Below are 117,696 nucleotides of genomic sequence, written 5' to 3' on the forward strand. Positions count from 1 at the left end.
GTCGAGCATCTCAAAAGTGACTTTAATTATTATCCTGTTGATTGACACAAAAACTCAACTTGTCCCGGGTTTGTAGTTCTATGCGCGCAAGAGGACACGTGTCACTCGCGCTGCGCTCTCAAGTTGCGCCACGTGACCGCGGAACACGTGGGTCCAATTTTGCATAATTAGTCTGGTTGCATGGACGATGGCCTGATGTTTGCCAACTTTTACCGCACATTTCCGTGGGTTAAATCGCAGCGTGAGCTCCGTCGTGCCCACAGAAGTCCTGCTGGGGAAATTAGGCTGAACGGTAACCAGTCGGTGTGAAATGCGTTCTGGAGGATGTGAGTATTTTATTTTTTTAGGTGAAGAAAATAAAAAAAGCATTGGAAAAATCACGGGCTTCAGCTGAAGTGAGTGTCAAGTTTCAGTTAAGAAGTGGCACGCGCCCGGAGAAAATGAGTTTCGAAGCGGATGCTGTTGTGATTTAGGACCAAAAAACGGAAGCAATTATGGGAGCTATATTGAGTTACAGAGATGAGGTTTTTTTTTTCTCAGAGTGCAAAACAATGTAGCAAATTTGTGGTGTAATTAAAGCTAAAAACAACAAGGCTATATATGAAATATTGAGAAAATGCATTTGGTTTTTTTAAGACAATCAACCATTCAACTTTCGCTGAAATGAAAGTTCTATTAATCAAATGTTTATAAGGGCCTTCAAATAAAGGAAGGATGAACCAAATTTTAAGTACATCAAATTCTAAATCTGAATCAAACTCCGAATAATCGAAACATCGGATAATCGTGTCTGGATTGTAGCGCTTTAAATAAAAGTTTCGTTGAAAATTTGTATTTTAAAAACATAGGGTGATTTGCTAGTCATTGCGTTTCTTACACATTTCAACCTTAAAGTGTGTGAATTTTTGATTACGTCAAAATGACCATAAGTACAGTTACTTTTAATGTATAATTTGAAAAACTTACGATCAAATGTCTGTTTAACTAAGTAATTCCAAAAAAAATCAATTCTGTATCATGAATCACAAATTATCCACTTATGAAACTTGTTCTATTAAATTCAATTTCAATAACACTTACAAATTTGACTCAGAAAATCACTTCAGCTATTTTTAGTGTAAAATTGACTAAATAATTTAAAAATGCTGTTTCTCGATATGAACACATTTTTATTGAGAGAACATGACACTGTTTTCAAAATTAAAGTTAACTAACCTTAAAAACTTTTCAAAAAAGATGAAAAGTTTAACTACAAGCATCATGCTAATATTTCAATGATAAAACTATTATAAAATGCACAGTTATTTTTTTTAATCATTAGTTTTAAAAACAATCCTTGTCAAAAAAAATATTAAGATAAAAAAATAACGGTACTGTATTTTGAATTTTCTTTTTTATGTTTATTAAAACAAAAATAAGCGTTTCGAAGCTGATATTTTTTTCCTATTTTCATTCAAAATTTGAATAATTTTAATTCTTTTTTATTTTTGATATATATTGTTTTCAAAAAATCAAAAAAATTGGGTCAGGGTTTATTTTTTTTTTTTTTGAAGCAATGTTTGTTTTTTTTTGCTGAACACTTTAAGAGCGAGTCCACGAGTAAAGCATACCCATCTCGCATCGACCTCATCAATTCATCATATAAAACTAGCATCTGGCAAAAATATGAGCACTCTAGGTGGGGCAAATCAGGACACAAAGTTTGGTGGTTCAAAAACGTCAAAAATCATAACCCTTACAGTCCGAACGTCCGATGCGAGATACCGAAAAAACTTTAAAAATGCTATATTGTGTAGTGGATGAGATTGGTAGGCGAAGAATAAATAAGATACTCATACAAGCTAGTAATTGGAAATGCCACACCTTGCTTCGAATATACATTGATGTTGAGTGTGTGCGTGTGCTTGGCTGACGCGAGAGAGAGAAAAGAATAAACAGTCTTGTGTTATGTTTTGGGCCTGAACAACGCGTGTTTCTGTGTCTCCGAAAATAATCCCAAATATTCGGAAAATCTGAGAAAAATCCCGCTCCAGCCACGACAATGGCGCAAACAGCGCTCCCGCGATTGTTTAATAGTGAAGAAACTTGTTTTACAGAGAAAATGTGAAAAGTTTAGTGCATTTTTCCGCCTGGTTCGGGTGCTGTTCTGTGACGCTTGGGAAGCCATGATGGAGCTGCCCGGTAAAAACATACAAGGTTGGATATTAGGCCAAGCGACTGACATGGCTCGACAAACGTCGGGCGTTTAACGACTGCATGATTGAGCTGAAATGTTTTGTTCCGAACGACGGAACAATTGTTTATCACTAATAAAAACGTGAGTAACAGTGTTGTTATATTCAAATAGTGGTTTTAGTGAACTGCAATTGCAACATAAACAAAATTCGGTGAATGTCCGAAATATATTACGGGTTTTACTTTCTTAATTATTTTGTGAACTGCGCCGTTAATTTTGCCAAGTAAATCGTGACCAAGTTATTGCAGGAGGAGGTCCAAGCGATGGAAACGAAATTACATGAAGATTGCGATTAAAAAAACCAGGTTCGGTAAGTTTTTGCGGCAAAAAAATGCATGAACAGAGACGAAATACCTGACAAGTGTTTACCCTGTAAGAGAAAGCGTCTAAACATTACCACGATTTAGGACCGAATCTTTAAAAATTAGCATATGGTGGATGATCTATTGTCGGTCCGATAAATTTTTGATGTTTGATCAAAATTCTAGTTTTTGTGGGACAACGTTGAAAAACTGTGTTAAACCATTGGTTGTCTAAACGAGTTAATTGAATATTTCACTAATATAGAAGAAATACTGCATATTGATACAACGATACAGTGAACAGTTAAAAAATATGATTTTCTTGGCGCTGAACACTAAATTACCATGGAACGAAAATAAATGCAGATGTTTTATAATTTAGAAATTATAATGAATTCTTGATGGTATTGAAGAACGTTTGGTATCGAGAAATTTAAAAGAGAGATGTGAGCCGGTAACATGGAGTGAAACTTTCGCAGCTCTCATAGAAAACCTCACAGCAGCTTGACAGAAAGTTTAACTCCATGTTGCACTTCTAATTTCTCGATTGAAGAACGTTTGTGAAATGTATGCTTATGTCCCCTGAGAGGGTAGAACGTGATTGCTAAAAATTGAGCTTGAGTCCCCTGGGAGAGTAGAGCATGGTAGCATTGCTTGAGTCCCCTGAGAGGGTAGAGCGGAAGTAGAGCGTGATTGTTGAAAATTTGAGCTTGAGTCCCCTGGGAGGGTAGAGCATGAACGTGAATGAATTAGAGTTTGAGTCCCCCGTGAGGGTAGAACGCAAATGTTGGAGTTTTGAGCTTAAGTCCCCTGAGAGGGTAGAGCGTGATTGTTGGAAATTTGAGCTTGAGTCCCCTGGGAGGGTAGAGCATGGACATGGATAAATTGGAGTTTGAGTCCCCGTGAGGGTAGAACGCAAATGTTGGATTTTTGAGCTTGAGTCCCCTGAGAGGGTAGAGCGGAAGTAGAGCGTGATTGTTGAAAATTTGAGCTTGAGTCCCTGGGAGGGTAGAGCATGAACGTGAATGAATTAGAGTTTGAGTCCCCGTGAGGGTAGAACCCAAATGTTGGAGTTTTGAGCTTGAGTCCCTGAGAGGGTAGAGCGTGATTGTTGAAAATTTGAGCTTGAATCCCTGGGAGGGTAGAGCATGGACATGGATAAATTGGAGTTTGAGTCCCCGTGAGGGTAGAACGCAAATGTTGGAGTTTTGAGCTTGAGTTTTGAGCTTGAGTCCCCTGAGAGGGTAGAGCGTGATTGTTGAAAATTTGAGCTTGAGTCCCCTGGGAGGGTAGAGCATGAACGTGAATGAATTAGAGTTTGAGTCCCCCGTGAGGGTAGAACGCAAATGTTGGAATTTTTGAGCTTGAGTTTTGAGCTTGAGTCCCCTGAGAGGGTAGAGCGTGATTGTTGAAAATTTGAGCTTGAGTCCCCTGGGAGGGTAGAGCATGAACGTGAATGAATTAGAGTTTGAGTCCCCCGTGAGGGTAGAACGCAAATGTTGGAGTTTTTGAGCTTAAGTCCCCTGAGAGGGTAGAGCGTGATTGTTGGAAATTTGAGCTTGAGTCCCCTGGGAGGGTAGAGCATGGACATGGATAAATTGGAGTTTGAGTCCGTCGTGAGGGTAGAACGCAAATGTTGGATTTTTTGAGCTTGAGTCCCCTGAGAGGGTAGAGCGGAAGTAGAGCGTGATTGTTGAAAATTTGAGCTTGAGTCCCCTGGGAGGGTAGAGCATGAACGTGAATGAATTAGAGTTTGAGTTCCCCGTGAGGGTAGAACTCAAATGTTGGAGTTTTGAGCTTGAGTCCCCTGAGAGGGTAGAGCGTGATTGTTGAAAATTTGAGCTTGAGTCCCCTGGGAGGGTAGAGCATGGACACGGATAAATTGAAGTTTGAGTCCCCCGTGACTGTAGAACGCAAATGTTGGAGTTTTTGAGCTTGAGTCCCCTGAGAGGGTAGAGCGTGATTGTTGAAAATTTGAGCTTGAGTCCCCTGGGAGGGTAGAGCATGGACATGGATAAATTGAAGTTTGAGTCCCCCGTGAGGGTAGAACGCAAATGTTGGAGTTTTTGAGCTTGAGTCCCCTGGGAGGGTAGAGCGTGATTGTTGAAAATTTGAGCTTGAGTCCCCTGGGAGGGTAGAGCATGAACGTGAATGAATTAGAGTTTGAGTCCCCGTTTTTTGAGCTTGAGTCCCCTGAGAGGGTAGAGCGTGATTGTTGAAAATTTGAGCTTGAGTCCCCTGGGAGGGTAGAGCATGGACACGGATAAATTGAAGTTTGAGTCCCCCGTGAGGGTAGAACGCAAATGTTGGAGTTTTTGAGCTTGAGTCCCCTGAGAGGGTAGAGCGTGATTGTTGAAAATTTGAGCTTGAGTCCCCTGGGAGGGTAGAGCATGGACATGGATAAATTGGAGTTTGAGTCCCCCGTGAGGGTAGAACGCAAATGTTGGAGTTTTTGAGCTTGAGTCCCCTGGGAGGGTAGAGCGTGATTGTTGAAAATTTGAGCTTGAGTCCCCTGGGAGGGTAGAGCATGAACGTGAATGAATTAGAGTTTGAGTCCCCGTTTTTGAGCTTGAGTCCCTGAGAGGGTAGAGCGTGATTGTTGAAAATTTGAGCTTGAGTCCCCTGGGAGGGTAGAGCATGAACGGGAATGAATTGGAGTTTGAGTCCCCGTGAGGGTAGAACGCAAATGTATGAGAAAATGCTCTAGACTTACACTCAAAGAATCTTCAATACTTTTGTACTAGTCGAGAAGAAGAGAAGACTGTAATAACTATAGGCTTGAAACCATCTTTAAATAAAGCGAACTTATAATTAATTTTATATGAACTTAAAAATCTTATTGATTATTGAGCAACTACAAGACTTGATTAAAGATCATTAGGCTCACAACCTTGACGATATTAATTTACACTAATGATTGAAATTCTAGAAAGATTGATATTAAAAACAAAGAATTTCAGTCCTTTCGATGTTATGTTTAAAGTATCAAAAACTGATAACCTTGACGACTTAAATATGAGCTCCGATTGAGCTTCTGAAAATGGGTAAAATGTAATAATTTAAAAGTGATTGGTAAAACAAAAAGATATTTTTGAAAGAATTTCAGTCTTTTTGAAGTGATGTAAGAAGATTAAAAGTGATTGGTAAAATAAAATAGATATTTTTAAAGAATTTCAGTCTTTCTGAAGTGATGGTTTAAGAATCGAAAGGCTTGTAACCTTGACGACTTAAATTTGAGCTCCTGATTGAACTTCTGAAAATGAATAAAATGTAAGAATGTTAAAGAGATTGGTAAAATAAAATAGATAATTTTTAAAAGAATTTCAATCTTTTTGAAGTGATGGTTTAAGGATCGAAAGGCTTGTAACCTTGACGACTTAAATTTGAGCTCCTGATTGAACTTCTGAAAATGGATAAAGTGTAAGAAGTTAAAAGTGATTGGTAAAATAAAATAGATAATTTTTAAAAGAATTTCAGTCTTTTTGAAGTGATGGTTTGAGGATCGATGGCTTGTAACCTTGGCGACTTAAATTTGAGCTCTTGATCGAACTTCTGAAAATGGATAAAATGTTAAAAATTGAAAGAGATAAGTAAAATAAAGTAGATATTTTTTAAAGAATTTCAGTCTTTCTGAAGTGATGGTTTAAGAATCGAAAGGCTTGTAACCTTGACGACTTAAATTTGAGCTCCTGATTGAACTTCTGAAAATGGATAAAGTGTAAGAAATTTAAAGTGATTGGTAAAATAAAATAGATACTTTTAAAAGAATTTCAGTCTTTCTGAAGTGATGGTTTAAGAATCGAAAGGCTTGTAACCTTGACGACTTAAATTTGAGCTCCTGATTGAACTTCTGAAAATGGATAAATGTAAGAATGTTAAAGAGATTGGTAAAATAAAATAGATAATTTTTAAAAGAATTTCAGTCTTTTTGAAGTGATGGTTTAAGGATCGAAAGGCTTGTAACCTTGAAGACTTAAATTTGAGCTCCTGATTGAACTTCTGAAAATGAATAAAATGTAAGAATGTTAAAGAGATTGGTAAAATAAAATAGATATTTTTTAAAGAATTTCAGTCTTTTTGAAGTGATGGTTTAAGAATCGAAAGGCTTGTAACCTTGACGACTTAAATTTGAGCTCCTGATTGAACTTCTGGAAATGGATAAAATGTAAGAAAGTTAAAGAGATTGGTAAAATACAATAAATAATTTTTAAAAGAATTTCAGTCTTTTTGAAGTGATGGTTTAAAAATCGAAAGGCTCATAACCTTGACGACTTAAATTTAAGCTTCTGATTGATCGTCTGAAAATGGGTGAAATGCAAGAAATTAAAAGTGATGGGTTTAAGGATCGATAAGCTTATTACTTCGATGACTTAAAATTGAGGTAATGATTGAACTTCTGAAACTGGATATGATTAATGAAATTGTAAGAGATAAGTAAATTGTTGATTTAAAATAACGGGACGGGATTTATGTTTATGTTTAGACTTTTGATCAACACGAATTAGGCTAAGATCATGATTTTGGAAGATTGGCTGAAATACGCAATATCATGCTTATTTAATCATTGCATCTAGCCTCTTTCGGTTAGATTTTGTTTTTTTGTTTTCTTTTTTAGGTTTATTTACAGGATAAATTTGTGGACCACATTGGGCCTTAGAGACGGAACAACCGGTAGCAGCAAACTGCCAAGAACGTTGAAGGGTTTCGAATAGAGGACATCATTCACTGTTATCTAGCTCGGGCATCGATTAGACGACATCGTTCGCTGTTATCTATCTTCAAAGAAACTATTGTATACGAGAATAGATATATATTGTAAAAAGTTTTGAAAAGATTCAGGTTTTTACGCCGGATGTTATAAGGCTTTTCCTGGCAAAAAAAAAAAAGAAAAAAAATAAAGGCCATTGAACGAAATTTAAATATTGTATAGATTAGGTTATCATTGATGTATTTGTTGTAATTTCATTAATCAAAGAGTAGAAGAGGAGGAGGATGTAGTGGATGAGATTGGTAGGCGAAGAATAAATAAGATACTCATACAAGCTAGTAATTGGAAATGCCACACCTTGCTTCGAATATACATTGATGTTGAGTGTGTGCGTGTGCTTGGCTGACGCGAGAGAGAGAAAAGAATAAACAGTCTTGTGTTATGTTTTGGGCCTGAACAACGCGTGTTTCTGTGTCTCCGAAAATAATCCCAAATATTCGGAAAATCTGAGAAAAATCCCGCTCCAGCCACGACATATTGTTGGCCTCTTTTGACCAAATAAGTTCGTTCACCCCTCAAAAGAACCGGACAAATGTATTTTTTCAGAATCTACAAAGAAATCCGGAATCGGACACTTGGCCACGAAGATATTCCGGAACTTAGTGGGGTAGGTTTTTGTCCGGGTATGCAACCCGATCTACAAATCATGATTATTATCATAAATTCTTCAGAAAAACCATCCCAATTTGTTCCAAGACCTGTTCTGGACATATTAGGCATATTCCTTTGATCCCGGACCTACGGATATGAATTGGTCACCCTTCCGGAACCGACTACACAGGAACGGATGTCGAATTCTTCATCAATTCTAATATGGCTTCCGACATGTCAAACGACACTAATTTTGGCTTAGGAAATCAAATTTGACATTCTCAGTACGTTTTGGTGCCATTTGGCCACCGTGCCACCAACCCAGAATATCCGTAACATGGTTCCGGTGGACCAATTACGGTAATTTCACAAGTACACTTTCTGACATGTCAAACAACACTGATTTTTGCTCAGAAACTCAAATTTAACATCTTCATTACGATCTGGTGCCATTTGGCTATAACTTTGGCAAAACTCAATTAATTTCAAAACTCAAATGCATCTGAAAGGGCTTAAAAATGCATCAAAATGCAGGAAGAAGCATCCCAATTGGTTGAATCTGAAGGGAGTTATTGGCATTTTAGTGGAAAAATAGCATAATTTTCAAACTCCAATAAAAAAAATGTTCTATCCAGATATCAACTCGCTTCGACCTGCAACTTGTAGGGGACATCTGCGACTACCATCTGAGACTGAGAACGCTTTGGGTAAGGCAGTTTAACATATTAAATAAACACTTTTACTTTGAGTGAATTTTTGGGTTGTAAATTTTTACTCGAAGGACCCCTTAGATCCCATTTTTCTGGTAACTATTTTATCATATTCGTATTCCTGAGACAATTTCACATAAGAAACATGTATAAAAATGGTTATTTTCATCCATTTTAACCATTTAAAAAATGAAAGTAAAAAAAATCTTCGATTCACTTTTATCGAAAATCAAGTTCGTTTCCAGGGATACTAGATGACACCAGAAAAAAGGCAGATTCTTTATTTTTTTAACTTTTATTTTTTAAAGGGTTAAAATGGATGAAAATAAACTTTTTTGTGCATGTTTCTATCGTGAAATTGTCTCAGGAACACGAATATCATGAAATTATCACCGGAAAATTTGATCTAAGGGGTCCCCCGATCAAAAATTTATAACCAAACAAATCACTTAAAGAAAAAGTGTTTATTTAATACGTTAAACTGCCTTACCCAAAGCGTTCTTAGTCTCAGATGGTAGTCTCAGATGTCCCCTACAAGCTGCAGGTCGAAGCGAGTTGATATCTGGTCGGAACATTTTTTTATTTGAGTTTGAAAATTATGCTATTTTTTCACAAAAATGCCAATAACTCCCTTTTGATTTAACCAATTGGGATGCATTTTGTTGCATTTTTATGCCCTTTCAGATGCATTTTGAACTTTGAAAATAAATCGAATTTTGCCTAAGTTATAGCTTTTTAAAGATTTTTGACGGGTTCAAACCTTCAAAATTTGTGTCCCGATTTGCCCCACTTGCCGTTGACCTAGAGTGCTCATATTTTGGACAGATGCTAGTTTTATATGTACAAACAACCCCTGCAAATTTCAGGCAGATTGGTGAGGTCGATGCGAGATGGGTATGCTTTGCTCGTGGACTCGCTCTTAAGCAACTCGTTGCAATGCTTGATTTTTTCAGCACTCATCGTATTTATCCAACTCCGTAATCCTCGTTGGATAAATGTACAACTCGTGCTGAAAAAATCTTCAAATTCAAATTTGACTAAATTGGGTCGTAGAACTCGAATTTGATGTTTAAGGTAATAAATAAAAGCATATGAAAAAAATCGTAAATTAAAAAAAAATAAGAGAGAATTATTGAACATTAAAGAACGTAACCCCTTCAGAATGATGAGTAGGATATTAAAATCCATCTATTAATTATTATTGTTTCCATGAATCATGAAACGAAATCGATTATAAAATAGTTTTGGATGATTCCTTAACTTGTATATCCAAAATTTACAATTTTATTTATTGGCAGGGAATTCACTTAAATTTATGACTTGCAAAAGTGTTACATCATTTATGTAACATTCGGAATTATTTTTTAAGTGTGTACATCCCACTTTGAACGTTTTTCATAAAACTCATCGTGCAAACTCACTTATCTCCAATCTTCACCCTTTCATCCCCAGCGCAAATTAACCTTAAAGTTCTTTCCCCCAACCCATTTCCCATTCATATTCCGGTTCCTGCTCCGGTTTCATAAATGAATCAATTCCAACCCCGTCGGCGGGACGACAACAGCTATAATCACGCCTTTATTGATCGTATCTAAATTTAATAATAATATTTATACGTGCCTTTTTTTCTAGGACTCTCTCTCTCTCTTTCTTCCCCTCTCTTTCTTTCCACCGCATGGTGCGCTCTAATAAATCAAATCAATTTCACAATTCAACGGCATTTGATGTCTCTAACTGAACTGTGAATGAGGTACCAGGGACCAGGGACATTCTTCTGTGCGATGGCCCATAGAGAGCCAATATGCGCTTTATCATCGGACCAAATCTGCCCCTGATGTTCCGCGGTACAATGCGCTAGGGTGGTTGTCTCTATTTTAGGATTGTTAGTAATTTTTGTTAAGTTTTTCAAAAATTCAAACGAAATTAAATCCTTTTTAAAATGTGCATGTTTCTTAAATAAATTTATATTATCAATAAACTTTTCTCTTTAATGTGGAATCAGATCACCCGGCACGTACCTAATTTGGTTACGAGTTCTACACGAATGTCAACTCGCACCCCAGGTTCTAGCACCAAATTAAGGTATAAACCTTCACCAAACCCGGACTCCGGTTCAAATTCATCGGATGTTCCCACACCGCGGTGCGCATTCCACTCACGATGTGATCTGAGGACATCACAACACAACACTTGCGTAAATCACAATATAATAGCGCGATAATCAAAGCAGTCCTTGTGTTCGGCCCCCTTTTTCAGGACGAAGCAGGCGATGACGGTGCTGGTTGCCATGAGAAAGTTGAGCTAGTGAGTGAGGAATTTCGCTATTGATTGTAATTATTCTTTGATAATAAAGTTCACCCCTTTTTCAGAATATACTTGCTGGTGCTTGATGAAGAGCAGGACAAATATGACAATGGGGAAGAGCTTCCTTCAGGAAATAATTGTTGAATTTAAACAAATACTCGGTTTTGAATTAGTAAAAAATATAATTTCATCTTTCAATCAAGGTTAAACAGGATTTATTATCTAAATTAAAATAAGTTGAACTTAGTTAAGCTTATTTAAAAAATCAGCTACCTTAAAATATTAATCCTTAGTACAAAAATGTTTTTGGCGATTCAAAAAAAAAACAAACAAAAACAATCTTTTGTTAAATTGCGCCAAATTAAAAAAAGGTAAAAGAACGTTATTCATAATCAAAACAGTTTGAGGTATTTATTTTTAAATGCATAAAAAATTAAAAATTGAACAAAAACATATTTAGGTTATGAGTTATTTTGTTTATTCAATTAAGGCCATTGCAAATATTTTTCAAAGTTTATGTCGCTTTCCCTTTAAAATTTGTCTAAAAATCAGGGAATAACAAATAAAAAAATCGAACAACTTCAATATTTCAATGGAAATAGGCGTTTAATCAAATAAAAATACTTTGAAATGCATTTTCCTGCCTTGAAAATCAGCCTAAATACGATTTTTGCAATTCCGTCGTGAAACTACTTACTTTTCCTGTCATTCTTGAACGACGAAATAGCCTACTTTTCTGTACCAAAAATAACAGAGTCGAATAGCAACACTTTTCTAAATAAATGCTGAAAAGTTCTACTTTTCAGCACTCAAATGGGTGCTGAAAAGTTGAACTTTTCAGCACTTGTTTCGAAAAGTAACACTTTTCAAATTTTTTTTTATTTAAACGATTTATTGACAAAATACATGAAAATTTGACATAAAATTTCACTCAGTGTGTGTTTTTTGGAATTGCAAAAAATGTTGTATGGAACTCGTTGCAAAACTTGATTTTTTCAGCACTCTTCGTATTTATCCAACTCGGTGAACCTCGTTGGATAAATGTACGACTCGTGCTGAAAAAATCCTCTTTTTGCAACTTGTTGCATAAACTACTATTTCAAGCCAGGAAAATACATTTCAAAGTAATTTTAATTGATTAAATGTCTATTTACATTGAAATTTTTCGGTCGTTTAGAAGTAACTGAACTTTTGAGTAATTCTACAAGCAGTGTTTTTTCGCGGAAAAATCTTCATTATTTAGATATTTGAAGACTAGTGATTGCAAAAGAACTGGACTGAAGTAAAATGCAATTTTCAAAGCTTTTTTCATTCAAATATGGTCTGAATATGGTCTACCCGGAACCACTAAAAATATCAAAATATTAGGCCGATGAATTACTAAAACAACTGTCCCAATTCGTACCATGTGTCCTGATTCGCCCCACGACGGGTCATTAGAGCACCTTAATCGCCAAACAAAAAAAAAATACGGGTCATATTATTTTGGCCAAAGAATTTCCATGCCAAATTTAACCCAAATCGGTGCACTTTTGATTTCGATACTTCCTGTTTGACGGAATCGCTGTATAGAAAAATCTGGATCTTTTGCAACCGGAAGCATTTAATTTGATCAATTCTACCAAAAGTTAAAAGAATTTTAAGAAAAACTAACTTAATCCACCTATGTGGTTGGTGCCTTCCTCACTCTTTACAAACAGTGGGTGACATGATGAGACACACACATTTGAACACAAATTTCATCTATTTTTTTAGATCCGGAATAAAAAAGTACACAAATATCACTAAAGTGGTCATAACTCGAGACAGGGTTGCCAGATCATCAATGTTTTGGATTCTTTGGAAAGGCCTTTTAATTACCTAACCAACGATGGGTCGGATGATTGATTCGGACATAGTTTACATACATTGAAGTGAGATTCTAATATTTGTTAAAACATGTTTTTATACATTACATTTGAACTACTTATCGAAACTTCAAACAATTCAATAGCGACGCGTTTGACTTAAATCGGTTCAGTCAGTGCTGAGGAAACTGAGTAAGAATTTTTGTTACACACATACACACAAACATTTGTTCAGTTTTCGATTCTGAGTCGATAGGTATACATAAGGCTACCAACTGTACGGATTTTTTCCTTACCGTACGGATTTTCGACCTTCTCCGCGGATTTTTAACAGACCGGAATTTTTGTACGGAATTTTTCGCATAAAACGGATTTGTACGGAATTTTAACAACTTTTTAAAAATTTCATTGCTTTTTTGATTGGGCCAAAGCTTTCTCTAATTAGATATTTTTATTTAACTGTCAGTTTGATTTTAAAGGTATACCTTGCATAATTTTCCGGGTTTTCCTCAGTTCAAACTTGATTGTCAATGATTGTTCTTTTCAAAATCCTTACAAAACATATTTATTAAATTAAAGATCAAATTTTGGCTTGTGAAAACCTTGTGTTGTGCTTGTATTTATAGGATCTCTAGAAATGTTTTCGTGAAAACACTAACAGCGATATTATTCGTAAAAGCAAATTTGACATTTCGTAAACTTTTAAACGTTTAACAAAAATATTTTTTCCGTTCTATAATTTGATAACTCCCTCTCTCGACGGTCTCTTCAATATCGACAACTGTAATTCCTTAACAGTTTTTGTTATACAATGGTGTCATATCGGTAAAGTACACTGGTTGGTCACTTTTTCGTTTGACACTTTTTTAGTTTGACACTTTTTTAGTTTGTACCCCGTTGGTTGGTCAAAGTCAAACTAAAAAGTGACGAACTGTCACTTTTTACACGGCGCTCACGCACACTATCAAAACAAACGTTTGGTAGTGTGTGTGAACTCCGTCTAAAAGGGGTGTCAAGCTAAAAAGTGACCCCGTTCGTTTGACAACAGTTGGTGTCAAACCATCGGGGTTTGAGTACGGATTTTGGCTCAGCAAAAGTTGGTAGCCTTAGGTATACATGAAGGTGGGTCTACGACGTTTCTGAAAGAAGTTCATTTTCCGAGCAGGATTATAGCCTTACCTCAGGTGAGGAAGGCAAAAAGGGTCAAATGACTCGATCGTTTGAGTGTTAATATTACTTGCAATTTCTTAGGTTACATGCAACAGCAATTAACCGCCCTTATTCTACATACAGGCTTTGGAGAAAAAAAAACAGTCTGGCTTATCTTTTTTAAATTTAAAGTTTGCGTATTGCTGGGGACACCAAAGTTACCTTAATTTTTCATATTATGTTAATTTTTGGGTAGTAAAAAATATATATAAAACGTAATAATATTATTCGTAATATTGTTTATTCGATATTTTCTTATGAGAACCCTTCGAACACTCCAATTTTGATAGTCGCAACTTCATAAAATCGAGTCTGGACTATGTTCAGATAGAGTTCATTTCAATTTCAATTTCATATCGAATCCTTAGAGTAAATACTTGCTAAAGCGAAACCAAGCTTTATGCCACCATTATTTAAAGCGTGTGAAAATGTTACAATTATGATTTGTTTCCCAACATTGTATTTATCAAGATCATTGACCGAGATAACCCACGAACACCTCTCAGAACAAATCATTAAGCAACCCCACGGTAACCTGTGTCAAGTGTCCACCGGATCCCATTAACCCTTATCTTCCGGCTCTAATGAGGCAGTTCCCACATGTCACACCGTGTGACCCCTTGAAAACATCACACACACACACGTGACATTCTTATGCTGTTTCACATTTTCACATTGCCTTTCGAGGCCGTGATATGTTTCTAGTGGTGCTGTGCGCTTCACGTTCTGCTCGTGACAACATGACAGAAAAAGGTCGACAGCTTTTCACACACAAAGCACGAGAAGAACAAAGGCGTTACGTCGGAGGAACAATGGGTGGAAGAACAACACACTTCCGGGACGACTTCCGTTGGTAATCGCATCCTGGAGTCAGTTTCTACTCGTGTACAGTCGAGCTCCGTTTTAGTAGGTATCTTCGAGATTTTGAGTCACGTTTCATTTTATTCTCCAGAGAATCACTGTAGATTTATGACAATGATGAAGAGTGTGTGTGTATCATGTTTAGCATTATAAAGACGTATAATAAAATATGATGGTGCCCTTAACCTGCCTTTTGTGACTGTAAAGGATCAGTTTATTGTGCGCTAGGGAAAGAAAAAAAGGAAAATCAAAACTGGTCGACTGACAGACAAGTCACATGACGGTGGAAATATAACAGAAAGAAAAGAAAACCCAGCTGATATCAAACAAAACGGAAGGACAATCTTCACAGTGATTGTTTCCTGGATGTTTCATGAAAAGACAGTTTTTCATGGGCAATTAGGTAGGTACCTACATCAGATGGAAAAATCTCGATCGTACACCAAAAATCAACGTTTTCTGATCGAGATCAAATGTGGTGTATAAATACCATCGAAATAAGCAAGAATTCACATGTTCATCCTAATTGGACCACCTCGTCCTTTTTGGCACCACCCTGAGGCATAAACTATTTAGTGAAAATTGTGGAAGCTTTCTTTTTTTAACTCTCATTTCAGAAGTTCCTTATGAAGTTAAACAGAATAAAATGCTCCGATTTTGCTAAACACTGGACTGGGGATTCTTTGCCCCAAATATTTTTGCCATTAGGGTGACCTACGCCGTGTTAGGGTGTTCCGAAAAATTGCGATTTTTTGTAGAATTTCCCAAAAACCGCATTTTTTTGAAAAAAAAAATTAAATCCACGCCATTTCAACCGACTCTTAAGCGCAAATGAAGTGATTATTGAGGCTTTCAAGAAAAAAAAAAATAGTTTGGTGTTTCTATTTTAAGCCTAACTTTTCAAAAGTCGTATGAAACTGTAAAATGCCGTGTTGAAAAGTCACGACCATGAACCTATTTCTGAAAATATTTGTATCTGATTCTTTAGGAAATTTTACGAAACATGCCAAAAAATTCAAGACATTTTTTTTCGTAAATGAAAAAACGGGAAAAATTTACATTCGTTATTTTCCCTTTTTGCGCGTGGAGCGTCGAAAAATACATAATTTATTTTTTTAAATTATATCTCAAAATCATGTTAATGAATTCCCAAGGGAATGGTGGCAAGAGAGGTATCACAAATCCGTATAAATAATTTCAAGATTTTTCAGGTGTAAATCGAAAATGTGATCAAAAATTAAAGTGGAAGAAAAAGGCTTTTAACTGCTTATTTAATTGTCGGTGTACAGGACGCCGCACAATCATTTTCTGACGTCCATTCAATTTTGCAGTCAAAACCCAGTCATTGAATTGGAAAAATAAAATTCTTTTTCAAATTTTCTTTTCTTGATTTGGGTGCACCTACGTCGAAGACCAAGATTGGTTACTTTTTGCTCATTGGTCTGACAGTCTTGGTCTGACAGATTTGGTCTGTCAGCTTTATCATGGATTTTGGTCTGGTCTAGGCGAGGGATAGGACACAGCACCTTCCTGTGAATTCCCCGTATTTTTGAGTATGTTACGTGAAATTTCCAGAGAAATTCGATAAAAATATTTTCAGACATAGGCTCTTTGGTACAAACACCGTCAAGTGGCTTTTGAGCAATTTTCTGAGATTTCGGTCATTCGATTTTTTTTTGTATTTTTTAAATCGGGCTGAAATTTTTTTGGTGCCGTCGGTATGCCCAAAGAATCCATTTTGCATCAACAAACTGTCCATATTATTTTCCTTACAAATTTGGCAGCTGTGTCCACACAAAAATGATATGTGATAATTCAAAAATCTGTATCTTTTGAAGGAATTTTCTGATCGATTTGGTGTCGGCAACATTGTAGGTATGGATATGGACTACACTGAAAAAAATGATACACGGTAAAAAAATTGGTGATTTTTAATTTCACTTTTTGTCATCAAAACTGGATTTGCAAAAAAACACTTTTTTTATTTTTTTTTATATTTTTTGACATGTTTTAAAGAACATCAAATGCCAACTTTTCAAAAATTTCCAGAATGGGCAAAAAATATTTGACCGAGTTATAATTTTTTGAATCAATACAGATTTAAAAAAAATCGAAATATTGGTCGCAAAAATTTTTCAACTTCAGTTTCCGATGTGAAATCGAATTTGCAATCAAAAAGTACTTTAGTAAATTTTTGATAAAGTGCACCGTTTTCATGTTATAGCCATTTTTAGGTAACTTTTTTGAAAACAGGTGAAGTTTTTCATTTTTTTTTAATTAGTGCCCATGTTTGCCCACTTTTGAAAAAAATAATTTTGAAAAGATGAGAAAATTATTTACTTTGTTGATACGACCCTTAGTTGCTGAGATATTGCCATGCAAAGCTTAAAAAACAGAAAAATTGATGTTTTCTAAGTTTCACCCAAACAACCCACCATTTTCTAATGTCGATATCTCAGCAACTTATGGTCCGATTTTCAATGTTAAAATATGAAACATTCGTGAAATTTTGCGATTTTTTCGAAAAAAAATATGTTCAAAAATTTAAAATCAAGACATTTCAAAAGGGAGTAATATTGAAGGTTTGGCCAGTTTGAAATGTTAGTCTTGATTTTAAATCGATCAAAAAATTCCTTCAAAAGATACAGAGTTTTGAATTTTCACATATCATTTTTGTATGGACAGCTGCCAAATTTGTATGGAAATTTATATGGACAAACTAATAATGCAAAATGGCTTCTTTGGGCATACCGAAGGCACCAACAAAGTTTCAGCCTGATTAAAAAATACAAAAATTAAAATTAAAAAAAATGATCGATTTCGTAGAGAACTGCTCTTTTCAAGTTTTGATATGACTTTCTCAAATGTTAGTCTAGATTTTAATTTGCGCTCAAGTAAGCTAAAATCGGTAGAAATGGAACAAACTTATGATTTTTGAAAAAAATATGATTTTTTTTGGCAAATTTTTCGGGTCTTTTAATTTTGAGCCAAATTGAAGCATCTTTATTTTTTACCTTCGTATGGAACAGCTGATTTGGAAAAAGGAACAATTTTTTTCCACGAATTAAAAAAAATACGATGGATTTCTTATTTTGGTGCTTTTTTCCTTTGAGTTAACGAGATTTTTGAATATCTTAAAATATTGAAAACAATTTGAAATTTGAAAATAGACTATTAAACGACCAATTTCTTCAAAATATTTTAAATGTTTCGTGAGATATCGCAGTTTGATAATTGAAGTTTTTCACAATTTACGTGAAAAAGGCGAAACTTTGGGATGGTGCTAAAAAGCATGAGTTGGTCCGATACGGATGAAAACGGGATTCTTGTTTATTGATATCAACAGCTTCACCAAATTTGAGCCTGTGCCGAGTGCTAATAAAAATATATAAAAATACTTGGTCAAGTATTCTGTTTAAAATTAAAAATAAAATTCAAAACTTAAAAGAGTCATTTTTATCAAGTTTCTACATTTAAGTACGTGTAAACAGCATTTTTGTTTTTAAAAAGCTCACAACTTTTAAATTTTATTAGGTTTGTTTTATGTTTCGCGCAATACAAAATACCTTATCCCAATATTATTCTTCTAACATCACATTTTAATTCCACAAATTGCTCCAATCCACTAAAATTTAATTTCCCCCGTCTTGATTCATTCAGCAAAAATAAATCCGTAAAACTGCCATATCTTCATCAAACATAATTGGACCTAATGAGCAGCATGGTGCCGTGCTATGTATATTCTGCAGGGAATATAAGAAAAAAAAACATGACTCGACGACACTGATTGCCGGGTAAACGACAATTTTTCGAGGCAAAAATTCGTGCTAATCTTCAGTCTGTGGAAAACCGAAATCTTGTTTTTTTTTTCTCTCTTCCTTGTGTGAGTGCGAGAGTTCTTCCCTTTAGTGTGGGGTGGAAAATTCGTCGAGCACATAGGACCCGTTATGTGCACACATATACAGAGCATTTTCGGAGGGCAAGACTCCGCCTCGTTTCGTTCGCTTGAGAGGGGGTGAAATTTTCCCGGAAGTGGGTGGACGCTTTTCGTCATGGCGACGTGTCATCATATTCGCTGTATGTGATGGGGCTTGATGAACCCGAAAGTGGAGCTAGTTAGAGTTAATAAATTGACCAATTTATCCGCTTTTGTGGTTGGTAATTACGCGGCTCTATCGGTGCAATTAGTATCATACTGGTGGGGTTTCTTGCTCGCGCACGATACACACAGTAATTTGATTGATTTTGGTTTATTTTAGAATGCTACAATGCTTTGATTTATTTACACAGGGGATTGCTATACATTAATGCAGATTTCTTATCTACAGCTGAATCACACTCACGGAAACGACTAATTCTGTACAAATTTGATTACACTTGCTTCCCACAAGAAACATGACTAGAATTGAACACGCGCTCTAATTAACGTCCTAACCCTTTTCCCTTCGAATCCACCCTTGCTCTCTACGACATATAACCCTTCTCATCCCCAATAATGTCCACATCGCTGCAATCCTCGTCCGAGTCGTTTCCATAGTCATCGTCGTCGTCATCACTGAGCAAATCCCCATTCCGGTCGGCAATTGCCCTCCTAACCAGACTGAACGGAGAATTCGCCGAACTGTGCAGCCCCTTGAGCAGACCTCCCACCATTGGACCCGGCCCGATGACGCCAAGCTTTCCGTTGGGATGTGGTTTTCCAGGGTAACCAGGCTGGTAGGAGCCTTTGTCCGGATTCAACCGGCCGCTGGTGGTGGACGAAGAGGTGCCGCCGGAACTGCCGCTGCTGCCACCGGATGTGCCGCCGGATTCGTTACGCGAAAAGTCCACGGGTTCAGCTGGGGAGAATAAAAATAGCATTTGTTAAATGTCTTCTGTCCAGAAAGACCTAAGCTATTTTTGAACTTTTTGAAGAAACTATTGAAACAATCAGATCAGTTTAGGTCTTGTTAACTTTGCAAAACATTTCTTCAGGACTTAAAAAGTGGAACTCTAACTGTTTTTTCCGTAAAAAAGTCGAAGTAAAAAATGCTCGCCTGTAGTGGATCAGGTGTTTTTTTCTAAATGAAATTTTATGCAATTTACAACAATTGTCTCAACAAATTAAAAAAAAGTGTCTATTTCCAGCAAAATTGTCAATTTTCCTTTTATAAACAATTCTTGTTGCAAAACTTTTTGTAAAAATATGATTAAAATATGATTGTCCAATACCATCCCCTACCGGTCAGTGTACCAAGTTAGTGAATTTACTCTTTGAAGGGATCTGACTTTGCCGAGCCAGACAGGAATCGAACCCATCACCTTCCGCTTACATAGCGAAACCCGTAACCTCACGGCCACGGTAGCTCGGCATTACATATATATTATTATATACTAATATTAAACGGGGCAAACATTGAACGAAAAGCTCCACGAGGATAAGGCGGGAATCGCAACTTAGGGATCGGCAGCCGAAGCCGCTAACCATCGCGCCACGAGGCCCTTTTTACATTTAATTGTGCACTTAATTTAAACTTTATCCTTTGAAAAATCTTCACATTGACTTGAAAATAAATTTGTATTGGCCTTACCATGTTTTAAACAATATTTTTTGACAATATTAAAATATTAAATTGCCATCAACTCTTTGATTTCTAGATTACTTTTTCATAACAACCAATGCACCATGATTTTCTTTTTGAAATAGTAAGTGAAGTTTGAGATATACATTTGTTGACATTATTTTTCCAATATCTTGAAATCGTCATTATTGCCATTTTTTATATTAAGGAGGTATTAGACTATGTCACACAAACAAACAAACTCGCACGTTTTTGTATTTGACAGTTTGCTCGCAACCAAATGTATGCAGGCTCACGTTTCAGCAAACAAAGTAGGAAAACTGTCAAAAAGTTTGTTTGTTCGTTTGTCCTTTAGCTGTTGTAAATATTATTCCAAGTTTTTGTCAAATCGTTTCGAAAAATAAAGGAGCAAACCATCCCAGTCAACTCAATCGGAATTCTGGAACGGAATTCAATTCTAATCGTTTACGTATTCTGTTTCAAACGCAACAACCGGTACGTACACGGAATCGGTTGTTGCGTTTGAAACGGAATACGTAAACGATTCGAATTGAATGCGGTTCCAGAATTCCGATTTAGTTGGCTAGGATGTTTTTTTTTTTCAAGAAACTATACAATTTCAATTGAAATTTAAGTGCTATCAGTTGAAATTCTCTGAGTTTAGACTCTTTTCTAGCATGTTTTGGTTTAATCACAAATAATTTAAATTTCAGTAAATTTTCGATATAAAGTACAACAAAAAGTTTGTTTTTTTTGTTAAATCTTACATTTTTTAAATCTAATGACTGCAAATCAACCGCATTTTCAAAAAAAAAAGTTATAATGTTGCAATTCTGTTTTATGTTTTATAATATTTTAGTTTTATTCTTCACAGTAAAACAAATCATCGTGAAATAACATCTGGCAATGAGTGCCTCTTTTGTGCCAGAAAAATGTAAAATTTCTTCTCTCAAAATGTAATTTCAAGGAGCTATTACACTTTCGCAAACATACAAACAAACAAACATATTCGCACTTTTTCGTGTTTGACAGTTTGCCAAACTCGCAAACTTGTTTGCGGCAAATTCGCTGGCACGCTGACGTTTGTACACACAAATTCAGGCAAACAAACAAAGCAGGCAAACTGGCAAACTTTCAAAAAGAGCGAGTTTTTTTGTTCGTTTGCCGTATTGTAATAGCTCCTTCAGTGTGATCACGAATCCGAGCTCCATTCTTCGGTATCTCGTGACGGAGGAGAGGTACGACCTCTTCCATTTTTGAACATAAAAAAGAGTTTTTCAATGATTTGCAGCCTAGTGATGGTTTGGAAAGTTGGTGTCAAAGGAACATTCATTTTAAATTTAACGCCTGATTTGATGGCGTACTCAGCAGAATCCCGAAAAAAAAACGTATTCATCTAGAAAAATACAAAAATTGTTCCAAAAATTCTGCCATTTAATATTTTTTGGCACAAGTAATTTTGTGGGAGTTTTTATGTACACAGAAAAAAATAAGGTAATATTCATCAAGAAATGGTGACAGATTTTGTGGCAAAAAATATGTGTAATATTACATCAGGAATTGATAAATTTTCATCAGTTTCTGATGAATATTCATCAGGTTCACATTTTTACACATTTTTTAGGTAATATTACTCAAAAAATTATTAATATTCAACCAACCAAATTTTCAACATTCCAAAATTCAACTTTTTTTTGCTGTGTACCTTCAGAATACTTGAACTGGGGCTTGAAAATTTCGAATTTGAAGGCCACGTGGTTTATGCACGAGATAATAGCTAACATCAAAGAGAAATTCTGCAAAAGAGAATGGGAACGACTTTATAATTGAATCAATTCTAAAGATTCCTTTCTTAATAATTTCTTTGAAAGTGCATCCCTTCCCGTCCAAATTGATGACCATAAAATTATTCCTTGCATAGTACCAAACTTCACTTTCTTCGTTAAAAGCCTCTCTCCCGTAGATGGTACAACGACAATGACCCTCATCGTCGTCTAAATTTCGTCTTCCAGACCAGACGACAATTTTCCAAGATGTCCCGGGCGACTAATTAAATTTCAGCGTCACCATTCTTCAAGAAAACTTTAAACTTACCAGCCGAATTGCTGACCTCCCGTCTTCGCAACTGCTTCTTGTGCTTCATCCTACGGTTCTGGAACCACGTTTTCACCTGCGTCTCGCTGAGCCCCAACGCCGATGCCAGCTCAACCCGTTCCGGTGTCGAAAGGTACCTGTTACGGGGACACATGTGAAGTTATAACAGTTAATTAGTATTATAAAAAATGCCAAACAATCTAATGAGGCCAATTACAAACACCTCGCTCTCTCGCTCTTACCGTTGAGCTTCGAACCGTTTCTCCAGCCCGGTCAGCTGGGGATCGCTGAACACGGTCCGGGCCTTCCGGCGTCGGCAGTGCCTCAGCGCGCTCATGCCCATGCCCAGCCCGAGCGCTATGTCCGGGCAGCCTCCACCCGGGAACAGCGGAGAACCGGCAAAGAGACCCGCTGGAAGACCAAAAATCAATTTCATCACTAATTAAATCAACACAAAACGTTCACAACGTTGGCCAGCAGCAGCTCCGGCTCCAGCTGGGACAAGTAGATTCCAGAAGGAAAATGAGGAAAACTTTTTCCCAATTTAATTAATATTGGGAAAATTACACTCACACTCCAATTTCCAAAAAAAAAAAAAAAAACATGCGGACGAAACTCACCCTGGGAAAGAAAGTACGGATCGACGGTCTTGTAGCCGCTGGCCGACGGGGCAAGATAGGCACCGAGAGCCATCTGAAGATAGCCCGGATCGCCGTACGGACTGCCCGGGTAGATGACCGGCCCGGGGTTTGGACTGCTGAACTGTGCCTGTGGCTGCTGGGGTGGTTGCTGGTGAGGAGGAGGGCAACCTCCGCCGGATGGGTGCGGCGGTGGACCGTTGACGCTGGCAGGACCATGCTGATTGTTGTTTAGCTTGCTGTACCTGGGGTTTTCAATATTGAATAAGTTGGCATGGAGTATTTTTTTTTTAATTAAATTAGTGAATTGCTCAAATATTGCACTTGTCACCCATTTTCCCTAATTGTACACTTTCTTTTTAAAATTTACTTATCGGTTCTCAATGTTAGCGAAAAATCTTTTTTTGTTGTGTATGGATCACCTGAAGTTTAATAGAAAGATGTTTTGCTTACGAAAATTTTGGTACACAAACATGTATAGGTCAACCTAGGTCAACGCTGAAATTTTGAAGTTATCGCAGTTTTAGTGATAAAAGTTGATATTTTGCCGATTTCGTCATTTTCCCGTTTTTGCGCGAGACGTGTCGAAAACCCCGGATTTTATTTTTAAAAAATCATATCTCGGAATCTTGTTGATGAACTCCTTACATTTTTTAGTATGTTACGTAAAATTGTCCGTGGAATCCGATAAAAATATTTCCAGACTTTGGTCCAGACACCGTCAAAACGTCATTTCAAAGTTTCATACGACCTTTTCTTATGTAAGGCTAGATTTTTGAAACTTCTTACTATTTTTTTTGAAATGCCAACTTATCACCTTTCATTTGCGTTTAAGACAGCTAAGATCGGTTGAAATGGCGGGAGTTATGATTTTTGTCGAAAAAGAGGTTTTTACGAAAATGGCCATTTTTCGAACCACCCTAACATAGCGTAGGTCACCCTAATGGCCAAATAAAAAAATACGGGTCTAATTACTCTTATTAACCCACAGAAAAATGTTAAGCCCGATCCAAGCTCTTTTGTTTTTTTCCATGCTGTTTTCGTAGGGAATTGCTGTATAAACACCTACACTTCCAAGCTCGAGAAAAGGGGAAATTTCCGTACAAAATCCGTAGGTGTGAGACTACCAACCAGTTACTGTACGGATTTTCGACCCTCTTCGATAATTTTTGAAATTTTTGTACAGAGTTTTTTTGTATAATACGGATTTGTATGTAATTTAAATATTTTCCTTAAATGGAATTGCTTTTTTTTATTTGGCCAAATCTTTTGCTAATCAGACATTTTTTTTTATTTAAGGCCGTTGCAAATATTTTCCAAAGTTTATATCCCCCGATCCGAAAAATCAGGGGCAAACAATTTTTTTGTATTTTTTAATCCGGCTGAAACTTTTTTGGTGCCTTCAGTATGCCCAAAGAAGCTATTTTGCATCAATAGTTTGTCCATATAATTTCCCATACAAATTTGGCAGCTGTCCATACAAAAATGATGTATGAAAATTCAAAAATCTGTATCTTTTGAAGGAATTTCTGATCGATTTGGTGTCTTCGGGAAAGTTGTAGGTATGGATATGGACTACACTGGAAAAAAAATGTTACGCGGTTAAAAAATGGTCATTTTTTATTTAACTTTTTGTCACTAAAACTTGATTCGCAAAAAAACACTATTTTTATTTTTTTTCATTTTTTGATATGTTTTAGAGGACAAATGCCAATTTTGACCGAGTAATGAATTTTTTAATCAATACTAATTTAAAAAAAAAAAATCGAAGTTTTGGTCGCAAAAATTTTTCAACTTCAATTTTCGATGTAGAACAAATTTGCAATCAAAAAGTACTTCAGTGAAATTTTGATAAAGTGCACCGTTTCCAAGTTAAATCCATTTTTAGGTGACTTTTTTGAAAATAGTCGCAGTTTTTCATTTTTTTTAAATTAGTGCACATGTTTGCCCACCTTTGAAAAAATATTTTTGATAAGCTGATAAAATTCTCTATATTTTGCATTTTTGAACTTTGTTGATACGACCTTTAGTTGCTGAGATATTGCCATGCAAAGGTTTAAAAACAGGAAAATTGATGTTGATCTAAGTTTCACCCAAACAACCCACCATTTTCTAATGTCGATATCTCAGCAACTTATGGTCCGATTTTCAATGTTAAAATATGAAAAATTCGTGAAATTTTCCGATTTTTTCGAAAAAAATATATTCAAAAATTTAAAATCAAGACTAACATATCCAAAGGGCGTAATATTGAATGTTTGGTCTTTTTGAAATGTTAGTCTTGATTTAAAATTTATGAAAATGTTTTTTTTAAGATCGGAAAATTTCACGAATGTTTCATATTTTAGCATTGTAAATCAGACCATTAGTTGCTGAGATATCGACATTAGAAAATGGTGGGTTGTTTGGGTGAGACTTAGAAAACATCAATTTTCTTGTTTTTAACCCTTTGCATGGCAATATCTCAGCAACTAAGGGTCGTATCAACAAAGTCCGAATAAGCAAATTATAGAGAATTTTCTCAGCTTTTCAAAAATATTTGTTTCAAAAGTAGGCAAACATGGGCACTATTTAAAAAAATTAATAACTGTGACTATTTTGAAAAAAGTTACATAAAAATGGCTATAACATGAAAACGTTGCACTTTATCAAAATTTCACTAAAGTAGTTCTTGATTGCAAATTCAATTTTAAATCGAAAAATGAAATTGAAAAAAAAAATGCGACCAATATTGCGATTTTTTGGAAAAATTGTATTGATTCAAAAAATTATAACTCGGTCAAATATGTTTTGCCCATTCTGGAAATTTCTGAAAAGTTGGCATTTGATGTCTTCTAAAACATATCAAAAAATAAAAAATAGTGTTTTTTTGCAAATCAAGTTTTAGTGACAAAAAGTGAAATTAAAAATCACCAAATTTACTTTTACCGTGTATCTTTTTTTTCAGTGTAGTCCATATCCAAACCTAAAACTTTGCCGAAGACACCAAATCGATCAAAAAGTTTCTTCAAAAGATATTTTTTTTGAATTTTCACGTATCATTTTTGTTTGGACAGCTGCCAAATTTGTATTGAAAATTATATGGACAAACTAATGATGCAAAATTGTTTTTTGGGTATACCGAAGGCACCAAAAAAGTTTCAGCCAGATTAAAAAATACAGAAAAAATCGAAATCGAAAATCTCAGAGAATTGCTTTTTTCAAAAATCTTCAAAATTTTTATGGCATAGAAGTCTAACCAACTGAAAACAATTAGGAATGAAAAATTTCCTGTGTTTAAAATCATTTTTAGCATGTCTGGGTTCGATCAAAAATAATATCAATTCATTTTTTTTTCAAATTTACAGCAACGCAAACAGTCTTTTTTCGGCGAAAAAAAATTCTTCGGTGCTTGGATATTTTGAATACTAATGATTGCAAAACAACAAGGCAGGTGTAAAATGCATTTTAAAACACTTTTTTATTCAAATGTTAAAACAATGGCTTGAAATTGAATTTTTAATATTTTTTATTTAAAAATTAAAATTGAAAATTAAAATTGATTACTAAATATCTAAATTTTATATAACATCTTTTAACAAAATTTAGGGACCAAATGCAATACTCATTTTAATTTACAATTTATACTTTTTGGAGGATATAAAAAACTGCCCCTCTCCCTTCCTTCAAAGCATGAAAAATCAGGCGACAAAAAAATAAAATCAAAAACGTTCAAATTTGCAATGGAAATTAAAGTGCAATCAACTGAAACCAATTTAAAGCGCATTCCCCTGCGTTTCGAACCATTTGTAGTATATTTGGGCTAATTCAAAAATCGATGTATAACCGCACTTCTTTGTCAAATCTTACATTTTTGAGAACTAATGATTGCATAACAACTGTTACAAGTGTTTTTTTTCAATAGACTGTTCATTGAAATGTTGAAATTCGGGCTTGTAATTCAATTTACTGAACTGAATACTGGAATTTTCACTATTGTTATTCAATTAAGCTTAAGTCAAGATTATAGTATTTATTGAATATTTTAATGCAACAAAAAATCTCTCACATTGTTCCAAATGTTGGAGTACTATAACTAAACATAAACGTGTTTTAATAGCACATTTTTGAGTTCAGTAAACCGGAGTGACATTGATAACCGGGATGACATTTTGCGGTATTTTTTTGTGCAAAATTAAAAATACGAATTAAATTGTATGAATTCAGACTCACCATACCCACGGGTATGGGTAAATAACAAGGGAAATGCGTAATAATACCTCTCTCTGGTATCAATACCAAATTTTGGTATTCCAGGACCCTTTAAAATTTGTCTTAAGCATTATGCAAGAGCAAAATTTGGTATCATACCAATTTAAGGTATTGTTTTGATATTGCAAAATTGCAGAATTTGTCAATGGTCGGACACCACATTTTGGTATTCTTTTGGTATTACAGTATTTTATCAAATTCCTCTGAAACTATGGGAAAATTTTGACCAATTTTGACAAAATAATTAATTTTGCGCTAAAATGATGTCTCAAAGCGAATGCTTTCATTGAAAACCGGAAATTTCAAACTTGATTTTAAATATTTTTGATATACCCCCTTAAGAAATGACTTGAAATAGTGAAAAATTTCCTAAGTCAGGATGCCACATTTTGGTAATATTTTGGTATTGAAGTGTTTCATCAAATTCCTCTGAAACTATGGGAAATTTTTTAAAAATTTTGACGAGATAATTAATTTTGCGATAGCATAGCATAGCATAAGCATAGCATAGCATAGCATAGCATAACGGGTCTGCACCACGCTGTAGGGGGTGCCACAATGGTCAATTCAATATTCTTAGACAATTTGATTGCTGCCCGGTACAACCAAGAATATCTAAGAACGTAAATTTCCACACTGTGCTCCAAGGCTACGCCCATACAGTCCCGTGGGGATTTGGGAGGATGTTTTTGTTGTTCACTAGTGGCAAAAGTGCAGGGAACCCATGCGACTTTTAAAAGTGAACGGAATATTTTTGGGAGGTTTGGAATGGGGGTTAGGGGAATTTCATCGGGCCGATGAAAATGGTTGAGTGCGTAATGTATTTAATGAATTGAATGTTTGTAAGTGTAAAAGTGAGTCTGTAGTGTATTATCTAATAAGCATATAGTTTTGTAATAATGATAAATAATAAATATAATAAATATAGTAAATAAAATAAATATAATAAATACAATCAAGATGATTCCAGGAAGCTGTAAAAAAAACAGTTATTTAAAACATAAATGCTCCAGATGGTTCCCATGTTGTTTTAGAAAGTTTCGTTAATTTAAGCAATTTGATCATATATGGTATGAGGAGGTGGTATATTACAGGAAAGGAATAGGATAAGGAATAATATGAACATTTAAATAAATCATATAGTGAGTAGACAAATTTACATGTAAACATTTGATTTAAAAAAATTCCAGGAAGCTGTAAAAAATGAAAATAATTTTAAAACTAATACTCCAGATGAAAACACAAATAAAACAACAAAGACACAAGAATCCTAAAACGCGGCTTCGCACCTTCCACATAATTCGACATGAACACGATCACGTACACAGCACAAAAAGAACGCCACAAAAATCCATCTTCCCGGCGCTGCTGCTCACACGACACTGACGCGCAATAATATTCATTAGCACAATGACCCCCCTCACCGTATGCATGATATGAACACGATCACGAATACAGCACAAAAAGAACGCCACAATAATCCATCTTTCCGGCGCTGCTGCTCACACGACACTGACGCGCAATAATATTCATTAGCACAATGACCCCCCTCACCGTATGCATGATATGAACACGATCACGAATACAGCACAAAAAGAACGCCACAATAATCCATCTTCCCGGCGCTGCTGCTCACACGATAATCTTGACGAGATAATTAATTTTGCGATTTTCATTTATTTTATATACCCACTAAGATTTTTTTTTGAAATCGTTGAAATTTCTCTAAGTGTATGTATTTTTGTTACTTTTTGTTACTTTGCATGGTTACTTTTTAGAATATAATCATGTTCTACAAAGTTATCAGACAAAAACAAAAATTGATAAACATAAGGGGTTTGCATGTATTCTTCACGGATTATTAAAATTTTACAAATTTTTTTTTTTGAGAAACCGATGCTTTTGGCTATTTTGATCGGTTTTTCGAACTTTTAACCCAAAAACTCAATCGTGTGCTTTTGAAATATTTTTTTTCGAAACCTCTTAACAAGTGTTTAGTTTAGCTAATTACCTTGCTAATCAATAAGGATTTTTTGATATTCTTCTTATTTCTCAACATCTTTTTTCCCGAAAACAAAGGAGGGACAAAGGAGCGCTCTAAAATTTCCATACATTTTTGTATCATGAAAATTCAAACACATTAGGCAATGTTTGCTTGTGGTAAAACTGATTCAAAACCATTGAGAAATAATACATATTTCTGTCAAAATCGGACCAACAAATATAATTTATTTAGACAAATATTTTATATAAAAAAAGTAAACTTTAGTTTAATAAGTACTCAAAAAAATCAAACCATCCACATTAACGACCCCCGGGTCTTTTGTGGTCCCTATTGCAAGTTTCTGCTTGAACCTAGGAGTCCGAAGGCTTGAATGGGGAGAGCACCCAAACCTCTTTTTACTCCAAGGAACCTTCCACCCCGGTGTTTGAACTGACGACCTTTGGATTGCGAGTCCAACCGCCGCCAGCGATTCCACCGGAGTAGGCTTGGTCTGGTGTGTTGTTTGTATTTATGGCGACACCTGGAATGACTTAACGGCCGAACAACCAAGGCCGGGACCGACATTTTACTTCCTCATCCGATGGAAGGTTAATAAGGAAGGAATAAGTACTACTGAGTTTAAATAAATGAATTTAGCATAAATTTGTCTTGATTTGATTTTAAAAACTGCTACAGGAAAACACAACTTTAAAACATAAAATAACAAAAAAATCACTATGCCCCGTATGTGTGCAGCATACTTTTATATAACGACTTGCTCTAATTCATATATTTTCCAAAAGATTCTTTTTTCAAAAAAATCCGTATGTTACCACTTAATAAGTAGGAGATTTGTTATACAGTCAGTTGAATGCAGTTTTTCACCAACCTTTCCGCCTGCAACGCCTTCCGGTAATCCTCTTCACTGCTACTAATTCCATTGTGACCGTTGTTATGCACACTATTGCTACCACTATTTATCACGCTAGTATCACTCAATTTTCTACCATTATCACTACTATTACTATGGCTGTTATTTGTGTTGTTGCTGTTGTTTCCACTATTTTGCACAAACTGTGGCACCTTCCGAACACTTCCTGATTCGGACGAAGCACTACTGCTATTGCTTCCACCCCCGCTATCGATCACGTGCTGCGACCCTTGAATCCTTCGTTCCGATCCCGTCGACACTGATTTCACGTTAAAATTCGCGTTACTATTGTTGTTGTTATTGTTGTTCTGGAACAGAATATCCTCAATCGAGAAGGGCACCTTGGACGAAATCATCGTTCCGGCGGAGGTCGTTCCGACCGTCGGCGATTTGCTCGTCGGTTCCTTATTGCTGTAGGTGAGCATCCTTCTTGCAGGGAGGGTCACTGCACTACCACTGACTTGACTGGCTGCAGGAAGCGAAGGACCCCGGATGGTGAGGTGCTTCCTGGGCAAAGTACGTTAACGAACTGAGCGACGTTTCAAAACCGATAACCGTTCTAATCGATGCTTTCCGAAGGACGTTTAAAAGATTTGTGTTGGCCGGAGATTTTAACGTGGGCTGCCTGCACTGCATCCCCCTCACACACGTACAGAGCGACGCAGCCGGATGTATTTATGCTTACGGTTATGTACAGCGTGTTCACCCCCTCGTCACCACGTGGTTCCTGCATGCACCCTCCTCCACTGCACAACGACCAACACGTGCTCGCACACCAACACCACCAGAAAGACTACCCCGCCGATAAAAGAGCCAAGTTGGGCGCCTGTTATCACATTGCATACTTCCAGGAGCACCTAACGATCGGACGACGCGCCTGAATGTATGTACCGAGGAGGTGGAGTGAGGTTATGTTTTTTCCCGGGACATTTTGGAAGGCGATTCCGGATCGGGAAGGAGGACTCTTGGGGAGTTGGCAGCAGAGGGTCGCTAAATTGCTCCATGGTGATGGAGGAGTTCAGTATGAGCAGAAGACGGGAAGAATGGCGATTGATTACATGATGCTTCCCTAATGAATCGTGCGCCCGCATAAGCGCATAAATTGTCTGGCAAATTGTGGCAAAATTATGACTCTCGCGTTTCTCGTGTCGCGAAACGTTGCATTTACATTGAAGAACAGAGTAGAGAATGGTGAGTTGATTGCAAGTTAATGAATTAATACTACAATTATCATTTATTTTTTAACTTCATTTATAATTTTTGGTTATTACAAGTATTTTAAAAGTTGTTTTCGCCTTATTACCTTATTAGTACCTTCAACATCAAGAATGGCTGTTAAATGCATCTTTTATAAGTTTTCCTTATTTCAAAGGTATCCCATTATGTTACATAACAAGTATACTTAAAAAACAGCATACTTATTTTTACTTAAAATATAAGAATTGTAGGTACCCCTGAAATAAAAATATTTTTCAGAATACAGTCCAGACTCGATTATCCGAAGCCGTGATTATCCGAAGTTTCGATTATCCGAAGTTAGATTATCAGAAGGGTTGTACCTATTGGACTTCGGATAATCGAATCATGACAAAAATATTTTTTTATTATTTTATTTTCTTACTTTTAACTAGAGAGCCTGGAGCTTAAGTTCCAGGCTCTCTACTTTTCACATCAAATTCGAATTCTGTGACCTCATTTTAGTCAGATTTGAATAGTTGATTGCCTATTAAATTACAAAATGCATTTTTCATCATCACAAAATGCATCATTTTCATTTGATCACAGCCATTTTGGCCGCCATGTTGGATTAAAAAAATCAAAATTACTTTAGCGTAGTATAGGGGTCATACCTAAGCTCGACAAGTCAAAATCAAAGATATTTTTTTCCGTGATCCGATTATCCGAAGTGAAATTTTTCCGAGGACTTTGGATAATCGTGTCTGGACTGTATTGTCAAATTTTCAAAAAAGGGAGAAACTAAAATTATAAAAGTTTTTTTCTAATACTTTTTAAAGATCTATTGCAAGCTTGATGCTCGGCTAGAAAACGGTCAACGCTTTATCTTTTGACAAGAGCAAAAAAAAGAAGAAAAAAATAGTCAAGACAACATTTTTTCGATGGATCAATTATGGTCCCTTTGGAACGAGCTCAAGTAGGACTTTTTCTGTCAAGAAGGAAGTTTTTTTTTTAATTGATTTAACCCTCTACAACCCAACCTGTGTTTTTTTTTACTAACATTTCCTATATTTTAAGTAAAAAGAAGTATGCAGTAATTTTTTAGTGCCCCAGTCTCTACGCATTTTTTACAACTTAAATGATAATGGTGCCATTTTACAGCAGAAAATGTGAAAAACAGGCAGAAAATTTAAAAAGTGACTGTAAAAACATGAAAAAATTAGATAGGCAAAATGTAATGATAGGAGGTGAATAGGTCAAATACTACCAAAACAAACATAAACTAAACAAGATAAATGGTAGGATAAATGCAAATCAAATTACTAAAAATGAAACAAGAAAAACATAAAACAAGAGAAGTAAAGTTTTTCGTAGAACCAAAGTTGCTCAAAATGACCTCTTAAACACGGGAAAAATAAAAAATTTCGAAAAAAATTGGGCACTAGAGGGTTAAAAACCTTTGCGGTTGAGTCATTGTACAAAGAAAAAAAAAAGCTTTATCGTTGTGAACAATAATATCACAATCCAAAGCGTAATTTTAGGAACGGACTACGTGGGTACCCAAACACGGCGTAGGTCATCCTATGGACAAACAAAAAAAAAATACGGGTCTTATTTTTTCGGCCAACTCATATATGAGTTATAATATTTTCTATTTTTCCCGATCTGACATTTTTTTCGAATCTTGCTGTTTTTTGTTGGGAATTGCTGTGTGTATTAAAAATACAATACAAATAGACACAATCAGAATCATATTCAATCAAATTTACCTTGCAAATTGTCGTGGTTTTCCGCTATAGTGATTTAATATGAATAAAAGTTTTATTTAAATAAATTTGTACAGGCCCGGTCAATTCAATCCGAACTTTGAATGGTTGTTGTGTTTGAAACGGAAAATGGGCCACAGCCAGGGTTACCAAATCTGAACAGAAAAAATCTGGCAAAAAATCTGGAAAAAAAACTGGCAAGCCACATTGTGACCAACATTGTGTACAGAATGATGTATTTTCACTATTTAAGCATTCTAGGGTCACAAAATAAACATCATACAGTCATCCCTCATATTCGGAACAGTTTACAGATCGGCCAACGTTCAAAAAATCATAGGAAATCGATAATTGAGTATAATAATTTGCTTTTATCTTCATGAGAAAGCTTTTCTTGAGATCTTTCGATTGATGTATTTTTTTACGTGTTATATCTAATTTTGAAAGAAAAACATTGACCCACGAAATCCACAAATTCGGAACACTTTTTTCTTACAGATGTAAACAAACTTTGGTTCTCTCCAGGAGTACATATTTTTTTACAAAATAATGACTTCACACACTGAAACCAACGAAACTCAAGCTTAGTTATGTTCTATGAATGGTCTGATAATATTTTTTGTGAAATACTAGGTGAAATATCAGTTAAATTCAGGTGTTCCACAATTGTGGGAAGTGCAATAGCATCCCACAATCATGGAACAGGCTATTTGGAGGCGGTGTTTTGCTGCTCCTAATAAATTAGTCCTGAAATGCAGTTTTTTGTTTTAAAAGTACTACTGTTATTAGTGAAATAGCAAGAGAATGTAAAAATAAAGGTCCTAACAAGTAGTAGGGTTACCAGAAAAGATGCATTTTGTTTGCTATCGACAAATTATTAGATAAGTGTTCCGAATTCGTGGGTGTTCCGAATATGTGGGATGACCGTACATCAATGTAAAATATAAATAGTCTGATATAAACAGAAAATTAAAATTTTCAAATTGACGTCCAAAAAATCTGGCAACCTTGCATCCCTGGCCACAGTACCACAAACACCACACCAACACAAACACTTGCTGTGGTTACCTTGTTTGGACAATCACGTTGACTTTCGCTCAAAAAGAAAATTCGCGCGCGCAGGTTCTGCTCGGACGGTTTGTGTTTTCGTGAAGCAAAATCAAGAAAAAAAACTTTGAAAAACCATTTTTCTTGTGATTTACGCGTGATTAGTTGCTTTTCGGTGCGTGCTTTAGTGACGGTTTAAGCGAAAGTGAAAGCTTCTTGATGAATGATGAACTTAGCAGTGAAAATCGTGAAATTCCAAGAACAACTATTTTGGACCTGGGCGAAGAAAAGTCCGGAAGGGAAGGTCTATAAACGACGAATTAGTAAAATGACGCAGAATTAAGTAGAGGGAGGGTCCAAGGGGACGGGGAAGATTAATCGGTGCGTTCATTGATTTTGTTGATCTTCATCAAATTTGAGGTAAGTCCAAAACATCGTTTTCTGAAATGTGTGTAAGTATCCAGTCAAAAGTTGTAAAGTTAAAACAACAAATCTCGATTACTTTTTCAAAAGGTCCTATCTGCATAGTAAACCCATAGCGCATTGGTTGTTTTGAAAATAATTAATATGCTCAGTATAAAATTCCACGAAATCGTTATCATTTTCAAAATCATTGCCGATCATTTCAAGCTAGTGAGCTTCCCATTAACTGCGGGACAAAATGGCAACTTTTATGTAATTTCCCCCCTTCCACCCCCACAACACAGCATAACATTTGGGGGGGAATCGCGTGGCGCGCAAAAATGGCGTCCTGCCGTGCCTGTTCTGTTCGCGTCACTTATCGGGCAATTTTGACGGCAGATTATTGCCATGATTATGGTTGCCGAAATTGAAACAGCGTCTCGTCGGCATCGTTCGAGCGACGGCCAATTCAATTAATTATGGCTCATTATAAAATTTTAATGAGCCGCTCCCGTGGAGTGGGTGGTGTGGGGTTGTGTAATTTTTCCAATCCGGGTTTGGCATTCGAGACGTGACGTGTGGACAGGAAATTTAAAATATTTTAATGGAATGTTCTTTTCTGTGTATGCTAATCGAGCAATATGCGTTTATCGCAGCAGGAATACATAATTTTCCAATTTAACCATTCTATCATTACAATGGATATCGTTTGAATTTGTATTTAATCTCCGCCATTTTGGTGGCCATCTTGAATTTTAACATTTATTTACGAAACGGCTCAAAATAAGACAACGAGATTCTTTGGATAATCGAGTCTGGATTGTATACACAGGTAATTTAACATCTATTCTTACAAATATATTAGCAAAATCCAACTTCAGTATAGCTTTCTGTAACCATAACCAGAAACAATCTATCTTACCTCGTTCATTAGCTTGCCATCATGCTCCTTCGTTTCCTGCAATATCAGCTGCTAATTGCTTTTGCCTCAATTGATCCAATTAAAAATTAATGAACGTGTAAACTATATCGTGCTACTTCGCCTCTCTTGCAACATGTATCTACTACATAGCCCGAGTGCCTTTAGTTGGAAAGGTGCTACAGGCCCAGAACCGGGAGATGGGAACAAGGCAACGGTCGAACCATTGATGCCATAAGCGAAACCAAAATGTCGTCCCATTATCGAAGTGAATAGCTACTTTAATCATGTAATTCATGGCAACGTTTCTCGGAAGGCCCCCTCCTCTTCCAAAACCTCGGTTTGCCCCATTGAACCCACCTGAGTGTGTATTTTTGCCACTGAGAAGATTGTCGCTGGTTTGTACACCTGAAACAAAAAGCTCTGACATTATTTACCATGCTTGATTTCTATGTACAATTTGCACGATTTATGTCCTTTTATTCATAAACCACGCCTACATTTTAGCACTGAATGCGCATGATAGCTAGTGCCCACTAACACATGGATGTTTTCTAAAGATTTGTTTCCCTGTATTGGTGTGGCCCAATCCAATTTGAAAGTGGGGGGCGAAGTCTTACACAACGATGAGACCTGAACCTAAAATTTCCTCTTCACTGACACAAGTGGGGGTATAGCTCAGTGGTAGAGCATTCGACTGCAGATCGAGAGGTCCCCGGTTCAAACCCGGGTGCCCCCTCACGATCTTTTTTGACGAGCTGACTTCTGATGGACGTCACAGAAGAGACGAGATGTGTCATTCTTTTGTTCCAAAATTTGTAATAATCAATCGCCATGCAAAAAATGAGGTTCCACCGAGATTTGAACTCGGATCGCAGGATTCAAAGTCCTGAGTGCTAACCGTTACACCATGGAACCTTGGATGCACGCCGCAAATTGTGGGTGGCACAAAAATTGCAACAGGTGTTCGGGGGCGTCCATAGATTCTGCTTGGTAAAGTCAAAATTTAAGTTAAAAATTAAAACAAGCCAAATCATATTCTGATAGTTTATAGATATTTTAAATGTATATTATTCTGTATTTTTTTCAATTAACTTCCTAAATGCAAATCTGAGGGCACATTTTAACCCATTCAAATAACTCTTATTATTTAAAGTACGTTTCGATAAATTGTTGAATAAGTTACGGAATACTTAGACAACGCCTTGCTATAAAAAGTAAACCAGGTAGAATTTCCCAACCACAGAACCGGTACCACTGCTGGCTCCCACTAGCTTGACGGTTCCATGGTGTAACGGTTAGCACTCAGGACTTTGAATCCTGCGATCCGAGTTCAAATCTCGGTGGAACCTCGTTTTTTGCTCTTAAGAAGAGGAATAATTGAATTGCTGGAACCCTTTCGTTTAAAATTAATTTATTTCAAATACTTTTGTGTTGTTTTATTGGCTTGAATAATCTCGAGTAATAATTGCATTTGTTTTTAGTTATATTAACTTTAAGGAAAAGGGAACAGCTGAAAGTTAAAAAAATGCTTTCAAAAAAATTGTAATCAAACTTTTTTAAACGATTATACAACCTAAAATAACTTTTCAGAACACTCTTAATTCAAAACGAATGAATTATCGAAAGATATCTGCTCATAATATTATAGATTTAAAAAAATTGTTGACTAGGTACAAAGTAAAAAGTAATTCACAAACTTTTCATAAAATTGAATACTGAGACCTGGAAAAAAAGATATACGAGGGGGCACCCGGGTTTGAACCGGGGACCTCTCGATCTGCAGTCGAATGCTCTACCACTGAGCTATACCCCCGTGATGATATGTGGTCCCAAGGGCAATTCTTGAGATTTTGAGGTCTTAGGTAGTTACATAGTTGACTATTAACACATAATATGTATGCCATAAAATAATATGTTCAAGCAATATTATTCAAAAGGATAAAAAATTTAAGAAACGACCTTCTAAAAAAAAATTCAAAACATTTGAATCACGTCTTCCATAGGAAAAGATCAAGTCATTTTCGAATGATTCCAATTTTTTCAAGTTTTTTTTTATAATTTATTTAACGCTCAAAATACTGTTAGCTTTAAAACACTGATACGTTTTTCAAGTTTGTAATTAAAATCACGATCCTAGAGATAATTTGCATTTTCTTTAAAACAATACTAAATTTTAATTGCTTTTGAGCTGTGAGATATTTTTTGAAATTTCTTTTCGCAAATTGTTAGTTAAAGACACTGGTATAATAATATTATTTTTTGCTTTATCCACTGTTATGGTCCGTTATAGTTAGCAAGATTTGATGGAACTTTTGACAACCCTGAAAGCAGAGAAAAATCAGAATAAACCGATTCTTTGAAAATGTAATTTAAGGGATTTTTGCAATAATAACATGAAAAATCTTTTAACAACGTTTCACCACCCATTTGCAAAAAATGAGGTTCCACCGAGATTTGAACTCGGATCGCAGGATTCAAAGTCCTGAGTGCTAACCGTTACACCATGGAACCTATACATGCATATTGGCTGCTCAAACGCGTTCATAACAAAACTGTACTAAAATGCTTGCAAGGAAACAGACTTTGCTTGTGTGCGTAACTTGCATGCAACAAAGCCTATAGAGATCTCCACGGTTTCTCTCACGCACACCATGATTGTGTGTTGGTATTTGTATTTGAAGTATTGTTTTGGTTTTGAACGATTGTGATTGGCTGAATTCCAAGCAGCTGATTTTGTTTACACTTTTTTACGCAGACATAGGCAAATCGAGTAGATCAATCGTCTGTAAAAACCAGCTGTTTACCACGTGCTCGTGGTATAACAAAGAACACAGCAGATTTTGACAGATGAATCATTCTACTCGATTTGCCTAAGTCTGCGTGTAAATTTTGTACAAACTTGCACACTCTCGCGCGTGGATACCTCTATGCACCACCCCAAAACAAGCAGCATAAGTTCGCCTCCCAGCCACCCTTGTCAACGATCATACCATGTTGAAAACACCGGTTCTTGTCCGATACGATTGCAAAGTTAAGCAACATCGGGCGCGATTAGTACTTAGATGGGTGACCGCTTGGTAAAGTCGCGTGTCGTTGGCATCATTTTTTTGATTTCACCTGAAATGAAAGAATCTTCTGTTATTTTCTTCTCAGCATGCCATGCGTTCTAAATCAAAATGTCACAACCACCACCTTTATGCTTCATTCATGTTTATGCTACTACCCCTTCCCAAACCTCACCAACACTAAAACATCACTCTATCAATCTTCCTTCACTTCGTTCGTAAACAAACCCACAAACACTGCGTGCGCAGGTATTTTCGTGTCTAATTAACATCTGTGACCCCCCGCCGCAATCCACCTTCCCATCCGTCACTTGCCAAAGAAAGAAAGAAAAAAATCCCAATTGTTTTGGCCTCCTCCGTTCATTGAGGGGCGGATTCGGCTGCTGCTGTCATTCAGAAAAGTAGTGAAAAAACTCAACGAAATGTGATTCGCTGGGCGTTTTTCGAGTGAAGAGAAAAAGCCTTTCGACATGGATCTGGCCGCGGTGATTGGGAACGTTTTCGGCGGCGGATGTCCCGTGTCGCTGGCGGCGGATGACGGAACTCAGGACGACGGTCCCTCGCCACTTTCGGGGTAGGTTACGAAACGCGATGTCATTCTCTAGTTGGGGTCAGTGACCTTCAGGACACTTTTTTTGGTCTTTTTTAGATGTCTGGTTGAGATTGGCCAGTGGTTGGATGGGAAGCTGCAGGAGCACCAGTTTGGGGAGGACACTAGTTCGGACGAGGGACGGCTTGGGCCGCGGCGGACCATATTCGATGTTGTGGAGGATGGGTCGATTCTCGTGTCCAAGGACAAGCTGACGCTGCAGTCGCAGAATGCTTTTCTACGGTCAAGGCCAATTGCTGCGTTTTTGCAGGGCGTTGGATGTACGAGGTGCAGTTGCGTTCCAAGGGGGTGATGCAGATTGGGTGGTGTTCGGCGCACTGCAAGTTCACTCAGGACACCGGGGTTGGGGACACTCGGTACAGTTACGGGTTGGACGGGAGCAAGCAGCGCATTTGGCACGTTTATACGCAGAAATATGGTCCGTTTTGGAGGTCTGGGGATATCTTTGGCGTTTGCGTCGACATGGATGTCGGGAAGATCGAATACTACCGAAATGGAGCTCCGTTGGGTGACGCCTTCAAGGATATTGAGCGAGGACCTGGGCTGGCACTGTATCCGGCAGTTTCACTGGCGTTCAACGACAGCTTAACAGCCAATTTCGGAGGTTCTCCGTTGAAACACCCAATCGAGGGATATCGATGCCTGCAGGATGCGCCCAACGTTCTGCTCTACCAGGCGGACTTGTTGCTCAAATATCTGGTAAATCTGTCCGGTGCCATTTCCCGTCACACTCAGTCTGATCTGGACTCTCCTTCGTTAACCGTTCCAACCTCTGAAGCCGTTTACATGCTGATTGTGGCCATGCTGATCGAACGAATCGCTCCTCTACTGGCCAACGCTTACGCTGTTGAGGACAAAGCCTTCAAATACATGAAAGGAATGTGTGTCCTGAGGAGCAACACCAAGAACGAATCTCCCATCCAACCAGGCTCTCCCGAAAGCACCCTCGGAACATTCCTAACCCTGCTCTGGACGTACCTCGAGCCGGAAGAGATGAAACTCTTCCTGAAAAAGCTCCTCAACTTCCTGGCCAACACGTACAAAGAAACCCCCGTCGATCTCGAGTACGAAAAACAGCGCAAAATCATCGTCATTCTCACCTGCATCTGCAACCATCCCCAAACCCGGAAATACCTCCTAGAATTCAAGTTCTTCAAGAAAAACTGCCTACCTCTCTTCCTGTACACCAAACCTCCGGACGAATCAACCCTCGAAAACCTCCTCCCCGACGATGCCATCTGGACGGAGGGACTCGGCGGATCGCGCGCCCAATATCTAGCCGCCTGCGACAAGCTAAAATCCCACACCTCCGTACTCTACACCCTACAGAAGAACCTCATCCAAATTCTGCTAAACAACACCGACGGCGATCCGTACTCGCCCTCCAGCCGCAGCATTTTCCTCTCCAAACTGCGCAAATTCGTCATGGACAACAACGCCGAAATGCGCGGCCTGTACTCGTCCTCAACGCAACCCGCCATCGGACTGTCCTTCCTTTGCACCCTTCTGGATCTAGCCCGAACCCTGCGCGACGAAGAACTCCAGGACGAACCGGACACCAAACCGTACATCGACTACCGGTTCTACTACGACGGCACCTTCAAGTACACCAACATTGACCGCATCGGGGGCGTCCTCTCGTACCTTCGGAAGCACTTCCGGACGCAGCTGGTGGAGAAGCTGGGCTCGGACCACCCCAGCTTGAGCGCCGTCGACCAGCAGTCCGATCTGAGGAACGAAATTGCCGCGTTCAACGCGTTTCTAGACTCGGCGATCTTTCTCGTGTCCGGTGGGCCGAATTCGGCGCTCTCGCTGGCCACCAGGGCGGCCTCCAAGTAAGAATCCATGTTGTTTTGTAGAGCAATTCAATGACTTTTCTAACTTCCAGCATCACCTCCGAGCTTCACCGGCAGGGCGAGACATCCCTAACCTCCGCCGGGCGCACCGGAAGCTCCGGTGGAGGCAGCGGCGGTCCCATCTGCTACGGCAACGTGGACCCCCGTATGTCGATCTGCGAGCTGCTCGATTGCTGCGTCATTTTCTACTATTCCGTTGCGCACAAGTACGTGGTGATGATCGCCGATCTGCGGGACAACATAAGCCACCTGTCGGACATCCTGCTGGAGACGAAGACCAACTGCGACGACGTGGTGCACAACCTGGAGGAGCTGAAGCGAGCGGGCGCGGCGGGATACAGCAAGGCTCACGAGGAGTTGATACAGGAGCTGGACACGAGGTTTGGCCAGCGGAAGAGTATCTTTGCGGTAAGGAGATCTTAATCCTGAGTTGATTTTAACTTAAAAGATTCTCATTTTTAGAAACGCTCGATGGAGTTGGCCCGCAAGCAGGCCTGGTACCGTTCAGTGGCCCTCGGAACGCATCGTCGTGGACTTCTCTGCTGGTTGATGGGTATCATCTTTGAAACGCTTCGGCGTTTCAGCTCCGAAGATGTCCTGTTCTCGTTTCTCCCGGAAACTTACGTCAACGTGATTCCGGTTCTGCTCGATACCATCATGGACTTTAGCTTTCACGACACTGCCGTTCAGCACGACCTGTCCGAGGACGATCCGTTGATCGAGTCGGCCGCCGAGTTCTTGGCGCACCATCTGGCGGACTCCCGGGTGATCCTGGCTTCTTGCAAAGACGCTCTGATACAAGCTCTGGGATCGCTGACCTGTCACGAGGCTGGAATTCGAGCGCTGGAGCATGCCTCCCAGGCTAGTCAGCAATCGTTGGTACGAGCTCTCCTTAGACCGTACGAGAATCGCGCCTGGGGACAGAGTAACTGGCTGTTGCTTCGCTTCTGGCTTGGTGACGGCTTTGGCTACCGAGAATCACGAGCACCGTGCGTTTGGCAAGCCGGAAGGCAACCCGGTCGCTCGCTGGGACTGTTCCGAAGCCGGGCCAAGAACGGTTCCCACACTGGGTTGCTCCATCTAATCGCTCCAGCGTGTCCGTCACGACACTTTCAACGTCTGATCAGCGAGATGCTCAGCAAAGACGAAACGTTCTGCACTTCGTTCTTGAACTCGGTGCTCTCACAGCTAAACTGGGCATTTTCGGAGTTTATCCACATTCTTCAGGACGTAAGTAGCTTGTCAACACCTCAAACCTTCCACTGACAACTTGACCTTTTCAGATCCAGAACGTCTCCCAGCGGGACGAGCAGCAGGTCATCGAAACGAAGCAACTCAAGATCTGCTCGATGTGCTTCGAACTCACCGTATCGCTCATGCGAGCCCTGGAAATGATCGTAACCATCACGCCGGGCCTGTGGCTGGACACCTCCCGTGCCAACAGCGAAATCATCCTGGGACGAATCTGCCAACTCGCAATCCAAGTGCTATCCCGCGTCACAATCCCCCCAGGTTGCTTCCAGCACGTGATGGACCTGTGCCTGCCGGACCTGAGTAACGTGACCCACTTTGCGATCATTAGCGCAGCGATCGGCATTCTCCTCGCACTAATGAAGAACGAACTCGGTGGTGGCGCTGATGGCGCTGCCCTAGTCGCCGGCACGTCCGACATCAGTGTGCACAAGGTGCCGCGCGTATCCAAGTATCTCCTCACGGACACCAGCTTTCACATCACCAGCTTGGAGTTTGCGCTCGGGGAAATCAAGACGCCGATTGCCAACACGAGCCAGGAAGCGCCGCGCGGGAACTTTGACCCGAAGATGCGAGCGCACATCGATCCGCTGACGAACGAGGTGCGTGTTCCGTCGCCGTTCCGGGCGATCATCGGCGTGAAGGAGATCGTACCGGATCCGCCGATCATCAAGTTCAATATGGCCGACTGTGAGTATTGGTTTTGTTGGTTGAGGTTTGCGTTTCGATTACGGACTTCACGGTAAAGCAGGCAGAACAGATCGATGACTTGATGGTTCTGCGCCATCCAAGATGCTTTGGTCGCTTTTCAGAAACTTACGACGTATACGTGTATTAATTTTCAAACCACTTGCGGAACATAGCCTTTGTCATCCAGGCCTTTTTATTTGCTCGCCATCGTTTTCCACTCGTTATTGCTGTTTGACACATTATATCTGTTCACATACCGATGAATTTCCGCGAAATTGTTCGAGAAATCATTTAAATCATTCAAGATGCTTTGGTCATTTTACAGTATCTTACGACGCATACGTGCATTATTTTCAAACCAGTTGCGAAACAAAGCCTTTGTCATCCAGGCTTTTTGGTTAGCTCGCCATCGTTTGCCACTCTATTGCTTTTGAAACGCTAAAACTGTTTTTTCACGTATTGAAGAATTTCCGTTGTTCGCGAAATTTATGTGTTGAGGAAATCTTGATTTGAAATGGTGGTGTGAAATTCACAACGCCTACTTTGCCATCCCTTGATAGTACCGTTATCCACTCGTTTTCGTTAGTTTTCCAAGTTTTCCTATCAAAGGAATTTTTGGGTTGCTTCGATTGTTATTGCACTGCTCGGGTTTATTATGATGTGTGTTGATCATCGGATGTTGGTCAACAGCTTGTCGCATGAGCTTCTTTGCCTCTGTTATTTACATATCGATGGATTTCTGTTATTCAAGAAGTTTTTGTTGAGATAAGATGATAATGATTTTGCCAGAGTTTAGGTTAAGAATCTCAACGGTTTCCTTTGATTTGAATTTTCAATGAATTCTAGTTTGCTTTGCGATTTCATGGATGTTGGGGTTGAGTGGAGTTTTACGTCCTTTGTCAAATCTTGAAAACACTGCCTTTTCCTTGAACACTAATTTTACAATTCGTACAGCTACAGCTGGATTACGCTGTTACACACCTGAAATAAAACTTGGTTTTAGTATTTTCGAATCAAACTATTGTTTGTTATAAATTTAACATGTTTTTTTAATTACCATTCAAGACCCCAGCCACGTGACCCAGGAGGAGCTGGACCAGGTGCGTCGCCTGATCGAAATCCTCCAGCTGCGCCAGACGTTGCTCTCGGAGATTACCGTACTCTCGGAGGAATCGCTCTGCCCAATTTGCTACGCCAAGCAAAACTCGGCCATGTTCGATCCCTGCCAGCATCAATCGTGCGAGTAAGTTTTGCAAGTTGTCAGCGATTTTGTATGGTTTCAACTCTCTTGCTTAATTCCAGGAGTTGCATCATTCAACACCTCATGAACAGCAAACTGTGCTTTTACTGCAAGTTGTTCATCTCAAAAGTAACCAGAACCCCAGACGGAGCCGTAATCTACGAGAGTAGCGTTCCGCTCAACATGCCAGCACTGCCCCAGACAACGAACGGCTCGTCGCAAACGGACGACTCCGTGGACGAGGGTGATGGTCCTTCATCGACGACGACGACGACCTAGCGTAAGTCCCAGCAACAAATTCCATAACCGATTTGCTCCAATTTGTGTTTTCATCGTTTTAAATTAATGTGTCGTGAGCTTTACGCAAAAGTATTCGCTTCGAAGCATCGAATGATTCTAGTCAAAATCACACAAATAACGCGCCTAGCATTAGATATCGAATGAATTATCTGGACAGTGATAGCAGATTTAAACCATTATCGAACAAAGACATTTTTACACGTTATATTTGCTTGCCGCTTTTCATAATCAGAAAATTTCTCTTACGTAAATTAGTTGGATGTTGTGCATTTGTCCGAACCATCCCTGAACCTGCTTCTACAGAAGTTCCATTCGTTCGAACTTCTCCTGGCTGTAGAAACCGGCCCGCACCTGACGTCCACCGAAGAATCGTCCGTTCAAATCTACCACCGCCTTGATGGCACTCTCCATCCGTTTGAACTCGACAAAGATCCGAACCGTTTCCTCCGGCACGACGTTCGGGATCTCGTTAATGACCACCGTAATGACGTCGCCATACTTTGTGTGACACTCGTCCTTAACTTCCGGTTCCAGGTCGTCGTCGACATCGCCTGGACCGACCATGTTCTAAAACAAAATTGAAATTCTTAAGTGTTGTGAAGTTCGTGTAATTGTTTAGTAACTCACCCTGAGTAGTACGATTTTGCTCGGCGATTTCATTATCTCCGTTATCGATGGTTCCTCCTGGAAGGGAATCGCCGTCTGTCCACCAGCACCAGCACCACCACTCGGAACGTCCGGCGCGGGCATGTCCTTCTCGTGAACGATTCGACCACCCCTCTTCGAAGTCTTTTCCACCTGCAGCGCCATCGACATTCCCTGCTCCTGTTTGCCCAGCCCCTGACCATCCTTAAACCCATACTTGGCCATAATCTTGGCCGCCACGGAACTCCCACCATACGCCGTAAGCGGAGCAATCTTCGAGCCCTCCGGAATCTGCGCAATCGATTCCTGCAGCGACGCCGGCGGAGCAATCGCAGCACCTCCCACCGCCCTCTGTTGTCCAGGCTGGAACTCGTCCTCGTCGTCGCTAGTCGGCCGCCCAGCGAATCCACTCTTCTTCCCGCCCGGACCGTCATCCCCCATGTTCTTGTTCAAGTGAACGCCCCGTTTGTACTCCCGCCTGTTCCGTCCATAATTATTCTGCGGCGCCTTCTGCACCGGGACATCCTTCGCCTTCCGGTCCTTGACCAGCTTGTCGTACTCGTTTGGCCACAACGGATCGTACTCGTCCGTCACTTCCCAGCTGTAAGAATCGCCCGCGTTGGAACCGCTCGCCGACGGAATACTTGCCACCGTCACCGTCGTTGTCGTCGAGACCGACTTCGGCCCACCACCAGAACTCCCCCCGCCAAGCCCAAACAGGTCCACATTTTCCTTCTTCGCCTTCAGGTTGACCATGGGCGTCATTTTCCTCAGCAGTTGCTGCTTCGGCTGAATGATTGGCTGGGTTGCCTTCTTGGCCTGCAGCTGCGACTGGAGCAGCTTGATGCCGGAGGACCAGCCGGCCACCTTGTCCGGGCCCTGCTTGCTGTCCAGGTCGTCGTACAGGGCCATTTTGGAAGTGCGTTACACCACGGATCGGGAAACACGGGAAAATCGATTTTCGGCAATCTGAATGCCAAACTGAAGTAAATTTGTTGTTTTGTTTATGCACGGTTTGACAGTTGTCACGAGGGGTGCGTCGATGGATTGTTCAGCCGAGGTTACACCTTGAAACACTCTGCCACCCAGTCGAGACGTTCAGAAAGTATGGTGGCAGAATTGGGTACTAAAACCCTAATGTAAATTTTTTTTACGTTAAAATGGAAAAAAGTGATCAAAAATGGCTTTTTATCGTGTTTTTACCGTTGTACATAAAAAATATTGACAAGATAATTTTTTTTCGATTGATCATCCTTGGAACGAACTTTCAAGTAGGACCTTTTCTGTCAAGAAGGGTCGTGAAGTAAATTTTTCAAAATTGAACTAAAAATCCATTTTAAATCCTTTGCGGTTGCTTAAATCGTCATTGTATACTCAGAAAAATAAGCTCTATCGCTGTATTCAATAATATCAGCAATCTAAGCTTTATTTTAGGACCCAATTCTACTTCACATGCTATAACCGTTTCCAGTCAAATTATGTGAAATTAGCCGGATCTTCGGATCTATATGTTGGCAAAAATCAAAATGTGAGAGCAACATGTCAAAGCCTGCGTTTCGTACCGGTTGTTGTATGTTGTTGTATGTATCAAATATATTTGATTAAATAAAATTGAAAATCCAGAATTGGGTACTAAAGCCCTATGTCAATTTTTATGTACAACGGTAAAAAACACGATTAAAAACCATTTCTGATCACTTTTTTTCATTTTAGTGCAATTTTTTTTTTGGCAAGACAACATTTTTTCGATGGATCAACTATGGTCTCCTTGGAACGAACTGTCAAGTAGGAGCTTTTCTGTCAAGAAGGACCGCGAGGCTATTTTTTTTAAATTGATTTGAAAATCCATTTTAAACTCTTTGTGGTCGTACAAAGGGTCATTGTATTCAGAATAATAAGCTTTATCGCTGTAAACTATAATATCAGCAATCTAAGCTTCATTTTAGGACCCAATTGCCTCATAAGGAATCTCAAAACGCAGAACCTTAAAATGACGAAAATACAAATTACGGAATTTTTTATTTCTTAGAATGAAGTAAAACAGAGAAAAAACCTTCGGGCGCAGTTCCGGACGGAGAATCAAAGGATCGCCCTCGACCCACAGGAAGCAGCAATGAAGGCAGTGGCTCCTTACACTGAAAATACGCCACCCTTTTTTTCCAAGTGCCCAAACACTTGAATGATTCGGTTAAGCCGCATCTTAGATCTAATTTGTTTGTGTTTCAATTTCAATCCAATCCATTATTAAATTCAAGTGTTTTGGCGATTGACTTTTTGGTATTTTTTGACACCTTATTTTCATTCGGGTGGCACAAAAATTACAAGTGTTTTGCTCATGAATTTGCCCCACTGTGTTGAACTATTCAAAGTGGTGAGGAAAACACTTGAAATTGATCTTGTTTTGATTTGAAATGCAGGTACGCGACAGCTTCATGAGACTTTGCTTTGTTTCCTCATTTGAAAGTTTTGGCCGTCCGGTGTGTTCGTTTTTCGCAGACCGCGTGAGTTCGCTGCCGCCATGTTCCAGTCCAGTAAATTGCCTGCCCGGTTTGTGACCGTGAAGATGAGCATCGCCATACAAGACTACGTCCTCGGGCTCGGGCTCCGTATAGCCAGCGGTAGGGCTTGGTCTCCTGGATTCCCGTATAGAAGCCAACTTTTGTGATGAAGTTCCTTTCCAGACTAATTGGTGAGTTGGGAGAGAATTTTGGTTGTGGGGTTTTGTTTTGATTTTTGGATTTATTTTGTATGATTCACAGGAAGGATGCGAAAGAGCTGCAGATGCCGTACCAGGAAGTGGTGCCAGTGAGAAGCAAGATTCGGATGCAGGGGCCAAGCTATGTCATTCGGATGGTCAAGGTACAGTTCGAGTCGATCGAATCACCGCGGTTCCACCAAAGAGAATTCCGCATCAACAAGAAGATTCTCCAGTGGCCTCCATCTCCGCCGGCACCGGTGCTTCACTCGCCGACGCTGAGGAACCTCCCAGGAAGCAGTGTTGGTGGCGGGACACCCGGATGAAAAAAATTACAAAATTTTTACACACCAAGTTGTTCTTGAAGTTAGAAAATAAAAGCAGCCAAAAAAAAATAATTGCGCAACATCTTCTTTATTTGCATTTGCATTGATTATAGAAAGAAAAGCTATTTAAAACCAATAAATATAATATAGTATTTCATGTGACGCAACACGTCAAATTTAAGTGTTTTGCTATTGAATTGACAGTATATTTTGGTGCCCAAAATTCAAGTGTTTTGCGATTGATATTTGAGTGCTCTGTACAGCAGGGTCAGATCATGTGTAGAACACTTCGATAAGCCGTGGGATTTTTGCTCAGTGATAGATGGTGGAGCCACGAAGGAGGAATTTGGAAATAGATAATTATATCAATAAATTTATTGATTTGAAAATTTAATTTGACAAATTGATTTAATCCTATGATTACTGTAGCTGGAAGGATTCAAAACTCTACACTAGTCTATAAAAAAAATCCATGGATTTTTAAAACTAAAATACATTTCTCAGTCAATTATCCGAAGATCTTGATTTCATTTTGGTTAATCGATATTTTTTATATTTCGCAAATGTGGGTGTCTGACTAAAATATGATTCCAAAAATGATTCAAAGTTGTCTCATTTTCTGTTATTTAAAAAGGCGGTATTTATTCAAGAATTCATAAATTAAACATATGTTTAAATATGAGAATTCTTTTAATATTTATTTTTGAATTATGGGCAACATTTTGTGAATTTTAGCTCATAGATAAACCAATATTTGAAGTATTGTGTGTGTTTTAAAATGCATTTTACACTAGTTCTGTTTTCAAAAAAATGTAAGATTTGACGAAAACAAAAAACATTGCGATTAAAACTTTTTGCGGTACTGTACAACGAAAATCTTTAAAAATTCAATAGATTTTTTTTTTAAATAAACACATACCTACATGCTAAAATGATTCTAAACAAAGGGGAATGCATTTTAGATTGTTTAAGCTGATTGCTTTTAAATTTCCATTGCAATTTTGAAGTTTTGTTGTTTTTTTTTTAATATTTGTACCAGCCTTAACAGATTAAAACAAATTTCAGTCTGGATCAAAATTTAAAATGCAGTTTTTTTTTTGTTTTATATACTATAAGATTCTTTTTTAAAATTTTGGATTACTTTCTTTTTATTTTAAAGAATTTATAAAAAATTTGAATAATCTGGGAACAATTGTTTTTTTTTTCAAAAAACTTCAAAATTTTAATGAAAATTAAAGTTTAATCAACCGAAAACCAGTTAAAATGCATTTTCCTGCCTTTATAATCTTATTTAGCATGTTTAAACTCCTAAAACATTTTAAAATTTTCTTGAAAATACCAATGTACAGTCGGGGCAGCGAATGACCGAAAGGTTAAAGCTGCCGGAAATAAAGTAATTAACAACAACAACAACAATGTACAGTCCCACGAAAAGTTTTTTTTCGGGAAAAAAAATCCGTCAATGCATCGATATTTTGAAAGCTAATTATTGGAAAGCAACTGGACGCGTGTGAAATGCATTTTAAAACACTTTTTTTTATCCAAATGTTGAAACCTAGGCTTGAAATTTCAATTTTTATTTCACAGAATCAATAAGGGAGGAAGGATGCATTGACATGCCGCACTGTAAAAAAAACAGCTTTAAAAGTTTCAACAGAACTTTGATGTACAGTCATCCCTCTTATTCGGAACAGTTCACAGATCGGCCAATGTTCAAAAAATTATAGCGAATCGGTAATTGAACTTAATGATTCGCTTTTACCTTCATTTGAAAGCTTTTCATGCGATCTTTCAAATGCTGTATCGAACAACTGCAAATTTTAACTTTTATATCAAGTTTTTGAAGAAAAGCTTTGACCCTTGAAATCCACAAATTCGGAACACTTTTTTCTTACGGATGTAAACTATCTTTGTAGTACATATTTGTAACAAAATAATGACTTCACACACTGCTACCAGTTAAACTCTAGCTTAGTGATGTTTTATCCATGGTCTGATAACGTTTTTTTGTGAAAATATCAGTTAAATTGAGGTGTTCCACAATTGTGGGGGCACAATAACATCCCACAATCATGAAACAGGCAATTTGGAGGCAGTGTTTTGCTGCTCTCGAAAAAATAGTTTTGAAATGAAGTTTTTTGTTCATAAAGTACATACTACTTTTATTAGCGAAATAGAAAGAAAATGTCCAAATAAAGGTCCTAAAAATAGTAGGGTTGAGAGAAAAGCTGCATTTGGCATGCTATTGACAAATTAACACAAAAGTGTTCCGAATTTGTGGGTGTTCCGAATATGTGGTATGACTGTAGAACATCCCTAGTAACATTTTAGGTTTTAAGTAGGCCATAAAAGCCTATTTAGGCCGTATGCGGGTTTTCAGAACCATGATAAAACCTGTAAGTTTAAAAATGTTACTAGGGATAGCTGAAAATTGTAACCTGTTGTTCCGAAACTCGCAAAATAATCCTAGCTGCCTTTGTCAAATTTTGCTCCAAATTTATTGTTAATTCAAATGATTTACTCACCTGTCCTGGATTCAGTTCAAAAGGGCGAACACGCGTTTGTAAACAAGCAGTCTATCCCCTTCTTACTTGACGTGAACTGCACTTGAGCAAAAGGGATAGGCTACTTGTTTACAAACGCAGATTCGTCCTATTGAACTGTTACTACGGAATTTATTGTATACTTGATTGCAAAAAAACAGACATTATAAGTTTTAAACATGCTTTATTTCCTATTTATATCGTTTTTACAATCTACAATTTTGATTGATGATAGCTTCTCCAGAATCTAGTAAAACGGGCCTATCTTCCACCACCCTCCTGTCTACCTCTCTACATGTAGTACGTAATTAATTATTGTATATTTATTTGTTTCATTATTTTCATTATCTGCTTTTTTACCGAATCTCTCGACACGAGTTCATGTGTGGGTTCCGCAATTTTTACGCCGCTTGATACCGACTTCGACGCGCGCGCGGGAAGTGTAATTAAAATTAATTCGCAAATGAAATAAACCTGGGCGAACAATAGACAAACATAAATCACATCCCCACACACACCCAGAGACAGCGGCGTCCTGCTGGTAGGGGTAGGGGGAGGGGCTCCATCACCGCCCCACCTTACGAGGACACGTTATTTACAATCTTCTTCTGGTTTTCCTTGTGCTTCTCCGCCTTCAGCCGAAGGTCGACGATGCTAGAGTTTTTGTCGTGCGCCATACCGGCGGTGAATCCGGGCGGGCCGGAAACGGAGGCCGCGGCAGCTTGGGCAGCAGCAGCCGCTGCCGCCGCCGCCAGTCCGCTCGTCGGTCGATACTGGGACAGCGAGAAGAGCCCCGGTGGAACCGTCCCCGAGGAGAGCGCAGCCGCGTACTGTTTTTTTGGAAAAGGGGGGAAGAGGACAAAAATATGGTCGAGTGAGTACAAATAGCCACGGTTTGGGGGGAAAAATGGGTTTGACAAACATGAGCAAGTCATGTGTTTACGTTTAACGTGCAGCTTGACAGTTAGCCATAATGGCGATTGCTATAAAATGAGGTAGGCGCCGTTATGGAGAAACGACAAAATGTGATTAATATTTACCTGATGTGCGGCCGCGGAGATGAACGCCGTGTCGAAGGCCGTAAAAGCAGCGGCAGCTGCCGACGGAAATCCGGGATGAACCGTGCTGCCTGCGTTGTTCGGTGTCGATAGCCCGGAGTTGGCACTGCGAAGCGAGGGCACGTTCACGTACGGTGCGACGCGGCACGGTTCCAGGGGGGTCGTGACCGGTGGACTGTGGCTCGACATGATGATCCCTGCACAGGGAAAGGAGACGGGAAAAGATTTATGTTAGCGACACTCTGAATGATGGGCAGATAAATTTAAACTCCCGAATCTCCCCCCAGTCGGAACTTGGCAGTTCCGGAGGGGTCACAAAGTGCACTGGATTATGGAACATTTGGGTTAAATTCAGACGCCCTTGCAAAAATAAACGAAAATTTCACCACCAGAATCTCATCCCATTTAACAACCGGAAAAGAAAATTTTGATAGAGTCGTCCCCGTTTCGGAGTTGTGTTTTTCTTTCCCGGAGTGGCAGTGTTGCCAGCATTCATATAGGGTGAGTGTCTGAGGAGCACAGCAAAAAACACCTAATTCAATTATGTGATTACATTTGACGTAATCCCATAAATCCGAGTCGAGCCCGGGAGTTGACTGGCTGGCTGGACCTTGGTCGTCGTCCCCTTGCAGGTTTTCAGTTCTAGATGTGAATTCCAGGCGGAAGCAGCGAGGAACTTTATTAAATTATCATTTCGGGTTTATTTATTGCCGCCTTGCGAGTTTGCTCGGCTACAGGTTTTTTTTCTTATTTTTTTATGGCACGTTGACTTAATTTGGAAATCAAACATGGTTTTTTATGTCAGGCAAAAAACATTTTATTTATACGAAAGAGTTTTAGCAACATTTATTTTTTGTACAACTTTGTATCAAGCTGACTTCTTATATCCACAAATTATAGTTATAAGTTTTATTGACCTACAAAACCATATGTTTTCATGAATTTCGTGATGTAGTTCGTGATGTGTTTACTATAATGCTAATTCTGATTCTGATTCAAAATTGCCTTACGACTTTTTTTTATCTCACAGTTGATTTATTTTTCATAGTGCTTTTCAAAAATTAATTTTGTTTCAAATTATTTTTTCCTCGACAAAAAAAAAACATAAATCTGTATCTTGAGAAGGAATTTTCTGATCGACTTGGTTTCTTCGGCAAAGTTGTAGGTGTTTAGGACTATTCAGAAAAATAGCTGCACTCTACAAAATGTACCTTTGTTCTAAATTATCTTTAAATCGCGAAAAGTTGTATTCCCAAAATCCGTACTTTTTAATTTTCGTTTCTGTAATATGTTTAAGGGAATAAAAAAATGCATCTTTTAACCCTCTACAACCTAACCCCGCCTTTAGACGGGCTTCGATCTAAAAAATCGCCAAAAAACAATTTTCCAACCAATTTTTGATCTTTAAAAAAAAAGCATTGGAAAGAAGAACTCTTAAAATTTTAGAAAATCTCAGGGTTGGAAGTTTAACTTGTTTTATTTGACTTTGCCAATGGTTTTTAAAATGTCATTTTTTTATGGGTCAACTTTGGCTGTGTTTTTAACTAACATTTCCTATATTTTCAGTAAAAAAAAGTATGCAGTAATTTTTGTAGTGTCCCAGACTATGCCTCTATCAATTTTTTTGCAATTTAAATGATGATGGTGAAAATGTGAAAAACAAGCAAAAACTTGAAAAAGTGATTGTAAAAACATGAAAAAATTAGATAGGCGAAATGTAATTATATTAGGTGGTAGAGTAGGCCAAATAGGTACTACCAAAAACAAACATAAACTAAACAAGATAAATGCAAATAAAAATACTAAAAATGAAACAAGAAAAAACATAAAACAAGAGAAGTAAAGTTTTTCGTAGAACAAAAGTTGCTCAAAATGACTTCCTAAACACGGGAAAAATAAATATTTTCGAAAAAAAATTGGGCAGTAGAGGGTTAAGTCAAAGAAAAGTATGCGCAAACTTCACTCGGCCAAGTATTTTTTTTTTGAATGAAATTTTGAAAATATCGTTTTTTTGCTAAAAGAATAGCTCAAAATATTTGAGGAACACGTCCCGAGATGAGAAAGAGTGTTTCATCTTTAGGCGTTTGATTGCGCTTCTCGCTAAAAATAAAAAATAAATGTCCAAAAAATTAATTTACAAGCCTTCGTAAAATTTGAATAAAATAAAGATAGAAGAAATTTTTTTTCACTGAACAAAATTTTTTTTTTGCATTTCTGCAGACCAGAATTTCACAAAAACTCAAAAGAGTTCATCGACCCCAAAAATGCTTAATATGTTATGAACGCAGGAAAAATGCATTTTAAATTGTTTTCAGTTGATTAGACTATTTCCAATAAAATGTTGAAATCTTGAAAGAAAATATTGCTCTCTGACTTTTCCGATTTTAAAGGGGATGAGGGGGTTTTCCGTTATAAACTTCAATTATGAGAAAATAAAACATTGTTTATTTGAATGCGTGTCCAATTGTGAAAAAAAATCAAAGGGCTTAAAAAACTGTAAATTGAAGTTTTCTAGGTAAATGACGATATCTCTGAGACTAATGGCTCGATTTTCAATGTCAAAACTGAATCATACGTGAAATGTTGTGATTTCCTCGGAAAAGTTATTTTGAAAATTTTATGATCTAACATTTCAAATAACCGAAAATCAAATTTACAATATTAGCATTTAAGATATATTTGAGAAAATGTTATAAAATTTACAGTTAAAAGTATAATCTATTTTATTATAATTTTGACCCACAGTCAACCATGTACCATTTTGCACCCAACACCCCAACATTGTCGCACAGATTGTTGTACTCGTCAACCCATCTTTATGTACAGCATTAATTTGCATACATTATGTTGGCTGCTTGCATTTCCATTGTCCTCGTCAATGTGGCTTATTCTGCTTTTGCTGCTGCACAGCACAGGATGTTTACATTCTATTTGTCTGCCAATTTGGTTCGACAAACATTCAAACGACCGTCGTCGGTTGTTTTCCTGTCCTGGCCGAAGCACCCAGCACCAGATTTTCCAAACTCCAGAGCTGGGTGACATTAATGAACCTCGCTTCCTCTGTCTGTTTGGTTTGCTGGTTTGATGCGGTTTTTCGCCCAACTTGGGAAAATGCTCTTTTTGCGTATTGATTTTCCAACAAACCGTGCGTCTCCACCTCGGCCCAGGACTTGTTGTTTATCAATTCATTAGGTTGTCCGAGCTCAGCTCAGCTCAATCCCTGGTGGGTTCAAAGTTGCAAAGGTAAACTTTAATCTGACCTTGTTGTGGTGGCAATCGATCCGACTTCCACAGCCAGCATGACGTCAGATAAATCACTCCTGCTGCCCGGGACGGAACTGCACGCACAAAAAAGTATCCCTTCGCTGCCCAAGCGTTCTAATAGCTCTCCAGGGGAATCAATTTGATTAGATTAAGTGATTTTTTTTGCGCCTGGCAGCAAAAAAAAACTTCTTGAATCAGGTAACGCTCAACGTTTCCACCGACACCCTCATCGATCTTCTCGAGGGTTTCTTATTGAACAAATTTGCAAGTTTATCTTTTTCAGCTTACACAATACAGCATCCAAAGCTAATCTCCAGCTCACCCTTTTTAATCGAACATGTAACCACACTGACTATACTGACTCCTTTTTCGCACTTGCTTCAACAAAAACACATCAAGAGGAGGGTGCACCGCTCGGTTTATTTGTACAAACAATTAAATCAATGAGGAAGCGTTTTTCCCCTTCGACCTAAACGTTGTTTTTCGGTCGCAGCATCCGACAATCGGCAGGGGGTTGTTTTTCTTGTTGTTGCTGGTGTCTATTATGACGCAGTTCACGTGGATTTCTGGTACAGTACTTGTTCGGTAACTGGGCTGAGAGCGTAGCCCAGTTACCAATTGCTGGTCGCTAACTGGGCTGAGTGAAAAATGCCGAGGGGACCACCAATGTCGTTAATTTTCGTAACAAAATATAAAAATTAAAATTTATTCAAATTCAATTTATGTACACGGAGAAAAAAGAGTTCCCAAAATCGTGAACAAGCGTTCATGAAAATGAGAACCACGAACAAAGTGTTCAAATTTCATGGTACGTTTTTCAAAATCGTACCATGGAATTTGAACACTTTGTTCGAGGTTCCCATTTTCATGAACGCTTGTGCACGATTTTAAGAACTCTTTTTTCTCCGTGTACTACGTTTGATTTTTGCATCCATTGACCCCTTGGTCATTTTGGTTTGTTTTTGTTTTTTAACGTTTGTCTGCTTTTTATGTGGACTACAGTCCAGTTATCAAGCGTCCGGTTAAAAAGCAGCCCAGTTAAACTTGTCCCAGTTACCGAGCAAGTACTGTATACGCACTCAAAATTCCCCTAAAACTGTACCCTGTATAGTGGGAGGGAGAGTTGCATGTTTACGCGTGCTAATTGAGTGTTTATGCACTGATTGACGGAGTTTTGATGGAATCATGTAATGAAATAGATTTTGAATTCATAACAAACGCATATAATTTTTTTATAAGTGTTTATCTGCCATAAACTCCTTTTGTTTAAAAAAATTCCATGGTCTTATTTTAAACTGTGAAACATTTAAGTAATCTTTCATCATTTAATACCTAATTATAGTTATTCCAAACCAAGAAATGTATGGGTCATTCCACTTCAATCACACACAGAAAAGTTCAAATTGAAATAAACTTTACCCGATCAAGTTCAAATATGGTGAGACTGATAGAAAATATTCAACATTTATATTAGGTCGTCGCTGTCGTGCTAACTTGTCGCACGTGCATTTTGTGACAAATTGAGTTAACCCTCTACAATCTAACCCCGCCTTTAGACGGGCTTCGATCTAAAAAATCGCCAAAAGTCAATTTTCCAACCGATTTTCGATCTTTAAAAAGCATTGGAAAGAAAACCTCTTAAAATTTCAGAAAATTCCAGGGTTGGAAGTTTTACTTGTTTTATGTGACTTTGCCGATGTTTTTAAAAGTGTATTTTTTTAGGGGTCAACTTTGGCTGTGTTCTTTACTAACATTTCCTATATTTTAAATAAAAAGAAGTATGCAGTATTTTTTCTAGTGTCCCAGACTATACCTCTACGAATTTTTAAACAATTTAAATGATAATGGTGAGCAATTCCATGTCAAATAGGGAATCGGTTGTACCCGACCCTCCCCGATTTCAATGAAACTTTGTAGACATGTTATCCTAGGCATATATAAGCCATTTTTGTGTATATGGAGCCAGTAACACTCGATAATGACATTTGAGAAGGGCGTACGTGTTTTCAATATTTTTGTATTTCGTAATTTAAATATTGCTGTATCTCGAAGCCGTTGCATCGTATCAAAAAGTGGTCAAAGACAAACTTGTAGGAAATTTGATGGGCTTTCCGAAAAAAAATACACTGAAAGAAAAAAACTTTCCACTTTTATGAGATTTTTTGATTTTAAAATTTAAAAGTTAAATTTGAAGGTGAGCCCACGATTTTTTTTTCGCTCAAATTTTTTGTGAAAATAGCCTAAGATGTTACAAAAAGACTCACGAAAAATGCAGGATGGAGCAACTCACCTAAAAAAATACAAAAATCATTTACTGAAACTGATTTTTTGAAAAGTGCTCTAAACGTCAAAATTTTCAAAAGCCGTATGCGGGAATCGATTCTCCAGACAATTTTACATAAAAGTCTCCATATTTACCATTGTTCTAAGTCCAATCCTTGTGAAGTTACAGCGGTTTTAAAAATAAAAATGTTGAAAAAATTGGTTTTTTGATGGTTTTTGGCAATTTCTATATGACGGACTTGATTTTTCAGTTTCGAAAATATTTTTACCGAAAAGCTCGTCCAATTTCCCATAAGTTTGTCCTTGACCACATTTCAATTGAATGTATGGGCTTACAGATATAAGCTAATTGCTCATAATTCAAACATAACATTTTTTCAGTGTAGTAAAGTAACCTGGATAATAAATTAGCTTATATCTGTAATCCCATACATCCAATTGAAATGTGGTCAACGACAAACTTATGGGAAATTGGACGAGCTTTTCGGTAAAAATATTTTCGAAACTGAAAAATCAAGTCCGTCATATAGAAATTGCCAAAAACCATCAAAAAACCAATTTTTTCAACATTTTTATTTTTAAAACCGCTGTAACTTCACAAGGATTGGACTTAGGACAATGGTCAATATTGAGACTTTTATGTAAAATTGTCTGGAAAATCGATTCCCGTATTCGGCTTTTGAAAATTTCGACGTTTAGAGCACTTTTCAAAAAAAACAGTTTCAGTAAATGATTTTTGTATTTTTTTAGGTGAGTTGCTCCATCCTGCATTTTTCGTGAGTCTTTTTGTAACATCTTAGGCTATTTTCACAAAAAATTTGAGCGAAAAAAAAATCGTGGGCTCACCTTCAAATTTAACTTTTAAATTTTAAAATCAAAAAATCTCATAAAAGTGGAATGTTTTTTCTTTCAGTGTATTTTTTTCGGAAAGCCCATCAAATTTCCTACAAGTTTGTCTTTGACCACTTTTTGATACGATGCAACGGCTTCGAGATACAGCAATATTTAAATTACGAAATACAAAAATATTGAAAACACGTACGCCCTTCTCAAATGTCATTATCGAGTGTTACTGGCTCCATACACACAAAAATGGCTTATATATGCCTAGGATAACATGTCTACAAAGTTTCATTGAAATCGGAGAGGGTCGAGAAAAAAGTACCTAAAAAATTCCTGTTTTGGGCTGGAATTGCTCTGGTGCAATTTTATAGTAGAAAATGTGAATAACAAGCAAAAAATTGAAAAAGTGACTGTAAAAATATGGAAAAATTAGATAGGCAAAATGTAATGATAGGAGATGGTAGAATTGGCCAAATACTACCTAAAACAAACATAAACTAAACAAGATAAATGCTAATTAAAATACTAAAAATGAAACAAAAACATAAAACAAAAGAAGTAAAGTTTTTCGTAGAACAAAAGTTGCTCAAATGACCTCCTGACCACGGAAAAAACCGAAAAAAATTGGCAGTAGAGTTTTGTGCAGCTCACAATGCCTTGCCTTTTAAACTTCACAGATCCCCGAAGTTCGATCTCAATCCTGAGATATTCAATAAAAATCGGAAAAAATGCATTTTGTCACTTTCCATATGAAAGAAGTTTCAATCTTGTCGTGCTATCTTGACATTGCCTGAAAATTGATGTAAGTGCGTCAATTGGTCAAAGGGATTTTAGGTCAGAACGCGTTTGACACAAGTACGAGCTCGACTACCGTAAACATTTTCAGTTATAACTCGGGACTCCAGCAACCAAATTCAACCAATCTTGAGGACAATGCACAGAATGGTCAACCAAACAAAACGTGTTTGTTATTGTTTACATTGCGTGCTCTCGTTTTTGATTATTCAAGGTCAAACATCAAAACGCGTTTTTCTCGGAACGTCAAAAAGCGACGTACGACAAGTTAGCACGGAATCATGCGAATAATGGAATGTAACAAAATTGACTTTTTGGCGGGCATGTGGTAAATTGCTTGCTTTTGTAAAAATAATTATCAGCATGAAAAATTTACTTTTTGACTAACCTCCGAAAAATTGCATCCCAATGAAAATCATGACCTTTTTCCTCATCAAAATTTTCACCCCGACCCCGATTGCGTGCAGCATATTAAACCACTAAATCATCGGCGCTGAAAAATGGGGGTCAAAATTCAATAAAATGGTCCTTCCCCAGCATCGAAATTAGATTATGCCCTAAATTGATGACAACCGAATCCGAATAAATATGTTGCGAATATTTTCGGGGCTAAAAAACAACATATGACCCCGGTTATTCCTTGGAAAAGTATGTATATAGTTTGGATTCGTTAGACGAAAAGGGTTACGACTATAGGCAAAGTGGATGGTGTTGGAAATTTTATTTATTCAATCTGCCTGCGGTTGCCGACGCACGGCCCTTTTTCCTTCAGGAAAATGGCAATGGGCAATAATTTCCATTCCCGCTCCAAGCGTTCCGAGCTAGCAGCCTGAATTGGCGTAAAAATTCGAGTGGTATTTAGATAAATAAACATAAATCCTTGCGCCTAATAAATTTATTGAACGTTGTTTGCGGGCGGTGGTGGTGGAAAGTGGGAGGAAAATTGGAAAAAGAGGGCACACGATCGGAAAATAGCAGCGTGCGTGTGTGCGAAACATTTTCCGGTTGTTTAACTTAAAAGTGGAGGGAAAATAGGAAAGGGACGAGAACGGAAGGTGTGTGTGTGTGCTTTGAATTTGCGATTAACAAATTACGCAAATCGCAAATTGAATTAGGTTGATTATTTAAATACATGATGAACTGATTTGAAATATTGGATTTTAGAATTTACGCTTCGCGAAGGGGGAAGAGGGGACAAACGGGAGTGAATGAATTGAATTGATTTTCAGTTTTTGATGAAGAGAAAAAACATAGGATGGACTCACCTTTGTGTAGTTGATTCTCGTGCTTTCGACACTTGGCTCGGCGATTTTGGAACCACACCTAGAATAAATTAGAAATTTAAGAAGAATTCTTGTTTTTGAGACACAAAATTGCATTGTTCGTTGTTCCACCTCTTCAGCATAAATTATAAAAAAACGAAACTATTGGCACTACGCCCCCCGGGGCATGGCCTTCCTCTAACGTGGGATTTCTGCTCCAGAGCCTCTGACGAGACAGGAGAAACCGGGACCGACGTTTTACTTCACCATCCGATAGAAGCTCAGTGGATAAGGCGGGAATCGAACCCGCGTCTCATAGCATCATCGGGATCGGCAGCCGAAGCCGCTACCCCTGCGCCACGAGACCCACAATTATATCTCTCTCAAATTTATACTTTTTTGTCTTTTTGTAAACATTCAAACACGTCTGATTTTTCGTTTGCCAAAATGTTTAAATTTGTTTAAAAATTTAGAAATGTTCATATTCAATAAAATTAAATCAATTATTAATCCCTGGGCTTTGTCATAATGAGTGTCATAGGTTTGATGCTTGTTTGGCAAAGAGTATGATTTTATTCGATGTGGAATTGAAATCGAAGTGTTCAGTATATTGCTGAAGCTTCCATTTTTACACATGGACACCACTTCATGCTACGAGAACCCACATTGGCGCAGTCTCAGGGCTTAATCGATGGCCGGTAAGCTGTCATCGAGACAAGGAGGTTCTCCGGTAGTGGAAATATCACATTTGTACAATGAATCGCTACATATGTGATTTTTCCCTATCTTAATGTGGGTGTCAGGTTAGGATGAGGGTTTTTAAAAATTTAGTTTTTGTAGAATTTAGGATTTTAACTATAAATATCAACTTTTAGTACTTTGCCTTTAGTTATTAAGGGACAAAATTAGTAACAGGGAATTTAGTAATTCTATCAGAATCGGTGATTTTCATTCAAGTAGCATAAAAACCATTATGATTTGTCAAAATTTCCGTAGAGTCTCGATCAATCAATAGTGAAATGATATCGGACTTACTTCGTTGATCTGTTGAACTAACGGTTGTCGGATTATGATTGTATCGACCATTGTTGCGAATCGAGGATCTACTGGAATTCTGACGATCAAATGGTCGTCTCTATTTCAATTCACGACTTGTAAAATATGAACTGTTATTCATTCTTTTTTTTTTTTTTTTTAAAGAAGCCAGACAGGTTTTACAAGAAACGTTTTTTTGGCTATTAATTAAATGTCGGGGATTTGGGATAAGAGTAGCTTTCGGATAGGTTGCTTTAAATCTTGTATTCAATTCAAGTTAGGTAGTTATCCGCAAATGAATATTTGGACTTATATGAATAATTGAACATTTTGGACTTATGAATAACACACAACTGTGCATTTATTCTAGAGTCAGATCCATACAGCGTCAGTGTTTATTTGGTCGAAGTGTACTAATTCATTGGCAGATCTGATTCTAGTTGTAATGTACGACAAGACTACTGACGGACGTGACAGGACGAGGGCCCAGTTTAGAGATTTCGACATCAACGATGTGCGGCTGGATCACCCTCCCAAAAAAAAAAATAAATAAATCAATTATTAATATTTTTTATCTTTTCAACACAATACAAGTACGAAAACAGAGTTTTTACAAGGTTAACATTTTTGTTTGATTTATGTGTTCTAATAAGACTTAATTTTCAACTAACGATAGTTCGTCAACTTTGTGGAACATTCGAAAAAATATTATCAAAATTTCAAATCAAGCTTAACTTTGAAAAAGTTCCAAAATGTAACATACATTCGATTTATTCAAATAAAAATGGTTTAAAAATGTATTGTAAACCAGAACAAAAGTCAATATTCAATAAGTAATTATTTAATTCTTCAAACATTTGATGTTATTTTTGTGGTACTGTACATCAAAATTCAACAAATGATAAAACATTACTAAAAGTGATTTTCAACGTCAGAAAATGACCTGGCGCGGATTTGCTGGCTAATTTTGCTCAGGCGCGGATTTTGCGCGGATGGCAATTTTGAAAATGTTTGTTTGTATTTTCATAGTACGAAACGTCGAAAAATGAAGATAAAGATTATGTAGAAATTATTTTTTATATGTTTCTTGTCATTTCTTAACATCTCCGGCACTGAATATTTAATTTCTTTTGAGTTTTGAGTAATGATTTTTAACCTTATTTATTTTTAATTTTATACTGGATTTATTCAATTTTTAATTTTGTAAATCAAATATTACAAACTTTTCCCTAAGATATAGACATTAGAATGTGTAACAAAAACTATTATTGGGGCTTGTTCTGGTGGGCGCCAAATATGAGCTTGATTGGACGTAACAGAAGCTGGCCTCCACTTTCGAATTTTGGAATGGAATTTAATCGGCAGAAATATTTTTTTTTCTAAATTTAAACATTTTTGGTGAAAATAAAAAGATCAGAACATTCCAAATTCAAAGCTTCAAAAATTCAAAAATTCGACGAAAATTGTTTAGATAGTTTTTATAAAAACAAAAAAAAATCTACATACATATTTTTTTTCGAAATTTATAAAATCGTAATTTAATAAATCTTAAATTTTGAAAATCAAAATTTTAGCGATCTGAAATTCAAAATACAATAAATTTGGGTAATCAAACATTTGAAGATTTAAAAAAAATCAAAATTAAAAGTCCACATTTAAAAACTAAAAAATATCAAATTCAAAACAATATAGAAAAACATTCTCAAATCTAAAATGATTTTAGTATCCTTAAGCTTATAAATTCTAAAATTCTTAAATTCTAAAATCCTAAATTCTTTAATTCTTAAATTGTAAAATTCTTAAATTCTAAAATTCGTAAATTATTAAATGTTTTCATTTTTAAATTCTTAGTTCTTAAATTCTTGAATTCCACAATTTTTGAAGTCCTATTTTATGTAAGAGATTTTGAAATTATGAGAAGACATTATTTTAAAAATTAGAAATTAAATTTCCTTCGGAGTGACATTTTAGCGAGGATTTTGTATTACAAACTGTATAAAAAATCTTAGATTTTGAATATTTAGACTTTCGAAATTTAATATTTTATCATATTATAATTTTAGATTTTGATTTAATTTTGAGGTTATATTTTTGAAGTTAAATTTGTAGGTTTTTAAATATTGTATTTTCTTTTTTGAAGATTTTTTTTTCATTACCCTTGCCTTGACCGTCTCTTGAGGATTTTTTTTAATGGATTTATTGTTTTCATTCTTTTGGAGCCTTTAACCATAAAACGAGTTTTTTTATCAAACACTTTCTGAATTAGTTTTCTTCATTAAAAAATAAAATTTCTTAAATGTTGGTCGCATTATTTTTTATATGGCGTGGATTTTGCGCGGTTTCGGATCTTAGGTCGGCGCGGATTTGGCGAGGATTTTTTTTCGACTCTCCCGTAACAACCCTGTACAAAAACGGCCTGATTTTGTCAAAAATTTGACTACCTATTTTAAATTGACAATTAAATTGGAATTTTGACATATTTATTAAGGTAGTGTTTGTTTAATATTTACAAAAGGAAAACTATGAGTAAAACACGTTGTGGCACTCGTAAATTTATTCAAATTAAATAAATCAAGTGGTAATAAATACTTAACCGCTAAAAATCTGTTGCTTAAAGTTACACAAATAATGTGTGATTCTTGAGCAACATTGAAGCTTCAAACGATAGTCGAATGCAACTCAAGGAGGCGATAAATCCTTTAATTCGACACAGAATTAACTCAATTTGCTTGACCACTTAGCAGCCCAAAATTGCACATAAATCAGTGATACTTGGACACGCTGTTTCTATTCTACCTCCTGGCTCTCCTAGTATCCACTGTTGCAGGTCATGTGACTCCTCTAAAGCTAACCTTTTGCCCGGCGGCGGCGCATCAAGTCAAAAATTATGTTCCTCGCTGACCCATAACTCACAGTTAATTTAACAGCTCCGGCGAAAATTGATATAAATTGCTTCAAACTAGCTTTCTTTGTTCATCACCGAGCACCGACTGGGATTTTTCCGAGCTGGAAAAGGCAGCGTTTTCTCTAGTTCCGAGGAAAAGGACGACCCCTTTGGAATCATACAAAAAGTGGTCATCTAATTGTCGAGCTGTGCGAGTATCGCGAACAAACGCTTAACTTTCGTTTATTAGAAAGTGCCTCTCGAAAAAAAAGAAGAGGAAAGAAGTGGCATTTTCATCACGGAGCAATAAATAATGCCATACAAAATCTGTGATACGAACTGTTCCCATGGGGGATGTGCCCGGTTGACGCGACGGGTTCTCCCCCCCCCCCCCCCCCGCAAAAGTTCATCATCTAGAGGAGAGGGAAAATCCCCCGGACGGAGGCGACAAATCGAGATATAAAAGTGTTTTCCCGGAAGATAAATATCAAAGTTGTGGAGCAGCAGGAGGAGGAAAACCAGTCCGGGTTTTTTTCCTTGGCTTGGAATGGCAAAGTTAAAGCAAAGCATAGAAGCAATCCAATCAATTAGTGGAAAATTAATGTCCGATTTACGTAACGCGCCAAATTCACTACATAATGTTGAGCAAATTAATTTAATTGAATGGCTCTTTTTACACGGAGCTAATGGACGAGATTTTCGGATAGCGGTGGAGCTTGAGTGAGTGGTTAAGATTCGTATTACTTTGGTGTGAGAAATGAACGAGAAAGAAGTTAAGAATTTAGGTGGATTAATGTTAGTGAAATCGAAGAATGTTGATCTCCAAAAAATAGTGAATCGATTGAAATCAACTGTAAATCATATCTTTGGAATATTACTCTAATATTTCAATAATTATTCTTGAAATAAAAAAAATCATATTTATGAGCAATTCTCTACGAAATCAGTCTTTTTTGAGAATTTAATTTTTTGTATTTCTTAATCCGACTGAAACTTTTTTGGTGCAAATGTTTTAGGGGACATAAAATGCCAACAATTTCCAGGTTGTGCAAAAAATCTTTGACCGAGTAATCAAAACTGATTTTTTTTAAATCGAAATATTGGTCGCAAAAATTTTTCAACTTCATTTTTCGATGTAAAATCCAATTTGCAATCAAAAAGTACTTACGTGAAATTTTGATTAAGTGCATCGTTTTTAAGTTAAAGCCATTTGAAATTTTTCGATCTTTTCGAAAAAAATATTTAAAATTTTTTTGAATCAAGACTAACATTTCAAAAGGGTCAAATATTCAATATTACGCCCTTTTAAAATGTTAGTCTTGGTTTAAATTTCTTTTAAATATTTTTTTCGATAAGATCGAAAAATTTCACGACTGTTTCATATTTTAACATTGTAATTAGTTGCTGAGATATCGACGTTAGAAAATGGTGGGTTGTTTGGATGAGGTTTGGAAACATCAATTTTACTGTTTTTTTAACCTTTGCATGGCAATATCTCAGCAACTAAAGGTCGTATCAACAAAGTTCAAAAAAGCAAAATATAGAGAGTTTTCTCAGCTTTCCAAAAATATTTTTTTCAAAAGTGGGTAGACATGTGCATTAATTAAAAAAAATTAAAAACTGTGACTATTTCCAAAAAAGTTATCTGAAAATGGTCTTAACTTGAATACGGTGCACTTTATCAAAATTTCACTAAAGTTCTTTTTGATTGCAAATTGGATTTTAACATCGAAAATTTTTTTGACCAGTATTCCGATTTTTTGAAAAAAATCAGTATTGATCAAAAATTCATAACTCAGTCAAAAAAATTTTGCATAACCTGGAATTTTCTGAAAAATTGGCATTTTATATCCCCTATAACATATCAAAAAATAAAAAAATAAAAATAGTGTTTTTTTGCTAATCAAGTTTTAGTGACAAAAAGTTAAATAAAAAATCACCAAAATTTTTTTTCGGTTTTCATGCATCATTTTTGTATGGACAGCTGCCAAATTTGTATGTAAAATTATATAGACAAACTAATGATGCAAAATGGCTTTTTTGGGCATGCCGAAGGCACCAAAAAAGTTTCAGTCGGATTAAAAAATACAAAAAAAAAATCGAATGACCGAAATCTGAGAGAATTCAACATATGATTTTTGAAGCTTATGGAGGTATAACTAAAGGAGTTACCAGATCGTCAAATTTATTTGAGGAATTATTCCGGTAGAAAATACGAACGATATTAAAAGATTATGTTTTCTCTAGACTTACTTAACAACAAATACCTAACTCCATATTCCATTAAAAATTAGACAAGTTTGACAAAGTGCGCCGTTTTCAAACATGCAATTTTTCAATCTTGAAAAAACTTGTGCCTGAGATAATTCCCTATTTTTCTTTTTTGAACATTCTTGATACGACCTATGTTTTGGTTGCTGGGATATGGCAATATTCCCAGTGTTGCACACTTAGCCCTCTTTTTATCAACAATCACGGTGTGTTCCTAGAGCAAACTTAAGATAAAAAAAATCGATGAGTATGGTATTTTTTACCATAAAAGTAGGGCTCTTTCCCGACATATTGCGGAGTCCGTCGACAAAGTTGATTATTGTTTCGATTTTGTAGGATTTTTCTAAAAGTCGCTAAAAATTACATTTATGACTAATATGTGACCCCAAATAAAATGTTTCAGAACTAAATTTGCCAGATTTCTAGCAAAAACCGAATAAAATTCTTTATTTGTACAAGTTGTCATGAAAATACAGAAACAAATTGCCCGGATACAAATTTGAGCATAAAACACTGCCAAACTTAGAGTATTTCATTAAAAGGCTATTTATTGCCCAAAAAAATTCGAAAAGTTATTTTTTAAGTTATCTACCTCATAAAACCTTGACATTTTAAAACATTCTCGATCAATCACATTGTAGAGAACAGTTTCCAGAACATTTTTACTAATATATTTTGGTTCAATGCAAGCAAAGATATGGCCATTTTAGAAAAATAAATAGAGACTTTCTCCAAAAATTCTGGATTAAATTCCCATTCAAACGATTTTCTGAAGAGAAAGCCTATAAATTCGAAAAAAAAACTTTATAAAAGTTGCTCTAGATCTCCTTCAAAATATTTCAACGCAAAATGTCGGGAAAGAGTTCTTGTTTCATGGTGCCATATATCTGACTTGCCGAATTTTGTTCTCGAATCTCGAATTGATTGTTTCGAAAAAATACACCGTGACGATGTATCTCGGGAGCAAATGGTTCATTTTTCAAATTTTAAACGCATTTGTGCAATTTTCTGATCTTCAAAAACTTCATCAAAGTAAATTTTGATTGCAAATTTTATTTAAAATTAAAAAAAGTAATAAAAAGTGTTTGACCTTTTCTCGATTTTTTTTAATCGCTGTTTTTAACAAAATCAGCTACGCGGAGAAAAAAAAGTTCCCAAAATCGTGAACAAGCGTTCATGAAAATGAGAACCTCGAACAAAGTGTTCAAATCCCATGGTACGATTTTGAAAAACGTACCATGAAATTTAAACACTTTGTTCGTGGTTCTCATTTTCATGAACGTTTGTTCACGATTTTGGGAACTCTTTTTTCTCCGTGTAATATTGAATTTTGTGAGTTTTTCTTAGTGTACCTTGGTTAGATTCTCAAAGACTCTTGGACTCTCGTTAACTATTCGTTCTTTTTTCAATGTTTGAACATTTATTCAATGTGAAATTTACTGCTCTTTCTTTTGCTTCCTGAAATAAAATTTAAGAAAAATAACGTATTTTGATTTTTTAACTTCAAATTCCATTAGCCGCTTGTTTTATAAGGTTTTGTCAAATAAACTTAAAAGCATTTTCGATTGCAAATTAGATGTTGTATTTACAAGAAGTTCTAAAATGAACAAAACAAAAAAACGAGTCTCACATTTATTTAACAAGTTTGCCGAGTTACGCAGTTGAATTACTTTTTTTTGCTTTGTAAAGTCACTGTATTATTTTTTAATATTTTTTTTTTGAGTTTTTGAGAGAAATGCATTTTTTTAAATGGTCAAAATAATTGTGTTCTAAATTTTAGAAAACTTCAGGTGAGACATTCAATACAACAGACAACCTTGGAAGCTGTTCAGGAAAACCTGCCGCTTAATTTGTTAAAGTGGTCCATAAAAGAACACATTTTCCGCACCCTTTTAAAGGGTGGCATGATTCGGTGTTATTGCCACTCAATAAAAACCAATTGCCACCTTCTCTTTTTTGTAATAGAGTGGCTTTTCCCCTCTTTGAAGTTTTAAATCTACCCTTTCGTGGGATTTCCACTTAATTGTACAAATGTTTAGAACCACCCCATAAAATCTCCCCCTCAAGGTACTCACTTGCACCCTCGCCTCGCTCAACCCCAGCCGCTGGCTCAGTTCTTCCCGCATGAAGGCGTCCGGGTAGTGCGTCTCCTCGAACAGTCGCTCCAGCTCGTTGAGCTGCTCCAGGGTAAAGTTGGTCCGCGAACGGCGCTGCTTGTTGTTGGCCAAGCTGGACGCGAGTCCGTTGTGTCCGCCGCCGAGGATTCCGTCCGGTGGAACCGGGGAAGATTTGAGCTTGCCGTCCTCGCTGCCACAGTGCGTTCCCGCTCCGGGCTCGCTCAGGTCGTCCTGGTGCTGGTGGTGATGGTGGTCATCCGGTGAAATCGATTCCCGTTTGTCTGCAAGGGAAGGGGAGAGGTTGTTTGGAGAGGTTGTGATTAATGGTTCGTCACGAGACGTCGAGCAGTAATTTGATAGCATCATAATCGGATATTTTGCCAGTTTGGCTGTTTCTTGACCGCAAAATTCAGGTTACTTCAGGAAGATCATTTGTCATCTTCTTGATAAAAATTTAACGTTATGTAACAACTTCATTTAGAATCAAGTTGAAAAATATTATTATTTTTTTTGCGGATTTTTTTTAAACTGAATTAAATGTGTAATAAATTTTCACTTCAAATTATTTTGACTAAAAGTCACAAAAAGACCAACGCTTTTTTTTAAAGTCCTAATTTTCAAAATTTTCACAGAAAAATCATTTTGATTGGAAAAACATGTGCTGACGACTGAACTATTTTTTGGATTTATTAATGACCTTTTAACAAGTAAACTATTTGAAATACATGTAGGACGATCGAGGCACCCCTCGGTTCCGAACCCGAGGTCTAGAGAGAAAATTTTGTGCTGCTCTCGGCAGTTAGCACTCGACCGCGTACCGACGTAGACGTGGAATAAACCGCAATTAAATCGGACAAATAAAGCTACGTTTTTGTATTTTCCATTAATTCTAAACTCTTCCCTTTTCTACATGGGGGCTCGTCCGGGAAGCGAGTTAATGTGAAAATTACGCGAAGTGCGCGAAATCGTTACAAAATTCGCGAAAAAAGACTCTGAAAGTGACGCCAGCCGAACGACAAGATGGCGACCGTCGAAGAGTTGTGTGAAAATTTCACCAAGATTGGCCTTGTGCGCGAGTGCGAAAGACTAGGCTTGCCGACGAACGGCGGCAAGAACGAGATGGCGCTACGAATCATCGATCATCAAGCGGCTGCAAACGGAAAGGACAACGATGACGACGGCAGCCAACACGACGACGATGATGGTTCGGTCCACGACGAGCAGAACGACGAAAACGAGAGCGACGCTGATGAGAACGACGACTCACACGCCGACAGTGACGACGCTACCGTGAGAGGAAACGACGCGAACGATGAAAGAGAGGCACGACGAAACACACACCAACGACCGCAGGTGTATTCGTTTCGCGACATGGAAGAGAGCATCGAAAGTTTCGGTGCCGAAGACGGCGAAGATGTGAAAGTGTGGTTGCAGCAGCTCGAAACAGTTGCGGAGTCGGCTCGTTGGACTGGCGAGCATAAGATGATTATGCTTCGCAAGAAATTAACCGGCACGGCGCGTCGGTTTGTGTTCTCTCTTCGGGACGTCAGCAGCTACGCCAAGTTGAAAAAGGCGCTCATCGATGAGTTTGCTCCGTTCGTGCGGGCGAGCGACGTCCACCGCACACTGGGAAATCGGAAGAAGAAGCCGACGGAGACGACACGAGACTACATCTACGAGATGCAGAGAATCGCGCTGGTCATTGACCTCGATGAGCCAAGCCTGTGCGAGTACATCGTGGATGGAATCACCGACGACGAGTTTCACCGCTCTCTGCTGTACGAGGCACAAACCATTCGCCACCTGAAGGAGAAGCTGCTGAACTACGAGAAGGTGACGAAGAACTCCCGCAAGAAGACGAAGCCGGACGAAGAGAGAAGCCGCGCACGGAGAACAAAGCAAGCGTCAAAAGTGACCCGAAGAAGCACTGCTTCAACTGCGGCGACGCCTCGCACGTCGCTTCAGAGTGCCCACAGAAGAGCGACGGACCGAAATGCTTCAACTGCAACGCTTTTGGTCATCTGTCGAAGGATTGCCCGAAGAATAAGACGAAGCAGAAGGAGAAAAAAGTGAACGTGGTGGAGAAAGTGAACGGCGACAAACCGGGCGTTTTGCTGAACCTGTTCGGGCGCGAGTTTTCGGCAATCGTCGACACGGGAGCAGAAATTTCGTTGATTCGGAAAGATCTGTGGACGGATCTCGCGGAGAACGGCGTCCAGATGAGAAAGTCGACGATGAAAGTGCGCGGATTCGGCGGTGACGTTCGTGTTGTGTGTGGTGAGGTTGCTCTCACAGCAACAATCGGTGAAGAAGAGTTCCCGATTCGCTTTTACGTCGTGCCAAACGAAGCGATCGATATGCAGGTGTTGATCGGCATGGACTTTCTCAGCGGCGTTGATTATTCGATCAGCCCGGGAGAAGTGCGTGTGAAGAAGTATCGGCCCAGCGACGCTGAACCGGCCGACGTCGACGCGAAGTGGATTCGTCGCGTTGCGGAGTACGTCGCGGAAGACGAGGTGACGGTACCGTACCAATACCGCGACGAAGTGCTAGAACTCATTGAGAACTACACGCCGGAGAAGCCAGTGGTTGCCGCGAATCAGCTGACGATAACGTTGTTGGACAACGACGTTGTTTGTGAAAACCCGCGACGTCTGGCCCAGCTGGAGAAGGAAGTTGTGAAGAAGCAGATCAGTGAGTGGCTCGATGGGGATCATCCAGCAGTCGGAAAGTGAATACGCGAGTCCAGTCGTAGTGGTTCCGAAGAAGGACGGATCGTACCGTGTGTGTGTTGATTACCGGGAGATCAACAAGAAAGTAGTGCGCGATAAGTTCCCGATGCCGAACGTGGAAGAGCAGATCGACCAGCTGTCCGAAGCCCGCGTGTACACAACGCTGGACCTGAAGAACTCGTACTTTCACGTGCCTGTCGAAGAGAAAAGCCGGAAGTACACAGCGTTTGTGACAAGTTGCGGGCAGTACGAGTTTTTGCGTGCGCCGTTCGGGTTGTGCACCAGTGGAAGTGGATTTGGACGATTCATAAGTGCAGTGTTGAAAGAGTTCATCCACGACGGAAGTGTGATGGCGTTTGTGGACGACATCATAATTCCAACGGGATCCGAGGAAGATGGACTAAAAGTGCTAAAACGAGTGCTCGAAGTGGCTGCGAAGGCAGGGCTGCTGTTCAACTGGAAGAAGTGTGTGTTCCTGCAACGTCGTGTGGAGTACCTCGGCTACACGATCTACGACGGCCGAGTGGAACCAGCACCAGCGAAGATCGAGAAGCTAAAGCAGTTCCCGCAGCCGACGACGGCGAAGCAGTTGCAGCGATTCTACGGGCTGGCCAGCTACTTCCGAAAGTTCGTTCCGTCGTTCGCTGGCATTGCCCGCCCCCTGTCTGATCTCCTGAAGAAGGATAAGTTTGCCCAGTTCGACGACGCCGCGGTTTACTCGTTCAACCGCATCAAAGAAATCCTGGCAAGCTACCCAGTGTTGAGGATCTTCCGACAAGACGGTGACGTGGAGGTGCACACAGACGCCAGCAAGACGGCCCTCGCTGGAATCCTGATGCAACGCGCAGAAGACGATGGCAAGTTCCATCCGTGCTATTACTTCAGCCGACTGACGAGTGGTGCGGAGAAGAATTACCATTCGTTCGAGTTGGAGGCGTTGGCTGTTGTCGAGTCGGTTAAGAAGTTCCGTTGTTACTTGCTCGGCCGGCCATTCAAGATCATCACCGACTGTATGGCGTTCAAGGATGCGGTGAAAAGAAGAAGCTCAACACACGGATCGCCAAGTACGTCGTTGCCCTGTCTGAGTTCCGCTACGAGATCGATCACCGCCCTGGGAAAAGCTGCCACACGTTGACGCGTTGTCGAGAGCGGATGTTTTGGTTGTGTCTGCACCCATCGTCGCCAAAATCCGTGCAGCACAACAAGAGGATGACCGAGGCAAAGCTCTCCTGACAGCGCTGCAGCAGAACGATTCCGTCGACGGGTTCACTACGAGCAACGGTATTCTCTACGAAGGCGAAGCTGAATCGCGACGACTGTACGTGCCCGAATCGATGGAAACGGAGATCATCCGGTCTGCTCACGAGCAAGGCCATTTCGGAGTCCGGAAGACGAAGGAGCGGATCAAGGCGGACTACTACATCTCTGGCTTGGAGGACAAGATTAAACGCTGCATCGCCACGTGTGTTCCCTGCATTGTCGGCGAGAAGAAACGAGGAAAGCCGGAAGGTGAATTGTGTCCGATCCCGAAAGGAGACGTTCCGCTGGATACGCTGCACGTGGACCATCTAGGACCGATGCCCTCAACGAGGAAGTCGTACGGGCACATTCTAACAGTCATTGACGCTTTCACAAAGTTTGTCTGGCTGTTCGCGACGAAGTCAACGACCGCAGAGGAGGCCGTGAAGAAGTTACGGGTGATCACAGACACGTTCGGAAACCCACGCCGGATCATCTGTGATCGGGGAGCAGCTTTCACGTCGGGATTCTTCACCAAGTTCTGCGACGAAGAAGGCATCGAGCTACACACGATAGTCACGGGGGTTCCTCGTGGCAACGGGCAAGTCGAACGAGTGCATCGCGTCATTATCCCGATGATCACCAAGTTGTCCGTGGACAACCCGGAGGAATGGTTCAAGCACGTCACCGTGGTCCAAAGTGTTTGAACAACAGCTGGCAGCGAGCGATCAACATGACCCCGTTCGAACTGTTGACTGGTGTTAAGATGCGAACCAAAGAAGACGCCGTGCTCCACGAGTTGCTGCTGAAGGAGGTCCAAGACAGTTTCACCGACGACCGGAACGAACTGCGAATGGCGGCGCAGCAGAGCATCCAGAAGATGCAGGAGGAGAACCGGAAGTACTACAACCTACGCCGGAAGCCGTACGTGGAGTACAAGATCGGCGATATGGTGGCTATCCCCAAGACACAGTTTGGAGTTGGCCAGAAGGTCAAGCCGCGATTCTTCGGACCGTACGAGATCACCGGTGTTCTGCCGAACAACCGGTACGAGGTCAGGAAGCTGGACGACGAAACTGAAGGGCCGAAGAAGACGTCGACTGCAGGAGACCAGATCAAACCGTGGACACTTCCGGGCCGGAAGTGATGTCAGGAAAGGCCGTGTAGGACGATCGAGGCACCCCTCGGTTCCGAACCCGAGGTCTAGAGAGAAAATTTTGTGCTGCTCTCGGCAGTTAGCACTCGACCGCGTACCGACGTAGACGTGGAATAAACCGCAATTAAATCGGACAAATAAAGCTACGTTTTTGTATTTTCCATTAATTCTAAACTCTTCCCTTTTCTACATACATTGTAAAGCGTTTATTTTTTATTAATCAAATGAGACACTTAAAAAAATTAGGAAACATTTTTTTATGAATTCTGACAGCTTTATTATTGCTGAGCAGTATAACCCGAAGCAAAAAAATTACTGTAATTTCCATATATACCTAGATCTACAGAGACTTATATGGTTCAAAGAAATTAGTTAATCAAGTCCATTTTATTTAATTTAACTAGATTATTTTTTTAATTGTGCCAGAAATCTTCAATTTAAAATGTTATGTTGTAAATTTTATTATTTAGCAAATCAGAACGTTAGTTGTAATTAGTCCAATCAAAAATAATTGGAATAATTTATTAGTTTTATTTCATTGTTTTAATACGACATTAAAAAATCCTGAAGTAAGTCAACATCACTACACTAACAACGGTAACAAGATAATCGGAAAAGTTATCAAAATTATGAGCAATCTTTCCCCTAACCCACTCCACTCATCTGCTCATCGGTTGATTCGTAGCCCTAGTCGGTATCAACTCTAATCAGACCTTTCAACTTGGACTTACTCGGAATGCCGAAGAATCGAGGCAGAGGCAGAAGGGCGAAAATTAAATCCCGAACCAAAAACAACCAGCAAAACAGGTTCGCCACCACCCTCGCAGCAAATCTTTTATTCATGATTATTTGTAATGCAATTTATATCAATTTAACACAATAATAGTCTAAACTTTTGCTGTTACTGCGCTGGATTAGAAGAGCGGGGGTGCATTTTAGATGTGATTTCTTCGTTCGTTTTGTGAATCTTCTCCTTCAAGAATAGGAATTTCCAAGTGAGGTTATCCCGCTGGTTTTCGCAAGTTTTGCACTTTATAAAACGGTGGCGCTGAAAACAATATGCTCGGTTTTGGCGGTGAATCAATTACATGGAGTCAACGGTTTTTAATCTTATGTGGGATGAATGTTTTATGTTCTTCTTGTGTGCTCGCCAGTCATTTGCACAGTTGGATTTATTTTTTTATTATAATTTCTCACTGCAAGTGGTTGCTACATCTAGGGGGGCGAATGAAGCTGAAACATTACATTTTGTGTTTATGAGTTTTGAATTTGAATATCGCAGTGGTGCAAGAGAAACATTATATTGCTGTGGGAGATAATGGAATTAAATTCTCATCACCGAAGGTCATAAAACTTAATTTTGTAGCAATTCAAGTTCATTTTAAATGAGCTCATGTTGCGCAAATCTTCTAAAGTGGGGTGGTGTTTACAAATTGTAAGTTAATGGTTGTTTATAGATTTTAAATATTATTGTCTTTATGTCAGTAGTATTTGATTAAATTCTGAATGGCAACTAAGTTTCAAAGTTTATGTCACCAAAAATAACCATAACAGGGTGCAGAACAGATTTCAGTTGGAATATACCTGCAAATGGCTTGAAATGCATTATTCTACGTCAATTTTAAATTATTTGCGATACTAAAAATCGATAGTAAAAATCGCGATAGTGCGATAGTAAAAATCGACAAATTTCAGTGTTTTCTCTGCACGGAGAAAAAAGAGTTCCCAAAATCGTGAACAAGCGTTCGTGAAAATGGGAACCTCGAACAAAGTGTTCAAATCCCATGGTACGATTTTGGAAAACGTGCCATGAAATTTGAACACTTTGTTCGGGGTTCCCATTTTCATGAACGCTTGTTCACGATTTTAGGAACTCTTTTTTCTCCGTGCAAACGAACCATTTTGATATAGACAGCAGTTAAAATTGTAACGAGCCTTGTAGGGATGAACCAATGACAGCAAATTTGGAAAAAATGAAAAAAAAAAATATTTTCTGCCTTTTTTAAATTATTTATACTCCCGACTTAAGACCAGCACACAATAAAAATTAGAAAAAAATGAATTTCAAGTAATTATTAAAAATTCCAGTAAATTAAAATCCAGGAAAAAAAATTAAATGAAATTCAAAATGCCATGTCCAGCATTTGGTGTATTTTTGGTGTATTTATTTATTTTACCTTTTGTCACTAAAACCTGATTTGCAAAAAAAAACACTGTTTTTATTTTTTTTTTCTGATATGTTTTACGGGACATCAAATGCCAACTTCTCAGAAGTTTCCAGAATGTGCAAAAAATCTTTGACTGAGTTATGAATTTTGGAATCAATACTGATTTTTTAAAAAATTCGAAATATCTGTCGTAAAAAAAATTCTACTTCATTTTTCGATGTAAAATCTAATTTGCAATCGAGCAATTCCAGCTCAAATCAGGAATTTTTCTGGTACTTTTGTACCCGACCCTCTCCGATTTCAATGAAACTTTTTAGACATGTTATCCTAGGCCTATATAAGCCATTCTTGTGTATATGGAGCCAATTGTACTCATAAATGACATTTGAGAAGGGCGAAGGTTATTTAAATATTTTTGTATTTTGTGATTTAAAAATTACTGTATCTCGAAGCCGTTGCATAGTATCAAAAAGGACAATGGCCAATATGGAGACTTTTATGCAAAATTGTCTGGAGAATCGACTCTCGTGTTAGGTTTTGAAAATTTTGAGCGAAAAAAAAATCGTGACATCACTTTAAAATTTAACTTTTAAACTTAAAAATAGTAAATTCTCATAAAATTGGCGTGTATTTTTCTTTCGGTGTATTTTTTCAGAAAGCCCATCAAATTTCCTACAAGTTTGTCTTTGACCACTTTTTGATACGATGCAACGGCTTCGAGATACAGTAATATTTAAATTACAAAATACAAAAATATTTAAATAACTTACGCCCTTCTCAAATGTCATTTTTGAGTACAATTGGCTCCATATACACAAAAATGGCTTATATAGGCCTAGGATAACATGTCTAAAAAGTTTCATTGAAATCGGAGAGGGTCGGGTACAAAAGTACCAGAAAAATTCCCGATTTGAGTTGAAATTGCTCAATCAAAAAATATTTTAGTGAAATTTCCATAAAGTGCACCGTTTTCAAGTTTTTTGAAAATAGTCGCATTTATTCATTTTTAAAATAAGTGCCCATGTTTGCCCACTTTTAAAAACAAATATTTTTGAAAAGCTGAGATTTTTTTTATATTATGCTTTTTTGAACTTTGTTGGTACGACCTTTAGTTGCTGAGATATTGCCATGCAAAGATTTAAAAACAGGAAAACTGATGTCCACAAAGATTTAAAAACAGGAAAACAATCCACCATTTTCTAATGTCGATATCTCAGCAACTAATGGTCTGATTTTCAATGGTAAAATATTAAAGATTCGTGAAATTTTCCGATCCGATCAATTTAAAAAAAACAAGACTCACATTTCAAAAGGGCCAAACATTCAATATTTTGCCATCCGCTTTTCAAATAAATTTTTTTTTCAAAATGGGCAAACATGAGCACCAATTAAAAAAAAAATGACTAACTGTGACTATTTTAAAAAAGTTACCTAAAAATGACTTTAATTTGAATACGGTGCAAGTACCGAAGTAATTTTTGAAAAAAATTAAATTGAAAAATTTTTGCGAACAATATTTTGATTTTTTGAAAAAAATAAACAGTATTGATTCAAAAATTCATAACTCAGTCAAAGATTTTTTTAGTCAAAGACAAAAAAAAATCGAATGACCGAAATTTCAGAGAATTGTTCAGCTTTGTACATTTTTACAGTTATGCTACTATCGAAAAAATTTATAAAGTATCAAAGAATTCACAAAAATAATTTTTCTCCTAATTTATGTTATTTTCCGACCTGTGGTGTCAAAATTTGAAACTTAAAAAAATCTAACAGTGCCCAATTTGATTAAAAATGCACAAATAAATATTATACAATATGTTTCAAATAGTTTACAAATAATTTGGAAGGTTTTTGTAAAGGGCAAACAACTCGGTTTTGCAATGGCCTTATTGATGTATTAAAAAAAACTTTGATCGTATGTTATATTAATTGATATAAGACTGTTTTTATTTGAAAAAAAGGCACCAGACAAAATATTGTTTTTTTTTGTATAATTTGTTTTTGAATGATTCGATGCAAAAAAAAAATTATATTAAATTTTGATAAAGTTGAACAAATTCTTGTTTGTTTGACAGCTTAATGTTCATATTTTTCCATCGTTTAACATATGTTTATGATTAAATCTTTTTGTACTTTTGCTTTGTTTTTTTTTTTACCGACAATGTACAAAGCTGAAGTTTTTTTTTGAAAAGGTCCAATAAACCAAATTTTCAGTTTTTGTTTTTTGGTTGTTTTTTTTTTTAATATCCCTGACTCAAGGTGTTTTCAAAAACACCCAAAAAGCGAAAACTGGACATTTGGTTTATTGGACCCTTTCAAAAAAAAAATAATAATAATAATAATTAAGGAAGAAAAACACGGAAAACTACAATATTTTGGTTTGGTAAATAATCAGTATTCTATACTTTTAAAATATATGTACCAGTTTATCAAACAGATTTGTAAAAAATTTAATGAGTTTGTTTTTAATTAGCTTGGGTGTTTTTTTTTGATTGCATCTATTTTTTGTTTTTCAAAGGATGTTAAACTTATTCAAAATCATGAATAAATCCAAAGACTTTCTCCAAGAACAATTTCATCGTCTACTGGCCCCACTCCACTTCACTCTGAATAGGTATCCTTGGGAGCAACTTTTCATTTAATTAAGTCATCTCACACAGCATAACCAATTAATTAATTAGCAGAAACGAGCATCTTTTCCCGAGACTTTGCCAAGACTTTCCCTATGTACGCCGGTTGAGCCCATTTTCCTGGCTGGCTCAGGATTTTCCTTTTATATTAGGTACAGAATATAAACGTGAGATTTGCCAGCCTCTTCTGAACAGGAAGGCGAAGAAGCAATTCTATATCTTGGGAGAGGTGAAATTGCTTCTACTTGGGCGGGATAAATAAAGGGGGAAAAGGGTTCGTTTATGAACCCAACTGTAATCAATTTGATTAAGCTGATGCTCGCGCGTAAATTGCGCGACGTAAAAGGGTGGGATTGAGGGTGTAAGTGTTATGTTTTTTCCCGCTTTTCCGCTCACTTTCATCGACTTTACCGGAAAGAGCTGCCGGGGGTGGAGAGTAAATTTTCATTGCATTTACATAAAATTTTACTCCGTCTGCTTCGTTTTACGGTGGCGATGGATTTAGGGGTTTCGGTAGCGATAATCCGGTGGAACATTTTTACAACACTAATCAGGTAATTGTGCATGTTTGTACGCTTAATTAACTGGCTGGCAGGGCCAAGTTTCAATTAAGGTAAAATCATTCTGATGAAATTGAATTTATCACCGGATTAAGTCGCGCGTTTTAACTTGTTTTTGTCGATTGAGCAAACCGGTGCTAATTAATGAGTTAACAAATCTTAGGTGGTATGGATTCGTGGAAACACCTTTTACGAATTAAGACTTTACTTCTCTCACATTGTTTTCCTCGATCCCTAGTTAAGAGATAGGGGTGATGATTCTAATTAATTAAATTTATCTTGCTCAAATTGCTGATTGAATAAGTGGATTCAAATCATTTTGAAATGTAAATTTTTTGCAGACTTGTGAGTTCATAAAATAAAAAAGTCAAATTTAAAAATTTATACTTGTTTTCAAAAACCGCTGAATTATTCTTTCCGTGCATCTCCTCACCTGTGTCGGAGTCATTGTCGGCCATGCTGCTGCTGGTGCTCCTACTCCGGCTGTTGTTGCTCTGGTTGTGGGTGGTGATGGCCCCTCCATGGTGAAGTTCCGAGTTGGGTGGCACCGTTGGAGGCAGCTGGTGGTGCTGGTGATGGTGGTAACCGAGGCTGTTGTTGATTAGATCCACACTTTGCTTGAGCAGTTCGGAGGCGGGTTTTGGTCGCAAACCCGTTGCAGGATCGAGGACCGGCGGAGGTGGTCGTCCGTTGGTGGGAAGGGGCTGGGGATGAAGATGCTGATGCTGCTGGTAGCTGATTGGGTCGGTTTCAGACCGGACCAGGTTTAAGGCAACGTCTTGTTTCGGCTTCGGGGGTTCGTCTGGAAGTACAAAATTGAATAATTTGAATAATTGTGTACTTGTTGTTAGTCTAATATTATAATTAAAAATAAATGGAATAGTTATTTATTTTTCAAATTCAACGTTTTCCAAATTTTAAAATTTATTTTCCCGATAGATTTAAAAAATATTTTGATAAAAAGGCAACTATCGAGCCTGATGATTAAGTTATTCAACTTTCCATGATGTAGGACTTTGAAGGAAAAATGCGGTTAGGTTCAGTGAAATTTAAAACACTTTTTGAGATTTCATCTGATATATTTGTTATAAATACTTCAAAACGAGAATAAATTAATTTTAACCGACAGATTTTGAAACCAGACCGGGACAGTCCCAAAATAAAACAACCTTCAGGGTGAATTAACGCGGTTCATTTAAGTTAAAAAAAAATGCCTGAAAATGCTGAAATATAAGTGAAAATTATAAATCATTTCAAGATCACGATCACAGTAGAAATATATTGAAAAGAACTCATAAGTGATAAATTACGTGCCCGTCAACATGTGTAGTAATATAATTTTCTTTTCATTGAAAATTCATTTCAACTAAAAATATATATAAATCAACTCAAACATGTAAAAACTTTTCAACGGGAGGGAATGCATTTTAAATTGTTTTCTACTGATTTCTCTTAAAATTATATTGACATTTTGAAAATTTAGAAAAAAAAATTTGCCACCTGATTTTCGAACCGTTTTTGGGGGGAGACAAAATTTTTCGAAAGATATTTGCAACAGCCTTTTTTATTCAGAATTATTTATCTGCATTATTTTTTAATGTGATCGTTTTATTTAATTCTGGATTCCTTTTCAAAACAACCAATGCGCCATGGGTTTTCTTAAATATAGGACCTTTTAAAAAAGTAAACGAGATTGAAAAAAAATCAAATTTCGGCTGTTCTATTTTAAATAATTTATTTATTAGGCAAAAATTGTGTGTGCATATTCAAATACTTAAATAAAAGTTTTAATTTTATTACTTTAAGAGACCTATTAATCAGATTTATTTTTGCTAAATAATGTTCCAGTTTTACCATTTAAGTTGCAGTAACCTAAATTGAATAATGTATTGAAAAACAAAATTCTGTAAATATGTTTTATATGAAATTAAATTAAATTGTTCAAATCCGTTAAATTCTTAAGATATTACAGTTATTTTGATTTGTAAATGTATACATTTGGAACAGATATTTTGCCAAAAGGCTGCAAGCACTTATTTTTAAACAAATCCGTTTGAGATTGAGATTCTTCATCTTCACGCACTTCAATTTTTTCAAACTCTAAATCAATAAAAAATTGTTTTCAGAGAATTATGTAAAATCAGGACATTTTGAACATACTTTTTAATTTAAAATAATCAATTTCAAAATACAGTCCAGACTATATTATCCGAAGTTTCGATTAAGTTTCGATTAAATTCGGATAATCGAATCATGACAAAAAATGTTTTTTTCGTATTATTTTATTTTCTTACTATAAAAATCAAAATTTGACTAATTTGAGTTAGTCAGAATTGAATTTTCGATTGTTTTTTAAATTTAAAAATACATTTTTTCAATATGTTATTACCGCCATTTTGGCCACCATATTGGATTTGAATATTCTAACTCATTTTAGAGTAGTTTATGGGTCATAATAGAAAATACTAAAAAAAATATGACTGCGAAAAACAAATTGTTTTCGTGATTCGATTATCCGATGATTCGATTATCCGAAGTGAAATTTTTCCGAGACCTTCGGATAATCGAGTCTGGACTGTAGTAAAAATTTCCCCATAAATTGAAAACTAACAGTTCGAAAATACTTTCAATTGGATAGATAAGAAAATTTAACTAAAACAGTATTTTACTGTTGAAAGTTTCCTAAAATGCAATACTTTTTAAGAGTTTTAAAAAATACTCAAATTTGATTGTATTTTAAAATTTGCAAGTTTTTTCTCAAGGATTAACTATTATTAAAAAATTACAAAATTTGTATAGCAATTTGTCCAAAAAAAAAAAAAACAAAAAGCAGTTTTTTTTATTAAAGATATTTGACTCTTACTTTTGATAGGCAAATTATATGGAAAAACTAACTCATTAGAAATCTATGTTAATTTTTTTAAACTATTTCGCAAGATCTAAATTATCATGTGATACCCAACAACAAAAAATCCAAAAACAAGTATCTTGAGTCCATTACACAAAGTCAAAGATAGTTTTCCCGAATTATTCATTAAGAACAATATTCTTGTAGAGAAAAAAACATATAATTCATTTAAGAGAAGTTTGTTGAATTTTGAATTAACTTATAACATTTTCCCGGTTTGTCAGTCGAATTATCAACTATTTCCCGGTTTTTCCCGAGGTGACCATCCGAGACAAAAGATTGTTTATAAATAATGTTAAAATAATAAAATAGAGAGCCTTGACTTCTGAAACAAATACTGTTTTCCGGTAACTAGCTCAAGAAGTGAGCAAGTAAGTTTCCAAGAAAAGTTCTACAAATTTATTTTTTGAAAGGCAAACAGAGAATTTTCCCTGCACTACACAAATTCAGGAAGAGAAAAAAACAAATAGGTAAAGTTCCGACGCGAATTATAACACAAATAACACCCACCTCGCTTTTCCTCCACCAAATCTGCAATCAACCAATTTTTGGGGACATGCTTTTTGTTGACCGGCGCACTGGGCACTAATCTCGTCACCTCCTCAACACCATCCCCAGCATCACTATCCAGCGAGATTCGCTTATTGTCGTACTTCCGGATTACACTCGTCTCATATCGGCCATTACCAATTACCGTATTGTCGTTACTGTTATTGTTATTACTACTAACGTCACTAACACTACGCTGTTCCACCCCCTCCAACCCGGAAGTGGCTTTAACTTTCTCACTCTGAACAACACCATTTTGACCCCCACTACTGTACGACAGGTCGGTGATTTCGATATCGATCGATTCCTCGTCCTCGTCCACCTCCGACCCTCTACCGCCGCTTCCATGCGACGTCACCACCACCGGGACCGGATTGTGTGCCAACGTGTGGCTGTGAATTTCCTCCTCCAAATCTCCACCTCCGCCACTGCTGCTGTTGTTCGACATGAGCTCCGGGTCCGGATCGGTGTTGGTGGAGTTCCGTCGGCGAAAGTCGTCCCCCAGTCGACTTCCGGCGGTACTTCCGACGGCGGTCATGTTTAGAATTTCCAACACGCGACTGTTGTTGTACTCGAAGGATTTGGTTACGAAGTGCGCTAGTTGCTCCATTTTGTTGGGGGTTATTGTTTCTTATTTTTTTAGTAGAATTTCAGTCTCAACTTCACTAACTTATGTTCACTTCATTTTACTTTGCAAAACACATTTATATTTTGCATTCTGAAAAGTGGAGATTTTTCATTTTAAATTTTTTTAGTAACTTATTTTTATAAATTTGCTCATTAGCTTATCAAAGTTTTTTTTTTTTCGATGTAGGTATATTGTGCAATTAAACAAATTAAATTTGATTAAATAGTTTTCTGCTCAGGAAAGAGTCTGAATTTTAATGTATATGTGTTTTGACTTTTTTTTTTTGAAAACAACAACACTTAATTTAAATTAATTAAAATGAAACATCAAGGCTGCAAAGCTATGCTTGCCAAAATCGGCTGTTTTCCATTTTGCAATTGTGGAAGCTTTCTATAAAAACATTTTATGTGAATTTGAAAATCAGAATGTCTGGATGTATAGCAGTTCTCTCAGATTTCGGTCATTCGATTTTTTGTATTTTTTAATCCGACTGAAACTTTTTTGGTGCCTTTGGTATGCTCAAAGAAGCCATTTTGCATCATTAGTTTGTCCATATAATTTTCCATACAAATTTGGCAGCTGTTCATACAAAAATTATGCATGAAAATTCATGAAAAAATCTGTATTTTTTGAAGGATTTTTTGATCGATTTGGTGTCTTCGGCAAAGTTGTAGGTATGGATATGGACTGCACTGAAAAAAAATGATACACGGTAAAAATAATTTTGATGATTTGATTTTTTATTTAACTTTTTGTCACTAAAACTTGATTTGCAAAAAAACACTATTTTTTATTTTTTTATTTTTGAATATGTTATAGAGCACATCAAACGCCAACTTTTCAGAAATTTTCAGGTTGTGCAAAACATCTTTGACCGAGTTATGAATTTTTTAATCAATACTGATTTTTTCAAAAAATCGAAATATTGGTCGCAAAAAAATTTCAACTTCATTTTTCGATGTAAAATCTAATTTGCAATCAAAAAGTACTTTAGTGAAATTTTGATAAAGTGCACCGTTTTCAAGTTAAGGCCATTTTTAAGTAACTTTTTTGAAAATAATCGCAGTTTTTCATTTTTTTTAAATTAGAGCACATGTTTGCCCACTTTTGAAAAACATATTTTTTGAAAAGCTGAGAAAATTCTCTATATTTTGCTTTTTTGAACTTTGTTGATACGACCCTCAGTTGCTGAGATATTGCCATGCAAAGGCTTAAAACATGAAAATTGATGTTTTCTAAGTCTCACCCAAACAACCCACCGTTTTCTAATGTTGATATCTCAGCAACTAATGGTCCGATTTACAATGTTAAAATATGAAACATTCGTAAATTTGTTCGATCTTTTCGAAAAAAATATCTTCAAAAAATTTTAACCAAGACTAACATTTCAAAAAGGGCGTAATATTGAATATTTGACCCTTTTGAAATGTTAGTCTTGATTTAAAATTTTTGAAAATATTGTTTTAGAAGAGATCGGAAAATTTCACGAATGTTTCATATTTTAACATTGTAAATCGGACCATTAGTTGCTGAGATATCAACATTAGAAAACGGTGGGTTGTTTGGGTGAGAGACTTACAAAACATCAATTTTCATGTTTTTAAGCCTTTGCATGGCAATATCTCAGCAACTGAGGGTCGTATCAACAAAGTTCGAAAAAGCAAAATATAGAGAATTTTATCAGCTTTTCAAAAATATGTTTTTCAAAAGTGGGCAAACATGTGCACTTAATTTATAAAATGAAAAACTGCGACTATTTTGAAAAAAGTTACCTAAAATGGCCTTAACTTGAAAACGGTGCACTTTATCAAAATTTCACTAAAGTACTTTTTGATTGCAAATTAGATTTTACATCGAAAAATGAAATTTTTTTGCGATATTTCGATTTTTAAAAAAATCAGTTTTGATTTAAACAAAATCATAACTCGTTCAAAGATTTTTTGCACAGCCTGGAAATTTCTGAAAAGTTGATGTTTGATGTCCTCTAAAACATATCAAAAAATGAATAAAAATAAAAATAGTGTTTTTTGCAAATCAAGTTTTAGTGACAAAAAGTAAAAAAAAAATTACCTAAAAAATTTTTACCGTGTATCATTTTTTTCGGGGTAGTCCGTATCCATACCTACAACTTTACCGAAGACATCGATCATAAAATTCCTTCCAAAGGTGAATAATTTTGAATTTTCATATATCGTTTTTGTATGGACAGCTGCCAAATTTGTATGGAAAATTATATGGACAAACTAATGATGCAAAATGGCTTCTTTGGGCATACCGAAGTCATCAAAAAAGTTTCAGTAGGATTAAAAAATACAAAAATTAAAATTCTAAAAATTAGACCGATTTCGTAGAGAATTGCTCATATGTCTTAGAAGGTTTGAAAAAAAAAATCAAATTTTTGGGCATGGGAAATTGAACAATAGATAATAAATCAAAAATTAGACATGCAGAAAAATCACGGTGAGAAAAAATTGTTTTTTTTTTTTATTGTTTTTCAATTTCCCCAATAAACCAATTGAAATTTTGTTTTGTATTTTTTATTTGGATTAAATCTTGCGTGTCTATGCTATGCCCATTTTCATCCATACAAGTCTCCAGACAATTTTGGCAAACGTCCATTCATTCATTTTTATTCATTTTTAGATATGTGGCACAAGATGGTCAAAATATATTTGGCAGTGCTGCCATATTTGGGAAAAATAATGATTTTTAAGAACGTTGGAAATAGTCGAAATAAACGAAAAAGAAACAGTTGTTATCGATCAAATCAAATGTTAGGATTGATTTAAAAAAAATTTGCCAATATTTTCATTTGAATAATCAGAAAATTTCACTGAGTTATCGCCACTTTAAACATTTGACGCAATTTTGATGATATAGAAAAACCTTTGTTCATGTTTGCTTTTCTTTCAGAGGGAGAATCTCAGCAACCATTGATATAATCTTCAGTATATTTGAAGCAAATTTATGGGAAATTTTCTAATCATTTCAATATATATTTTTTTTTTCATTGATGATCAAGCTTGGTCATGACTTCTACATTTAAAAATAAAGTTACAACTAAAAATAAAGTAAAAAAAAAATCCAACATTTTTCGAAAAATTGGCAACACTGGCAAATTAATTTTGACCAACTTGTATCATAGCTCAATAGATGATTTTTTTCATCTTAAACATATCCAACAATGAGAATTTTCAAAGATGTACAATTTAAAAGGGTATTTTTTCAAGAGTGTATTTTTTTTCTTAATAGTTCTAAGCAAAACCTTCCACTCAAGACCCAAGACACCAAATCGGTCAGAAAATCCCTTTACAAAATCGGATTTTTGAAAATTTTAATTAGAATATTTTATTTTTATTTTATTTTTTTGTAATAACTTTCCAAACAACTTTCCGAGTTTGGGAAACTATTAAACATGAAAAACGGCTAGTTTGATGTGTTTGTCATAGTCTAATACCTGCTTCACTCGAATCCGGAAAAATCCTCACATTCAAGTCAACAAACGTTCCAAGGGTAAATCTTATGCCAAATAAGAAAGCTTCGAAAAAAAATATTTTGAAAGTATTCGACTTAGTGGGTGGATGTAACATAACCATTTTGTTTTTTCCTGCTCTACTTTGTAGACCGTTGATACACTATACAATGAAATCCTGCAAAGGTGCAAAAAAAGTAATATTTAAATAACAAAAAACAGTTCTGAATGAAAAAATCTCAGTCTGGGTTATTGCCGATTCTTAAAGTTCATTACATAAAACGAAAAAATCAAGAGATTTTTCACGGGAAATAGCAGTGGTTATAAAACTTTTTTTTTTAAATAAGGATTTTTTTATTTTGGAGTTTAAAAGGAAGTACCGCCAAAACGTCACTCATAATGTACATCGAAAATTGGTCCTCAGAATCCATGATTTCCTAGCAACTGCTGTGTAAGCTGGCATAGAATGATACATTTGAAAGAAAGGTCTAAAAAACTTATTTAAACTAGAGTCTCAATACAAGAGAGCTCAGAAAATATTTTGAAAATTTAATTATGTTGCTGGTATTTTGAATGATGTTTTTTAGCCTTGATACAGAAACATATAATTAGATCAAATTTCCTTGAATTCATTATCCATTCCTATGGTTTTTTATGCTTCTTTTTGCTCCTAAATGTTTCAGGATTTTTTTTAAATTGTTTTGTTTTCTGAATATATCAATAAATTTTTTAAAAAATCCATCCATCCAAAATTTTAAAATAACATTGAAATTTAAGGATAAATCATTTTCATGTGTTAACATTAAAAACCAGAAAAATTACGTTAATGTACTTCTTATGATCAATTTCTATAATAGTTTAAACAAATATTTTCGGGTTTTATCATACAACCGGATGCTGTTATTTAAAATGAAAATACTATAATTATTATGTCTCCGAAGACTCCAACCTCCTAAATAATGGTAGATTAGGTTACAGTTTAAAAGATTAAATTATTTAAAAATTCTAAAACTTGCTAACATTGTTTCCTTTATAAGATTTAAAAATAGTTTTGAAATGTTCAATATGCTCCCCCAATCAGTCATTCACTCCCCCAGGTATTTTCCTATTGACAAAGTTTTCACCAGAAAAAGTTTTAAATCCAATTCCATATTGATGTCGCACACCGCACATAGATATCCTTTTGCGACAAATAATGTCTCTTCCTAGTTGTTTTTCCCGGAAAACTTTACACACTTTATTACACTGCAGGTAATCCTTCGGAACACTTGTTATCCTCAAGTTGCACAATTTGTTCGGAAAATAACTTTTCCCTTTCCTCGCCGCCGTTCGTTATCCAGGTTGTGTTTGTTGCCAAAAAACTTTTCAGCCCGAATCACAGCCGTCTACCACGAAGAGGAGAGAACCATCTGCCGAGGCTCGCCAAACGATAATGACGCCATATTCCAGATGCAGCTTCTGTTTCTAGCGTCCCGGGGGTTGACAATTTTCCTCTCTCCCGTGTCGTCGTGTGGAAAACCCGCACGCGAGACCACGACACTCAATTGAATGTTTGTGTAATGATTATCATAATAAAAAGTAATCAAATTGAGTGTCGTCCTCGTCGTCGCTGTTTGCTGTCTCACTCGCACACACGTTTTAAAAGGGGTTTAATGTACCGGAACGGAGTGATTTTTCTTTCCAGTGAATTTTCCGGGAAAATCCAGCTCCCGACGGGAGGAAATCCTTTCGAAACGAGCTCGTAAACTGAACTGTGAGAGCGCCGATCCAATCAAAATGCAATATTCATCCCCGCGCGGAAGAAGAGCCAAACTGAGACTGAGCCTGCGAAGGTGGAAAATTCGGGGGAAAATCCACAAAAAGGACACAACATCGCTCGAGTGTGTATTGGTGTGATGATGGCATCCCTGTTTTGCCACTTTATGCTGATGTTACGATGATAGAGATGTTCGTTTTATGGGGTGACCATTTGCTCGCTCGCTCTCCCTCTATCTCTCTAGTGGAAAATCGCTTGTTGAGGGGAAAATCCCCTGGCAGCAAGACAAGGACAAAAACAGACAGAGAACGAGGAGGTGTGAAAAGTGATTTTCATAATGGATGCTCGCCCCCCACCCGACCCGATGATGGGATCGAGACTGCTGACTGAATCGGAGGGACTTTAATCGGTGGTGATAGTTTGACCCGGAAAATTGGCGAGTGATTTTTCCAGAAGAGGATTAGGGGTTTTGTGAGTTTGTTTGTTTTTTCATCTTTTCGCTCTGGGATATCGTTTGAATTCGAACAGTTTGCTCGCCACAACAGGTTGTTTTATGTTTTAGCTTTGGTTTTGTTGGGAGGTCGTAAGGAAGCTTTTTGCTGGTGATTCCGGTTTATTTTATTGTGCCATCCTTTTAAACGCAATTGTATACAAAACCTTATAGTACTGAAATCTAACTCAGAAAATAACCATTATTTAATTCAAACAAAAATATCACACATAAAGTGACCGATTGAAAACAAAAAAGACAATTTCTAGATTTACGGGGAATTCTCACTTTTCGAAAACAACCAATGTTTGTGGTTTGGTTGAGCGTTTCAGCGGAATGTATTACTTTGAATACAAAGAGACGAGTTGTTCCTCAGAAATTAAAAGGAACATCTCGTCTCTTTGTATTCACAACCAATGTTATTAAATAAAAAAACTCAATTGAGCTTAACGTTTTCACATTGTTTACAAATCGTTTTTTTTTTTTCAAAAGTTATAAAAAAGAAAAAAAAAACAGTTTCTTGCATTGATAAAATATATCTAGAGCTTTTTTTAAAAGGGAAACACAATAGCTTATAGGACCTTTTAAAAAAAACTCCAGATATTGTTCTCTATCCAATTCACACCAGATGACGATATTTAATGGCTTGTTTTGCACAATTTTGCATGGTCTTTTTATTATTAAAAAAGATCGGGTGATTTAAAACAGTTTTGAAGTTAGCGAAATTGAACCAATATTTTTTATTTTAAATCGATTATTTAATCAGATTGCTGCATTTTTATTTTCCTATGCCCTGAATAAGTTTCTATATTGTTCCCAAAAAAAATAAAATCATTCTTAGCGGAACACTGCTTAAAGAAATTAATAAGCCCCCCATACAAGTCTTCATACAAATTTGAAAGCCGAACATAAAAAAGCGCTAAAGCAAATATTCAAAAATCTGTTTCTTGAGAAAAGATTTTCTCAGTTATGATTTTTGGGAAAAAAGTAATTGCACCGTTTTTGAGTTAAAGCCATTTTTAGGTTAAAATTCTCTGAAAAACAAATATGTTTATTTTATTTTTAAATAGTGATCATTCTCGAGAAAATTCTTCACAATAATCCGTTTTGAACAATGTTGATCTATCCTTTTTGCCTTCCTCACGTTACTGAGGAAAGGCTATACAATCACTCGAAAAATGAACTTCTCAATTAGACCTCCTAGACCCACCTTCATGTATACCTATCGACTCAGAATCAAATTCTGAGCAAATGTATGTGTGTGTGTGGTGGGATGTTGATCAAAAAAATGTCACTCGTTTATCTCGACATTGGCTGAACCGATTTTGTCCGTTTTGGTGTCATTCGATCCGTCTTGAAGTCCCATAAGTCGCTATTAAAAATTATGCAGTTTAGTTAAGTCCTTCAAAAGTTATGCTAAAAACGATTTTAACAATAGACCGGAAGATTGTAAAAAGAGTGGTTTTTGTAAGAAAATGTCATGCTATACATTTTAAGAAAGGTATTTAAAAAACCTTTCCAACGCGTCCAAGACATTGAAGATCTGACAACCCTATCAAAAGTTATAAGCACTTAAGTATTATTTATACGCTTTTTGGAGGCCGGATCTCAGATATGCTGATTAAAACGTTGTCCGGATCTCTCATTCAACCTATCGTTGGATAGGTATTCAAAAGAGCTTTCCAACGCGTCCAAAACATTGAAGATTTGACAACCCTATCAAACGTTATGAGCACTTAAGTGTTATTTACGCACTTTTTGGAGGCCGGATCTCAGATATTTTGATGAAAATTTTGTCCGGATCTCGCATGCAACCTATCGTTGGATAGGTATACAAAAGACCTTTCCAACGCATTCAAAACATTGAAGATCTGACAACCCTATCAAAAGTTATAAGCACTTAAGTGCTATTTATGCAATTTTGCATTTTGGATAGCACCCGTTAAATGTGAGGAAGGCGCCAACCACCTAAGGGTGGATTAAGTAACATTTGGATATGACCTTGCAACGAATTATAATCACAAAAAAACCTAAATCGATTATTTGGACCCTTTGAAATGTAAGTCGGGATTTTAAAAATCTAAAAAAAAACACAGACCATAGATCGGAAAAAACGTGAAACCTCAAGAAAAAATCTGTTCATACATACATCATCGTTATTTTGCAATTCAATCAGTTTCCCTTTTTTAAAGTGATTTTGTAAACTTGCTGCAAAAACTGTTATAAAATGTAACATTTTCTGTAGCAAATTCACTGTTGCAGATTTTGAACTATATAGGGTATTTCAACCATTAGTGGACCCCCTAGTAGAGCCGACGCACATTTTTCACAATTTTTAAATATTTTAAGCACTTTTTCATAACCCTTTGTACAAAACAATGAAATCTGAAGTCATTTGAACAATTTTGACTATTTATTTCATCAGTAATTTGTTTTTGAGCAGAAAAATAGCCATCTGAAAAAAAAAGTTTTTTTGCCTGTTATGGACCCCCTTTTCCTATAGTAGACCCGGGTCTATAATCCGATTGTGGACTTGGGTCCACTATAGGAAAACTATTATTTTTATACCAAATTTAACCGATATTTGGTGTTTTGATGCATGGAGAAAGTCTTATGATAGATATAATGAATAAAAGATGGATTTTCCATCATAAACAAATATGTTTTGTTAACAAATTTGGCATAAAACAGCAAAAAAAACCTAACAGACTCTTAAACAAATTTATTTCCGAAAAAGATCGAAGAAAACGTTTCAAAAACAATAAAAACATTAAAATGATAAAAAAAAGTAATTTTGATGCACATTTTTCCATATAAATTACATAAATAGTTGACCGAAACAAAACAATAGATTTGCTTACAGCTGATGTTAAAACTACCCATGTTTATTTTCAAAAAATGTTTTGTTCTTTATTTATTATTATAAAATATCATTTCAAACTTTGATTATGATGCTTCAGTTAAGTACAATCAACAATAGTTTTTTATTAATTATAAATTCTTACGGCTTCAGCATTTTTGATACTTTTAACATGGATACAGCTATATTTATACTCATAAACAAAAAATATGCAATTAGGTTAATTACAACAAGCATTTATTGTATGTTTAAGAGAAACTTTAGCTTAAATACACAGTTTTCTTCATTTTTGAAGGTTAAATTAACAAGGGTCCACTTTTGGAGCAGTTCTTCTCTTTATTCTATAATAGTTGATTAAACTTACATTATTTCGACTTACTGGAGTTAAATAACCAGGCAAAAAATGATTGGATAGTTAATTCAATCATAAAATAGAAATGCTGTTTTGTTGTGTAAATGCTAGTGGCCATTGCTGATTTCAGACGTCGAACTCAAAACACTTATTTTGGCAAAAAGGACAATTCAATGTCAGTCAACATTGTTTTAAATGATGCTGGACATGCCAAATAAAAGATTTGCTGACAAAAACACGCTTGAAATTGGGATTTTATTGATTTTTTCATCAAAAACCCTTCAGAGGGTTCATAGGAAAGGGGTCCACTAATGGATAACGTACCCTATTTCTTTTGGGTGAAGTTATGTAGAAAATCCTTAAGTATTTTTATTTTGTAAAAAAAATACAAGCCTTACCCGGCAAAATTCGTCTTGACTTTTTTGTTTCTTGAAGCATAGCTTGTTTGCTTATTCAGCCTCCTGTGATCAAAATTTGAGTTTATGTAAATTTTTCCATGCAATCTACAAATGCTCCAGAATCGGTCCCAGAGTGGCAAAAGTGACAATTTTTCAGCATATAAACCTTCCTTGGGCTTACACGAACCTAACGCAACAAAAAGCACCTCAATCCGACGTTCCGGGTTCAACTGATTCGAGTTAGAACAAACCATCGAAACCATCGATATATTGGCATATCGGACTAATTTGATCCGTTCAAGAGTAAGAATGTATCTCTATGATATTGTGTTGGCTGTTGTGTATTAAAAAAAGACGAATAAATCAACATTACTTTTAGGAATTCTGTAAAGTGTTCTAATAGTTTACATTTAAAATTAAAAAGAATGTAAGCATAATAATATCATAATTGTATTTAAAATTAAGTGTGCTCAATGTTTTCCAAATATTTTACAAACAACGTAAAATGACACTAGAGCAGGTTGGATAGAATGTTTGTTTACATCCAAGGTTACGCTCATTTGAAAAATTAATACGGTTTTTAAGAAATCTAATGCTGGAATATTCGCGTATAACAATTCGATGCCAATGTGCTCTCTTATACTAAGCTTGCTGATTTCCCTACCAGTCTAGATAGTTAGCATAACAGAGCACAGAGGCATCGAATTGTAGAAGAACAACATAGACCCTCAACAAAAAAAAGTTTCCCATACCGGGAATCGAACCCGGGCCTTCCGGGTGAGAGCCGGATATCCTAACCACTAGACAATATGGGACTGTTAGAAATATGTTATTATCTACTCATGAGTTGTTTTAATTTTTATTATGTTTTTTTTTTTAAGTTAGTAAATGGTTGCTTTTGAAACGCTTTCAAAATAAAAAAAAGATTTGTTTTTTTTATTTATAGAAATTTAGAGCATTTAACAACTCAACGGTTCCACCCTGTTCTGTACTGAAAACACGTTCGATTTCGATCGCTGACAGCATTCCACAAATTTATCGACCAATTTAAGCAGATTGAATGAATTGAGATGATTCCATTTTTCACCCCACCCTCACAACCCTCCTCTCCCTTCTACTATTTACTCTGCGGGGACAACTTCACCCCCGCGTCGCGTGCGAAAATATGTTCCACACGATTAAACACCACTTTGCGCTCTATTCTCAATGGTTTACCGGGCACAATCACAATGTGAATGCAATTTTCATTTTCGTTATTACGCGAAGAATTGCGCGCGCATTCCAACGAGGATTCAAATCGCAGCGTGCCAGGAATTTGGGAAAGAGAGAAGCGTAATTTTCTCCTATTCTTTTTGAGAGCGGTGCTCTCTCATTGGATGGGTGTTTGCTTTGGTTGGGAGGCGGAGTCAACTCAAGAGTGAAAGAGAACGCTATATACTTGTTGGGGAAAACTCGTGGAAAGTGTTATCAAAGGTGCGAAAAGGGGTGAAATTTTCCTTACACAAATACAGCTAAGTGATTCTGAAAGGGACCATTAACAAAAACATAAGAATCTCCACGTTTTGTATTGATAGCAAACGATTCAGACTCACTTTGCGAGATGGAGAGAGATGCGGTTCAGCGATGGCTTTTTGATGGTGGTGAAAACAGTGATAATATCGGTCGTAACAATAAAATCGTTTAAGGATTTCGATACACTCACGTATCGAGTGGAAGGATTTTTTTCTTTTTTTTTCTAACCGCAAACGGGTTTTCCCTCATTTCCATTGGTTGATTGGTTGTAAAGGTTGTAAAGGTTGTAAAATATCAAATGGTAAAGGGAAAGTTTAATTCCTAATGGATTTTTAACCTGGTTAGCCGTAATTGAATGGCTGGTACTACATGCAAAACAAAGTTTCAAGTTTATTATTATCGCTATTCAAATCAGCAAAGCATCTGTTCTATCATGGCTGTTAATGGTTTGTTCTTGTTCAAAATATTACCTTTGACTACCATACCACAGATTAATCTAGAGAAAGCACCTTGAAGAAAAGTTAATTCGTTTTTGAGCTCAATATCGTTTTCTGGTAGCAGGGCTTGCGATACATCGCAAAATGAAACCAAAAATAAAATGCCAGTTTTTGCTCTAAGTTACTCTGTTACTCCGTTACTTACACTCATTTTTTTATTGTTGAAAATGGTTTCATTAAATTAAAATATTTATTTTGCAAATAAGTAATGATTGTCTTCTTTGTAAAGAGCGTTTCAAAAAAAAATCACCAAATGCTGCTCGCTAACTGGGCTGAACGAAAAATGACGAGGTGACCAACGATGCATAATATTTTCCTGATGAAATAAAAAAATAAATGTTACTCAAATTTATTTACAATGCTTACTTTTCATATTTCTTTAATTTAAAATCAAATAAAAGTTTGAAAAAAGTTTTTTATTTATTAAACATAATTTTTGCATCCATTAACCCCTCGATCATTTCGGTTTGTTTTGGTTTTTGACGTTTGTCTGCTACGGCCCAGTTATCGAGCGCCCTACTGTATTCATCTCGAAACCCCGTGTGCTATATTGTACTATCTAGATAGGATTCCCAGAAAGAAAGATTGCACACCAAATACGAAAATAATATAGCAAACATATGGTTTAATTTTTAGGTTAATTTTTAAAAATGTTGAAGCTACTGCCATAAATTTGCTAAATATCTATGAATTCATACAAATATTTTATTTATTTAAAAAAAGCTTGCAGTAAATCTTACAGTTTAAAAGTACTAATTTGGATGTAGGAAACTTTCTTCAAACATCATTACTAGAGTTCTTCTTTAAAAAAATACCTATAAGCTATTGTGTTTCATATGTTTATAAGACCTAATAAAAAAAAGTCAAAAAATTTTTTGTTGTTGTCTTTTTAAAGAAATTATACAGGCAAGTTTGATCATAAAGGGGGGTTGGTTTGCAAAAAAAGACTGAATTTCAACATAATTTTAAAAGTAAAAGAATGTTCAACTTTTTCAAAATATCAATGAATTTATGAAAATATCGGTTTTTCTGAAGGTTCTTTTTGAAGGTTCTTTTTGGATCTTAAAATTTCAAATTTGTTAAATGCCTAAAATGCTTACTTTTAGAAGGTGAATATAAAGTCTCAACATTTAAATGCAAAAAGCGTTTTAAAATGCATTTAACACAAGTTCAGTTGTTTTGCAATCATAGCTAAAAATCAATCAAATCAAGGATTCTAAACGCAGAGGCATTTAAAATTGATTTCAGCTGATTGCAGTTCAATTTCCATTGAAATTTTGAAGTTTTTGAAAAAAATATTTGTTCTGCCCCCTTATTTTTCAGGCCAACTTTGAAGGGGGTGGGGGAGACAAAAACTTTATATGAAATTTGTACCAGGCTTATTGGTTTGCGAAAAAAGAAAGCATTTTTTTATTGTTTCAAAATTTATGAAAAAAATGCATTTTGTCAAAACCTCTGCATCTAAATAAGAGCGTCCAATTTCTAGTCCCGGGAAAAAAATCCCAGGATTTCCCGTAAATAAAACCCGTAAATTTCCTAGTAATTCCCGAAGTTCAAGCGGAAGTATACATTTTCATAACATTTTGGAACATTTTTTTTAAATGCTCTGAAAAAAATTGAGAAGCTCTACATGCTTTGTTGAATTTAATTTGTTGTTCAATTTATATAGGACACATTCTCCGGCAATGTACACCTTAGGATGAAATTTTGAAAAGCGTGTATGAGCTATTTGGATATTTTTCCTCGATTCTAGACTACTTGAAGCTTCAAAAATCATGGTTTTCATTAATTGATCATTTGAATATCATTTTGTACAAGTTCGTTAAGTGATGCATCAATTCGTGATAAAATCATCGTTTTAAAACATTTTTCTTAAAACTCCTGGTTTTCAGCGAAATAAAATCCAAAAATTATTCTATTCATTGCATTTTGTAGGTTTTTAAATGTACTAAACGGAAATGTCATGGATTTGCAGTTTATCTTAAGTTAAGTATTTTTCAAACTAGTGTAAGTTTACCATTTTATTGCGTTGCAACGTCACGAAAAAGGGACAGTTGTTTATGACAACAGATAACTAAACATTCAATCATTTTGATATATTGGATGCTCTTTGTACTTGGAAAGAGCTTTCAAATGCAACCTAGAGCGACTAAATTGGTTGTCTAGATCCAAAGTTACAACAGGTTTAAGTTTGCGTTGCAACGTCACGAAATTTTAAATCATATTGGTCACATGGCAAAAAAGGTGTATGCGTAGTTGGTTTTTGAAGATAAAAGGATACTAAATATTGTATATTTTTATATAATGTTTCCGAGCATATTTACAGAAGAATTGTATATGGGTCATTCACAAATCTCGTTACTTAAGTTTGTATGCAACTCGATAAAAGCAGGTATTTTATGAAACTTGTTGAACAAATCAAAATTGACCGATGTTCACAAGGGGGGAAAATTCTAAAATTTTCTAAAAAGTAATCACGTGGTTACTGGATGGCCCCTTTATGATAAACTGATTTACGTGAGGGTTCATTCTAATACAACGCATTGATTTTTTTTATCCCACACCCTTATGTAGGCCAAATTACAGTGACATTAACTAACACTAAAAATCACGTGATTTGATTGTTTTTTATTTTTACAAACTTTTGTTACTTTGTTGTTGGACGAACCCTTACCTAAATAAGATGTATGCAACGTTTAGTTGTTCGCAATTCGAAATGTTATGTCGCGTAGGTTAACAGTTTTATTGTTTCCTCAAATTTAATTTAAAAAGCACAAAAGTCAACAAAATAAGTTACGTTGTTTGCAGATCACCCCTTAGGGGCCATCAACAATCGATATGGGCACTTTCTTGTAAATTTCAGCCCTCCTGAAAACTTGAAGCTCCTTCTCCCTTTTAAAACTTCCACGTGTTTTATAAATTGCTCAAAACCATTACAATATTAAGGGAGCGTTCTTGCATTACGTAACAAAACAATTTTATTTTTAGACCCCCTCCACCCCCTGGTAATACATTTCCTATACATTTTTTTTGTATAAATCCGCAAACGCCCCCTCCCCCTCCTTGATATTACGCCGTTACGTAATGCATGGACGTCCCATTACATGGATAGAGGAGGGAAAAGTGGGGAGGAGGTGTCCTTAGTGATAATGGAATAATACAAATATTTATTTTTACATTGAACACGCTTTGGAAAACTTCGTAAATTGTACTGCTACTGTGAAAGCGGTATAGGGGAGGAGGGTCTAACATGGGCGGACCAATCAATTCACAAGTCCTTGTACTGTCTATTAATGCCTTATAATAAAATCTTAACCTACAGTTGTTCAAACTAACAAAAACTATGATTTATTTTGAAACTAAAATTTCGTGACGTTGCAACGCAACGAAAAACCCTGTTTTCAAAAACAGAGCGTTGCAACGTCACGAAATGTAAGTGGTCTTTAAAAATCGAGGTTTGAATTTTTCGAAAAACTAATGATTGCATTCAATTTTTTGGAGAATTTTACACTAAAAATGGAAGAAGAACTCCAAATTTGTCGTTTGACAGAGCAGAGTTATTGGCGAAACATCAATTGGGTCAGGATTGAGAAAAAGTCACGCGTTGCAACGTCACGCTACATATTCCCCTCTCAATAATAGAATATTCGCTTAAAATAATGTTTCAACAATGTTTCTTATAGGAAATTTAATGTACTTTCCGAATCTGTAATAACATATGTACCTTTTTAATGTATTTTTTGAGTTACAGCCTAAATACTGAAAAAAGAAAAGTCAAAGCGTTGCAACGTCACGGCGGAATGTGTCATAGAATTAATCAGAGTATCAGAAAATTTGATACAGCAGTTGTTCGGTAACTGGGCTGCTTTTTAACTGGGCGCTCGATAACTGGGCCGTAGCCCAGTTAAAAAGCAGACAAACGTTAAAAAACCAAAACAAACCAAAATGACCGAGGGGTTAATGGATGCAAAATTCATATTCATACTCGGTTTGCAGATGAAATAAGAACTGCTTCGTTCTTACTTGCATCTTCACAGAACTCTTTATATTATAAGGGCATAAAATTATATAACAATTTGCCAAGTGAAGTAAAAAATGAGGACAATTTTAATGTGTTTAAACGGCATTGTTTGTGTTTCGTTAAGAATAATGTTAATTTGTGAAGTTCACGTGTGTTAAATCCCTAGAGGGTTGCTGTGAAGGAGGCACGTTATGACAGTCGGCATCCGTATAACGGTACACGTCTCTTTGGGTACACGAGAACAAACGTCTCTGGGCCTCATATGACAAATTTATCAAAAGCAACGCGACTCTGGGCGCGGTAAAACCCTTGAATGGACTCATATGTGTGTGAGATGGGGCGGGGGGAAATAATCTCAATACCCAGATGGTCCCTGTTCAATGCAATGTTAAAGAAATAAAGGTTTTTTGATGGACGCGCATGGTTTAAAACAAGAGAATAAATACATAAATAATGAATCAAAAACACAGTTAAATTACAAAAATATCTAACAAGATAAATAAACTTCATGTAATCCCATGGGCGGGGGTTAGTGGAGGGCCATCATCATCGCTATTCAATTTAAAAAAAACTTTTTTCAAACTTTTGTTTAATTTCAAGTTACAATTAAAGAATTATGAAAAGTTAGCATTGTAAATAAATTTGAGTAACTTTTATTTTTATATTTCATCTGGAAAATATTATGCATCGGTGGACCCCTCGTTATTTTTTGTTCAATCCAGTTACCGAAAAACTACTGTATTAAGATATATTTGTCATAATGTTAATTTCTTAAGCATCTGGAAAAAGATCTTGCCTAATGAAAATACATTATTACAATTTTGGCGAGCTTTTTCAAGAAAATGTTATTTCTTTTTAAATAGGTTTGTGCAAGAAGAATTACTTCAATTTGTTTAATACCTAGTAGAGGTGGAAAAAAAAAGAGCGAGCCGCTAAAGAGCCGATTCACTGAAAAGAGCGAAAGAGCCGTGGCTTACAAAAAAAGAACCGCAGTTTTATTTAAACTTCGGTCTTTTGAAAGAACCGGCCCAAGATGGCATGATTTTTGTTATAAATATAATTTATTGAATTTCCAAAAAATGAAGTATTAAATTTGTTTTTGAGAATTGAAAATGCTATTTCAAATATCAAAACAAAAATAAAAAAGGTTTTTTATCAACATGAAAATATTTTTAACTTTACAACTGAATCAAAGTTGAAGTATTACCGGAATACAAATTTGAGCATTTCAAATTGCATAATATTATTAAAAATCTTCTGAATAGTTTAGAGATTTTCGAAAAAAAAATCCTTCTGTCCGAGTTCACAGAACGTTTTCTCCAAATAAATTGTCAGCTTTAGTTCAATTCTTGCAGAAATAAACGCAATTTTAAAATTAATAGTAATTTTTCCTAGATTTAAGTTTGGATGCCATTCAATTACTGGAATATTTAGGTTCGAGTAGAAATCTCGACATAGAGACCGACAAGACCTATGTTTTTCAGGACATCTTCTCGTTTTCAGTTTTAATTTTTTATCAAATAATTTGTAAAAGTCCAGTGTGAAATAACTTATAAAATCACACGATTCTTAAAAAAAAACATTTTCATCAAAATTTTGAAAAAGAGCGAAAGAACCGTTCAAAAGAGCGGCTCTTTTTAATGAGCGAACGAAAATGAGCGGCTCCTAAAAAAGGGCGATTTTGCCCACCTCTAGTAATCAAAAAATTACAATTTTAACATTGAAATTTCTCGAAAACCATTGAATTTTATGAACTCATTCTTCCAGCACAGTGTTACTTAGGATGTTTACTGCCTTCAATTCAAAATCCGTCCAATTTGGAAAATTCCGTAAAAAAATGGCAAGTAAAACCGTAAAAAATCTCCGTGTTCAACTGAGCGGGAAGGGGCTATGTAAATGAATTGTGGAGCACTGATGCAGCAACGGATGTTAGAGGGTTAAATAAAAAAAATGGAAGATTGATTGTAGAACGCTGTTAAATTATCGTATAACTTAAACAATTTTTTTGTTTGATGAAAAAGCTATCAACCGAAAACTACTTCGTATTGTAAAAAATGCAAACATATATTTAAAAAATCCAAATATTAAAAAAAATATTGAGTTGCTAGGAAAAACTAAAAAGCTATATTTTTTTCCAAAAGCAAGATTCAGTAAGACTTGTTTTTTTTTCGTTTCAACTTTATGTGTCAAAACACACTCTCTCAAACTAGTCCCATAGACAAGTTTATGTTTGTGGAACATGGATTCATTTTACTCACTGTCCAAACAATTTGATAAAAAAATTCTTCTAAACCAAAAATACAGCTAAGCTTTTAATTGATCTTCACATTTATTTCAACTAACAAAGTCGCTGTTCTATACAATTTTGATGCAAAATATTAGTGATTAGTCAGAGCCAAAATCATCAGAATTTCTAACAAATTTAAGATTTCCCGTGAATTTCCGGGAAAATGAAATACAGAGCAGATTCACTTATTTGGAGCTGAAACATTAAAGTTTGAGTGCTTTTTGATTTGAATTCCATTAGATTTGGCGAGATAAACCGGATTCTAGTAAGCGGATTGTCTCTGTGTTGTGATAAATGAAAAAAAAATATATTTGAAACCATTTTGAACTATCAGAAAATAAACACGAATTAGAATTCAAAATACTTACCAACCTATGTGATTTTTTGCTGAAAAAAATCCACAATCCTTCGCACCACGAACATGCTAAATCACTGTTGATGTTGAACATTCCAATTTAGCGCGCGCCACATGGGCGCAGCACGAAAACATTTGCTCTCTATGCATCTTGGCGCACAGTTCCGTTTGTTGCGTCCCCTCCGTCTCTGTCTCTCCCGCATCCTTAATTTATGTTAATTCTCTGTACAGTTTAATTTTCCCCATCGCGTCGTTTGGCAAAACTAGCAAGAGGACACCGCGGACTAGCGAAACGACATTAACGGTTCGTCCTCGTCCGCTCTCTCCGCAAATGCGTGTGCGTTTGCTTGTTTAATCTGCAAACTGCGAAACTTTCGCCGCACATAATAGCGCACCCGGAGGACATTGTATTGGAACCGCACACACAACTCGGATCGGAACTATAATCGCCCCTGGCCAGAGGAGGAGGAGCTGCCGGGTCGCGAGGAAAAGAAATTTATTTCACTACATTAAACAATTTGGCTGCGGTTTTCTGCGGGGCCGAATTTTAATATAATTGTTGTTTATTACTTTTGCTGGTGCAACGGCGGCGACGACACAAGTGCGCGAGCTCGCGCAAATTTTGCAATTTATGTCCTCGCGTCGTTGCGTTTGCTGCTCTCCTTTCGAAATCCGTTTGTTTGGGGACGCGGGCCACATAATAAATGTTAAACATTGTAAATATTTTATGCAAACGCGCGATTCATCGTCGGGCGCAGGCAGAATGGGGCGGAAAGTAGCGAAACAGGGACGATATTGCAGTATTTCTCTATATTTTTTGGGGGGACTCAATAAATCAATGCCGTTTTTATAATGCGCTTGGCCAAAGTTTTCTCCATTTACTGCAAATTTGGGTTGGTTGATTAAAAGAAAAGATTTATATTTTTTCCTCTCGATTCTGGGGTTTTGTATAAGTATTAATACAGTTATTCACATCTTCGTTCCACATAATTTTTGCTCTTGATTCTAAGCTTGATTTTCCCACTTTTTTCCTTCTTCAACTTCTTTCTTTTCTTTTCAGCCCAAACAGGTGCCACTCATCTATTGTTTTGCTTTGTTTGTTTCCTCTAGGATAGTCACTAACGAATGCCGGCGAAAAACTTAACACTAGAGTCTGCTGGTTGTTTTACTCCCTACTCACTTGCTGTGTATGTGTTGTGTTCCTTCTACTACTAATTATATAAAGATACTACTATTTCCAATGTTTATAACATAAAAAAGAACATTTGTTTTCTTTTCCTTTCATCTTGCCTTGCACGAAAACGAGATAAGTAAGAGCATGTGTGTGTGTAAAAGGGCTTAAACCTGATTAACCCACCGCGGACGTGATGAGTTCCGCCACCTCCGAGTCCGTTGATCGCACCGTCAGGTGCATCGTGACGCCGTCCGAGACGGCCAGCTTGGAGCGGACCAGCACCTCGACGTCGCCGCGGAATGTGCCTGGAAGAAATTTTGAAAAAACAGGTTATAGGTAACAATCATTTCAATTTGACATTTGACAATAGATTAAAAGGAATTCTAAAATTCTTCAATTCTAAAATTTTAAAATTCTAATATTCCAAAAATTCTAAAATTCTGAAATTCTAAAATTCTAAAATTCTAAAATTCTTAAATTCTTAAATTCTAAAATTCTGAAATTCTAAAATTCTAAAATTCTAAAATTCTAAAATTCTAAAATTCTAAAATTCTAAAATTCTAAAATTCTAAAATTCTAAAATTCTAAAATTCTAAAATTCTAAAATTCTAAAATTCTAAAATTCTAAAATTCTTAAATTCTTAAATTCTTAAATTCTTAAATTCTTAAATTCTTAAATTCTTAAATTCTTAAATTCTTAAATTCTTAAATTCTTAAATTCTTAAATTCTTAAATTCTTAAATTCTTAAATTCTTAAATTCTTAAATTCTTAAATTCTTAAATTCTTAAATTCTTAAATTCTTAAATTCTTAAATTCTTAAATTCTTAAATTCTTAAATTCTTAAATTCTTAAATTCTTAAATTCTTAAATCCTTAAATTCTTAAATTCTTAAATTCTTAAATTCTTAAATTCTTAAATTCTTAAATTCTTAAACTCTAAAATTCTAAAATTTTAAAAATCTTCAATTCTAAAATACCTAGATTTTCAAATTCCAAAATTTTTAAATCCAAAAATTTTAAAATTCTATGATTTTAAAAGTCTGAGATTCTGAAATTCTAAAATTTATGAAAAATCTTAATTTCTAACTTGCAATTTTTTTAACTATAATCTCTAAATTTCTAAAATACTAAATTGCTAGATTTCTAAAGTTTTTATTATTAAATTTAATATTTTAACTAAGTTTCTAAAATACCAAATTTATAAATTGCAAAATTTTTAAAATTTTAAAACTCTGACATTCTAAAAAAACAATTTAATAATAAAATTGTCATATTCCAACATTCTAACATTCTAGCAATCTAATACAGTAGTTGTTCGGTAACTGGGCTGAACGAAAAATAACCAGGGGACCACCGATGCATAATATTTTTCTGATGAAATATAAACATAAAAATTACTAAAATTTATTTACAATGCTTACTTTTCATATTTCTTTAATTGTGACTTGAAATTAAATAAATGTATGGAAACAGTTTTTTTATTTGTTGAACAGGCTCTTGGCATCCATTAACCCCTCGGTCATTTCGGTTTGCTTTGGTTTTTTGACGTTTGTCTGCTTTTTCAGTGGGCCCAGTTATCGAGCGCCCAGTTAAACAACGCCCAGTTACCGAACAACTACTGTATTTTAAAACTCTGGCACTCTAAAATAATTGTTGAATAATAAAATTGTAAATTTGTAGTATTGTAGAATTGTAAAAATCTAATATTTGCAAATTTTACTATTTCAAAATTACGGAATCCAGAAAATCATATATTTTTAAAGCATTTTTGGAGTCATATTTTTGCAAACCGGAGTGAAATTTTAGCGAGGAGTTAACATAATCGACTACAAACTATATATTTTTTTTCGAATTTCCAATGTTTTGTTATGTATGATATCGAATATTCGAATTTTAAAAATGTTCTAATACAAAATTAAATTATCTTCTATAAATTTTAAAAAATTTCAAAGTCATATTTTAATAGTTCAGATTTTTCAAATTTTGGAAATTAAAATTCATATAATCAAAATTAATTATTTTCAATAGTTTCTAGCCTTTGAATTTCTGAATTAAAGATTTTTTATTTTTCTGAATTTTACTTTTCTGAATTTTTTAAATTTTTGATTCAATTTCAAAATTTTTTAAATTCTTAAACATGTGTGTGAATGCATGCACTGACCTGAACACAGCAGCGTGTGCGTCGCCGCTCCGTCCGGCACCTTCTCGGACAGGTTGGCGGGGGCAAGACCGAGGAATTTCAGGATGGTGTTCACCGCCTCCTGCAGACTGTTGACCGTCGACAGCTCGAAGGTGTCCTCCGCTTCGACCCATTCTGTTGAAATTTAAACACGTTTGTTACTTGAACTATTCTTAGAAGTTAGAATTTCAAGATTTCACCTTCAGTATCGGCACTGTCCCACGCGGCGTTAAAGTTCTGCTTCTTGGACTTTTGGATCTGGTCCGCGACGGTAATTTCAATGTCCTCCAGCATGTACTCGTCGTCGTAGCCCTCGTCCGAGTCGGGCAGGCCCGTCGACGGGTCGCAGTCCTTCACCAGGAACCGCAGCGTGGCGCCGAAGGCCGCTGTAAAAAAAAAAACAGAATCAGTATCTAGCATGAATTTGGGGCTGATTTGAAGTTACCAATCGAATTCGGCAGATCTGGCGGGAACTCAACGATGCAGTAGGTGGACTCCTTCTCGCCGTACGGCAGCTTGGCGCACGGAATGACCGCTCGCGTAATGAACCCGTCCGGTATAACCAGATCGACGCGCACGTTCTCCAGCAGCTGGTCGGACAGGGTGTTGACGCAGTCGAACTAAAACAGCAAGAAAGAAGAGTGTTATTGCCAGTTCTTTGAACTCAAGTGAACGTAAAGTACCTGGAAAACGATGTGATTGCCGAAGCAGTGCTTGATGCAAGACACGGTGTACTCCGTCTCGCTCTCCGTGAGCTGCACCGGGCTGGAAGATTTGTGCAGCGCGCCGAGCCGGTGGATGCCGGGGATCTGCAGCAGCTTCTCGGTGTTGGCCTCCTCGCGGGTGATGCGCGCCACCTTCGGAACGGCTAAAATTTTTAATTCTAGTTAGTTACTTACTCAAATTTCAACAGAAATCAAGATTCTTTACCATTGTTCATGATCATGACCTCGTCGGTGACCTCCGGCTGTACGGTCTGCGACTTGGGCACCACCGACAGGTCGAACCGCTCCGTCAGCGGTCCGTTCAGATACTCCTTAAGGGATTTCTCCAACAGCGGCAGCGAAACGATTCCGTTCTCCGTAATGTACTGCTTGTTCAGCTCGGGATTGCCCGAGCTCAGAATGGTGTAGTAGTAGGTGGCTCGATCGCGCACCTCGTCGTCGGTGTCCATCTGGCAGCGGTTCAGCAGCACCAGCACGTTCGGCAGCAGGTCGGCGCAAGACGCTCCGAACTGGGCGATGGCGGCCACGGCAGCCGCACGCACGGTGGCGTTCTCCAGGATCACTCGGTTGTAGATGAACCGGATATAGCGGGATGGAGCCTTCGAGTACGGTCCTTCCTTGCCAAGCAGATGCAAGATTCGGACGGCGAGCGAAGTGTGCTCGCAATCTTCGATAAACTCACACAAATGCGACAAACCCGACTCCTTGGCTTCCATGTTCTCCTCGATGATCAAGATAATCGTATCAACGATCGAGGTCTTGTACTCCAGACCTCCCTCCTCGCGCAGCATTCCGCTCAAGAAGTTCATCATGACTCCATGCTTGCGAGGGAACTTTGAGCAAAGCGCACGAATCGCCTGCACAACAACAACCTTGAACTCGTCGGAAATCTCCGCCACAAACGTCGCAATCTGCTTCATCAAACGCTCGACCGAACTCTCGGCACCGGTCTTCAGCAGCGTCGTAATGGCCAGCGTAGCTACCGAACGGTTCGAGTCCGCAATCAACCCCTCCAAGTCCAGATTGCACACATTGACCGCCGGCGGATGCAGCATCGCGACCTTGTTCATCGTTCTAACCGCCGCGAAACGTAGCGTTGCCTTCGACGATCCGCAGAACAACTGCAGAATGCTAACCGCCGTAGACAACTCCCTCGGATTGGTCCGCTTCAAGTTAACAAAAGCATGCGCCGCCTCGTAAACCACCATTTCGCTCTTGTTCCTCAAGCAAGACTCCACAAAGTCAAACAACGGCGACTCGGCGTTCGAATTTCCGGCCGCATCTTCCTCCTCAATAATCTTGCATGCAATCCGGATCAAAAAACAAACCGCGTACGGACTCTTCAAATTCTGCTTCGTCAGCCGGTTCACCAGCTTCGTGACCGCCAACCGATCCGCCTTCCTAATATGATACAGCAAACCCAGCCCATGGTACTGCACCATAATGTTGTCACTGTTCAACGCTTCCTGAGCTTCATTCGCCCACCTCTTCACCACATCCCCCGCCGTATTGGCCAAATGCAGCGAACTCACCAACGCCCCACTCGACACCGGCGCGTTCCGATCCACAATGCACTGCTTCATGTACCGCTCCACAGCCTGCAGCATCGTATTGTCCGTAATGCTACACAGCGCACGAATGGCCGGCGCCCGATAAAGGTCCTCCTTGCCGGTCATGTCCTTCGTCAGCGAGGACGTAACGATGATGACGTCCTCGGCGATCGGACTCAGCTCCTTGATGCCCAGATAGACCATGCGGCGCATGATGACGTCCTTGGACTGGAACAGCTTGGTCATGGCGAAGAAGCACTCGGTAGCCTCGCGCGAGCCCAGTTGTTCGCCCTGTGGGTGGGAAAATGGGAAAAATTTTTTTAAGCTTCATCATCCTGGTGCGAGAATCGAACCGACAACCGTCAGGATTCCCAGTAAGCAGATTAACTCTATAAAGGGATCTGAGTTTGCCGAGCCAGACAGGAATTAAACCAATTACCTTTCGCTTACAAGACAAAAGCCACCACGGTTACTCAATATTTTTATTTAATTTTAGATTATAAATTTTAAAAGCCTAAGAACATTTAAAATCTAGAATTGCTTCAGAAGACCTAGTCTCAAAATTCAGAATCTTAAAATGCATAATACCAAAAAAATCAAAATAAATAAATTTAAAAAAATATATATTTTTAAATTTCAAAAAAAAAATTAAAGATCTGGAAATGTAAAAATTCTAACATTTATGAGTTTAAGGCTTCTAAAAAACCTGAAAAGTTTTACAACCACAAATTTTAAAATTCTTAACATTCGAATTAAAAAAAAAATCAGATATTTAACAATATAAACAATTTAAGTTTCAATATTATTATTTAATTTTAAATTTTAATTTTTAAAAGCCAAAGAATATTAAATAAAACAAAATCTAGAATTGCTTCAGAAGACCTAGTCTCAAAATGCAGAATCTTAAAATGCATAATACCAAAAAATCAAAATAAATAAATTTAAAAATATATATTTTTAAATAAAAAAAATTAGAAATCTGGAAATGTTAAAATTCTAACATTTATGAATTTAAGGCTCCTAAAATATATTAATTCAATATTTGTTTAAGTTCTGACAATAAAAAAGAAGATTTCATTTTTTCAACCTAAAAAAACTAAAAAAAAGTTTCACAACCACAAATATTAACATTCTTACCATTTGAATTTAAAAAAATCAGATATTTAACAATAAAAAAAATCAAGATTCAACATTTTTAAATTTCAAAACTTCAAAAAATTTATTCAATTCAATTAGTGTTTATTAGAATTTAACAGTTCTGCTCCAGGATGTTACATTTGCAATTCAGAGATTTGGAGAAAATTTCGACTGAGATCAACTCGAAAGCCTTTACAGGGAGGGTTTCTAAGTTTAGATTTTGCTAGCTGAGTGCTCTTTTAGGGAAAATAAATTTTGAGAAAAAAACCCTATTCAAAAAATTTAGATTAAAAAAAACCTTTAAAAAAAAACCTAAAATATTACTCAAAAATGCTACAATGTTACAATGTAAAACATTGTAGCATTGTAGAACAGAAAATTTAAGAATCCTTGAATTTTATTTTTTAAAGTCTCTAAGCTTTATTTTTGGAATAGCTGATTTTTTTTTAATTTAAAAGAAAAATTAAAAAAAAGAGAATCTTGCAATTGAGACCGCTAAGGCCACGCTGTAGAGCGAAGTGAATTAATGAATTTATGTTCTTAAAAAACTAAAGAATTGAATAATTGACGAATTAAATAATTGAAGAATTGTAGAGTTTTATAAATCTAGAATTGGGTACTAAAGCCCTATGTTAATTTTTATGTACAACGGTAAAAAACACGATTAAAAACCATTTCTGATCACTTTTTTTCATTTTAATGCAAAAATTTTTTTTGACAAGACAACATTTTTTCGATGGATCAACTATGGTCCCCTTGGGACGAGCTGTCAAGTAGGAGCTTTTCTGTCAAGAAGGACCGCGAGGTTAATTTTTCAAAACTGATTTAAAAATCCATTTTAAACTCTTTGTGGTCGTACAAAGGGTCATTGTACTCAGAAAAATAAGCTTTATCGCTGTAAACAATAATATCAGCAATCTAAGCTTCATTTTAGGACCCAATTCTAGAATTTTTTGAATTTTTGTAATTTTAGAATTTTAGAATTTCAGAATTTTAGAATTTTAGAAATTTAGAATTTCAGAATTTTAGAATTTTAGAATTCTAGAATTTTAGAATTTTAGAATTCTAGAATTTTAGAATTTTAGATTTCTAGAATTTTAGAATTTTAGAATTTAGGAATTTTAGAATTTTAGAATTTATGTTCTTAAAAATTGAAGAATTGAATAATTGAAGAATTAAATAATTGAATATTTGAAGAATTAAATAATTGAATAATTGAAGAATTGTAAAATTGAAGAATTGAATAATTTTAGAATTTTTTGAATTGAAATTAGTATTATTTAGATCGAAAATAAAAAAAAGTGACGATAATGCTATGCCTTTTATCGTTGCATGTTAAAAATTTACATTAATTAGGATTCTTATTCTTATTCTATTCAAATATAATTATATTTATTCCAATTTGAAGAAAATTCCGGATAGCAAATAACAATAATTATTAATTAGAAACACAGAAATAAAAAAGCATCGAATTAACCGAGTATCGACGTAAATTTTAATTTTCCGTAATTTGATTTTTTTAATGTTTCAAAACATTAAATTTAACTAATTATTCTGTTGTCAATTGCCATTCACAAGACAACCAGGGTTGTTACGGATAAGTCGAGAAAAAATCCGCGCCAGATCCGCGCCGACCCCAAAACCCAATCCGCGCCATATAAAAAAAAACCGCGACAAACATAGAAGAGAGTAACATAATGAATGAAATTTTAAACGAAAAAAGAATAATACAGAAGGTAGTTGGATCAGTACCGTTGATCAGTTGTGGATTCATATCCCACCTGTACCAAATGGAATCTTTTTTGCCATTTCTAAAACAATATTAGCATTTTTTTTGCAACACTTTAAATATCGTTGCTTCAAAAACAAATTCAGAAAAAAATAAATTCGAAGATTTAAAAAAAATTAAAACCATAAAATAAATCACCAAATTATAAAATCTAGGGATTTAGTACTTGATAATTCTCGCCAAAACTTTACTCTGGAAAATCGAAACACGAAATTTCTATTATTTTCTTCTCTAAATTTCTCTAATCTAAAATATGACTCCGAAAATGATCCGCAAAAAAATAATATAATAATTTAAAAATTAAATGATTTATTTATTTAATGATTTAATAATTCAATAATTTAATAATTAAATAACTTAAAAATTTAATAATATAAAAATATAATAATTTAATAATTTAAAATTTGATAATTAAATAATAAAATAATTTAATAATTTAATAATTTAATGATTTAATAATTTAATAATTTAATAATTTAAGTATTTAATAATTTAATAATTTAATAATTTAATAATTTAATAATTTAATAATTTAATAATTTAATAATTCAATAATTTAATAATTTAATAATTTAATAATTTAATAATTTAATAATTTAATAATTTAATAATTTAATAATTTAATAATTTAATAATTCAATAATTTAATAATTTAATAATTTAATAATTTAATAATTTAATAATTTAACAATTTAATAATTAAATAATTTAATAATTTAATAATTTAATAATTTAATAATTTAATAATTTAATAATTTAATAATTTAATAATTTAATAATTTAATAATTTAATAATTTAATAATTTAATAATTTAATAATTTAATAATTTAATAATTTAATAATTTAATAATTTAATAATTTAATAATTTAATAATTTAATAATTTAATAATTTAATAATTTAATAATTTAATAATTTAATAATTTAATAATTTAATAATTTAATAATTTAATAATTTAATAATTTAATAATTTAATAATTTAATAATTTAATAATTTAATAATTTAATAATTTAATAATTTAATAATTTAATAATTTAATAATTTAATAATTTAATAATTTAATAATTTAATAATTTAATAATTTAATAATTTAATAATTTAATAATTGATTAATTTAATAATTTAATAATTTCATAATTTCATAATTTCATAATTTCATAATTTCATAATTTCATAATTTCATAATTTCATAATTTCATAATTTAATAATTTAATTATTTAATAATTTAATAATTTAATAATTTAATAATTTAATAATTTAATAATTTAATAATTTAATAATTTAATAATTTAATAATTTATTAATTTAATAATTTAATAATTTAATAATTTAATAATTTAATAATTTAATAATTTAATAATTTAATAATTTAATAATTTAATAATTTAATAATTTAATAATTTAATAATTTAATAATTTAATAATTTAATAATTTAATAATTTAATAATTTAATAATTTAATCATTTAATAATTTAATCATTTAATAATTTAATAATTTAATAATTTAATAATTTAATAATTTAATAATTTGATAATTTAATAATTTGATAATTTAATAATTTGATAACTTAAGAACTTTCTTGAAAAAAATAAAATTAACAAAAAAATCAATAGTAATATTTTCGTAATTTTTCAATTTAATAATTCGTTTTTTTACGTTTTTTGAGTCTGTATGTTTTGACAATTTCAAATTATGAATTCTATTTTTTTTATTATTTGAATATGTAAATTCTGAAATTTCAAATTGTTGATCTCCAGATTACTTATTTTTTTAATTTTATCATTACATTTCGCTTTTAGACGAAGATTTTAGCAGATTTCTAAGTGGATTTCGTCATGTTGTGATAATTGGGAGTAGAATCAATTCTATCTGAATTACAGTGGCAACAAAATTTTTATTTTTTTCAATAAACCAAAAATTCAAAAAATTAAATTTTTATATTGAAAAAACATAGAAAATCTACAAAGTTTCATAGCTTCAAATTTTTAAAATTCTGTAATTTTTTCGAATTTTGTTATTTTGATTTAAATAAAATTGGTATTTATTTGGTTTGTTGAGCAGATGTTTTAAAAATAATGAGTTGTAATGTTACGTTAAATTTATATAACAAATCTCATTACATTAAAAAAATCGCTCCTTGAAGATTATTTCAAAGTATCGTATTAAGAAAAAAAACAATCAATAATTTTTAGAAGAAAATTTTCTTCATAAACAACTTCTTAGAAATTGATGTTTTCGCACTCAACGAAAAAGATTGAATTTATTTAATTCCTAATAATATTTTCCTTTGTAATTTGAAAGCAATTCTATCGTTCTCAATTATTTTGTTTATCAAAATTGCTATCCGCGCGAAATCCGCGCCTGAGCAAAATTAGCCAGCAAATCCGCGCCAGATCCGCGCGATACGCGCCATCCGCGCGATCCGCGCCGTCCGTAACAACCCTGGACAACTCGAATCAAAAAGTTTCACTTCTTTAAAAATGTCTTGAACAAACTAGTTTTTTTCACTCAGACGTAAAAAATATTTTTGATTGCTTTTGCAGCTTTCCAAGGTTGCCACTAGGGGAGCTGGGGGTAAGACGGCCAGGCGGGGTAAGACGGCCACCCCACTGTTTTAATAAGTGTACTAATGAATATTACTAAAATGTTTAGCAATACTGTTCCTCATGCTAAATAATGCATATGGAGTCACCTTTGCCAGAAATATTGTTTGAAATAGTATAAAAATAGCTCAAAATAAACAAATAATTTTTGAGCTTGAAACTGGATGTAATTTTGATGAATTACAACTTAGGCATTTTTGTTAAATAACAATATGTTTTCCTGTCTTCAAATATTTTTTCACGTTAAATTGAAGTTTTCCCTAGATTATGTCCCTCGAAAAAGTTCAAAAAAATGCGATGAACTGTTTACAAAAAATGTTAAAAAAAAAAAAATATTTGGGGGCAAGACGGCCACCTCCTCCGTGGGTAAGACGGCCACCCGTAATTTGTAGATTTTATTTGATATAGGTTATATTTTTGACGGTTTTTGACTATTAAGACATATTTGTAGATAAAGGAAAAGCATTTTCAATAAAACTATCAATTTTTAATCAAAATGCTGTTAACTACCGTTTCGACAACATTCTTTACTGTGATATAGCAAAACTCATTGAATAGTATGAAATCCTATCTAACTTTTCATAAAAATCGCTTATTTAATATTGTTAACATAATTTTGATTTACTTATTCTAATCGAAATACACAAACTAATTTTTTTGTATCAAATTGTGTTTGTTTTGTAGTAAAAATTCATAGTTTTTCATAAATGTGGTCGCAATAATGTGAAATTCACTGAGCCAAAATATGAAATTTTTTAAACAGCATTTTTCTTCACATTTGAAACCTAATTTTTTTCAACCAAAATAGTTATGATGTTCAGAGAAGTCTGTTGAACCAACCATGTAGGTGTTTGGGTGGATTTAGCAAAGTTATTAAGTTAATTTATAGCACTGGCCGTCTTACCCCACATGGGTGGCCGTCTTACCCCGCGTATTTCATATATATATACGATTTCAATTATTTTTTTAAAATTGCTGAAAAGTATTGAAAAATGGTTTTTAGACCAACTAATTTATGTCATTTCTATAATGGACTAGTAGTAGAACAATATGTACGTAATTTGAGATCAAAATAATCTGTTGTGTAAATTTTATTAGACTTCTCCCTTAGGGTGGCCGTCTTACCCCCATCTCCCCTATGCACAAAGATGTCATCTTTTTCTGTAGTGTCGTGCACAGCAATTCTAATGGAAATGTTATCTAGAATTTACAACTAGATTTAGTCTTACCCCATCAATTAATGTGACTAAATCATACCGCAGACTCCACACTACAGATTACCAGCCCTTCCGGCCACTCACCTGGTTGATAAGATACAGAATCTTGGTCAAAATGTGGGTACATTTCCGAGCATTGACCGGAGTTTCGTTGAACATCCGCGTCTCCTGCAGCACGGACGTCTTCTCCAGGTTCAGAAAGGGATTGCTTCCGCCTTCGAGGGTCACCATCGAAAATAAAAACAATCATCATTACAACCCGATTCCCAGAATCTACAACCACCCAACCCAACAACCCTTCGAGGGGAAGGTGCTGCCCAAATTGTTATTCTTCACATCAACTTTTTTTTTTCTTACCTTCTTCCTCCTCCTTCTTGTCTCTCTTGAAGGAACTCATTTTCGGACCTTTTCACCGTCCACCGTACGTTCCGGATGTGGGCTGGACCGACTCGTACACGGATCGCACCGGAAATTGCACAAATTACACCGAAACACTCGCGATTTGCGGGGTTTAAAGTTTGCCGAAAAATTTTCCACGTCACGAAGATTTTGTTGCCCGACGACGACACCAGATGACAGCCAGCCTGCAGAACGAATGCGAAAAGCTTTGACGTTTGGGGGAGGGCAGTGGCGTGACGTTTTTGGGGTGCGAGGAAAAAACAGGTGGGGGCATGGGCCGAGGGGATGTCAAATGGTAATGGCTGAATGAAACAGATTGATAAAAAAATATCAAAAAGATTGTTTATATAAAAAGAACTAATACGAATTATTTTTAAAGTTCCTTGAAATCTGGAGTTTTTTTTTAAAAGGGCCAATAAACCAAATTTTTAGTTTTTGCTTTTTGGGTGTTTTTTAATACCCCTGACTCTTGGCGGTCACTCCGGTTAGGGTCCTGAAGACCTATGTAAATTTTTATGTACAACGGTAAAAACACGCTCAAAATCCATTTCTGATCACATATTGTTATCTAAAAGCAAAAAAAAGTTGACAAGACAACCTTTTTTCGATGGATCAACTATTGTCAACTTGAAAAGAGCTGTCGAGTAGGAACTTTTCTGTCAAGTCAAGAAGGACCGCGAGGTTAATTTTTCAAAATTGATTTAAAAATCTATTCTGAACTCTTTGTGGTCGTACAAATACCCATTTTACTCAGAAAAATAAGCTTTATCGTTGTGAACAATAAAAACAGAAATCTATAGAAGCTTACTTAGAAATTAGAAATTATATAAGCTTAATTTTAAAACCTAATTTCGACCTTTTTTGGCGCAAAAAAAAACCTTTTTTTATAGTCCGTTTCTCTCAAAAGGTACACGCCGCACGGAATTTCAGAATGTGCCGTAGACATTGTTGCCAGCTATTTTCTGCACTTTTGGTGAAATAAAAAACATACCTGACCACAATACCAGACGATTCGAAAAAGAAAATCAACAAAAACAATACGCGCAGTATGAGATTTGACAGCGCGCATTTGCCGAAAGAGCGGCGCGTCGCTCCGAGGCTGGTTTGCCCGCGTGTCTTTTTCGGGAATACGCGCAATATTAAATTTTGGCTAACACTTTGGACTAATAGGATCCTACAGGCCTATGCTAATTTTTATGTACAACGGTAAAAACACTATTGCAAACCTTTTCTGATCATTTTTTTTTTCATTTTAATGCAGAAAAATTAATAAAAAGACAATATTTTTTCGATAGATCAACTATGGTCCCCTTGGAACGAGCTGTCAAGCAAGACTTTTTCTGTCAAGAGTCATTTGAGTCATTTAAAAAAAAAATGAATTAAAAATCCATTTTAAATCCTTTGCGGTTGTTCAAAGGGTTTTTGTACTCTGAAAAATAAGCCTTATCGTAGTAAACAATAATATTTTATTTATTTTTTTTTAATAAAATATAGTTTTATTGGTTTCGAAAATACAAATAGGTGGATTAATTTCCCCAGTCTGTGCAGGAATTGTACTTTTTCTTGCGTGATCTTCTCTTGGCTTGGTGGCTATTGTTTCCAGGTTTTGCAAATTTCGCTTCGTCGTCGTCGTCCTCTGGAGAAATATCCATTAGATTGGCTTCCAGGCTTCCAGGGGATGGAAACTCTAATATTACTTAGGAATACTGAGTATACTAATGATATTCCAGTATACTTGTTAGTATACTAACCGAAAAGCAATAAACTGTTAGTATATTAAGATACTCTCAGTATATTGGTAAGTATACTAGCGGTATGTAAAGGAAATAATTAGTATACTAACATATATTTTGATATACTGGTTAACATAATAAGTATAGCTCTAAGAGTTTCCAACCCCTTGACTGGAAGTTTGTTTGATCTGTTGGTTTTGTGTCGTGCTCATCGTCCGAGGTCGTTGGCTCGATTGTTGTTGTTGCTATTTTAGGTGGTGTCTTATCTGGTGCTGTTTCTGTTGCTCTTGCTGATGGTGATGGTGCTGATAGTGTTTGTGATGGGTTTGCTGTTGTTGTTGATGGTTGTGCTGGTGGTGTTGTTGTTGTTGTTGTTGGTGAAATCGTTGAACTTTCGGCACATTTCTTTCCGTGGTGAAGTGGTTTTCCACAATGGCGGCAAGTTTTAACTTGCTGGTTGTATACCACATAGGCTAATTCCCCCTCGACCTTAATAAAGGAGGGAATTGGCTTCTCCAAGTACATCCGGACAACTCGAACTCCATTCGGAATGCCTGGGAAATATTCTCGCCAGACCTCTTTCCGAATGGAGCTGACCTGCCCGAATGCCTCGAGATGGTTGATGATTACATCGCTCGGCATCTGTGGTGGCAAATCGTGTACGCGAATTTGAACGGCGTCGTCCTCCGGGAAAATAGGTATGCGGAAGACTTGGCCTCTGCATCCTACCTTATGCCGGAGGTTGTGCTGTTCGGCTAGATCCCATGCTTCCTCCGGCGATCCTAGCTCGATGATGACGTGGTTTCGAGAGATGACAGATGTTGTTAACTTTTTTAAGGTCCAGTTCGAGGTTGTTGATGATGAATTTCGAAACTGATTCGATGTCCGGTCTCACCGGCAAGACGTTGTAGTCAATAACGACGGCGTTTCGGCGATATTTCGACATTGCAATCGATTTTTAACACGGCCCCGACAAGGGGAAAAAGAACAAAGGAAATTCGCAGAGGCTAGTGTTTTACGTCCGACAGCGGCAAGAACAAGTTGTCGTCTGTAATATCACAAATTTAAGCTTAATTTTAGGACCCAATTCTAAGAATTTCTAGGAGTTTCAAGAGTAGATGTTCATTTTTTTTTTAAATTTCAAGGAATTTTAAGAATTCAAACAAAAATTAAGCACTTGAAGAATTTCAAGAATACCTACCAAGAATATCAAGAATTTTAAGAATTTCAAGAACTCAAGAATTTGGTCCTAAAATGAAGCTTAGATTGCTGATATTATTGTTTACAGCGATAAAGCTTATTTTTCTGAGTACAATGGCCCTTTGTACGACCACAAAGAGTTTAAAATGGGTTTTTTAATCAATTGTGAAAAATTAACCTCGCGGTCCTTCTTGACAGAAAAGCTCCTACTTGTCAGCTCGTTTCAAGGGGACCATAGTTGATCCATCGAAAAAATGTTGTCTTGTCAAAAAATTTGTTTGCATTAAATTGAAAAATAGTGATCAGAAATGGTTTTTAATCGTGTTTTTTACCGTTGTACATAAAAATTGACATAGGGCTTTAGTACCCAATTTAAAGAATTTTAATGATTTAAAAAAAATTAAGAAATCGAAGAATTTTAAAATTTTAAGGAATTTCAGGAAATTTTAGAATTTTAAGAATTCAAACAATTTTATGAAAATTTTGAATTTCAAGAATCTCAAGAGTTTTAATATTTTCTCAACCACTGAAATTTTAGGCAACCTTTTGGTTATGTTATCAAATCAAAATCAAATAAAATCCAATTGGGTCCTAATGCCGTATGTAAATTTTAATGTACATCGGTTAAAAACACGATTAAAAACTATTTCTGATCACTTTTTTTTTCATTTTGATGCAAAAAAATAAATTGACAAGACAACATTTTATCGATGGACCAACTATGGTCCTCTTGGAACGAGCTGTCAAGTAGGATCTTATCTGTCAAGAAGGATCGCGAAGTT

The 117,696-nt window shown here is 36.2% G+C and overlaps 5 protein-coding genes, 6 non-coding genes and 1 pseudogene across 14 annotated transcripts; 4 read left to right on the top strand and 8 right to left on the bottom strand.

Annotated features, from left to right (window-relative positions):
• Nucleotides 1-19,062: 19,062 nt before the first annotated feature.
• On the bottom strand, nucleotides 19,063-31,049 carry LOC6045772 (brain-specific homeobox protein). The gene is made up of 5 exons (XM_038258465.1): nucleotides 30,246-31,049; nucleotides 23,104-23,366; nucleotides 22,726-22,894; nucleotides 22,484-22,620; nucleotides 19,063-19,666 (listed from the first exon to the last, which is right to left on the bottom strand). Exons 1-5 carry the CDS (start codon nucleotides 30,710-30,712, stop codon nucleotides 19,293-19,295), a joined length of 1,410 nt encoding a protein of 469 aa, XP_038114393.1. The 5' UTR covers nucleotides 30,713-31,049; the 3' UTR covers nucleotides 19,063-19,292.
• A 5,215-nt stretch (nucleotides 31,050-36,264) lies between these two features.
• Trnac-gca lies at nucleotides 36,265-36,336 on the top strand. Its single transcript has one exon. It is a non-coding gene; the product is annotated as a tRNA-Cys (tRNA).
• A 107-nt stretch (nucleotides 36,337-36,443) lies between these two features.
• Trnaq-uug lies at nucleotides 36,444-36,515 on the bottom strand. The gene has a single exon. It is a non-coding gene; the product is annotated as a tRNA-Gln (tRNA).
• A 362-nt stretch (nucleotides 36,516-36,877) lies between these two features.
• Nucleotides 36,878-36,949, top strand: Trnaq-uug. The gene has a single exon. It is a non-coding gene; the product is annotated as a tRNA-Gln (tRNA).
• A 392-nt stretch (nucleotides 36,950-37,341) lies between these two features.
• Nucleotides 37,342-37,413, bottom strand: Trnac-gca. Its single transcript has one exon. It is a non-coding gene; the product is annotated as a tRNA-Cys (tRNA).
• A 626-nt stretch (nucleotides 37,414-38,039) lies between these two features.
• Nucleotides 38,040-38,111, bottom strand: Trnaq-uug. Its single transcript has one exon. It is a non-coding gene; the product is annotated as a tRNA-Gln (tRNA).
• Nucleotides 38,112-38,576: 465 nt separating this feature from the next.
• On the top strand, nucleotides 38,577-38,699 carry LOC119768172 (annotated as a pseudogene).
• Nucleotides 38,700-38,871: 172 nt separating this feature from the next.
• LOC6045768 (E3 ubiquitin-protein ligase RNF123) lies at nucleotides 38,872-44,866 on the top strand. Its single transcript, XM_001863036.2, is given in 8 exon segments — nucleotides 38,872-39,239; nucleotides 39,315-39,484; nucleotides 39,487-41,110; nucleotides 41,164-41,539; nucleotides 41,594-42,361; nucleotides 42,415-43,072; nucleotides 44,138-44,315; nucleotides 44,375-44,866. Coding segments are annotated over 8 exon segments (4,095 nt in total). The 5' UTR covers nucleotides 38,872-39,135; the 3' UTR covers nucleotides 44,592-44,866.
• Nucleotides 44,801-46,268, bottom strand: LOC6045769 (splicing factor 45). Its single transcript, XM_001863037.2, has 2 exons — nucleotides 45,240-46,268; nucleotides 44,801-45,179 (listed from the first exon to the last, which is right to left on the bottom strand). The coding sequence occupies exons 1-2, from the start codon at nucleotides 46,167-46,169 to the stop codon at nucleotides 44,910-44,912; spliced, it is 1,200 nt and encodes a 399-aa protein (XP_001863072.1). The 5' UTR covers nucleotides 46,170-46,268; the 3' UTR covers nucleotides 44,801-44,909.
• A 4,720-nt stretch (nucleotides 46,269-50,988) lies between these two features.
• Nucleotides 50,989-88,477, bottom strand: LOC6045771 (homeobox protein ARX). 4 transcript variants are annotated; one of them, XM_038257680.1, is made up of 7 exons: nucleotides 88,334-88,477; nucleotides 82,537-83,293; nucleotides 79,552-79,920; nucleotides 68,592-68,914; nucleotides 60,330-60,387; nucleotides 51,862-52,076; nucleotides 50,989-51,651 (listed from the first exon to the last, which is right to left on the bottom strand). In XM_038257680.1, exons 2-7 carry the CDS (start codon nucleotides 83,183-83,185, stop codon nucleotides 51,400-51,402), a joined length of 1,866 nt encoding a protein of 621 aa, XP_038113608.1. In that variant the 5' UTR covers nucleotides 83,186-83,293; nucleotides 88,334-88,477; the 3' UTR covers nucleotides 50,989-51,399. The 4 variants fall into 4 exon arrangements, with proteins under 4 accessions (XP_038113608.1, XP_038113611.1, XP_038113610.1 ...); XM_038257683.1 differs by having other exon boundaries at nucleotides 88,311-88,477; XM_038257682.1 differs by lacking the exon at nucleotides 88,334-88,477 and adding an exon at nucleotides 87,912-88,302.
• Nucleotides 88,478-93,274: 4,797 nt separating this feature from the next.
• On the bottom strand, nucleotides 93,275-93,346 carry Trnae-cuc. The gene has a single exon. It is a non-coding gene; the product is annotated as a tRNA-Glu (tRNA).
• Nucleotides 93,347-102,047: 8,701 nt separating this feature from the next.
• LOC6045774 (coatomer subunit gamma) lies at nucleotides 102,048-114,191 on the bottom strand. Its single transcript, XM_038254421.1, has 8 exons — nucleotides 113,940-114,191; nucleotides 113,667-113,797; nucleotides 105,487-107,122; nucleotides 105,240-105,424; nucleotides 105,002-105,176; nucleotides 104,757-104,942; nucleotides 104,539-104,691; nucleotides 102,048-102,682 (listed from the first exon to the last, which is right to left on the bottom strand). Exons 1-8 carry the CDS (start codon nucleotides 113,977-113,979, stop codon nucleotides 102,552-102,554), a joined length of 2,637 nt encoding a protein of 878 aa, XP_038110349.1. The 5' UTR covers nucleotides 113,980-114,191; the 3' UTR covers nucleotides 102,048-102,551.
• Between the last annotated feature and the right edge of the window lie 3,505 nt (nucleotides 114,192-117,696).

Source organism: Culex quinquefasciatus, chromosome 2 (genome assembly GCF_015732765.1).
Source record: "Culex quinquefasciatus strain JHB chromosome 2, VPISU_Cqui_1.0_pri_paternal, whole genome shotgun sequence".
Taxonomy (NCBI): Eukaryota; Metazoa; Arthropoda; class Insecta; order Diptera; family Culicidae; genus Culex; species Culex quinquefasciatus.

Coding starts and splice junctions, on each gene's coding strand:
- LOC6045772 (XM_038258465.1), bottom strand. CDS start 30,712: ATGCTCACCTACAGCAATAAGGAACCGACGAGCAAATCGCCGACGGTC. Junction 23,367..30,245: donor AAGGCGTTGCAGGCGGAAAG/GTTGGTGAAAAA, acceptor TGAAAACCCCAG/GTACAGCAAGCTAAACAACA. Junction 22,895..23,103: donor TCCGTACTTTCTTTCCCAGG/GTGAGTTTCGTC, acceptor TTGGTCTTCCAG/CGGGTCTCTTTGCCGGTTCT.
- LOC6045769 (XM_001863037.2), bottom strand. CDS start 46,169: ATGGCCCTGTACGACGACCTGGACAGCAAGCAGGGCCCGGACAAGGTG. Junction 45,180..45,239: donor GCAAAATCGTACTACTCAGG/GTGAGTTACTAA, acceptor ATTTTGTTTTAG/AACATGGTCGGTCCAGGCGA.
- LOC6045771 (XM_038257680.1), bottom strand. CDS start 83,185: ATGGAGCAACTAGCGCACTTCGTAACCAAATCCTTCGAGTACAACAAC. Junction 68,915..79,551: donor CGACAATGACTCCGACACAG/GTGAGGAGATGC, acceptor CTTCCCTTGCAG/ACAAACGGGAATCGATTTCA. Junction 51,652..51,861: donor TCTCCGCGGCCGCACATCAG/GTAAATATTAAT, acceptor CCAAAAAAACAG/TACGCGGCTGCGCTCTCCTC.
- LOC6045774 (XM_038254421.1), bottom strand. CDS start 113,979: ATGAGTTCCTTCAAGAGAGACAAGAAGGAGGAGGAAGAAG. Junction 113,798..113,939: donor CAAGAAGGAGGAGGAAGAAG/GTAAGAAAAAAA, acceptor TGACCCTCGAAG/GCGGAAGCAATCCCTTTCTG. Junction 102,683..104,538: donor GCACACGCTGCTGTGTTCAG/GTCAGTGCATGC, acceptor AATTTCTTCCAG/GCACATTCCGCGGCGACGTC.